At 42.4% G+C, this 120,276-nt stretch overlaps 1 protein-coding gene across 5 annotated transcripts; it reads right to left on the bottom strand.

The window, feature by feature from the left end:
• Nucleotides 1-10,562: 10,562 nt before the first annotated feature.
• On the bottom strand, nucleotides 10,563-117,848 carry FAM13B (family with sequence similarity 13 member B). 5 transcript variants are annotated; one of them, XM_060240400.1, is made up of 24 exons: nucleotides 117,578-117,847; nucleotides 104,702-104,868; nucleotides 95,331-95,520; nucleotides 93,460-93,672; nucleotides 90,801-90,975; nucleotides 88,984-89,125; nucleotides 81,274-81,428; nucleotides 62,327-62,368; nucleotides 59,399-59,545; nucleotides 57,575-57,710; nucleotides 52,280-52,344; nucleotides 50,653-50,707; nucleotides 50,170-50,317; nucleotides 48,392-48,457; nucleotides 47,137-47,341; nucleotides 43,374-43,506; nucleotides 37,431-37,512; nucleotides 36,956-37,185; nucleotides 34,797-34,880; nucleotides 25,768-25,863; nucleotides 25,144-25,227; nucleotides 24,777-24,943; nucleotides 23,573-23,674; nucleotides 10,563-12,904 (listed from the first exon to the last, which is right to left on the bottom strand). In XM_060240400.1, the coding sequence occupies exons 3-24, from the start codon at nucleotides 95,485-95,487 to the stop codon at nucleotides 12,781-12,783; spliced, it is 2,808 nt and encodes a 935-aa protein (XP_060096383.1). In that variant the 5' UTR covers nucleotides 95,488-95,520; nucleotides 104,702-104,868; nucleotides 117,578-117,847; the 3' UTR covers nucleotides 10,563-12,780. The 5 variants fall into 5 exon arrangements, with proteins under 5 accessions (XP_060096383.1, XP_060096381.1, XP_060096382.1 ...); XM_060240398.1 differs by having other exon boundaries at nucleotides 104,763-104,868; XM_060240399.1 differs by having other exon boundaries at nucleotides 57,575-57,707; nucleotides 104,763-104,868.
• Between the last annotated feature and the right edge of the window lie 2,428 nt (nucleotides 117,849-120,276).

Raw genomic sequence — 120,276 nt, 5'->3', positions numbered from 1 at the left:
CTAGATGAGGCTTTGTCTTTAATTCTCCACAAAAGTAGTTTTATTGATTGAGGCAAATGAATCCAATATTTTTGTTTAAGGTAGAGTTGGTTCCTCTGGATACTGTCACATTCCAGAGAGTCCAGTTTTTTCCATTCCATTCAGAGTTTGTAGTAGATTTTCTTGCTATTCCTTTGCTTATGAAGAGTTTCCAGTTTGCAAATGTTGTTTAGGAGTTCAGACCTTAGAGCTGCTTTGCTGTGATTCCAATGTGAGGAAATAGAGATCAGGTTGCCTCTAATAACAGCTTTCAGAACACAGTAGTAGGTGAGCAGTCTCCAGTGTTGTTGAGTTTTAGATATTGCTGAATGGAGGATTCTATTTTTTGCATACAGTGTGTTGTAGAGCAATGCTCTGGGGAAGGACCAGCATCTTGGGGATTCTTGATTGGAAGAAAGAGATATCAAACAATTCACCCAGGCATGGTCCAAACAATGGAACCAATACCTGAAGCAACTGTAGAGTTGATGAGAGACTTTGATAAAATAATATAGTCAGTTCTGGAGTAGATGTGATAATCTTGAGGAATAGAATGTGTAATCTCTGACAGAACTGTTCAAATGCCACCATATGTCAGTCAGTTAACAATTTCAAGGTACAGAAAACCTTAGAGTGATGTTGAGAGAGTGTATTAGAGCAATTGAGATCAGGATCAATAACAAGATTGAAGTCGCTGCTATGATTTCGCCTTCCTGGAAGGAGCTGAGCACATTTCAGAGATCTCTGACAGAGAGCAGAGAAGCTCTGAAAGACAGCAGATAAATAAGTGCTATAAGGGTGAGGTTTGGCTTTCTAAGCAGCTGGGAAAGTTGCTGAGAATTTCTGAGTTTGTGTGACTGCTGAAAATTCTGAGTTTGTGGTTGCTGGAGAACTGCTGTCTTGTTTGGTTTGGGTGTGCTGAAGGTGATTGTTGCTGATTGATTAGGAGTGGCTGTGTTCCCCACCCTCTCTGCATTATTAAGCTGCGCCTTGCCAGAGAGCTAAACGGCTCTTGGCCTGTGGCTCTTAGCCTGGGGGCTCTGTAAGGACCAGGAACCCAGATCCCTATTTCCTTGTGTTCCCAATAAGATAAGTTGACCCTCCAGAAGGGGAGCCACATAAACAAACAGGATTTAAAAGGGGACTGTATATTTTTTAAAAAGCCATCATGAAGGTAGAATGCCAGCAGGGGGGTGGGGGCTTTCCAGCGTTTTGCACTGAGTGTCACATGTATGACTATCTGCCCACAGGACAGAAGTCCTGGGTGTGTTCTCGATGCAAGGAGCTCCTGGTCCTCAGGGAACGAGTTTGTACCCTTGAGGCCGAGGTGACTGACCTGGAAAAGCAGAGACAGGCACTCGGAGAAGATTCTTGGGGACATATTAGATGAGCCCCACTCTGAACGTGGCAGCCCCGTTGCTGCCAGGGAGCATGAGGGTCGAGAGGGAACAGGGCACCATGCTAAGGATAAGGGGAATGCACCCACAGAAGGGACCTCTTCTTCAGTTGGTGAGCGGGTATCCGTTCACACCAAGGAACCATCCTTGGGCAGGGAGAGAGGGGGGGTCTTGGTAGTTGGTGATTCGATCCTTAGGCAAGTATACAGCTGGGTGGCTAAACCGCGTACTGAGCTTATGGTGACTTGCCTGCCTGGTGCGAAGATAGTGGACATTACGCATGTAGTAGATAGGCTGATAGACAGTGCTGGGGAGTAGCCAGTGGTCGTGGTGCATGTTGGCACCAACAATGTGGGGAAATGCAGTCGTGAGGTCCTGGAGGAAAAATGTTGGCTGCTAGGCAGGAGACTTAAAGCCAGGACCTCCAAGGTAGCCTTCTCAGAAGTGCTACCTGTTCCACGTGCAGGTCTGGAGAGACCGGCACAAATTAGAAGTTTCAATGTGTGGATGAAATGATGGTGTAGGGAGGAAGGGTTTAAGTTTGTTAGGCACTGGGATGCATTCTGGAACACGTGGGAGCTGTACAAAGAGACGGTCTTCCCTTATCCCCAGATGGAACCAGGCTGCTAGCACTTAAAATTAAAAAGGTGGCAGAGCAGTTTTTAAACTAAATCTTGGGGGAAAGCCGACAGGAAATGAAATGTCTCTGGTTTGGGAGGACTCATCTCAAAGAGATGAAGGGTTAGCTCTTACTTTTCTACCGGGTAATGGATCAGAGTTGGCTACTGAGATGGTGACAAACAGTATGGACTGTCTGCCAAAGTCTCGAGGCAGCAGGAGGAAGGTTGCGGGCCGAGCTTGCCTGGGAAATTATAGATGTTTGTATACAAATGCTAGAAGTGTTCAAAGTAAAATTGGTGAATTGGAATGTTTAGTGTTGGGAGAAAACATAGACATTGTGGGAATTTCAGAAACTTGGTGCAATGAAGAGAATCAGTGGGACGCGGTGATTCCTGGATATAAGTTATATCGGAAGGATAGGGAGGTAGGGGTTGGAGGTGGAGGTGGAGTGGCTCTGTATGTCAGAGAGGGTATACAGTCCAGGAAGACTGAGGTCAAAGAATTAGATTGCCTTCAAGAAATGCTTTGGGTTGAAATAGAGGGCCCAAAAGGAAATTTAACTATGGAAGTTTGTTATCGCCCACCAAATCAAAAGATAGAGGACAATTATAATATGATGGAAGGATTAAAGATAGTGGCTAAATGTAAAAACTGTGTCGTAATAGGTGATTTTAACTACCCGCAGATTGATTGGGTCAATATGTGTTCAGGTCGAGAGAAAGAGATTGAGTTTCTAGATGCTCTCAATGACTGTACTATGGAGCAGATGGTCTCAGAACCTACCAGGGGCGGGGCGATCCTGGATTTGGTCCTAAGTAATGCCCAAGACTTGGCAAAAGATGTAAAAGTGATTGCACCGCTTGGGAGCAGTGACCATAACGTTATTGATTTCACCATTTGTATAAATAGGGAGTTGCCAAAAAAGACCGCCACAACCACATTTAACTTTAAAAGGGGTAAATTCTCTGAGATGAGGAGGCATGTGAGGAGAAAATTGAAAGAAAAGTTAAATACAGTCAAAACCCTTGGGGAGGCTTGGAGGCTATTTAAAACTACAATCCTAGAAGCTCAGATAAAATATATACCACAAGTTAGGAAAGGCACAAACAGGTATAAGAAAAGACCGGCATGGTTAACAAACAAAGTAATAGAAGCTGTAAAAGGTAAGAAGGACTCCTTAAAGCGGTGGAAAGCGAGTCCAAGTGAGATTAATAAAAGGGAACACAGGCTGTGGCAAATCAAATGCAAGACTGTGATCAGGCAGGCAAAAAGGGATTATGAGGAGCATATTGCAAAAAACATAAAGACCAACAATAAAAATTTCTTCAAGTATATTAGAAGCAGAAAACCAGCCAAGGAGGCAGTGGGGCCCTTGGATGACCAGGGGGTAAAAGGATTACTGAAGGAGGATAGGGAAAGGGCTGAGAAGCTGAATGCATTTTTTGCCTCCGTCTTCACTGTGAAAGATTAGAAGTGTTTGCCTGCTTCAGAACCACTTATTTTGGAAGGGGTGTTGAAAGACTTGAGTCAGACTGAGGTGACAAGAGGTTCTACAACTGATAGACGAATTAAAAACTAATAAGTCACCAGGTCCTAATGGCATACATCCAAGAGTTCTGAAAGAACTCAAAGTTGAACTTGTGGATCTCCTGACAAAAAATATGTAATCTTTCATTGAAATCTGCCTCTGTTCCTGAGGACTGGAAGGTAGCAAATGTCACCCCCATCTTTAAAAAGGGTTCCAGAGGAGATCCAGGAAATTACAGGCCAGTCAGTCTGACTTCAAAACCGGGAAAGTTGGTAGAAACCATTATCAAGGACAGAATGAGTAGGATTGATGAACACAAGTTATTGAGGAAGACTCAGCATGGGTTCTCTACGGGAAGATCTTGCCTCAATAACCTGTTACATTTCTTTGAGGGGGTGAACAAACATGTGGACAAAGGAGACCCAATAGATGTTGTTTACCTTGACTTCCAGAAAGCTTTAGATAAAGTTCCTCATCAAAAGCTCCTTAGTAAGCTCGAGAGTCATGGAGTAAAAGGACAGGTCCTCTTGTGGATCAAAAACTGGCTATAGGAAGCAGAGAGTGAGTGTAAACGGCCCATTGGACTTACCGTGAGGGGTCCTTCTCCTCAGAGGTTCGGAGGACATCTCTGTGGGTTATTCCTACTGTTCCTTCAGGGAGGCAGGAACACTTTTTTCACCTTCCTGTTGGCACCTTCGGAATAACCCCGCCCTCAGTTGTGGGACTCCGAAAGCAGTATCGTCTTCCCTCTAACTAGAAGGACTATAAACACACTAACAACTCATACTAAAATGCAAACTGTAAACGTGAACTCCAATAATACTGAAAGAAACATAGTACAAGGGAGATAGGCTGTAGAAAGAAACCTAAGCGATGAAATAAACCTGGGCGTGGCGAGATGTCCTCCGAACCTCTGAGGAGAAGGACCCCTCACGGTAAGTCCAATGGGCCGTTCTCCCTCAGAGGTTGTCGGACATCTCTGTGGGACCTACCAGAGCAGTCCCCTTTTAATCGGGTGGGTCTTCATCGCTGACCTCCCCCAGGACATGTTGCAATACCTTTCTTCCAAATGCTGCATCTGCTGATGCCATGGAATGTATCTTATAATGCCTTATGAATGTAGACGGAGAGGACCAAGTAGCAGCTCTACACACCTCTTCGACTGAAGCCCTATTCAGCAGTGCCGCGTTTGTGGAGGCACTCCTAAGCGAGTGTGCCGTGATTCCTCCAGGTACCTGTAACCCTGATGCCCTATAAGCTTCGCTAATGCAGGCCTTCAAAACTGTACTAATTGAAGAATTAGACATCTTGTCTCCAGCTCTAGGAGGAGAAATGTTAATGAACATATAGTCAGATTTTCTAATTGACTCCGATCTTAGAATGAAAATCTTCAAGGCTCTGCACACATCTAGAGTATGCCAGACTACCTCCTTTGGGTGTTTGGGATCTGGACAAAAGGTGGGTAAATAGATTTCTTGTGATCGGTGGAACCTAGAAGCAGCCTTGGGCATGAAAGAGGGGTCCGTGCGCAAAACCACCTTTTCTTTGTGAAACACGCAAAGACCCGCTTTCACTGAGAGGGCCCCCAGTTCCGAAACCCGACGAGCCGATGTAATGGCTACTAAAAAGAGAGTTTTCTTTCGTACCCATTTTAAGTCCACTTCTCGAAGAGGTTCAAATGGTTTCTTAGTAAGCGCTAATAAAACAGTATGGAGCCGCCAAGATGGAAAGCGATGGACCGTCGGAGGAGACTTCAAGTTTGCCCCCTGCAAAAACAACTGAATGTGAGGATGTTGAGATAGTCTGTATCCTCCCACGACTGGTAAAACCATGGACAGGGCAGCTATCTGCCTTCTTAACGTAGCTGGTTTTAACTTGGCATCTAGTCCCTCCTGTAGGAATGCTAGTATCTCCGCCACTGAGGGATTAAGCGAGGAAACCTTTTTTCTACGACACCACCGGACAAAGGCCTTCCAGGTAGTGTTGTATATGCGGACTGTGGAGGGTCTTCTTGACGCTAGCATAGTATCCGTCACCTCCGGTGAGTAACCTAGACTTCTGAACGTCTCCCGCTCAATCTCCACGCGGTCAGATGAAACCACTCCGGGTCGGGGTGCCACACCGGACCCTGATGGAGCATGTCGGGAGAAACTGGTAGCGACATCGGGAGGTCTATTGATAGCTCTGTCAACATTGAGAACCACGGACGCCATGGCCAATAGGGAGCTGCCATGATGATTTCCGCCTGAAGCACTCTCACCCTCCGCAGAACTCGAGAAATGAGAGGGACCGGAGGAAACGCATACAAGAGACCTGGAGGCCAGGTGGCTGACAGGGCATCTGTCTGTTCGGCCTCTGGATGGAAGAACCTTGTGAAGTACCTTGGTAACTGGGAGTTTGTATCTGAAGCGAACAGATCCACCTCTGGTTGACCCCAACGCTGGCAGATGAGATCGAATATGTCTGAGCTGAGGGCCAACTCGGCCTCGCAGATTTCCTGTCTGCTTAACCAGTCTGCCTGTATGTTGTCCTGGCCTCTGATGTGTTCCACCCTGAGAGAGGCCAGATTCTTTTCTGCCCATGTCAGAATCCTTGATGCTTCCCGGTGCAATTGCGAGGATCTGGAACCCCCCTGGTTGTTCAGATACGCCTTGGCTGTGATGTTGTCCGTTCTGACAAGGACATGCTTCTGGAACACTTGGGTCTTGAAAGCCACCAGAGCTAGGCGTATGGCTCTGATTTCCAGAAGATTGATGGGGAGTAGACTCTCGGTGTGTGACCACCTGCCTTGGACTGGTTTGTCCTGAAGAGAGGCCCCCCCAGCCCCCCAGGCTGGCATCCGTGAACAGCTCTAGGAAAGAAGGAGGATGGAACAATTTGCCCTGGCGAAGGTGAGACAGATCCGTCCACCATAGCAGACTCCTCTTGACCTTTAAAGGAATTAACAGATTTAAGACCCTTCTCTCCATTATCTGAAGCTGAAATGGTCGTAGGAACAATTGAAGAGGTCTGGAGTGGAATCTGGCCCATTGAACCATGTCTATGGTCGATATCAAAAGTCCCATTAGTTTGGCAAGCAACATCAGTGGTGCTGATTTGCTCTGGATGACCTCGGTAGCCAAATCCCTGATGGACCTGGCCTTGGACAGAGGCAGAAACAGCGAATTGCAGGTGGAGTCGATCATTGCACCTAGATGTTCCAGTCTCTGTGTCGGGTGAAGTGAACTCTTTTCTGTGTTCACCAGGAACCCGTGTGACTGAAGGCACTGAATTGCCAGGGATGTACCCTGAAGAGATTTCTCTTTGCTGCTGGATCTGACCAAGAGGTCGTCCAGATAGGGGTGAATGTGGATCCCCTGCTTCCTCAGCTGGGCTATCGGATGTATTAACATCTTGGAGAAAACTCTGGGCGCTGTTGACAGACCGAAAGGTAAGGCCCTGTATTGGTAGTGTTGATTGAGTACCACGAACCTTAGGAATCGACGATGGGAAGGGTGGATAGGTATGTGCAGATAAGCTTCGGTCAGGTCTATGGAAGTGAGGTACTCCCCTGTCAAGAGAGAGTCCATAATGAATCTCTTTTCATTCCTCCTAATGGATTTGGGCATGGCCTTCTTTTTATCCCTAGTCTCTACTAGGATCTTGTCCAAAACGTCCCCGAAGAGACGGTCCCCCTGAAAAGGATAAGCTGCCACCGTGGACTTAGAGAGGAAGTCAGCCTGCCAGGCCCTAAGCCACAGAAGGCGTCTAGTCACAGTGGTAGAGGCCATGATCTTGGAAGCAAATGTTAGAATATCTAACGTGGCATCAGCTGTAAATGACGCTGCCTTAAGGATGCGTGAGGCACCTTCTAACATGCGTCTGCTATCCTCTAGTAACATCTGGATTAACTTGCGTACCCAGACGATGGATGCCCTGGAAACCAGGGAGGCCGCAGAGGACGCCTTGACTATCATGGCCACAGATTCATACAACCTTTTCAAGGTCGCCTCAGCTTTTTTGTCCAGGGGATCTCTAAGAGAACCCTGGCCATCCTCTGAAACCAGTCCCGAGGACTGTAAAGCTGCTACTGGTCCGTCCACAGTTGGCGCTTGTAACAACTCGTTGGTATAAGCAGGCAGGGCATATAACTTCTTCACTAAGTGAGGAAACTGCTTAAGAGAAGCTGGTTTTTCCCATTCTGTTCTAACCTGTTTTTCAAAGTATTCTGTTCAGACGTTTCCCCCCTGGGCAAGAACTCAGAATTTCCGCTGGTTCTAGACTTAAACTTCTTAGACTTAGCCCCCTTTAGCTTCCTCGTCTATGGGCCCCTCCTGAATTTCTAAAGCCGACAGCGTTTTGGCCAGTAGAAACTGGTAATCTTCCTGACGGAAGAAACGACTAGCCTGCTCAGGAATTTTGACCTCCTCCTGTTCCTCCTCAGAGAAACATTCCCCCTCTTCCCTGTCTTCCTGGTCAGAGCCAGATGCCATAGACTCAGGCTCAAAGGATAGGGACTGGGAAGACTGCACTGGGGCCTTCCGCGCTGCCTTGGTGGGCCAGGAGAAGGAATGGGGAAGCTCTGAAGAAAGGGTTGGACCCTGAGGGAGAAGCCCCATACGGGCGCAAAAGGAGCCCATTTCTTCCTGCATGGCTCTTCTAATAAATAGCATAGCCTCTGGGTTCAGAGGGTTGCCCATTTGTACGTTACCCCCAGCCTGGAAGCCGTCGATGTGCGTGTGCAGATAGTTCCGATCCTCCGGAGTGCCTGCTATTGGGGGGTGGAAGGTGTGAGAGCGACGCTCCGCACTTCCAAAATGGCCGCCGCTGCTTTCTGCCGCCTCGAGGAGCGTAGCCTGGGCCTGCATTACGCGCCGTTTCTTGGCGCTAGCAGCTGAGTCTTCTGCGGCCGCGTCGGGAAGGGTGCGAACAAGCCGCGAAGGCAAGTCGGCTCCTTCGGCGTGAGTCGGCGCTGCTAGAAGCGCGGCGCACGACTCTCCCTCCTCGTCAGATAGGAAACCGTCCCTACTGCAGGCCATTCTGAACGACCCGGGTAATTTTCCTCAGAAGTCTTGGCCAGTAAAAGGCAGAAGGAAAGGAGGGGCAAATAGATGTGGAAAAGAGAGATATGGAAGGAAATTTAGAAAAAGAAACCGAGAACAAAGGCTGAGCCTAGCCTTGTGCTTCTGCTCCCTGTAGAGGCAGGAACAAAACTGAGGGCGGGGTTATTCCGAAGGCGCCAACAGGAAGGTGAAAAAAGTGTTCCTGCCTCCCTGAAGGAACAGTAGGAATAACCCACAGAGATGTCCGACAACCTCTGAGGGAGAATGGGCAGTCTTCGTAGTGGAGGACGGTAAGCAGTGGGGTGCCGCAGGGCTCCGTACTGGGTTCCATGCTCTTTAACTTGTTCATAAATGATTTGGAGTTGGGAGTGAGCAGTGAAGTGGTCAAGTTTGCGGATGACACTAAGTTGTTCAGGGTGGTGAGAACCAGAGAGGATTGTGAGGAACTCCAAAGGGATGGGTTGAGGCTGGGTGAGTGGGCGTCAACGTGGCAGATGCAGTTCAATGTGGCCAAGTGCAAAGTAATGCACATTGGGGCCAAGAATCCCAGCTACAAATACCAGTTGATGGGGTGTGAACTCGCAGAGACTGACCAAGAGAGAGAACTTGGGGTCATGGTAGATAACTCACTGAAAATGTCAAGACAGTGTGCTGAGCAGACAGGTTAAAACGGATAAAGGGAAGTACTTCTTCACCCAAAGGGTGATTAACATGTGGAATTCACTGCCACAGGAGGTGGTGGCGGCCACAAGCATAGCCACCTTCAAGAGGTGGTTAGATAAATATATGGAGCAGAGGTCCATCAGTGGCCATTAGCCACAGTGTGTATATGTGTGTGTGTGTGTGTGTGTGTGTGTATATATATATATAATTTTTTTTGGCCACTGTGTGACACAGAGTGTTGGACTGGATGGGCCATTGGCCTGATCTAACATGGCTTCTCTTATGTTCTTATAGTATTTGGAGGGGTGAGGGCCCACCCAGAGCCATGACGACTCTTAACGGTCATTTGATGGGCCTTTCCTGGGTTCCTGAATGGATATCCAGTTCAAGACAAAAGACAGAAATGACTCTTGATAATGGGTCATGAAGAGCCATCATGATTTATGTCTGGCAATTATTTAACATCAATACTCTGAGGGGAGGGGGGGCAGGAAGGAGAGGGTTGTGTAAAGTCTACAGATTAACATAAAGTAACATAAAAAGGTGTCAGGAAGGGGTATTGGAAACAGGAGAGATTAGCCAGCAGTTGCTAGCCAGAGATTAAGCCATGAGCAATACTTTACCCGAAAATCCTTTGTTTCTACATATTGCATTGCTGGGTGAAGGAAGGAAACTTAGCCCAGGGCTGCTGCTGTTCTGCTGAACCACAAACACTGTCTACATGCTGCATTTCCATTCCAGCATGGCTTCTCTCTCTTTGCCTGCTTTTTGCAATGAATCATGGTTCAGAGTGAAAGACTGGGATACCCCATCTCTTAGTGGGGTGTTTCCCAAGGTGAAGGTAGGGCCCCTGGGTAACAAGACTCCTTGGAGGTAAGGCCTTTACCTACCAAGTCATCTGCGGCCACCTTTGAATATGCTTCTCATTATCCTATCCTGGAGGGTTGGTGTTACCTGTTTTTGCTAGTATTGCTCTATGCTGCTTCAAGCAAAGCTCCTGTTTCATTTTAGGTAGGGTTAATTTAGGTTGAGCTAAGCTATATGTTCTCAATACTTTTCTGTGTTGGGGTATATTCTGGAAGTCCTTAATGTGATTAAAAGAAAATCCTTGTTAGAACGTGTGCATTAATAAAATCCCATGAAACTGCATACCTGGGGTCCATGTTCTTTCTTTTCCTGGAAGTGTTATTCCCAGATTAAGATTCAAAAGATCCATTTTGAAAAACAGGTTTAACCAGGAAATAATGTAGCTTAACACCCTCTTCAACAATATTTTTGAAAACACACACATAATTATGACAATAAAAGTTGCTTTTATTATAAAAATCTATACAGTGAATACCAGACATAGCAATCATTTATATCTGGTTTATTTATATATATTTATATATATATATATCCACATATATAGTTTTTACTTATACCAAAGTAAAACTATGTTATATCACAAAATGCCTAAACCTACCATTTATTGCTCAATAAGAATGGTACAACACACACTCTTAGCATAACTGATGCCATGCTACCTATGATACTGAACAGCCAAACACTGCATAACACACACAAAAGCAGCTGTTAATAATTCTGAATGTGAACCAGGTGGATCACTCACTTTATAAAAATATTGGAATCATATAGATTTAAGCATTATAAAGGAGGAATATATTATTTAAAACATTTAAATAGTGCATATTGACATTTTGCATGTGGTATATAAAACATTCATGTACAACACTATACAGTACACATAAGTTTCAATGTTTGGATGCACCTGTGTCTGCAGACTGATAGAAAAGTAACTGAAGTGTACATTGCACAATGGAGCTGAATAAAAGCCACAAATCATCTCCAGATTAAATTTCCAACCTTGCAATTTACTATGGTCCACTAACAAAAGAAAATTCTCTAATTCTGTAAAAAGGCAAAGCATCAATATAAGCTCATTTTACTGCTCTCTTTCAGGGTTCAAAATTACATGCCTACAATCACACACACACAAAAAGCCTTTTTGTAGCAAACAGACAAGTCTGGAGTATCAAAACCCTACATTTAAAAAAAAATCTATCCCATGTCAACATACTGACCTGATGAATTCACAGCCACTTCTTACTTTGTAAAAATTCACTTTTTGGTCTTTCAGGAAGCAGTGAGAAAAAATGTTTGTGCTGATATCAGCTGATCATAAATACATGCAGAAAATAGGCACATGCAAGAACATGGCCACAATCAACACAAAAGAAAAATCCCAAAGAGCACCGATTTAAACACTTAGGGCTCAATCAAGACAAATACCCAAAGTCATAACACAGATGAGACTGCCCACCCCAACAAGCAGTATTTGTACATGTTATTCATTTGCTTGTGAGGGTCTGAAACAGTGCCTGTACAGACACTGTGGGACAAGAGGATGAAAACAGAGTTCTGTTATTCCCTACCTGGAAGCCCTCTGTGTGCAGGTGCTGTGCCCATAGCAGTACTGTAATGAGCTCTTAAGATTTTTACGTATTTGAAAAGAAAAACATTAAAGGTTGTTGTGTCATCTACATTAGATAGGGTAAACATCACCAAAATGTTTCAGTTCTGAAGCTGTATCATGCAAGAATCATTTGATACCTGCTTAATACCAAAGGTTAAATCACTTTACTTTCTATTTCTGACATAGCAGAAAGCTCCTTTCAAAGCTTACTCTATCTATCTTAAGTCCATTGATTTTAGCCCTTGATAAAATACACTTATTTCAGATACAGCAGTTAAATAATTAACACAGGTCTGCTGAAGCTGTACGGCACCATCACATTCTTCCCATCAAGGATACGATGCAGGATCCAATTCAGACCACCACTAGGTCACCATTAGCTGATTAACTGATAAATTAACAGTAATGCAAGTCTCGTAGGCAATATGTGATATAAATGTTCAGTTTTCCAAGTTTTAAAAATACAACACGCAAGGTCACTTTCTGGTTTGTCCACTGTAATCTGAAATTGAAGAGCAAATGGGAGTTTTAAGTTGCAATATCCACAGGCCATAAACCATTCTATTACATGACAGATGTCATTTGAAACCAAACAAAAGTTATTCCACAGCTGTCTTCTGAAAGGCATCTCAGTTCCATTTTGGTGCTGAGGAACACAGTTGTGTTCTTAATTTGCTGCCATTGTTCCCCTTAAGAAAAAAAGGCAACTGAGTAGTTCTGTGTTACACTAAGAAATACAGACGAAACGAAGATAGCAGGTCCAGAGTTTTTGAATAGTTATTGTTCTACAGTCTTTTGGGAACATGTAATAATAAAAAAGAAGAAAAAATGTTTGCTAAAGTTGAACAGAGCAGTCTCAAATTGGGACAAATTTTCATTAGCTCTCTAGACAGGACCTACTTGCCCTTCAAATGTGGCACCATAATAAAGTGTACAAAAACAGCATTATTTCAACTGCGCAAGACAAAGCAAACACCTAACAAGTACTATGACAGCATAAGAAAACAACCGCTCAGTGTTATGAAGAAACATAACTTATATTGACTTTGCAGAATCTTGTTTGCTGATGAGAACTTCAAGAAGCCGAAGTTTGGCCTTAACTTTCTTGTACTCTCTGTATTCATCAAGCATGGGAGCACGATCTTCTTTCTGAACATTTCTGTAAAAAAGATAATACTTACTATTAAGAAAATCCTGGCCAATGTAAACTGGTTCAAACCAACTTAAGATAAATCTAGGACGGTAGTTTTTCATGCTGTATCAGTGATCTCATAAGGTGGTACCTGCCACATCACATCCTGTTATCCTATCATTTTTGTCCATCCTTCTCATGAATTGGGCTCTGAATGATGAAAGTTTATGCTGTAATACCTTTGTTAGTCTTCAAGATGTGACGCTGTTTAATCTAATTAAAGTAGTACAAACTGTCCCTCTCTTTGATTATTCAGCAGTGCATTACAGAAAATAAACATATGAAGCTGCCTTGTACTGAATCAGACCCTTGGTCCATCTAAGTCAGTATTGTCTTCTCAGACTGGCAGCGGCTCTCCAGGGTCTCAAGCTGAGGTTTTTCACACCTATTTGCCTGGACCCTTTTTTGGAGATGGTGGGGATTGAACCTGGGACCTTCTGCTTCCCAAGCAGATGCTCTACCACTGAGCCACCATCCCTCCTGCATAGAGAAAAAGAATTAAAACACAACTGGATGTACTAATCAGGGCAATCGTAGCAAATGTTCCATTTAGTTAACTGATAGCCCTTTTCTTCCACGAAGTCAACTAATTTAAAGTAGCAGCTGGAAAAGAAAATACATAGCACTTCACTTTGCCAAAAGAATGTGGCATATGGGATTTTCTACAGAGTTTTAAAAATGGTTTTAAACATGTATAACCCAGTTTAATGGTCAAGTCAAGTCAAATTTATTTTTATATCCCGCCCTCCCCCGCCAAAGGCAGGCTCAGGTAAGGAGGCAGGTAATGGTAAGGAGGCAGGGGTTTTTTTGAGCAGGAACGCAGAGGTATGGCTTAATATGCAAGTATGTTCCTGCTGGGCTTTTTCTGCCCTATGCAAAACACTGGTGATATCAGGAGGTGTGGCCTAATATGCAAATGAGTTTCTGCTGAGCTTTTTCTATAGAAAAGGCCCTGTAAGGAGGAATTAATGTGGTTCCTATTCAACTAAAATCAGTGCAAAACATGGTGACATTCAATAGAGTGGGTTGCAGATGTCAGCTACTGAGGGTTTGAATGAACAAGAACTGGTTGAACAAAAGTCAGAAGGATTGAGACCCCAAGTCTCTCAAAAAGAAAAATCAACAGGCCTGAATTGTTATGACTGTTGTATATAAATAATTGCTGTTTCAGTATAATGTTTTGCTGAACTGGGTTTGTTGGTATTCTCAACACTGCAAGTGTCACAAGGTGGGATCACACTATTATAGATGTGAACTTTCCCTCAGTTCTTTAATAAATAATATTTTTTTATTTGGCATTGTTTCCATAAATTCCATAGGCTACAGAAACATTTTGAAAGTCCATATCTTTTAGCATAAAATGAATTTATAGTTAAAGTAAATGCAAGACTTGGCTGTGACAGCATGGATGCTGCTTAGTTCTGAGATATGCAATGACTGAAGAGACATGCAGGAAAGACAGAACTATCCTAACTTGAGATTAAGGCATCAAAAACAAAAGTTACAGTACAGGGCACAACAGATGTTTCACTAGTTTAATCACTAGTTGTTGTTGTTTTTTTAAATCACCATTGCTGCACATACTATACAAAGCTTTTAAGAAATACAGGTGGGCAGCCGTGTTGGTCTGAAGCAGTAGAACTCCTGCTTTAAGAAATACATTCACAGAAAACTCTGAAAAAGCAGGTTAATTTTGAAACTTATAATTCTTAGAATTACATTATCAATGTATGCAGTTCTCAACATAGCTCCATATGTGGATACCACAGGGCAATGAAAAAACAGGACACATCTTTCTACAAACTGGAGAATTAGCCCCAGGTTTGCAAAAAAAAAAAAAAAAAAGGTCTGAAATCTTTTTTTTTAAGATTTTGGGGATTTAAAAAAACAACACCTGTACCCTTAAGAAACAAAACTCTTCTGCAGTGGCCGTCACATGGTTTGCTAGGCAACCACAACAATACTGTCAGATTTCAAGCCTTGGTACCTGTCAATAAGAAGAAGAGGGGGCAGCGCCCCTACCAATACTGTTTTGGGCTTTGAGAGAGGACTCATCAGGGCCAAGACTGACAGTCACCACTACTCACTACTAGTCACCAACAGCCACTGCATGAAAGTGTGGTGCTGTGGTTAAGAGTTTCAGACTAGGTTCTACAAGATGTAGATTTAAATTCCCACTCTGCCAAGGAAGCTCCACTGGGTGATCGTGCGCCAATCACACACTCCCAGACTAGCCGACTTTTGTTCTCATGATAAAACGAAGCACAGAAGGACAATGTAAGCTTTGGGTCCTGCTTGGGAGAAACATGGCGTATAAATGAAGTAAACAGATAATACAGCTGAAGATGGGAGGCAGTTAAAAGGTAGGTGGCTGTTGGGCAGGAAGGCAAGAAGGAAGCAGGGAAAATGCTGAGGATATGGGGGCTGCCAGGAGGAGGGAAAAAGAAAACACTGGGGGAAGGCATACAGAGGAAAATTAAAAGATCCACTTGTAGTTAAATACAACATGGCCTTCATAACACCAACGGGGCTGTCCCAAAACATCCTGGTACAAATACAAATGGCAGGTCACACTTTTGATTTGGTTTTCTCTGGGGATAAAGTACTTGGCTTGGTAAAGCGGGAATCTTCCACTGTGCACTTGTCATGGACCAATCATCATCTGCTGATGTTTAGAATCATGGACATTTGGAACCTCCACAAAGATCTGTGCATGGGGGGGGGGGGGACGACAATTCAGACTGTCCACTACAGGAGGAGGATGGATCCAGAGGGATTCCTGATGTCTCTTGGGGCTTCTCCAGTCAGAAAGGTTGGTGCTATAGTTGCAGCCCTTGCTGGCCTGTGGAATATGGAGGTTACCAAGGCTGTAAACCCTCTCTCCTTCCATGGAGTCCTGAATACCTCTTGGTTTCTTGAGGAGTTATCAATAATGTAGTTGGGCAGATAGTTAGAACTGAAGTGGAGAAAAACTCAAAGCAAATGCAACCAAACAGGTGAGAGCACATTATTGTGCCTACTCTGTGGCAGTGAAGCAAACTGACTTTCCTGTCACTACTGTGTCTGTACAATACTATCAGTCTGAGCTTTTCCAGGTTTTGAAGCAGCTTTTATTATCAAACCCCAGAGAATAGTGACATAGAAAAAATACAAACCCACTGTGATTCCTTGCAACACATTCTGCAAATAAAGTTGGATGCATCCACCATGACTCAGATAACACAGATTAACTGGCTCAACCTGAGATGTTATTAAAGCACAGTCTGGTCCTAACTTTATAAGGTCTCATGAAGTGGACAAGGTGCTTCAAAGTGAGCAGCCCACCACATCCAGTCTTGCCCCTCATGTCTGGGTTAGTTGACTGGATCCAAAAGTTAATAAATGCCTCTCTGTTGGAAGGGCATTGTTCCAACCACTTCAGAAATTTCTTCCAATACTATCCCAGCTTATCAGTTAAGACCGGACTCAAGATTGTCTCTGTGCCCTCACCTTCAGAACTGAGCCAAGTGGTGACTAGAGACAGGACGTTCGGTGGCACCTCACCTTTGGAACACCCTCCCTGCTTGAGGTTCGATTGGCATCTATTTTACTTTCTTATAGGCACCTAGCCAAAACACAATTTTTAAACCCAGGTTTTTAATTAGTAGTTTTATCTTAATAGTTTTTAAATGGTCTGCTTCTGTTTTATGGTAACTTTTTATGCTGCTTGTGTTCAGTGGCTTGTTTTTCTATGGTTTGTTTTTAATATTATGACATGGTTTTAACTGTAAGTCTCATCAAACAAGACTCTGAAGAGGCAGCATAGTAATATCCTAAATAAATAATTAAAATCCTTTAGTAATAAAACCCATGTTGTGGTAGCAAAATGGAGCAGCCTGATTCATTGGGACTGGGTGAGTCTGTGGGGACATCACAAGTCTGTCAACCCTTCTGGCCTCGCATTGGCCGACTCTGCTCTCCCTCGCCCACTGCTGGCCCAGGAATGTTGAACTGCCAAAAGCAGTCTTACCTCAGAGACAGCCACATCTCCAACTCTTTTCTCTGTGTCCTGTCAGCTGGCCTCAGAAAGGGCTGCAAAACTATTGCAGCCTCACAACAGGCCTCTCAGCACATGCAGCCTCCAAAGGCCACAGAAATAGCCAGGGAGGCCAGGCCCCACTGGGAGTGTTTCCTTAGAGGCCATGGATACCACCTGGGAAGTGCTAGCCAAAGGCTGTTGCTAGGCAACCCAGGCTGCTTTGTCAGTAAAGGGAGAGGCCTCAGATGAATAGAATACCATAGAGTCCACCCTCCAAAGTTATTTTCTGCAGAATGGAGAGAAAGATCTTTTGTCTGGAGTTCAGTTGTGATTCCCAGAAGATCTTCAGTCTCCACCTGGGGGTTGGCTATCCTATGCCTGGCTGCTTGCTACTGTTCAGCAGCAGCCTCCCTATGACAGCTAGTGTGGCATAGGTGTTAGGGCTTCAGAGAGAGGTCTGCCAGACCCAGGTTCTTGCTGTGGAAGCTGACTGGGCAATTTTGGACCACTCACAGACTTTCAGCCTAACCTACCTCACAGGATTGTTGGGTAGATCAAAGAGGGGAGAGAAGAATTATGTAACTTGCTTTGTCATCCCCCCCCCCCCGTGGAGAAAGACTGTCCTTTTCCTATATAGAGGCTGCAAGGAGGGGGAAGGTGATGGAAAGCTAGTCAGTCAGAGGGGCAGATAAAGGGAAGGAGACAGAGTTGCAATCTCCAGGTTAGGAAATTCCTAGGGATTTAAGGGGTGGGGCCTGGAGAGGGTGTGGTTTGAGAAGGGATGGGATCTCAGACAGGTACAATGCCATTTCCTCGTGTGGAACCACTGTTGCCAATCTCCAGGCGAGGGATGGAGAGCACTCAGAATTACAACTGCTCTCCAAATAGTATAGATCAGTTCCCCTTGAGGTGAGGGGGGGGGAGTGAATTTCACTTAGGTGGGTGGGAAGACAGCAAGGGGGGGGGGAGCACTCACCCAGAGCCTCTTTCTAGAGCCCATTATATTTTTCTTCACAACAGGCCTTATTACTAGTAAATATATAATTCACGAGGCCAAAATACACTTTCCGTAGTTCAACTATATCATAATCACTCAAACTGTACTTCAGACAAACATTTAAAAGCCAGATGCATCAATATAATCAAACAGGCAATCTTAAAGGCCACATCTAAAAGAAAACGACTAGAGAAAAATTTGCATTCACTCTAATCCCCCAAACCACAAATGAGTTCCATTGGTTCAGCCCCTTCTTACCTTTAAGGTGCTATTTATGATCAACGTTATGAGGTAACATCATTCATTACCAGAAAAGTGGCACGTTAATGAGGCAGAGTAGTACCATTCTGCTATGCTGAAATATGGGGATTTTTCTCTTTTTTTGCGGGGGAAAGTGGTTGCATTTGTGTCTGCACATGCACACACTTGGAAGTCATGGTAACCTCTGGTGACTGACCCTACTGGGGGCATGGAGGACATTCAAGGAGGTGGCTGAATACAGCCAGCTACTGCCTTCCGACTACAGGTATTCCAAGGAGATCTTCCACCCAAGTACTTGTCAGAGTCAACCCTGCTTAGCTTCCAAGATCTGATGAGATCAGGCTTGCCCAAGCTATCTAAGGTCAGGGCTTCTTGAAGGTTCTTAAAGTTGTGGTTGATAGAACAATTTCAGAAACAGACCCTGCTTCCATAATATCCATTTTGTCTGGAACAAAAGTCATTCCCACCATTTTATGGAGAATCTAACACTGTTGCCAGTACTTTGTATTCTGTGTTTTTTTCCTGCTGCCTTCACATCTTTTGCATATAAATCAAATAAAATGAAATGAAAAAAATGAAAAATGCATATCTGATTTATGATTTTTTCTTTCTTAAGCACACCTGGAGCAACATGTTTTCAAGTTTAATGGGAAAAGCAGTACTGAGGTCTCTCAGGGGTACTGTCCCTTTAAGTGTCATTGTTTTCCTCTTACAGCTGGTTCCCAACTTGCTTCCTGTTCAGCCACTTTAATTATCAGTTCTTGAGGAGTGGGTGTCACTTTAAGCAGTGCTCTCTTTTCAATCAAATAGATAGCTTATTTGCTTTTATTTCCTTTATCACAATTGTGTAATTATAAAAGTATGATATGGTTGCACAAAACCATTTTTTTCTAGTGTTTTTTTGTTTCAGGCCTACTCATCAGAAGCCTAAGATTGTCTTAATGTAAAAGATAGTCACCTACAAAGTTGTGCTGTTCAATGAGAAAATAAAAATATTATAGTTACTTGCCACAGAGATTCTATGATCAAAGTTATTTCTCTCTCCCTCCCAATAATTTCAATATCTAATAGCACGCACATGCATTAAACTTCTGTTCGGGCAAGTCACCATCCATGTTGAAGCCTCTAGTATAGAAATACATTTTTGCATGGGGAGGACTTCTGTACCACAGTTCAGTAAGTTTCCCACTGGATTTTAATGTTTTTAATCTGTTCTGTTGATTTTAATTGGCCACTGCACATGTAAAACTAGAAATCCAATGGCACCTTAACAAACTAATATTTAATCAAATTTAAGTTCACTTCTTCAGATATTTAAGTAGAATTCCCAGTATGATTTTCTTTAAGGGGAAGATTAAAAGGTAGGAGTGGGGATTAAGGCAGAAAGTAAAATCCACGACAAATCTTTCAGATATAGGTTTTGTGGGGGGGGGGGGAAATAAGAGGTAGTAAATTTAGATGTGAATCCTATCAAGTGCGAACTCTGTGTCTGAAACCAAATAAGCAGTTCCAAGCAGGGTGGGTAAAAATCAATGATTTTTTTTTTTAAATTTAAAAATCGGAATTTTTTAATGAAATGCTTTTTGAGGAAAATATAGTATCATCCAAAGGTTATTTATTACATTAAATTTCTATCCCGCCCTCTCCACGAGTGGACTCAGGGCGGCTCACAACATTCATTGTGAAATAAGTATTAGTTTTTAATTCTGAAGCATAAGGCTGTATATTCATGCAATGTTTAAATTTTTTGGTAATAAATTCTATTAATCCATTCACAATGTCATGCTCTTCCAGAGGTTTCTGTAAGATTACTAGGCAGTTTCTCTGTCTACAAGATATTATCACAGAACACAGATGCTTGGTTTTGCAGTTCTCAAACCTGTAATTTGTGTCTGCAGAGATCACATGCCTCTTCTACACAGCAAAAACGTTATAAAATGAACAGAGTTGAGAAAAAGACCTTAATCTCATTGTTCTACAAACCTGTGTACACAAAATCAACCCCTTAAGTGCTAAATTTCAAAAAGTTCAATGAACAGAAAAAGATTGCTTGGAGTGGAATAGATCTGCACAAGAAGAAACTTAATTGTGAAGAGGGAGGGGCAAGCAGTAAAAATGAAAGCGAAACCTTTTGAGCAGAATACTCCACAAGACTCTGGATCTTTTGTGTGTATAACCCAAGGTTTATCACATTATTCTTTCCCTGGAGGAGAAAACTTATAATGGCAGCAGGCCATAAAAGAGACCCAGTTTGGGAATATTTTAATGAAGTTCCTCTATCTATTGGTAAGGCAAGCATGCGTGCAAAATGCAAACACTGCAACAAAGAAATGCAAGGTCTGGTGGCCCAAATGAGGCAACATCATGAAAAGTGCTATGGTGAAGATGACAAGAGAAACATGTTTGAACAGGCAGGATTTTCAGGTTGGTAAACATTTTCATTTAATCACATTTCTTAAAGAGTGCCTTGTTTGCGCAAAATTATATTACAGCATGTTACTGTTATTTTGATACAGTTATGAAGAAAAGCAAATATTCCTTTTTAGACAGTGCTGCACGGCACTGAATACAATAAGCAGAAATTGTATACATAATAAAATAACAGCATTGATTTTTTTTGTTGTTGTTTAGAGGAATTCATCATCAACACTAAGGATTCTAGAAACTATCCACCTTCAAGATCACCATCCTCCTGTTCTACAGTTTCAGAGTTATCTATCCAGGATAGTGTTTCAGTTGCACCATATAAATCATCATCAGACACCTGCAGTATATCACCTAAAAGAAAGTAAAAACCCTTCCCTCCTGGAACCACCATAGATAAGTTTTTGATAACAACCAGCAGATTAGAAAAAGAGTTAACGGATGAAAAAATTACCGAGTTTGTTTATGCAACAAACTCTTCTTTCCGTCTGACTGAGAACACACACTTCATTAATATGGTTCAATCACTGAGACCAGGATACAGTCTACCCAGCAGAGCAGATGTTTCAGGGAAACTGCTGGATAAAGTGTATGATAGAGAAATGGAGCAATGTGCAACAGCTCTGGAGGGCAAAATTGTTAACCTAAGTCTTGATGGGTGGAGTAATGTCCACAATGATCCAATTGTATGTGCTTGTATAACAACAGAAGGGAAAGTCTTCCTTGCACAAACAACTGATACGTCAGGAAATGCACACACAGCAGAACACTTACAAGGAGTGGCAGCAAAAGCTATAACAACATGTGAACAAAAATTCAAATGTCTAGTACGCAGTTTGGTCACAGACAATGCTGCAAATGTATCCAAGATGAGAAGAAATTTAGAAGAGCAGAAAGGGAATACAAAGCTAATAACATATGGTTGCAGTGCTCATCTGCTGCACCTCCTAGCCAAAGACTTTAGTGTTCCAGAAATAAAGACTAATGTTGATATTGCTAAATACTTCTGTAACAATAATTTTGCTGCAGCAGCTCTGAAAAGAATGAGTGAAACCAAGCTAACACTCCCACAAGATGTTAGGTGGAACTCTGTGGTGGACTGTTTTGAGCAGTATATCAAGAACTGGCCTATTCTGATGACAATTTGTGAACAAAATTGAGATAAAATAGATGGCACTGTCACAACCAAAATCCTCAACAATGGGCTTTAGAGAAATGTTGAACATATGCTAAGCATCCTGAAACCCTTAAACAAAATACAGATAAATAGCTGTTTTATTGCTGATGCTGTTGAAATTCGGAAAGAACTGAGTGGGCACTTAAAAAACAGAACTACACATTGACAGAATTAAATTACAAGCATTAAAAAAAAAACGAATGGGACAAGCACTGTCTCCATCTCATTTTCTGGCAAATATTGTCAATATCCAGTACCAGGGTCAAAACTTAAGTGCTGAGGAAGAGGAGTTTAGCTATGACATGGGTATCCAGCAATCATCCATCTATAATGCCAACTTTAATAAACTTCAGAGCTAAGGGGGAAATATGTTTGCTGAAGATGTTTTAAAGAAAGTCACACCAATGAACTCATGGAAGGCACTTAAGCACTTGGATTTAGAGACTATTCAAAATTGATTTCACTTTTAGCAGCAGTAGCTTCTTCTGCAGGTGTAGAACGAATATTCTCTTCCTTTGAACTCATTCATTCTAAATTGAAAAATCGTTTGGGACCTGACAAAACAGGAAAGCTTGTTTTCCTTTTCCAGATTATGAACAAAGAACACGATGAAGATGACAAATGAGCTAAAGAGGACAGTATTTAAGTTTTTCATGCGTAGGCTGGGCTAACAGTTTAAGTTTTTTAAAATATATATATTTTGTTTAACCACATCAATTAACAAACATGGATGTTTAAGCAAACATATGCTTTAATGTTATTGCTTTAGTTGAATAAAACGACTTTAATTATTATTAAGGTAATGATTATTTTTCTCCTTCCAATAAAGTACAGCAGAAAAGTTGTCCACATATGAATGATTAATCTATTAAACTGGAGATAATTAATCTCACAATAATTTCATAATTACCTATCTATAATGTGTTTCTAATAGTATCAAAAATATTTTTATATAACTGTAAAACTAATATGAACAGTTGTTATTCTAAAAATGAAATCATCTAATTGTGAATATTAAAGTTATACCAGCAAAAATGAGTCTTTATGTAGAAAACTATGATTTAAATCAAATCCACCCTGATTTCAATTATTTATTTTATTTTGCTACAATAGACTAGTATTGGCTATCCTTCTGCAATATTTAATATATGAATTTTAATTATTTTAGGAGATTTTTAGGCTCTCTCTCAAATGTTTCTAATATGGCATATTTTATATAATGATTAAAATCAACCACATGCATTCAATTAAACAATGCAACAGCAATTAGCAACATTGTGCTAAAAACAGGTGGGAGAGAATTGCAAATTCACTCCTGCCAAAGCCCAAGAAAAATAGAATAACTTTTACCTGATACTTAAAACTCAAGAAAGAAACCATTATGGAAACAGAAACAAAAAGAAAACTCTTTAAACAAGATGCTACAAAAAGATGCCTCTGATAGTGCACCCAACGTTCTTTAAGAAAGTGAGAGGAAAGCAGTGGGCAGTCATACTTCAGGTCCCCTGTAATCTCTTATAGGGCTTTAGAGGTAGGAACCAGCACGTTGTATTGCATCCAGAAACAAACTGGAAACTAGTGAAATTCTTCCATAACTGGTGGGATATTCTAGTTGTCAGCCAAGTGAAATTTCCAGACTGTTTTCAAAGGCAGCCCCATATAAAAGCACACTGCAGTAGATTAATTTTGTGGTTTTTAAATCTCATTGTTTCCATTAGCAACAATAATAGTCTCACAATCACTGAACGTTTAACTAACCTTCCATTTTGCTGATAAAATGCCTCTTCAAATTCCCGAAGTGTTTTGCGCAATTTCTTTTTCTCAGCTCTGGCTTTCCAAAGTTGCTCCAATAATTCAGGCCTAAAATTCATTGCAAAAACGTACACCAAATTATCAACATAATAATATGCCACCCACTACAAAAACAATTAATTAGATTTTTTAAAAAACTAAAACTTTTAATTTTTATTAAACTCAGAATCCCAACTGGTTATATATGCATACAATTCTTCACAGATTTTCCAGTATTTGTTACAATCAGGGTATTCATACAAAATAAAATAAAATAAAATCTTTAACTTAAAAACAGTAACTACTGATTCTCGTAATATCTTTGTCTTATAGTCTTAACATTAGGCAGTCTTATATTTAGAAATAAATCATTTTTTCATATACAGCATTTTTTGGTAAAATATTTTCTTCAGTTAAATATGAGACCACCGCATACCACTGATTAACCACCTTGTTTTGGGTGAAACATTTAAGTTTCCATACGCTATTTTCGTTAGAATAAAGTACTCCCAAATCTTTTCTTTCCACAATTGTACAGCAGGAAGTCTTTTATCTTTCCATCTTATGGCAAACATAGATTTGGCAATGGATAATAATATAGAAATATATGGATATATAATATAGACATATATAATATGTCTTTTTATTTTTTGGTATGTTACCAGAATTCCAGTTGTCTAATAGAATTACACTGGGGTCTAATGGAATCTGCACTTGCAACATAGCATTTATCTCTCTGGTGATTTGTTTCCGAAATTGTTGAGAGCTTGGGTAGGACCAACAAATGTAGGTAAGTAGCAAGCTGACAATCTGGGGAGCTGGAGGGGTTAAAGCAATACTGCACTGCCGATGTTAAGTACCAGCAGGTTATTAATCAATTAATTAGATGACAAGCAACATGAACAAGTAGCTTCATATCTTAACAATCATCTAAGTGCAAAAAGGGGACATGGGGGCTGAACCATTCCCTTGCCAAACAGACAGAAAACAGAAAAAGGAGTAAAAGTAATTTAGCTGAACTACTAAACCAGAACATCATTTCAGAAAAAAAGCCTTCTTTTTCTTTTCTAACCTGCTCCCATAAACAATTACAAATGTTTGCTGAAAAAATATCAGATAGTTATTTTGATCAACAAATTACATTGGTTGCTTTCTGCTCTAATTTGCTTACATGGACGCTGCACGGGTACTAGACAGACGAAGCTCTCGAGTCAATTTCTCTTGACTTTCTTCAACATCAGATTCTGAGTTTTCAACTGGGCTAGCTGTCTGTATTTGGGCACTAGATTTCAAGAGATCAGTCAGTTCTGATGACAGATCACCATCTTCTTCCTCTTCCTATAAGATAATGCAAAAGTGCTTTTTATCATCCAGTTAGAGTTCCAAAATGCACAATAGCTCTGCGCATGCATTAGAGTTTACGTTTTTGTGGTTATTAGGGAACAGTGAGGCATTAACATGAAGCATGCTGCAGTGAAACTCAAGAACCCATGCACTACTGAATTAGAACCACTGTCATCTACAGATAGAAAAAATACCTTAATTTCTTCAAAAAAGTGGGCTGTTTCTCCTTCTATGATAGGTTGTAACATTTGGTTGCGTCTCTTGGTTGATGGTGAGCCCTAAAATATAAATATTTCATTATTAAAATATAGGAATTATATTTCTTTCCGTTTTGTGCAAGTTATTTTTGGCGTATATGCACAGCTTAATTTTATGCGCCTTTCCATGCTAGCAAAAACAGCACCTGAGATCCCCAATATTTATCTTCAGGCTTTCAATATCAGTTTAAACTTAAATCTAACATGGGCTGAAGTTCTTGTTCAAGTACAAAATGTCTAGAAAAAGATAATTATTTTAAAAAATGAAAGTAACTTCAGAGAAGTGTCAGTGTAGCACATTTTAATGAACACTGACAAGGCAACAGGCTTTTGACCATAGTTGAAAAACCCTGTTAAGAACTCTCAAGATAAGAGCTGGGGTTCATAGTCACCAATTATCCAAAACTGGGGAACCACATTAACACTGCGTTAAGAATAAAACCAGCCTAGTTGCAAACATCTCCAGAAGGGAAACACAGGGCAGAACACATTATCATCTTTTTTGCTAACTTAACACCAAATATTTGGCAAACATATGAAACACAGACTCTCTTTACTCACAAGAATGGGAGTAATGCTTGCTCGAGTCAGCATTTGTTTCACAAGCCTGTATCTGTCATAGAGAGGTTTAACAACGTGCCTTTCTTCTCTGGAAACCTGAATAAAAAAAAGATACTCAACAGGTCACTGCAGGAAGAATAAAGTTTGAGTGTGGATTCAGTGCCCTTAAGATGATTCTTCCCACTCTCCATCTCTCTCCTTTTTTAAGTAAACATGGCAATATATCTCACAAGATATGTCCCTTAAACATATGATTTGGGACGGTGTGTCCACTTATTTAGTTAGTTATCTAATACATTCTGTAGCAGAATGTTCACTAATTTTGGGGATTGCTTATATACTTTTAAGCTATCTGCCTGTCTCTTGGGAGCCTAAGTGATGATCAAGGAAAATGGACCCTCTATGTCTTCACTACTGTTTAAATTAAAACACTGGAAAGAGAAATGCCTATAAATCAATCAATTAAGGACTTATAAATTTATCAGTATTTGAATGCACGGCATATAGATGGCAATTGTTTATGAAATTATTTTTAGATATTTGGAAATCTTTTACAGAAATTTATGGGTAGATCTGAACTATTATATTTTTATTGTTACTTTTTCCCCTTTTGTTATTATCAGTTACTGGGTTTTTCAGAAGGTAGGGAGGGGGGTCTTCTCCACTTTTAATTATGCGTTCTAACACCGAATCAAGTGGGAAAGCTAGGTCCTATTTGGAGGTACTTAACATACAATGAGAGCTGAAAGATTAAGATGGTGACAGGACTAAACATACTGAGATAAACTCAGCAGTTTAATAACCTTATCCATTGGCTCATCCAATAAGGCCAAAGAATCTAATCTATTTTGGAGGCCCTTATCTCTTGTTTCATCAGATCAAGACAGCTCACCCTTTCCCTTTTGGCTTTAAGGAACTGTTTCATTGAATCTCCCCACCTGGTGCCTACTCCTAAGTTTTAATCAGCAGGCAAATATGTTCTTGTTTTCCCAGACCTTTGACAATCTGTAATAGGTTCCCCCACCACACCCCTTTCGTTCTCCTATCCAGCATCAGGTCAAGTTTTAATTTTTATTGCTGTGGTTTTAATTTGCTTTTAATGTTTTAATTTTATTTTATTTTTATTTTTATTTTTATTTTTTTCCATTTTAAATGAAGTTTATTCAAGACACATAAAAAAAAATACATACAACACCACTTGGACCAGACAAGACATGTAACAACACAATCCCAGTGAAGAACATACAATAACCCCCACCATTCCACCCACATAAATAAGGAGTTAAACAGGTTCTATCAGATAACAATATCAATGTCTTACCATCATTCCAATACTTTCAGCCCAAAAATACAATGGTTCCCAAGATTTCATACATTCTTCCCAGTTACCATCTCTTAATCTTACTGTCAAAATGTCCATTTCGGCAATATCTAATACCTTAGCTAAAAATTCTTTCTTATCCGGAATTTGAGGAAGCTTCCAGTACTTCGCATAAAGTATTCTTGCTGCAGTTATCATATGCAACAGTAGCTTTTTTTCCCCCCAGGGCAGATTCTCTTTACAAATACTCAAAAGATAAAGTTCTGGGACATGCTTAATCCTTTTCTTACAAAAAACCTTATGAATCCATATATTTACATAAGTCCAAAATTTTTTGGCGAATTCACAAGTCCACCAGATATGATAAAGTGTCCCCTTAATTTTTTTACATTTCCAGCATTTGTTGTTGTACCTTGGGTTTATTTTAGCTAATCTTTCTGGGGTAATGTACCACCTGTACATCATTTTATATAAGTTCTCTTTTAAAACTATTGCTTTAGTCAACCCGATATTATTTTTCCAAATTTTTTCCCACTCCTCTAACTCAATCGTGTAGCCAAAGTCCTGCAACCACCTTATCCAACTTTCTTTAACTACTTCCTTCTGCATCTCATATTTTAAAAGCCACTCATAAATTTTAGAAATAAGCTTCTGAGGTTCGTAAATTATATTATCAAATTCATTTATCTCTGAGTCTTTCGAGAACCCCCGACCTCTATCTTCCTGGAACATCGATTTGACCTGACACCTCACCCACCAATCCGGAACTATGTTTTCATCAAGTATTAAGTTGTTATCTCTATCTAGTAATATAGCATAATTATACGACTTTCCCCAATCATAAATATTCGGGTGAGTAACCGCTTCCACCGGGGATAGCCAAAATGGGGTATGTAAATATACTCTCTTTTTAATTTCGATCCAAACCTTATAAATTGCCTTACGTATTCCATGTCTTAAAAAGTCACTATTTCTTTGCGGTGGATGGTACCAGATATATGAGTGCCAGCCCTTAATTAATCCAGCACCTTCCAAAACTAAGAGTCTTTTATTATCCAGCAAAAGCCATTCTCTAGCCCAGGCTAGACACGCTGCCTTATAATATAATGTCCAGTCCGGTAAGGCCATTCCTCCTCTTGATTTAGCTTCCTGCAGGACTTTTAGCTTGATCCTTGGCCTTTTACTTTGCCAAATAAAAGCCAAAACTTTTCTGTTAAGTTTTTGTAAAAACGACTTAGGTAGTTCGATTGGGATCATTTGGAATAAAAATAAAATTCTAGGGAGAATGTTCATCTTAACCGTTGCTATCCTTCCTAAAAGGGAGATTTGCAAACCTTTCCATTTTTCCAAGTCTAAATCAATTTCGTTCAGGATCTTCTCATAATTGTCTTTATAAAGGGATTTCACATCGTTTGTTAAAAATATACCCAAGTATTTAATTCTCTTTTCATGTTTAAATCCTGTTTTGGTCTCTAGTTGCCTTATCTGTTCTATGCTCATATTTTTTGTTAAAAACTTTGTTTTTTCTCTATTAACTTTAAATCCCGATACCTCTCCGAACTGTTGTAGTCTTATTAACAATTTATCAATAGCAAGAATTGGTTCCTCTAGAGTAAACAGTAAATCGTCTGCAAAGGCCTGAATTTTAAATTCTTGTTCTTTTATTTTCAGGCCCCTAATTTCTTCATCCTCTCTTATCTTTTTAATTAAAAGCTCTATTGTCATTACAAATAAAAGGGGCGACAAAGGACAACCCTGCCTCGTCCCCTGTTGTATCTCAACCGCTTCTGATATATTCCCATTTATATTTATTTTCGCTGTTTGTTTAGAATATATCGCTTCTATACATCTTTTAAAATTCTTGTTACAGCCTATCGCTTCCAGTACTTTACCCAGGAAGTTCCAATTAACGTTATCGAACGCTTTTTCTGCGTCGAGGGAAATACCTGCAAATTGCTTTCCTGGGTGTTCTTTATAGTATTCTATAATATTTAAAAAGTATCTTAAATTCCGCTGCATCCTTCTCCCAGGAATGAATCCAGTTTGGTCCTCATGCACAATACTTGTAACAATTTTCTTAAATCTCTCTGTCAGAATTGTCGCAAAGATTTTGTAATCTGCGTTCAGGAGGGAGATAGGTCTATAATTTTTTATATCTGTTGGGTCCGTCCCTTGTTTGTAGATTAAAGAAATTAATGCTTCCCTCCAAGACCTTGGGATTATAGCCGATTGTTGTATTGCCTCTACGACTCTCTTATATGGAATTAAAAGCAGGTCTTCAAAAGTTCTATACACTTCAACCGGTAGGCCGTCCAGCCCCGGTGTCTTATTGGGTTTTTGTTTTTTAATTGCCTCGATTACTTCATGAATCGCGATAGGGCTCTCCAAAATTTCTTGTTGTTCTTTAGATAATTGCTTAATATTGGCGCTTTTAATATATTCCTCTTGTTGCTGTTCAGAGATTTCTTGCTTTCTATAAAGATTTCGATAAAAACTTTGAACAATTTGCCTCATTTGATTTTCCTGTGTAACTTCTAAACCTGCATTATTTTTTAACGAGCTTATAATTCTTTTGTCTCTCTCTTTCTTAAGCTTGTACGCTAACCATCTACTTGTTTTGTTGGCATTTTCGAAATAATTTTGCTTGGCCCATTTGAGTTTCTTTTCTAATTCTTCTGTCAACCATAAATTAATTTGATGTTGCGTTGCTTGTATTTTAGCTTTTATCTCTTCAGTGTTTCTGGTCTTTTGTTGTTTTTCATGTCCCTTCATCTCGTCTACCAAGTCATTATATAGTTTCATTCGCTCTCTGTTTCTTTTAGCTGTGTAGCTAATGGCTAAACCTCTAAAAAAAGCTTTAAAAGTATCCCAAATATTTTGTATACTTGTATCCTTTTCTAAATTGCATTGAAAAAATTCCTTTATTTCTTTTTTCGTTCGTTCCAAGAACTTAGTTTCTTTTAATATCTGGAGATTTAGTGTCCACCGGCTATTTCTTGGTGGGTGTTGCAAAATCACCTGCACTGGATTGTGGTCCGCAAATGTTTTAGGTAAAATATTAGCTTGATTAATTAGAGGGACCAAACCTGTTGACGTCCAACACATATCGATTCTGGACCAGCACCCATATGGATGAGAGTAAAATGTAAACTCTTCTGCTTGGGAATTTTTAACTCTCCAAATATCAACCAAACTTAACTCTTCTGCCATTCTAAAAAAGGACTTAGGTAAGGCGCTACGTAGTGAAAGTTTCTTGTGTTTGTCAAATTTTTTATCTTTTTTAACGTCAAATACTGCGTTATAGTCTCCTATAATACAGCAATCTTGTACTTGCAATTCCACTAACTTGCCATGAAGCTCTTTATAAAAATTTTTTTGCTTATCATTAGGGGCATATATGTTCACAACGTAAATTTTTCTTTTATTAATTGTGGCCTCAATTATTAAAATTCTTCCCAATTCATCTTTGTATATCAATCTGGATTCTATATTTTGCTTGACATATATAGCCACCCCTCTTTTTTTTCCGACATCGCTTGAGTAATATAACTGTCCCAATTTTTTATTCTGTAAAAATTTGATATCATCCTCTTTTATGTGTGTCTCTTGTAGGCAAACTAATTGGGCCTTGGTTTTTTGAAGCTGCAAAAAAATCTTTCTTCTTTTTTTGGGTTCATTTAACCCATTTACGTTTACCGATATAATCTGTAATCCCTTCTTGTCTGTCATCCTAGTGACGCCTTACTACCTGATATATGCCCCTGATCTCTCTTTGTGTGCTGTCTTGTTTTAATTCTTTCTCTTTTAAATTTCTGATTATCCTCTTCCTGCTTCCCAAACGGGTCTGTGCCTTCTTCCTGTTCCTCTTCTGCATCAGAACTTTGGCCTCTTAAATCAACAAAACTATTCCAAAAATCCTCCATTTGTGTCAAATTTGTAATATTTTGTCTTTTATTTTGATAGATAAAAAAAACACCCTCTGGGGTCAGCCACCTAAATTGTATTGACTGCTTTACTAACCAGTTCGTTAGCTTTTTGTATTCAAGTCTTCTCTGACGGATTGACCATGGAACATCTTTTAAAACTTTAATAGTCACACCTTGCCAGATCAATCCGTCCTCTCTTGTTTTCCGTTGTATTTTTTCACACGTCACCACTCGGGAAAACCTGATCAATACTTCTCTTGGCAAGTTATGTCTTTTTGTGTACGCTGTTGAAACCCTTTTGATCCAATCAACCTCTCTCAAATCTTCCAATAATGGATCCGTCCCTTCTACATTAAAAATTTCCAAAATTTTTTGTTCCAAGTTCTCCCCCCTCTCTTCCGGGACATTCTGTAGCCGAAGTATATATGCAGCCTTTTCTAACTCTAATCTGACGACTCTGTCCTCTAATTCTGTCAAGTCTGACCTATTTTCCCTTGCCGTCTCAGCTGTCATTTTACTTTGGTCTTCCAGATTTCCCATTTTAGCCGCTAAACTATGCAGCTGCTGGGTGTTAGCTAGAAGCTGCTTTTGAAAGTCATCCACTTTTTCATTGGTCTTTTTAATTTCTCCCAAAAGATCAGTTTTCATTTCCGCCAAGGCCTCTTGGTTTTGTTTAAAACCTGCCATCATCAAGGCCTGCAGTTTCTCTATAGGGTCTTGATTCTCTCCTAATGGTATAGGTTTAGGGCCTCCTGGAGATGTACCTTGCCCCAGTTTCTTGACTTTCGCCTCCAGCTGTCTCTCTTTCTTCTCCTTATCTCCCATTTTTTAAATAATTCTCATTCACAAATCAATACAAATTAAATAATATCCACCTGCCTAGTCTTTTTAACTCAAACTGGTGTCTGACCCTACTTACTACTAATACCAAGTCTCCCTCTACAACCAAAGCTTCAATAAGATTCTTTTTCAGTACGGTATGGCACTCATAAGAATTTTAAAAGATCAGCAAAAGTACTGCCAACAATGTCAACCATTCATTTTCTAGCATCAAAAAAAAAAAAAAAAAAAAAATCCCTAGTTCATTAAATCAATATGTCAGTAATTCAGTGTTCACAACACCAACGATTAAACAATTAAGTTAAACAATTAATTTTAAGTTAATTAAATTTGTAAATTTAAGTTCATTTACAATTATGTCCGTTTTCCTCTCCTTCTTTCTTCTTCTTTCTCTTCTTCTTCTGTGTTTTCCCTCTTATTATTTCAGTTAGCAAACATCTCAGTTCAATTCTAATTCCAATCAATTCTCTCCCTTTTCCAATGAGACCCAGTCTGCTATAAAATCTTAGCCAGGTCTAACAGACCGTCTCACACTCTCTGTAGCTGGGTCTTAAGCAATGTATCGGTAGTCTCAGTTTATAGTTTATAGTTCAGCAAGAAGCCTACGAAATATACTAAGTAGTCTCCCCTATTATTAATTCAGGGGACTCTTTCCAAGAAATACTAAAAGAACCCAAGTCTATAATCTTTTACTTCCGTCACTCGTTCCTGCCGCTCTTAACTTACAGTGTTCTCCGCCGCTCCTCGTCGTCTTAGTTCTTACAATGACTGATAAGCCTTGGCAAACTATTTGGCAGTCCTCCAATGTTATGCAAAGCACATCTTCTGGAAACTTAATCCTCGCTCTTTCCAGCTTCCCGTCGCCTCAGCCCCTTGTTACGAGTCGATTCACCTCCGGCGGGCCTCCGATCCTCCGATGCCTCGGACTCGGCTCCTCTCGCTCCGCCGACCGCCTCGCCCGCTGCAGCCGCTAGCAACTCTCACCCACGCGGCCAAACTCAAACACAGCCACTCCTCCAGGCCGCTACTGCCGCCGCCGCCGCTTCTCCTTCCCTCGCAACAAAAGTTGCCAGCTCGTCCTCTCTCCGTTGCTCAGGTAAAATTTTTTATATTTCTTTCTATCCACGCTTAACTCTTTGTTATCTTTAATTTGGGATAGTCTATTGGGTCGCTTCTGCCCCGTCAACTCCTACTCCGGTGGCCTGGTTAAAACGCCGAAGCGTCGGAAAGCCCCAGGCGGGGGAAAGGTGGGGGAAGAAGGGAAGCCTCCGCTGCCCCACTAAACCCCTGCCAGCTCCCCCAAGCTTCGAAGCGTCGTACTGACGTTTCTTAAGAGGCTTCCACAAACGGGGAGCCTCTCTGGAGCCCTCAAAGTCGCAGCGCACGCCGGAGCTCGGCAAATGCCCTGTGTCTCACCACGCCATCTTACCGGAAGTCCAATGTTTTAATTTTATTTTAACCTGGGTTTAAAAAAAATGTTATTGTACCTTTGTGATCAACTGTTTTGCCCAGAAAAACACATCTATGGGCAGAGGGGAATAAATGATTTCTGCTTACTCCCCCACCTACTGCAGATCATCCCTTCATCACACTCCATGTTATCCCCAAGGGTCCCACAATCCCCTAGAGCAGCATTTTAGACATGGAGTACACTGAAAAGAGGAGAAAGGAAAGATCTGTTCTATTAGTTCTGCTTCACTTGTTCTCCTTTGGATCAAACACGGCACCATGTATGGCATATAAATGATTTAAGCAATCAAATAATATTGACATACATTCTATTTACCTGACAGTTGAAGAAACTGGAATAATGTCAGAAGAATGCAAATTAAGCCAGAATCAAAGTATAATAAACTATTATTTTTAATTTTGACTTTGAAAGCTGAAATATTATATTTACTAAATAACAGCATCAGAATTTGAAACCAATTTTCAAGTTAATTTTGAGGGAAGGAAAGGAAAGGTCCCCTGTGAAAGTACCAGTCGTTTCCGACTCTGAGGTGTTGTTTTCACAGCAGACTTTTTACGGGGTGGTTTGCCATTGCCTTCCACAGTCATCTACGCTTTCCTCCCAGCAAGCTGGGTGCTCATTTTACTGACCTCGGAAGGGTGGAAGGCTGAGTCAACCTCGAGCCGGCTACCTGAAAACCTAGCTTCCACCGGGGATCGAACTCAGATCATGAGCAGAGCTTAGGACTGCAGTACTGCAGCTTTAACACTCTACGCCACAGGTCTCATTTTGAGGGGAAACTTAGCTTAAATCATTTAAATTCTATTGCTGCAGTGGTTAAGTAAGTTCCTGTCTGGGTCAAGCCACCACAGACCAGTTGTAGACTCCCTGAACACCTTGACCCCTCCTGGTGGTCCCCACTCAAGTTCAAAGGAGGAGTAGAATCACAGGATAATCCAAACCCAACAGAGGTCCAGATGGGGATTGACAGAGTCAAGCAGAGATAGGAAGATGGGTTTGGCTGGTTTGAGTGAAGGGAGAGCAGAGTTTAAAAAGAGAACCATTGCCAGGGAGGAAGAGTGCAAGATTCTACATGAACTCAAGGGTGGTCAGCTAGTACAAGAAAGAGAGAGAGCCAGGTGACTGAGTCTGAGAACCCATGATAGGTGAGAGGGATTCCCAGTGTCTGAACTGCCCTCCTCCTGAATTCTGAGTCACTGGTGAATTGAACTGCCTGCAAACCCACACCCTGGAGGCCCACTCTCCTGAATGCCAAGGTAGGAAAGCAGAAGAACCTGACAGTTCTATATGACGATTATTTTGAAGCTCATTTTCTGAGTATGAGTAACATAATATGAATTCTGTCAGAATGCTTTTTAGAAATCTGTAGGGAACCAAGCCCAAGGAAAACCACTGAAGACAGATGTTCAGTGATCTTGCATTATCATTTTAAACAACTGCAGGTACAGAGAAAAGAGGTCTGAAATGTTACCGGTCGCCCATGCTGACTTTCATAGTACAGGAGGCTTTTTTGGAGTGAAGTTTTTTCTTCCGCCAGATGGTCTTTCGTCATTGTCTGCAGTGGGGGAAAAAAACAAGCATCTAAATCAGTGTTTCCCAAAGTGGGTGATATTGCCCCTTGGGGGGCGCTGGAACAATCCAGGGGGGCGGTGGTAGCCTTGGGTGCAATTGGGGGGTGGTGAATAAAAATAAGGGGGCGGTGGAAGCATGGAGGAGAGGAGAGGTGAGGGGAGGGGAGGAGAGGAGAGAAGAGGGTGGGAGGTGTTAAAACATCACGTTTCTAGGAGATTTTTCTAGAGAAAAATTCCAATTAACAAAAATTCCTTTTTGTCTGCTACTTAGTGCAAATTCACCCAATTAGACTAATAATGAGGACCAGAACTCCGTCCAATTAAAATATAAGGATGCAGTTTATTTACAAGACAGAATAAAAAATAGGGGTGTACAGACAAACCAGAAACAAAGAAACAAATAACATTACTAATCTATCCTAGCCAATACTTGCTACAGCTAGCAGCTTCTCAAGGTTGCTTGCAGTTTCTCTCTCAGCAATACAGTTTAAATCAGGACAGTGGAAGCACTGAGGCAACTGCACAAACCTCTCTGAAGAATTCCAACCGGTGGCTTTCTCCTCACAAAATTTTCTGCAGAGCAACAAACTTCTTACAGTCCTCTGGTTACCAGTTGATTGCTTCTGTTGATTTCAGCCAACTGCAGTGCCCCAGACAGTGTCTTCTGCAGGGCCAGCGCATGGGAGTAGGCAGGGTAGGTGACCATCTAGGGTTCCACCCTGCCAGGGGGCGTTACTGGACACCCCCTTACTCCCCCTTCCCATGTGGCACGATCATGCTAGTCAGCAGGCAAGCCGAGAGCCCTGGGCGGGTTTTTTTCCGCAGGGCAAACGTTGCCTTTCCTTCACAGGGCAAATGTTGCCTGTGCTTGTTAAAGGCTTCCAAGGAAGCCTCTGAAGAGCACCCCATTTTACTGCTGCCTGCTGCTTGCAGGTTAAAAGTGCCTGGATGGCAGCACCTTCCCATTGCACTAGTTGGAGCTGACAAGCACAATGGGAAGGTGCCGCCTACCCAGCTGCTTTCAATCCGATAATAGCAGGCAGCAGTAAAACTGGGCACTCTTCAGAAGCTTCCTTTGAAGGCTCCGACAAGCACAGACAATGTTTGCCCTGTGAAGAAAAGCGGCATTGCGGCACTTGTGTGCACCACTTGGGGCTCTTGGCTTGCCTGCTGGATGGGGTGATGACATCACCGGCATGCGAAGAATATTCCCCTTAGGAGCACATGGAGGGAGGGGGGTTCTGCCTACGGTGGTAGAACCCCTAACACCAGTGCTGGTCTTCTCTTCCTCTTCTTGAGTTTTGCTCTTTTACTAATCCACTTATATCCCTGACTGGCTATCAAAGTGCTAGAATTGTGCAACCAATCATTGGTACAAAAGAACCAATTTAGCTGGACCCATCTAGATCTTCTGTCAAATACCTGTCAAACTAGATGGCCTCCTGTCAGTTGGAATTGAAATTTCAAAAAGTCTCTGTGAATGCAAATGTTACTATAGTTGATTTTATAAAATAATTTTAGAATTTCCCACTTCAAAGTGTCTTCTTTACAACATCTTTGTTTGTGTGCAAATATTTCACTGCATCTTTTAGTCCATTTCTTAAAGGTAGATTTCCAGGGCGGAGCTAAGTGATTTTTTTTCTAAAAAGGGGCGTTAGGCCAAATAAGTTTGGGAACTTCTGATCTAAATGTAAGTCCATTTTCTATTGCATGTTTGAATGATAATTAAAGATTAAAAGCTGAACATTAGCTCTAAAAAAGGGGTTCCAAAACAAACAACTGTTCTTTCTACACAAGGCTTCCTTCTTTACTGTTAGGAAATATTTCATGTCTTAAAACTGACTGCCAACTCTCTTACATGCAAACTGCATGTATGCATCTGCAACTGTAGATCAGGGCAATAACGAATAATGAAATGTTTGCATGCAGAAAGAAATACAAATGACATCACTGTAAGTGACTGCATGTCATAGCAACAACTTTAGACGTGTCCTAACAAAGTAAGTTTTAGATGAACATTTCCATTTTCAGATGCAACAATAAAGACAAGCATACATACTTTTATATCCTCTGGTAGGCACCTTTCAATTCGTTTTTCCTTCAGCCTTTTTAAAATTAGCTCAACTGTGGCTTCCTTGGTGGGTTTCTTCTCTTTCTGAGCAACTCGCAGATCATCTTCATTTTCTTCATCTTCATGGTCCAGAGAGGAACCAAAGCTTTTTGGAAGTGTGTTGCTTCGTGGACGTGACTGAGGTATGAATTCTCCATCTGAGCTCTTATGCTTTGCATCTGTTTTTAAAAAAAAAATCACCCACCGTCAAGTCAACTGGTTTACAGTGATTTCTGTTAAATCATCCCAGTCAAAACAGAAGTGATGAAAATTTTCAGCATGCTCACAATGATTAGGTTCTGAAGATATACATTCTTTAAGAAGATAAATATAAACTACCCATTAGAGGGCAGATCAAGAGTCAGATATTTCACAGTCTCTAGGGAAGGTAACTGAAACATGCATACATTTTAGTCTCTTCTACCTTTTATTTGCTTTTTCAATTTGGTAAGCTCTGTCATCCACTTTAAAACCTTTGGATTTGCTGCAATATCAGTATATGAGGGCTGTAAAGAGAGATGGCATAATATTAATATGTCAAAAAATGAGAAATCCTACAAAACCCCACAGGGTTGTTATGAGAATAAAATGGAAAAACAGGTTTCCTACCTGTAACTGATGATCTTCGAGTGGTCATCTGTGCAGTCACACCGATGGGAGAAGGCGCCTGCGCCGATCACGATCGGTAAACTTCAAAGCTGCGGATTTCCGCGCCTCCGTCCCAGCGCGCATGCCCAGACGCCCCACTGCGCATGCCCACCGGGACGGGGAGCGGACATCCCGCCAGTTCCTTCTGACCGCTGCGTTAGCCCACAGATGGACCGACAGCAGAGGGGAAGGAGGGCGGGTAGTGTGACTGCACAGATGACCACTCGAAGATCATCAGTTACAGGTAGGAAACCTGTTTATCTTCTTCGTGGTCTCTGTGCATCACACCGATGGGAGACTAGCAAGCCAAGGTCCTACCTGGAGGAGGGAGCGGCGGTCCATCAGGAAGAGACAGACTGCAACACAGCGCGGCCCACCGAAGAATCCTGACGCCTCCTCAGGTCCAGCGCATAATGCAAAACAAAGGTATGCGCCGAGGCCCACGTGGCGGCCTTGCAGATGTCTGGAAGAGGGACCCCTCTCATAAAGGCCGTCGAGGTCGCCACAGCCCGCGTGGAATGGGCCCGGACTGGTCCTGGAAGCGGCGTCTTGCGGAGGAGGTAACAGAGACGAATGGTCCCAGTAATCCATCCCGACAGCCGTTGAGACGAAATCCTCCGTCCTCGCGACACGGACGCGTAGGACACAAATAGTCGAGGGTCCTTCCGGGAGCCCTTCGTGCGATGAAGGTAGAAGGACAGCGCCCGCTTGACGTCCAGAGTGTGTAACCGACGCTCAGAGTCCGACGCCGGGTTAGGAAAAAACACCGGCAGGCACAGATCAGCATTCAAATGAAAAGGCGAGAGCACCTTTGGCAGAAAAGTTATATCAGGCCGAAGCACCACCCCCTCCGGGGTAAAGCGCAAATAAGGGTCATCACACCGGAGAGCCGCCAGCTCGCCCACCCTCCTGGCGGACGTGATCGCCACCAGAAAGGCTGTCTTCCAGGCTAAAAGATGAGGGGGGCATGTGGCCATCGGTTCAAATGGCTTCGCCGTTAAGGTTTTTAACACCAAAATAAGGTCCCAAGCCGGCGCCGGAACCTTGATGGTAGGGTACAGCCGGGTAATCCCTTTAAGGAACTTCTTCGTGTCCGGATGAGCAAAGACGGAATACCCCTCCACCCGGGAATGCTCCGAGGAAACAGCCGCCAAGTAGACTCGGACGGAAGACACCGTCAGGCCCCCGTCCAACAAGGACAAGATAAAGTCAAAGATGACCGGCAAGCCTGCCCCGCGAGGCTCAGTCCCAGCGTCCTGAGCGAACCGAACAAACCTCGCCCACTTATAGGCATAGGACTGCCTAGTAGAAGACTTCCTGCAGTTCAACAGGACGAAGCGCGCCCGGTCCGATAACTGCGAGCGCTGAGGCGCCACGCCGTCAATTTCAAGTGCGGCACATCGTGGTGCAGGACCTGGCCCTGATGGGAAAGCAGGAGGTCCGGGGCCTGCGGAAAGTGATGAAGCTCCCCATTGGCGAGGCGCAGAACTATCGGGAACCACTGCTGCCTCGGCCACCAAGGGGTGACCAGGATTCCCACCGGTCTGTCCCGCAGAATTTTGTGCACCACCCTGGTTATCAGAGGAATCGGGGGGAAAAGGTAAACACTGAGGTGGCTCCATGGAACCAGGAGTCCATCCCCCAGAGACCCGGGGTCCGCTCCCCCCCTGCTGCAAAACAGTTCGCACTTTTTGTTGTCTTGCGTTGCAAACACGTCCAATTGGGGAATCCCCCAATGCCGGAACACTGGACTCAAGAACTCCCAGTTGAGCTCCCATTCGTGCAGGGAGGCCCCCCCTCGGCTGAGGAAGTCCGCCCGCACATTTAGCTCCCCGGGAAGATGGGTCGCGGCAATCGAAACCCCCATGGTCTCGCAGAACTCCCAGATGGTCGCGGCAAGCAAACAGAGGCTGCGGGAGACCGTGCCCCCCTGTCTGTTGACATATGCCATGGCCGTTGTATTGTCTGTTAGAATGGCCACCGAGTTGCCCCGAATCAGCGTCTGGAAGGACTGGAGAGCGTGGTATATGGCCAGCAACTCCAAGAAGTTGATGTGCCGGTGAAGATGATGGTCCGTCCAGGGGGCCCCAACGCAAAGACCCTGAGTGTGTGCCCCCCACCCCCAGAGGGATGCGTCCGTCGTAATCGTTACCGTCGGGGCCCGCCTCTGGAAGGGGACGCCCTCCGTCAGCCAACACTTCAGTCCCCAGCAGTCCAGGGAGGCTACCACCTCCGGGGGGACGTGCAGTAGTTGAGAGAGGGGATCGACGTTGCACCGGAAGGCTCTCAGGAACCATAGTTGTAGCGGGCGCATGCGGAGCCTCGCTAAAGCGATGACAGACGTAGTGGCCGCCATGAGTCCCAGCAGTCGCTGGACCTGCCGAGCTGACAAGGTAGGGTGCTGACGTATTGTGTGGACCATTCGCACAATGGCGTCCGCCCGATTCGGAGGGAGAAAAGCTCTGCAGATCGTAGTGTCCAGGATCGCCCCTATGAATTGCACCTTCTGGGAAGGGCAGAGGTGAGACTTTCCCCAATTGACCTGCAGGCCCAGGTTCGCCAAGAGAGTCACAGTGACGTCGATGTGCTGCAGGAGGAGCTCCCTGGAGTCCACCACCAGCAGCCAATCGTCGATGTACGGAAACACCGTTACCCCCTGCAGCCGCAGGTAGGCCGCCACGACCACCATAGTCTTGGTGAAGACTCTCAGGGCTGTACACAGGCCAAAGGGTAGGGCCCGATATTGGAAATGGTCCTCCCCTATGGCGAAGCGCAGGAACTGCCGGTGACTCGGAAGGATGGAAACGTGGAAATATGCATCCTTCAGATCCAATGTCGCCATCCAGTCGCCACAACTGAGAAGCGGCAGGATGTGCTGCAGGGACACCATGCGGAACCTGTCGCATCGAACGAAGAGGTTTAGGGCCCGGAGGTCCATGATCGGCCGTAACCCCCCGTCCTTCTTGGGAACAGTAAAGTAACGGGAGTAAAAACCACGGCCCCGCTGGCCCAGAGGGACCACTTCGATAGCCCGTTTGCAGAGGAGAGATTGCACCTCTTCCTGGAGGGACGGGGAAGGTGGGGTATAAACAAAATGCGGGGTCCGGGGAAGACGAATGAACTCTATCCCGTACCCGTGTTGGATAACTGATAAGACCCAGAGGTCCGAAGTAATGCGGGACCATGCTGACAAAAAAGGGAAAAGGCGGGTAGGATCCACAGCCGTGGATAGGCATGGGGCCGGGAGGCAGTCAAAGGCCCTGCTTCTGTTGTTTAGATCCCTTCTGTCTGGTCGACTGGGTCGAGGACGGTGAGTACTTGGATTTAGCCTGATACTGCTGGCGAGGAAAAGTGGGGGACGGCTTCGTACGCCAGGACTGTTCCGGTGACTTGGAATATGGCTTCTTGGGCCACGGTTTCCATTGGCGTTTTTGAGGACGAGAGGTGGACACCCCCAAGTTCCTGGATGTCTTCATGCTCTTATCCAACTCTTGGAGTACAGAGTCAGTGGTGGAGCTGAAGAGACCCGACCCATCAAAAGGGAGGTCCTCAATAAAAGCCTGTGTGTCCGGCTGGAGCGCAGTGGACCGTAACCAGGAGTGGCGCCGCAGTGAAATGGCCGCCGTCAATGCCTTGGCACAAGTGTCCCCAGAATGTTTGGCCGCGTTTAGTTGTTGCTTCGCCAATAGCATTCCCTCCTTCTGAAGCTTCTTCAGAGCACTTCTACTCTGATCCGGAAGGGTATGTAGAATTGTAGAGACCTGGTCCCATAGGGCATACTGGTACCTGCCCATGCACGCCGAATAGTTGGCTATTTTTACGCCAAGGGAGCCCGTCGAATAAAGCCGTCGGCCCATAGCATCCAGCTTCCGACCCTCCTTATTGGGGGGGGGTGGAGTGCGTCTTCTTAGCTTTTGACGAGGAAGACACAACCACAGAATTAGGCCTCGGATGGGTGTAAAAGAACTCTGCTGTGCTCTCTTGGATTCTATACATATGATCCAGACGTCGTGAAGACACTGGGGCAGAGGCCGGCTTGTCCCAGGAGGACTTCGCTGTCTGCAGCATGACATTTGTGAGCGGGAGTGCCACCGCCGTTGACGTGTCCCTCTGGACAATGTCGAAAACACTGTCTGTGACCACCGGTTGCGGCTGTACCGTGGTGAGGGACAAAGACTGCGCCATTCGTCTGACCAAATCCCCGTAAGATTTTAAGTCCTCTGATGGGGAAATGGGGTGCTCGTCCGAAGTTTTGTCCGGCGGGAAAGGCACCTCAGGGGAGGAATCTTCCATCTCCTCCGGGGACGATTCTCGGTGGGACCGTGGGGATGCCGAGTCCGAAGGCTCCGAAGGGTTTCGCACCGGTGGCGACACTGGTGCCGCCGGTTTGGTAACGAGCTCAGGAGCAAGCTTGGGGCGTTGTTCGACCTCGGGTGATTTCGGTACCGAGACCGGTGCCGATGCCGTTGCCGATCGCTTCGGGGTATGGTAGGACGTCCGAGAGCGATACGATGTTTCCGACCTCTGGTCCCACTCCGGTTGTTTGAGGGGGATCCATGGGAAGGGTGGCGGCATGGAGTACGCTCCATACAGGTACTGCCATTGGCGCTGGTCCCAAGGCACATGAGTCACAGGTCGATCTTGAGTGTCCTCACGGTGTGGAGAACGAATGTCGAGGGGTCGATCCCGACCGGTGTCCCATCGATCCCGCAGTGGGCTTCGGGGGCGAGGGGTCCTTGGGCCTGGTGTGAGACGGCCTGTCGGACTTTTGTCGGGTTTGAGAGGTTGCGCCGATTCGATCTCGGAATCCGAGTCCGATATGACGAGCTGGGTAGACATTGACGAGATCTGGGGGCTTTGCCGACGCACCGGCGACGCGAAGAGCTTCAGCGGAGGGACGAGCCGTGTCGGTGCCGGGGGCGATTCCGGAGAAATCTGCAGTGGAGGCTTAGAATGTTTGGCCTTATCGGCCTTCTTAGCCTTCTTAGTCTTTTCCGTGTGCTCTCCAGCATCATCCTTGAGCCGTTTGGCAGGCACAGAGGGATCCGCTGCGGAAGCCGAGCCCGAGCGCTTTGGTGGGCGATCGGCGTCGGTTGGAGCTCGATCGGCGTCGACACGCTCCACACCCCCGAAAAAAACAATCCTAACTATTCTAACTAACTACACTATACTAACACTAACTACACTAATATCTACAGCTATTGAAAAAATCAGAACGAAGTTCACCGACCGTAGCCTATGGATCGACTGATCAGCGCGGCGGTCAGAAGAGAACTGGCGGGATGTCCGCTCCCCGTCCCGGTGGGTATGCGCAGTGGGGCGTCTGGGCATGCGCGCTGGGACGGAGGCACGGAAATCCGCAGCTTTGAAGTTTACCCATCGTGATCGGCGCAGGCGCCTTCTCCCATCGGTGTGATGCACAGAGACCACGAAGAAGATTCATGTATATTGCCCTTTGTCCCTTTCAGGAACAGTGAATATAAATGTGACAACACTGGAACATTACACATCTCCCAATCACACTGCATAAGTAAACATTAATTCCTGCCCAGTAATCTCTTAAGAAAAGAAGTTGTCGACAAATAAAGAGGGCTGGTGAAATTCAAACGCTGAACACGAAGAAACCATTTTCTTTAAATAAGAGAAATATTTTGAGGGCGATAGTTAACAGTGTGCAATAATGAATAAGTTAACATTGTGCAGTAACGAACAGGCTTACTTTGAAGTTCTTCTCTTTTTCAAACTGTTCCTCAAATTGCCTGATTTTTTTCTGCAACTTTTTCACTAGCTGATAAGGAGTCTTGTCTTCTCTTCTGTCATCCTTAGAGCTACTAAATGATGCTCGTCGAGTTCTAAATTGTAGAAGGGGTAAAAACACTTAGAGATATGTATTGTTAAAAAAGAAACAAGCCTACATTTACACTGCAAAACCCATGGAACAAACATAATGAAATTCTCACCCGTTAAACTTCACCTCTCATACAACATTGTCTCTAATCCTCACTATAAAGTTGTGTTTTGTTCAGATGAGAACGTGGGAGGTGAAAAAGCAGGTTGTCAAGTATCTGAATTACTGATAAGAGCCACTGAGAGTTGCCACAAAGTGAAAGATTTCTTTCAAAAGTTATAAACCATAACACCTAAAAAACTATAATAATAATAATAATAAATTTATTCTTATATCCCGCCCTCCCCCGCCAAAGGCGGGCTCAGGGTGGCTCACAGGCATGGAATTCCATGGTTCAATAAAACAATACAGTACAACAACAATTTTAAATAATCAATTACATAATAAATTAGTTAAAATAGATAAAATAGGTGCTAAATTACTATGAGTCATAATATCCACAAGATGGCTGGGTGGCTACACATCAGTTTAGCCAGGTTCTGTTTCAAAGGCAAGCTGAAAAAGAAATGTTTTGCAAGCCCTGCGGAATTGATTCAGGTCCCGCAGGGCTCGTACCATCTCTGGAAGATGATTCCACCATCGAGGGGCCATTGCTGAGAAGGCTTGCTCCCTGGTTGTCTTCAATCTAGCCTCTCTTGGCCCAGGGATTGTTAAAAGATTTTGAGAGCTGGATCTCAGTGCTCTCTGGGGAACATATGGGGAGAGGCGGTCCCTTAGGTAGGCAGGTCCTCGGCCATATAGGGCTTTAAAGGTAATGACCAGCACTTTATAGCGAACACGGTACACAACCGGCAGCCAATGCAGATCCCGCAGCCCAGGCCGCACATGTTCCCACCGTGATAGTCCCAATAGCAGCCTGGCCGCCGCGTTCTGGACTACCTGAAGTTTCCATGTTCGGTATAAGGGCAGCCCCATGTAGAGGGCATTGCAGTAGTCTAGTCTCGAGGTGACCGTTGCGTGGATCACAGTTGCTAGGTCGCTGCGCTCCAAGAAGGGAGCCAACTGCCTCGCCCTCTTGAGATGAAAGAAGGCGGATCTAGCAGTGGCAGCTATCTGGGCCTCCATTGATAAGGAGGATTCCAGTAGCACTCCCAGGCTCTTGACTTTGCGCACTGGTATCAGTGACGCACCGTCAAAAGCCGGCAGTGTAATCTCCCCTCCCGGTCCGCCGCGGCCCACGCAAAGGACCTCAGTCTTCGCTGGATTCAACTTCAGCCCTCTCAGCCTGAGCCAGTCAGCCACGGCTTGCAACTCCCGGTCCAGGTTTATAGGGACATCGCCAGCCCGGCCGTCCATCAATAGATAGAGCTGGGTGTCATCTGCATACTGATGACAACCCAGCCCATACCTCCGTACAATCTGGGCAAGGGGGCGCATGAAGATGTTAAACAACATAGGGGAGAGAACTGCTCCCTGAGGTACCCCACAATGAAGTGGGTGTCTCTGAGACAGCTCCCCCCCCAATTGCCACCCTTTGTCCCCGACCTTCCAGGAAGGAGGAGAGCCATTGTAAGGCTAGCCCCCGAATTCCTGTGTCGGCGAGGCGGCGGGTCAGCAGCCGATGGTCGACCATATCGAACGCAGCCGATAGGTCTAGCAGCAGCAATACTGCCGAGCCGCCTCGATCCAGTTGTCGTCGGAGGTCATCCATGAGGGCGACCAAGACTGTCTCCGTCCCATGGCCCGGGCGAAAGCCGGACTGGCATGGGTCTAAGGTGGAAGCGTCCTCCAAAAAGTCCTGTAACTGCAACGCCGCAGCCCTCTCAATAATTTTGCCCAAAAAGGGCAAATTTGAGACCGGTTGATAGTGTGCCAATTCGGCCGGGTCTGATGAAGCTTTTTTCAGGAGAGGGCGGACCAGTGCCTCTTTCAGGGGTGTTGGAAAAGCACCCTCTGAAAGGGATCGATTTATTCAACCATTACAAGCCCTTCACTATAAGAAAATCTCAACTGTGTCTCACTACCATTTGAAAAGGTACCTGATTGGTAAAAGCAACTAAACAAAATGAGGCATTCTTTCTCTTTGACACGTTCCTTTTTTAAAAACACAAGCACTGTATATAATGCAGTGACAAAATAACGATGATGACGATGATGAAAACAACAATGACCATAGTTCACTGGACTTCTTTAATCACCCCATCGTGGCCTAGGCCAGGTTCTTGGTAATATACAGCAGATAAAACAATATAAAATTTAAAATTTGAATTAAAACATTTCAGCAAATTAAACTGATAAAATTCTAAAAATCCTTGATGGCATCTCACTAATTAAGTTCTCCTTCTGGACTATCAGAGCATACAAGGGGTGAGGAGAGGAGGAAAAAAACTTCTGAAGGGAGGTGGACAAAAGAGGAAGGAAAAGTGCCAGCCACTGCTGTGCTCCATCAAAAGCCTAGCAGAACATCTCTGCCTTGCAGACCTTGTGGAATTGCATAACGTCCCACAGGACCCAGATGTCCTCTTGCAGAGAAAAAGTCCTAGTCATAGATGAGGACAGCCAGGCCTCTTTAGGGCCAGGGATCACCAGAAGTTTAGTACTCAAAGAGCGTAATACTCAGTCAGGGATATAACAGAGGAAACAGTCCCGCATATAGGTTGGTCCCAGACCACTCAAAGCCTTAAAGGTCAAAACGAAAACCTTGCATCTAACTTATTACTCAACCAGAAACCAGCATAGCTGGTGCAGTACAGATTGTATGTGTGTCATCCATAGTATTCCCAACAGGACTTGCACCACTGCATTCTGGACCCGTTGGAAGTTTCCAGGTGAGCCTCAAGGGTAGGCAAGTGCAGAGTGAGTTACAGTAGTCGCGTCTAGAGGTGACCACCGCATGGATTACAATGGCCAGGAAAGAACAGGCAGGATGGGAGCTAATTGTCGAGCTTGGCGTAGGTGGAAAAGTGCCGCCCTGGCAATATACATGGGCCTTCCTTGAAAGAAAGGCAGAACTGACCACATTGAACCTAAGGAAGTGGCTGCTGGTGGGTTTTTGATCAGCCTGGAAGGTGGGGAATCAGAGACTCTACAGGCTGTCCCTCAAAGTTTAAGTTTAGAAGCCCTATCTCCGCAGGCTTTGGGGGTAAACTTCTGACAAGCTTTGCAGGTGGACACATTGTGTTCCTTCCCCAAGCAAAAAAGACTAATGTTGTGCTCATCAGTTTGAGTCATTCTGGCTGCACACTGAGTCCACTTCTTGAATAAAGCCTTCTGAGCCACTGAGTAGTCCAGAAAGGACCCAGAACACCAGCAGGAGAACAGTTTCTCACCAACACACAGAAGAAAAGAGACTCCAAAGAAACCAACCTATCCCTTTTGCAGCAAAAAAAAGAACTGACGATAGGGGGCATTGTGGGAGTGTGTGGTCCCTGGGCAGGATAAAGCTCCACTCCAGTGTGCTTCACCCCCTAGAGGCTCTTAGCTAGAAAAACCTTCTGGTAGGCAAGTCTACTCATGCGCAGTCCCCATCGAGCTTCTGTGCAGTCCCACATGCAGCTTTGATTTACAAATAAAGAAGAGATGAGGAATAACCTGAAGACAGAAAAGTTAGCAGAAAACTATGTTCACTACCCACCTAACAAATGAAAGTGCTTTAGATGAATCTATTTTTTCTGGATCATGTAAAAAACGCTGGCTTTGCCCAAAATCCAAACTCCGATGTGACAATACTGGATGATTGTCCTCTTCCAAAGGATGATTCATTCTTCCAGCTTGTGGAGAAAGCTGAGCTTCTCCAGATTCACTGTCTTCCTGCCAAGATTTAAAAGCAGGAAATGGCTCTACAAAAGACAGAAAAAACAGAAAACAAATGGAACTGGGCTATTAACAGTTCATTAATACAAGCAAGTGTCCACTCAATGCTTAGTCAAGTGCTACATGTATAGTGTATACACAAGATGAACAGTGAAGTGCACTGGAAATCAACACATCAGCATGGTAAAACAAAACAAAAAATGCCCAAAGTGCTCAGACTATACATATCCATTTTCTACTCAGTGTATAACATTTGTGCATTTGTATAAGATAAAAAATGCATTAAAATTGTACAGTTTTGCACACTAAACTATATACAGTGTGCACCTTCTACAAATTCTAGAATAGTGGTAGTGGAGAGGTTTTAAACCACATAACAGACATATTAAAATTTTAAAAAATACAAGACACAGTGAAATAGCTGAAATGCATGAATTTATCAGTATAAAATTTTACATAGTCAACTTTTACAACTCTTAAAAAAGAACCAATTTTTCTAGACACTACAAATTAAAGCAGGGGACTACAAGAAGAAAATCTTCCAACTGTTAATCTCTGAAGTTCATTCCCGGGGGGGGGGGGGGTCTTTCAATGTTCTGCTGTCTGACTAAAAATAGCCTAAAGTATTGTATTTTAATTCCCAGTGCAGATCTTATATTTGAAAGCTGAAGCATAAAGGAACGATACAACAAAAAGTTCATTAGCCCACTTCTACCTGCTTTCCACCAAGAATGAAACTGTATTTGAAGATTAAAAGATGTTCAAAACCATTTTTTTAAAAAAAGAATAGTGTACCATGTTACTATAATATGAACTTTTAAAGTTGCCCTACACTGCATCAATAGTCAATTTGTGTGCAGTTTGGCTGGCAGAAGTTTTCAAGGGCCATAGGTAGAGGCCCTACCACATGAGATCCTTTTCAGCTGGAGAAACTTGCAATGAAGAACGGACTTTATCACTGTACTTTATCACTGAGGTACTTTATCACTGTACCTCAGGAGGCAGCAGGTAAAGGAGTAATTTGAAAGCAACCATGAAAAAGGCAGATAACTGAATGTATGGCGAACCATACTTACCCTCCCCTTCTCTCTGTAGATGCATTGTTTTGAAATCAATGAGGGGAAAAGTGATAGGGCATGGCGCTAATAAATGAAAAAATGGCAAAAAATACTGAAGTGAACACATCGCACAGTTAGAACAAACCATACATAACATGTAGGACACCACAAAGAAAGTCTTCCAATTGACCCTTGGCCAAATGTGAGCACTGAATTTCCATTTAAAGCGTAGCAACTGACGATTAGCCAGTGCTCATCAAAATTAGTCCCTTTGTTAATGAAAAGGCTTTCCAAGAGTGGTCATCAGAATGCACAGACAAAAATGCCACATGCTTTCTCATCTTTTATCAAAACACATCTTAAACAAAACAAGTTTTTGCTCACCCTGGCTGAGCATTAAAACCATTCAAAACACAAACAAGTTCATAGCCCTAAGGTTTACATTATTTATGTACCAGCACATACATTTGTTTGAATTAAAATGGCAACCATTAATATAAATACAGCTGGACCCAATTCTTTATCACAGGACATTAAATATTCTGTATACCACTGAACTAATGTGGATTCCCACAAGTTTGCACAGGAAATCTAGTAGGTCTTTCACATGAAAAACTCAGCATATGAGAACTCTTAATGTCTTCCCCAAGAAGAACAGAATGACCACACTTAGGCCAGGATCCAAAGGACCACACACAGACTTCTTCTGTACACAGGTTTTCAACTTCTCAGCTTGTGCACTCCCTTGCTGCTGCCTCCTCTAGCCACTAAAAGTCAGAAGCTCTTTAGCAGCAGCACCCATTGGTTCAAGAATGTGGAAAAAATGTACCCTACAATGCCACAGAGGATTTAGCCCCAGAATATAGAATCAAACAAACAGGAGAACAGATTTTATAGGAACCAACCTCAAAGTTAAAAGCAAAGTAAGAAATAGACACTCCCATCATTGCAAATAAGCAGCTTCCCATCTACCCCCTAAATGGATCAGTGGGCATAAGGATAATTTCTTATGCTTGGATTGAAAAGAAATTTAATATGGAAGCTATTCACTCATTTGCGAACTGATTAACATGGGTGCTAGTCAAAACACTGTGTGCTCAAAACCATGCAAAGGTGTAAACTGCTTAGGGCTATGGGAGTTATTAAAATATAAATAACTCAAGCATTTTAGTGTTCAAAAATCAACAGAAGACCAAAAGCTGAACATCTGTAATGTCCCTGGTGTACAATTATGTGTTTGCCTTCCAAGAGTAATTAATTTGTTTTTGTTGTCATACTATATCAAAAAGTATAGCTTGACACTGCTAGCACAAATTCTTGCTATGGTTATTATTTTTAAATTTTTAAATTGTAACTTATGACAAAACTGAATTATGTTATAATAGGCAGACAATAATTCTGCAATTGAAAGAATTTCTAAATGTTAATTATTTTATAAACTTTTATTTGTAATTGTACATAAACATTTCAAAAAGATGACTGTTCTGCAAACACCTAAAGCCAGGATTATGTACATGGACATAACTAGGAGCTGAAGAATTTCTCCTCTTTGGACATGTACAAGGATTTATTATTTCAGAAGCAAGGGCTTTCTTTGATCTTGAAGTCTCAATCCCAATCACAGTTCTATGCTTCTATTTTTCTTTCATTCCCATTTTAAATAGCCAGTACATCAATGTGGTATTGATAGCAAGCCCCAATAAATTTAATATTAGGAGAAATCCAATGTGCATTTCTGAACAATGTACTTCAGAATTACCCTGCTGATCAAAACGCATTGAGGTAGTCAGAATTACCTTCCCATTTGCCACCATCATTCACATTCTTCAAATCTAGGTGTGGCACAGGGACACACAGTGTTGCTTCTGGAGCATTGTTATTTCTGTTTTTCAACTCCTCTGATTCAGTATAGGCATCTGGATCATAAATGTTGCTATCAAAACCCTGTAAATAAGTAACACAGATATTCTGAGCACTCTGTAACAGAAGCAACATTTCAGTCAAACTTTCTGTGCTAGTTTTGTATTTTTCTTTCCATAAAATTACATTTTTTATTCAAATATGAACTACAAAACAAATATTACTCTAAAACCTCCCCCACATGAGCCTCTTTGCTACCCTGCAGGTTTAACCAAGAAAACATCACTCTCACAAAATTATCACCTTACTGATGCAGAGGAAATATACATGCCCTTCCCAAATGAAGCTGCAAAGTATACATGCATGCTTAAGATTTGGGGCACAAATGTACAGAACACATGGGCAGAGGGAAAGCTTACCAGAACCACAGGTGAAGTCATTTTGTTGCCATCATCGAATGACATGCAATTGTGCCTATAATGAGAGTCTTATTATTGTTTGAGTAATTGCCTCAGAGATATGTGAAAACAACAGATTATTTTATGATATACATGTAAACCAAGGGTCCCCAACATGTATATGTAAACCAAGGGTGCCTGTGGGCAACTCTAGATTTCTGATACAGTATGGTGCACGTAGCCACAAAATGGCTGCTGCAGGAGGCAGAGCCAGCCACAAAATGACTGCTATAGCTTGCCTTCAGAAACACAGTGAAGATTCTTAAATAGTGGTGACAGCTGCTGCCAAAGCAACATTTTTTAAAATCTGCACGTTCAGATCTCCAATGGCCAATCAAAGTCTTGCTGGGCAAAAGCCACACCCGGCCATGCCCACTCTTCACCAGGAATGGTGTTGGCAGGTGCCTTGGTGCCCATGGTCACTTTGTTGGGGATCCATGGTGTAAGCTTAACTTAGCACTACCAGCACCACAGAGCCTGGGGGGTGGGGTTTACAATTCATACCATCCATCTGCCCAGCACCTCTCTCTTGGTGCCATAGTCTTCAAAGATAGAGCAACTTATGCTCTGAAGGCTAAGCTGTACAACTTTTGGTTTGCTAATTCAGACATTACAGAAATCACAATTTACAAAAATTATGGTTTACAAGCGTAATTTGAAATATTGGTTTTAGATTCTGGTTTGCCACTGATAGCAAATTATGACATCACAGATCAATCACTGTGGTAAGAATGAGCTTAACTAATGGTTGTGCTTCAGTACTCCCTGCTCTCTCTTGCACAATCAACACAGAAAGGGGGGAAGTCTCTAACTACAATTAGTCATGATATATGAGCTCATGGATAAACTAGAACTTGTTTCCCACAAACTGGGACTGTAAAACTATGAAATGTGGTTTCTAATCCTGATTTGTGAGGGGAAAGAACTGTCCAGGTGTGCACGTTCAGATGTCACAACTAGCCAGAGTTACTTGAAGACATCAGTCTTCAATTCCCACAGCCGCACAAGAGGTCAGAGAATAATGAGCATGGACTTTAACCAGGTTTGAACATATTACAAACTGAGGTTTATTTGTGACTCCTGAATGCAGCTCAAATCAAGCGATAGGTTCCACTACCATAACTGAGCAACAGTGTACAACACTATCAAAGCTCACTTGAACAGTCAAATAACTTTGAAGCTACTTTAAATAAAATTCTGTGAGATCGCAGTTCATATGCTTGATATTATTAATAAAGCAGAAAAGGACATGATGCTAGCTTGGTTTTATATTTCTTTGTTTATTTTACCTTCCCTAACAATAATAAAAGCTCAGTCAGTTAAAAGACGCAAGCTTCCCCTTATCCTGGATACCACAAAATACAGATTTTATACTCTAATGACCTCAAATTATAAACCTGGACAAAATAGAAATTTGGACATTTATGCTACCTATCCAACAACAAATATACATTCTTCATGCCCTATTAATTGCTTCCGAAAGTTTCTCTGAAGCATTTTGATAGCCACAAGGATAACTGGAAAATAAGAACAAAAACTGTCAAGGTCACTTGGTTCCCAAATATGTCACATATGCTGAAATACATACATGTCTCCAAGGGACCCTTCAGCTTCTCTTCCTCCATTACATGGCTTCAACAATATGCCTGCTACCTGTTGAGCAAAAACCAGACTTCAGCATGATAGTTCATGTAAGTTAAGACATTCATATTTGCATATCTGTAAGAAAGTAAATCAATTTTATATGTGGCTTATAGTCAAATAAGTTTCTATATTCCAAGAACTGTAACTCTTTTGACTTTATACAAACATGGCAAGAGCGTAACATATAAGATAAACATACCACATATCGTCCTTCTCATTTGTAAGCTTCTGGCAAGCAGATTTTTGCAACCCAAGTACTGAAATCTACTAGTCAGGGCTTTTTTTCTGGAGGAATGTGATGGAACGGAATTCCAGAACCTCTTCGTGGAAACAAAATTCTCCCCAAAAAAGTTTAAAAGTTAATGAGGGGCGCCTTCATTTCTCCTGCATTTCCCTCTTGAGAGTTCCAGCACCTCTTTTTCCAGGAAAAAAAAAAGCCCTGGTACTAGTCATAGATCAAATCTGAGGCCTGACTATCAGGATAAAATAATAGTGACAAACATGTTGAGGACTTGTCCTCAGCTTATGTAAAATGAAACAAGTCTGTCAGACTTTCTGAAAGGTACTATTAATCCTTGTTACTAAATAAAGCAGCAACAAGGGTTGAATGAGATGCAAAGCTGCTGGTAACAAGCACACTAATGCAGCAACTGAGTAGCACCAGCCACATTTTGCTCATTTGTTAAACCCTAGTAACAAGGTCAGACTACTCCAAGGTTACGTCTGCCAAGTTTACTCTAACAATTTTTACTGATAATACCTCATACACCTCACCTATCTCATTTTCTTTAAGAGGCATTTTTGACAGCTTTTGTAAATTCAACAAGTTGAGAACCATGAAAAAGTTATGATGTGTATAAGAAGTGGAAAAAACTGGAACTGTTACAGAGCCACTGCAGCCCATATTAAATTTTCCACAGCTCACACAGGCCATGTGGGGTGTTTGGATGAAAGGGGTGCTAACATATCAATACAATTAATTATCAATGTGGCCAAGTCTGTGCATGCTTAAGATCTATAGACTGGAGCTATGAACAGACAAGGCAATTTTTTCTAAAACCTGATAAAAGCCTGACTTACAGAAAAATCTGAAATGTAAAAACAAATACACTGGGAGTTAATCCCCCCCAAATAACAAAACAGTACCTGAACCTTTAAAAGGGAGAACTCAGTACTCATTATAGAGGTTGCTTGGCAACCACAATAGTATTGCCATTCTTCAAGGCTTTTTAGCATATTCTTAAGGCATCCCTGACCTAGATGGTCAAAGCCTAGAAACATCTTGTCAAATCTCAGAAGTTAAGCTGAGGTCATTAGAGTATAAAATCTGTATTTTGTGGTATCCAGGATAATGGGAAGCTTGCTTCTTTTAACTGACTGAGCTTTTATTATTGTTAGGGGAAGGTATGGTCAGGCCTGGCTAGTATTTGGATTGGAGACCACCAAGGAAGTCCAGGGTTGCTACACAGAGGCAGGTGATGGCAAACCACGTCTGAACGTCTCTAGCTTTGAAACCCCCTTACAGGGTCACTCTAAGTTGATAGCAACTTGATGGCACTTTCCACCACCAAAAGGCAAGAGAGGGCAAAGGTTGTTTAGCCTTTGAGGGAGGTCTAACATGAGCCAGACAGCAACCACCAAGTGACTTGCTACTATGAGGCATACATGAGTCACTCAGGCCTGGTTGCTTAATACTATTCAACAACAGCCACCTCACAAAAGCCAGGGAGGTGTAGCGGTCAGCATTTCTGTCTAGGATCTGGGAGCTCAAATTCCCACTGTGTGTCATTGGGTGATCTTGGACTAGTCACACACTCTCAGCTTAATTTACCTCATAAGCTTAATTTACTTTGTGACGATTAAATACAAGAGAATGATATCAGCTGCGTTTGATGCCCATTATGGAGAAATGTGGGATATAAATAAAGTAAATAAATAATAAATACAGCTGAAGATGGGGGACAGAATAAAAAGTAGGTTAGCTGGTTTGTAGGCAGCAAGGAGATAAGGAAGCATGGGGAAATGAAGATAAGAGGACTGCCAGGAAGAAGAAAAGACAACATCGTGAAGTCCCCCTTGCAGCGTCCCCAGGGTGCAATGAGTCCTGGCCCAGTCAGAATCACGCAACCAGCCACTGGCAGGGAAAGCTGAAGACATGGAGATCAACAAAAGTAAGTTGGCTGGTGGAAGTGAAGGAGAGAAGGAAGCAGAAAAGAGAGAGCAGCTATGGGGACTTTCAAGGAAATGAAAGTGGAAACAGGGGGAAATGAGATGCCCCATACAGATAAAAACATTAGAAATACATAATTTCTTTAACTGGTTTTAACTGATGCAACTGTGATAGTTTTAATAATTCTAAGTGATAAACTATTTGTCAGAACCACTAAAAATATTGTATTTGTTATTAGTCTCACTGTTTTATTGATTTTATTGTCCAATTTTACTGGTTTTTATTTTGCTGAACTACTTGCAAAAACTTCGATTATGAGGTGGCCTAAAAGTTATACAAATAATTAATACAATTCTCAGCAAGTGTAGTTTCACATTATTTGATGACTATGTAGCATCTGCAGGCCTACCTAGGATGATGAGTATGCAGCACACATGAAAATGCTTACTCTGACCCAGACCACTAGTCTACTAAGACTAGTACAGTCCACGGTGAATAGTAGTGGCTCCCCATGGTCTCTTCTCATAGCCTAACCAATTACTGCTTGATCCTTTGAAAAGGAGACGCTGAGGATTGAATCTGGGCTCTTACACACGCAAAGCAGATGTTCTACCACAGAGTGATATCCCTTTCCCCTCTAATAGTGCAATACTCTATTATTTCTCTAATAGTGCAGCAAAATATTTCAAAATATAAGCTGTACGTTGCAAGTCTATAGAAACATCTAAACCACCCAAGAGATATTCACAGAGAGCCTAGATACAGAGCTTAATACTTTCCAAAATGGTCCTAAACACAAATGCAGAAGTTATCATAGAACCATATATGGATTTTTTCAGCTCTGATTTACAACACAGTAATCTCAATGACACTTGTATGGCTGAGACAAGATAAAGTCATCTTTTTCTTCACTTTTTGCACCTTATTATGTCAAATCATGTTGATTTTACCACGTGAACTATAGTAAGAAACTCAGGAAGTGAGCCTAATATACATATACTTTATTGTTGGGGGAGTGGATGGATTATTTGCAAGATGCACTCTTTGAACTTCTATCCCCAACTTTGGCTCAATTTGCAATATTTTATAAATGTATTCATTTTATTCACTTTTACACTTGATAAGCATAACATACTGCATTATGGTATATACTGCAGCCAAGTGGATTCTTCCCTACCATCCCATTCCTTAGCAGCCTGCAGCTTGTCCTGAAAACTCTATTTCAGGGCTGTAAAACATACGGCTTGCGGGACACAACTGGCCCAACCAGGGCTTTTGATCAGGCTCACAGTTCTTTCCTTCCCCTTCTGTCTTCATCCTTTGAAGCTCCAAGGCTGCAGAGGTTCCCAGCTCCTTCTGCCTTGTTTGTGCTTGCTTTCAGCAGGAAGCTCTTATTGGCTTGCAAAGCTGCAAGGAAAATGTGGAATGGATTTTCCACTAAGGTCTCTGCACTCAGATAGACTAGTCCATCTGGGCCCCAGAGACCTTAATGGAAAACCCATTCCTTGTTTTCTCGCAACTTTGTCTGTGTTGCAATGTTTTTCAATGGAGTGGAGCTAAAGAAGTTTTCACTTTGCAGTGTTGTAAGGGTAGCTGATGCTGTTGCTTGCTGAAGTGGAGGGTTGATTCTTGGAGCCAGCTTGTCTCTGCTGAATGGTCCTGAGAACTGGTGCCTAGTGAGTAGTCTAAACTGGGAACCCACAGCCAAAAGGGAATATCACACTGGGGAGCCATTAGCAATCTGAGTAGACAGGTGGGGTGCGGGAAGAAGCTTGTAATGCCCAGCCATTTCATGTTTTCCTAGGGTCAGAGGATTTTATTATTTTACTTTATATTGTTGGTTTCTGCTGCGATCCTTATGCTTTTTCTTGATGTTTTACTTTAAAAATTGTATTGCCAAATCCCACTATTCCCCCGCCTTTCCATTTTAAACAAAGTATCGCAAGAGTTTTAAGCATGCTTTTATTTTAAGTAAAAAATATATTTGTGTTTGTCTGTATCTTTTATAACTGCATATATATACTCACTGGGTCACTTGCTACCAATGGACCTGCATGACTCACCCAGGCTCAGCTGCTTGCTACTGTTCAACAGTAGCAGCTATCCTCCAAAAGCAAGCATAAGGCAGTGGGAATGAGAGAAGGAAGAGGGAAAGGTGAGAATATGTGGGTTACCAGGAAGAGGGAAAGACAACATAGTGGAGGAAAAGGGATACAGGGGGAAATGAAGTGCTCTTTGCAATTCCTTGCAGGTTTCCTGTTGCATAACTGGGCCATAGCTTTCCCAGGTAGAGACTGTCAGGGGGAGGGAAGGAAGGAAAACTGAAGACGGGTCAGATAAAGGTAAGGTTGGCTGGTGGGTAGGAACAAGACAAAGAAGTACAAAAAGGGAGAGGCTATGGGGGTTTCAGGGAAAGAAACAGTGGGGAAGGAGGAAATGAATGTCAGCCCCCAAGTCTTTGTATGTGTCCCTCTTGTTCCTCTCCGCTTTGTATGTCTCCATATTTTAACTGTTATAACTCATGGGTCTTGTACAGTTAATATAACTGATATTAGCTTGTTTAAATCCTTGGCAGACAGACCCGTTAATAACAAAATCAGTTTAGTCAGAGTAGTCTTGGTCTCAAGATTTTATATGCTACCTACTGGAAACCTGGATGGATTATTCCTAGATTATAAATTTCAAGTAAATTGTTGGTTTTATTCTCTATTGTGGTAGCTCACAGTTAGAGTAGCATATATCTGTATCTTAAGTTTTTGTTTTCTTGTACATCTTTGCTATAAACATTTTAGTATCAGTTACTCTCATCACATATATAAGATCAAAGCACTAATTAATATGGAATACCTACTAAAGCCATTTTAATTCTGTACTGCTGTAACCAGCCCTACACTAAGAAAAATATCTTATATTCATTCTCAAATGCCAGAAAGGCCAATATTCATATTAAATTTGTGCAACAGAGGCAGGAGATTATTTACAGATTGAAATGCTTAACCTTAACATTTCCAGAATACAGCTACAGAATAAAGCACTCAATATACAGCAAGCATTCTACACTACCCATACCTGATTATTGTCTTCATCCTCAGATACAGAATCAGGCTGTATAACTTCATTGTCTAAACTAGTGCAATCCACTGTTTCGGAGCAGTGTCCAAAATTCTCACCATCTTTAGTAACATTCTTTTCAGTATTACCCCTACTAAAAGAAACAAAATATTTTTAAAAGTGAAGGATGGTCACAAAATTCATCAATATTTGACTGGTTACAGTTATTGGAAGAAAGAATTTTACATTCTTCTGGGGTAGGGGGGTGCTGTCTGTTTTATAATATTGGTGTCTGGAGCACAAATAACAGTGACTGAGTGACAGCATGGTTTAGCCATTACATCACTGGATTAGAAGAAAGAGGCCCAGGTTCAAATTCATCCTCTGCCATGAAACTCACTGGATGACTTGGACCAGTCACTCTCAGACTAAGCTACCTCACACGGATGTTGTGAGGATAAACTGGAGGAAGAGAGAACTAAGGATATCACACTGAGCTCCATGGAGAAAAAACAGACTATATACGCAGTTAATAATAATCTGTCAAATACATTATTAATAGGAGTCAATTTAACTACATTCAGAAATAGAAAAAAATTAAGGGTACCCTAAGGCCTACCCTTCAAAACTTCTATTATACCAACCCCTCCAGTCTCTGTTACTTAGAGTTGACTGCTCTCTCTCATACCCACCCATAGATTAGTCTTGGGAGACATGGAAAGCTAAAGTAGTTCTCCTGCCCCTCCCACAAATGGAGCAGAAACTTATCAGTAAGGTTGCCAGCCATGAAGTCCACCTTCCAGAGAGGCTATTTGCTCCAAGTGAACTGATCTCTATTCCCTAGACATCAGTTGTAATCCCAAGAGATCACCAGCTACCCCCTGGAGAGCAGCAACCCTATTAGTACACACACAGCCATTCCACCAAGCTGTCTTCAAGATGCATTAGCTTGAATCTCCAGATCATTGCTCAAACTTTTTCAGCAGACCAGATTTAACACTTCGTATTTGCTTTCACCAGCCGTGGAAAGCAATGTCCTATGTCGTTAACTGGCCAAAACAAGATAATACAACATGCTATTTCCCCCCTAATTTGTGCCACTTCAGAAACTGTTTTCTTCTAAAATAAAGAGATCTACTCCTTTGCTGGGCTTCCTCTCTCCCACAACTTTTTAAAACATGGGCATATCACTAACCAAGCATATTAAATTATTTAAAAGGACGAAATTATTAAAAGTGGTGAAGCAAGTCAATGCTTATCAACTTACTGAAGGACTAGTTAACCCCAAAATGGGGGCGAGGAGGGAGAGAACACCTGAGCTACTTGATGCTAGTATTTAGTTAAAGGTAAAAATTAGTTTATAATTCATCTTTTAATTTCATACCTCTAGTAGGTCTAAAGTTAAAAGAGGACATGACACCACTGAATATAAATACCAACCCTATATTATTGTATTTCTACATTATAAACAATTAATACAATTCAATTTGCTTACATCATACTATTACACTACACGATAAACAATTAGCACATTCCATATGTCTAATACAATTCCAGGTGTTTACATTAAATTGGAACAACTGATAAACATTTCCTATTTTTCTAGTCTATGACTTAAAATCCCACTGACCCAAACAATAGGTTGATAAAACGCATTATTACTACTACTACTAATAATAATAACTTTCAATTTAACCTGCCCTCCACAACAATAACCATAGGGCCAGTAACAACATATAAAATTACTATCAATACAACATTATAAGTTAAAACATCATACAACACTATGCAATTCATTGTGACTTATGTATCCAAATAGGCAGCATTATAAAATAATCTTACTGGTTGTTAGATCCTTCTTCATCCCCCTCAGTATTTGCTTCGTGACACACCATTCTGTGCTGTAAATTCTTGAGATCTTGATCTATGCTGCTCTGCAGATCAAAGAGGTGTTGTTCTACAGCTGCTCTAATTGTTCTTTCCAATATGCTTTTAAAAGAGAGAATATTCTTATTAATAAACTAACTTCTTAGTTTGGTTATTTCCCCCCAGCATACAGAGGTTATTTATGCCAAAAGAAAAGCAGATTTTAAAAGTATTCCAGACTGTTCAATGAATGGACATTTAATAACAATCCACTATATATTCTCAACCAATTGTTCATTCTTCTGAATAGTATTCTATCTCGTTTGAGAACTGCAGCTCTATAGTCAGTTCTGCTTACAGCACCTTCACACAAAGTTGTCTTCCTTTGCTTAGGCTACATCATCTTCAGTCATTAGACTGGTTTGTTTTTAAGTGGCCTCTGAGATGAGGGCACCTTCACTTTCTATTTTTAGACATTCTTAAAAGTCTTCGACCAATTTTACACTAGGCTTGTTCCGGGTGGAGAGCTCTTTTGCTCCTGGCGCTTCTCTCCATTTTCACACAAGCTTCCCCGCAGCTGCAAGTTGGTGCGCCACTTTTTCGCAGCAAGCGATGGTAATCCATACTACGGTCACCTCAAGAATAGATCACTGTAATGCTCTCTACATGGGGCTACCCTCGATGCTAACCCGGAGACTACAACTAGTGCAGAATGCTGCGGCAAGGCTGTTAATGGGGCTGCCGTGATGGGAGCACATTCAGCCAGTGCTGAGAGAGCTGCACTGGTTGCCTGTTGTGTTCTGAGTTCGCTTCAAGGTGTTGGTATTAACCTTTAAAACCCTTTATGGTCAGGGACCTGTCTATCTACGGGACCGCCTTTCCCCATATATCCCCCAGAGAGCACTGCGATCAGGGACAAAAAATCTGTTGTCCGCCCCTGGGCCAAAAGAAGCCAGGTTGTGTGTAACGAGATCTAGGGCTTTTTCGGTGGCAGCACAAGAACTTTGGAACACCCTTCCAGAAGCCATAAGGGCCCTGTGGGATTTGTCTGCGTTCCGCAGGGCCTGTAAGACCGAATTGTTTAAGCAGGCTTTTGCTGTTTAATTGAAAAAGGGCTGCCACCGGACATCTTATAGAATGCTGGTGATCACAGTCTAGAATTCAATATCGCTTATATTGTACTGAAGCAGCGCCATAGAATGGTTTTAAAACTGAAATAAGTAAATTATGGTTTTATATGTTTTATTGGACTGATTGTATTGTATGATGTTGTGAGCCACCCTGAGTCTGCTTGCGGAGAGGGTGGGATATAAATTGAATGTAATAAATAATAAATAAATAAATCCTCTTAGAAGCGGTTTCTGTTTGCCACGGAAAAGCCGCAAGCCAACTCACAGCTCCGGGACAGCTTCTGTGAAAACCAAGAGAAGCACTGGAGGCAAAAAGGTCCTCCTACCCGGAACAAGCCCTAGTGTGAAACTGGTCTTCCTCTTTCAGAGGGCTCGCTGTTATCTGCTAATGCTGAAGACTGCACTTACTAACTGAAGTTGGCCAACCGTATTTATATGAATATTTGGGTTATGTCTTTATCATATTTTTCTGCCATATTGCTAGCCTCTTTAAATCCCTAGAGGGAAACAGGGTACAAATATTATATCACTCTATCATATTATGGCAGCACCTGGTGTCCTACTCACTTGAAGATCCCGATGTATAAAGCATTTTTAAGCAACTCTGTGGGAAGGACACAACCACCCATCTGTACGAGATGTCTACTAATCGTAAAAGTATGTTTCTAGATTTCTGCCAGGCTACACTTCCTAGAATACTTCAGAATGAGTACCAGTCTTTGATCCCTCCATCACATTATTGTGCCTTTTCTAGTGGGCAGCATTCAGGTTCATTATTAACAGGTGAAGGAAAGAAATTCTAAAATGTAAATCAGCCTTACCCTATTTGGTTATAAAAGATTTTGATGCACTGACAGTTTTATTTAACTTCATACTATTTGTAAGCTCATTAAGAATGACAGAAATAAACAAGAAATTTGAGTCTTGCAAAGCTATCACTTTCAAATCCCTGAGATGCTGTAATGTTACAGAACATACAGAAATATCTCAAATAATTACAATTAAGGGATCAGTCACAGAAAAAACAGCACTTGGTGGGGAACGGAACAAAAAATTAAAGTGGAAGAAGGTTTTCTGGGAGAACAGACACTTGTATACAAGATAGGGGTATGCATTCAGGTATATCACAACCAAAAAACTAGGTCTCAGTATTTTTTCAGCTAACCAAATCCCAAATGTTCTGAAAATACTTAGCATTTTTCGGGACCACTGCATAGCTGAAGTTAAATGGTATTTAAAGGGATTACAATTGCTTTAAAAACACCTTCCAGGTGATCTCATGGCTTGGGGAAGGTGTTTAAAAAGATTGTAAGCTTTTAAGCACTTTTGGAGTTCACTCACATTATGACGGATGCAAAAGGCATTTAAAGGGACCACACCCCTAATACAGGAAGAGATCAGAGCGCTACAAAGCTGAATAGGAGAAGGCCCAAGGCAATGTAACTAAAAACAGAAAATACAGCCAACAATCTAAGAAACAGGGCATTAATGTTGGTGATGAAGAATCATGAGACCTGAAGAAATGTGGAAAAGAGATAGAGAACCTAACTTAGAACCTGTGAAAAGAAAAGGCTGTATGGCCACATGGGGAATAAACAAGAAAAGTTACTTTAAAGTTCAGGAGTTGTAGGTGAGGTATATGCTAAACAAATGAATTCAATCTTCTTTTCCAATCACACCAATAGTTATCAACTCAAACTATGGAGAATTTCCATAATACAAAATAGTACTGGATAGTAGTAGTTATTGCTCCCTATAATGATGTTATACTTACTCTGCAGAGGCTGGCAAGATGCTTATGGGGGAGAAATGAGCACTGTAATAAAATAAAAAGAAAGGATGAGCTCACTTTACCATAAATTTTCAATATCGAACAACTGCAGAACTTGCAGACACCCAAACTGGTAGATCTTACATCTATCTTAGAGAGTGCTTCTTATTCGCTAGTTGACCTCTACCTTCAGTGGAAAACGGAGGAAGCAGTACCTAAAACTCACTCCTGATTTCACTTCATGAGGAGTGCTGGGGCAATGTAATGTATGAATATGGCCTCAAATACTAAACATAATGTAATTCAGGCTGTAATATCATCCTGCCAAAATAACCATCAAGTGATTAGATACTGCTAAGGTTGCAGAAGTAAAACAAGTAACTTTTTATGCAGTGCAAACTGTCCAGTGTATTAGCCAGCTAATTCAAACTTCAAAAATGTCCAGTTAAAATACCTTAACCATTTCAATTAACTATAAAGTTCCAGTTTGTGCATTAGTAGATATCAGACTCATTTGATAAGTTGTCTGAACTGTAAATGAATTTTATAAAGGCAGAATTAAATTGCAGCAGCAACAAGAATTTCAAACCACAGTCTTAGGGAAAGGGTAGATCATACATCCATGAGGCAATTTTTTCTGGGGGGAGGGGGGGAGGAGTTACCCTTCCTCATCTTTCAGGAAGCAACAACCTAGTCAGAGAATAAGTCATGCAGCAACTTCACACTTCCAAATACCAGTTACTATTAACAGCTATCAAAAAGTATCTCCACAGCAGCATACATCGAACACCTATATAAATAGTACTGCTTAAATCAGAAATATTAAACTTTTAAATTGATACATGAAAAGGGCTTTGAAACCAAAAATCAAAGACACACCAATATCAGCAGTACCAGAGGCAGTCAGGGCTGAGGTTGCAGCCACCCCAATTATTTTGCTGACACTGCGAGAAAAACAGGCGAATCTGTTATGTAGTAGACATGGAACTGACTTGGCCCCAATACTGTATTTGTTAGGTTACAATATAGATGGGGTACCCAAAATGCAGTGAGATCCTTTGTTAGGGTTAATAGTAGCACCAGGAGTTGATGAACTATCAAGACTGAAACAGGAGAACTGAAAAAAACATATATACACAGAGTTTATTTACTCAACACTGCTCTCTTTTTGCTGAATACTGGAACAAGAAGTTTCCTGAGAAAGCAGTAAAGATACCAGTCCTAAAATTTCAGACTAATGGTATTCGCACATTACTGCAAACAACTGATATTGCCTGGAAAATCAGAATGATTCCTAAAGATGTGGACCTCTCACCCCACAGGAGCTCACCTGGCACCAAATTTGGGGTTTTAAGGTTCTAGGTTAAGATTTAATTGTCTCCAAGCCTTAAAGATATTCTTTCCGCTTTGGAGTTCTACCAGTCATTCTGTTTCAAAAAGCATTCTCACTTTTAAAACAGTTTTTAAATACTGCTGTTTTAAAATGCATTCTCACTGTTTATAGGCTATGCTATTTTTAGGATTATTAAGATCTTCATGGAACTAGAGATGCCAGATGTTCAAGCTAGATTCAGAAAAGGAAGAGGCATTAGAGAAATTTATGTTGCAAATTTACATTGGTTACAGGATTATATGAGAGAATTTCAGAAGAAAATCGGTTTGTGTTTCATAGATTACAGTAAAGCTTTTGACTGTGTTCTGGTCACATTATGAGAAGACAAGAGTCACCGGAAAACAATGTTAGGAGAAGTTGAAGGCAGTAGGAAAAAAGGAAAACCCAACGTAAGATAAATTGACTCAATCAAGGAAGCCACGGCCCCTCAGACTATAAGACCTAAGCAAGATTGTTAACAAAAGGACATTTGAGATTATTAATTCATAGGGCCGGAAACAACTTGACAGCACTTACTTTATTTCATTTTAAATCAGACGTTTATCTGCCAATTTCTTTTAATTCTTTTTTTTTTTTGCTGCTGCTGCTGCTGCTGCTGCTGCTGCTGTATTTATTTTATTGAGCTGTTCTGATTTATGTCATTGTGAGTCACTTTGCAGATATTTACACGGGGAGACATATTTTAAACACTAATATTTTATGAAGATTATGCTAAAAACGACCCTTGGCACTTACCGTGAGGGGTCCTTCTCCTAGGAGGACATCTTGGGTGTTTCCCACCGTTCAATCAGGGAGGCAGGAATTTCAAAGTCTACCTCTTCCTGTGGCTGTGGGAACCACCCTTTGCTCAGTTCGGGTGACTCGAAGAAGCAGTAAATGAACTGTCATATAGAACAACTCAGAGAAAAGAATAAACCAACCAGCAAACAGAAGAACTAACTACAAACGTTAGCGTTGGAAATAGGTAACAGTATCTGGCACAGTGGACATTAGAATTAGTGCAAAGAAAGACAAGATACTGCAGTGAAGCTAGATCAAGATGAAAAAGCATAGTCGACAGGGTGATAGATGGGAGGGCAAGATGTCCTCCTATCCTCTTAGGAGAAGGACCCCTCATGGTAAATGCCAAGGGTCATTCTCCCTAAGAGGCAAAGGACATCTTGGGTGCTCTCAGAGCAGTATGTTAGACAGGGAGGGTTCACCCTATTCAGGCAGTACGTGCTGCATGATTCATCTCCCAAAGGCATATGCATTCAATTTGTAGTGGCATACAAATGTGGAAATGGAAAACCAACCTGGGCGCTGCTATGTTGATAAACACAGAGTCGGTCTTGTGAATAGATTCCATTCTGACCAGGTAAATCTTGATTGCCCTACGAACATCTATAGTATGCCATGTATGCTCCTTGTGGTGTTTGGGATCCAGGCAAAATGACGGCAAATTGATCTCTAAGAAAACATTGTATATGAGGATGAGATGACAAATTAACTTCATCTACCTGCTGAAGCACAGACGACAGAGCTGCAACCTGCCGCCGAAGGGTAGCCAGTTTCAGACCAGAAAGGAGACCGTCCTGGAAAAATTGGAGAATCTTTGGAATTGTAGAATGTAAGGGATCCATGTCCTTTCTTCTACACCACCTGTGAAAAGCTTTCCATGACGTGTTGTAAATCCACGTAGTGGAATCCTTTCTGGAAGCTAGAATGGTGTCTGTCACTTCTCTTGTATAGCCCAATTCTAGGAAAGATCTCCACTCAACCTCCACACAGTCAATCGCAGCCAGTCGGGGTGTGCTGTAACCGGGCCTTGTAACAGCATGCCTGGCCAAATTGGGAGATGAAACGTTTCTTCTACTGACATGCGTTGGATTGGTGAAAACCAAAGACACCGAGGCCACCAAGGAGCAACTAGCAGGACCTTGACTCTCAACAACCTGATTCTTCTGAGTAACTTCGGAATGACTAGAACTGGAGGGAAGGCATAAAGAAGACCTTGTGGCCAATGAGATGTCAGAATGTCCGTGGACTCTGCCTGTCTGTGGAAGTACCTCATGAAGAACTGGGGCAGATGGTGATTCCGATAAGAGGCAAAGAGGTCCAGAATCGGTAGATCTAAACGCTCCACAATTCTCTGGAAGAGTGTCTTGTTGAGAGACCACTCACCCGATTGAATGTTCTCCCGGCTGCTCTGCCCTGATGGATTCAGGCGAACTTCTGCCCAGCTGAACAACTTCACGGCTTCTTTGTGGAGGGAACTGGACTTGGATCCCCCTTGGTTACTCAGGTATGCCTTTGCCGCTACGTTGTCCGTCTGGACCAGAACATGTTGATTGGTCACCTGATCCTGGAAATGCAGCAATGCCAATCAAATGGCCCGAAGCTCTAGGAGGCTGATCAGGAGACTTGTCTTGTTGGGGCACCACTGACCCTGTGGGTTTCTCGTTGAGGATCACTCCCCAACCTGAGAGACTGGCATCGGAGAAGAGTTGTGGTTCTCTCTCCACATAGTAGACTTTCCCTTGGCGTAGGCTGGTGTCCTTGGTCCACCAAAGCAGGCTCTCCTTGACCTCCAGAGGTACCTTAAGGGACATGACACGCTTCTCCATGATCTGCAACTGGTAGGGGCAGAGAAAAATCTGCAATTACCTGGTATGGAAGCGCCCCCACTGAACCGCCTCAAGGTTCGAAACCAGCAGACCCATAAGTCTTGCCAGGAACTGGAGAGACAATGATCTCTCCCGGATCACCTGTTGCACCAATGTCTTGGTCTTCTGGACCTTGTCTTCTGGAAGAAAAAGGGAATCCAGATTTGTATCTATGACCATGGCCAGATGTTCCACCTCTGGGTTGGCTGTAGGTGGCTCTTGGGAAGGTTGATCAGAAAACCGTGCTGTTGAAGGCAACTGATAGTGCGTTGAACATCTTTCTCCCTCGATGCAGACCTTATCAACAGATCGTCAAGGTATGAGATGTGCTATCAGATTCACCAGTAACTTGGTGAACACCCTTGGGGCTGTTGCCAGGTCGAATGGCAGGGCTCTGAATTGGAAGTGAGAACCGTCCACACAAAATCGAAGGAATTTGTGGTGTGCCGGCAGAATCGGGGTGTGCACATAGGCACCTGTCAGATCCAGGGATGTCATGTAATCCTGATGTTGAAGGGCCTCTGTGATGGTCTTGATGGATTCTATTCGAAAATGATGAAGTTTGATGGCTCTGTTCAAAATTTCAAGTCCAGAATTGCCCTCCAGTCCCCATTTTTCTTGGGAACCATAAAAAAGATAGAATAGACACCTTGACATCTCTGTCTCCATGGCACTGGCTCTATTGCTGCACTTTCCAATAGATGATGTATTGCTTTGAAGGTGATGTCTCTCCGGGCCGACTTTGACTGTAGAGGAGAGATCAGAAAACGGTCTGAAGGAGTTCTTTTGAACTCTATCGCATAGCCCCAAGTGACAACTTCTAGAGTCCAAGAATCGGCTTGTGAGGCTGCCCAAGCCTGGTGAAAATGTAGAAGGCGACTCGCTACCGAGAGGGAGTCCCAGGCAATTTTAACTGGCGTTCGAAGAACTCAGGGAAAGGGAAAACTTTATCAGAAGATCGGTAACGGGGGAAGAACTCAGTGTTCCCCTTGGGCTTATTTTTTGGATTAGTAAGAGGGCTGGTGGTGTCCTGCTTTTCAGGAGATTCATAAAGATCTAACACGGCCAGAACCTTAGCCAAGAGGGGTTGGTACTCTTCTGCCTTGAAAAAGCGTAAGGAAGGTTCTGGGACTGTAATATCCTCGCTCTCTTCATCGGATATAAACTTGCACTCATTCCGGCACCCCCCATCCGAGTCCATCAGGAGATCTCTCTCACCCCAAGCAGTCATTGACCAATTGCTTCTTTTAGCCTTGGTAAGCCAGGCGCAATCCTTGGGTCTCTTAGGGGAGAGTGACCTGGAAGAGGAAAGAGAACTAGGGGCATAGGGTCTTCTGTGAGAAGCTGCCCTTACTGCTGCACCCACTGTCTGCTTAATAGACTGTAAAAAATCAGTACCCATCATGGGTACATTACCCAGCCCCCTATGGGGCTGAAAGGGCTGTGCATCATCCTGCCTGGGCTGGAAGGCTCCGTGGCCCAAGCCTCCCAACTGGAGGTTGTCATCTTGGAATCCCTGATGGCCAGGCGTGCTTTGCCACCGATTGGCTCTGTTTCGCGCCAAAAATCATGAGTCAAAATGGCCGCCGGACCCGGGGGAGACATCTGGAAAATGAGCCTCTCCTGTAGCTGAGGAAGACCAGCACTGGTTTCTCCCACTCGTCTCCGGTTTGCCCCTACAGGGCACGTTGCTGCTAGCCGCTGTAAGCCTGTTGGTCGTGCCGGCTCCGGAAGGCTTCCCACTTTTGGCCCCACATTGAGCATCCGATGCGGAGTCATCTTCCAAGAAGTTGTCTCTCAGACGGGACGCCATTTGATCTCTTCTTCACGCCACGGCTTTTTTCCTGAGGCCCTAAAACGTTGCAACGCAGTTCTCCTCAGGAGATGAAGGAAAGGTCAGAACAAGAGGAGATAAGAGAAGAGAAGAGTGGGGGGGGGGGGGGGAGTGTTAGTTAAAAGGAAAGAAATAGGAAGAAAAAACTGAGACTTTTTTTTTAAAAGTCACATAGAAGGTAACAGAAGGAAGGATAGGAGCCTATCTTAACAGCTGCTCTCCCTATCAAGGCAGGAAAGGAACTGAGCAAGGGGTGGTTTCTACAGCCACAGGAAGAGGAAGACTTTGAAATTCATGCCTCCCTGATTGGATGGTGAGAAACACCCAAGATATAAAAATACAAAAACAAAAATAAACTCTACAAATTCACCCGAGACAGAACGTTGCATGTTAAAAGGTGTTAATTGGTCATCAGTGCAGTGCCTTCTAGTATACTGTACATCAGGAATGCTGTGGAGATTAATCCCAAGAGCTAGCATCTCCCTTCCAATAGAAATTTTGTCCATCATGCCTTAAGGAATGGCAAAGCACCTTCTTGCCGGGTTTCTTCATGGATAAGCCATGATGTCTACTCAGACAAGAAGATATGCTTTTCATTAGGAAAGTGGGCAGGATTTGTAACTGCACAGACTGCTACAGGTAAGTAATCTCTCTTCTTCTTTGTGGTGTCTCTACAAATATATATCTAACAAACTAGCAAGCCAAAAATACCTAACAGCAAGCACAAAGTACCCTAGCATGGAAGTGTAATGCTACCATACTTACAGAAGTTTGATCATTTTTCTGCCTTTCACTGGGCAGGAAGAGAAATCCCTATAGAGAAAGCAGCTATCATATAAAGAGATGGTTCTACCAGCTCTAAACTTAACTTGATAGTGGACACAAATCCATTTGGATAAAGTATACCAGAAAGAAATCCACTGTGCTTAAAATTAACATAGCAAATTAATGTCCTTTCCATAATGAGACCATCTTGTGAAGGAAAAACTAGTCCTTCATACCTCAAGGATATGAAACATATACTCTCCATTGGAAAACTTGTAGAACTAGAGATTAATTTGGCTTTCTGGGATCTGCCATACAAGGAAAAGCAAAGGTGACTCCAGAAACTGAAGTACAGAATTAAGTACTATGGATCCAGCGACTATTGATATGCCATCTCAATAGTTCTGCTTAGAGGAAAGGAAAGGTCCTCTGTGCAAGCACCAGTCATTTCTGACTCTGGGGCAGGGATGTGCATTCGGTTCGGCCGAACCGTATTTACAGCCGAATCACCACTGATTCGGCTGTAAACGGAATAGGCTGCAGCCGATCCCCATAGGCGCCCATTATACGGCAGCCGAAAACGGCTCGCCGTATACTTATGAATGGCTATTCGGAAGTATACGGTTGTCAATTCAAAAGGCGGGAAAGTAGCTTCTGCAGCCTCAAAGGAGCTGCTTGCCTACTTCCCCACCTCTCCCATAGCCTCCCTGGGATCAGGGAGGGGGGGGAGGGGGAAGAGGAGCCCCAGCAGCCAATCCAAAGCATGCATTTGCAAAATGCATTGCAAATGCATGCTTTGCAGGGCTTTTTAAGGAGTCTTCCTGGCTGGACTCCTCCATTGCTGCTGTGTGTGAGAGATTGTGCTGCTGCAGGCTGGCCCTTGGCTTCAGCTGCTGCCTGCTGCTCTCTCACTCAGCCTTACCAGACTTCCCTGGACTAGAGAAGACAAGGTAAGACAATCTTGGGGTTCTTGTTTTTATTTATTGTTGGTAAAAGGACTTTTAAAGACTTAGAGTCCCTTTACTTATCCAGATTTGGGTGGTAGTGGTGGTGGAGTAGCTTATTTGGGGTTAGGGGGTTAGGGGTTTCTGCTTGGGGAGGGGGCCTGGGGTGGGGGGGTTTGCCAATTTGCCCATATCTTAATTTAGTGAGAGGACTTTTAAAAGTGCAGTGTCCTTTTACTTCTCCTGATTTGGGTGGCTTGGATTTCTTGGGGTTAGGGTGAAGGATTTTTTTTGGGGGGGGGAGGGGTTAGCAAAGTTCCTGTATTGTTAAAAGTTAATTTTTTTTACTGTTTTAAAAGTATTCAGTGTTTGATTTGTTGTGCTGCTGCTGTTACTCTTCTCTTCAGGTTCTGGGGGGGGGGGTGCTGTTTGGCCTAATTTCCATTGTTTAAAAGGCCACTTTTGTCCCCCTTTTCCTGGTTCTGGTTTTAGGGGGGGTGTTGTTGACTGATTTGGCCTGAGCTTTCTTATTGGTGAAAAGGCCATTTTTTAACACTTGAGTTGCTTGGCCTTTTCTCCTGTTGTCCCTTTTCTTGGTGTGGGGGTGGGGGTGTTGTTGACTTATTTGGCCTGAGCTTTCTTGTTGGTGAAAAGGCCACTTTTTAACACTTGGCCTTTTGTGATTCTGCTGGTTTTGTTTTGGTTTTTTTAAATTACCTCTGGTTGGTGTGGGGGTTGGCAAGGGTGTGTGTGGGCTGGGTCACTTTCTTGTTTTTATAGAGTAGATTGTGTGTTCTGTGGCAGGGAAGCTGGCACCTGGGTGAGAGACCCAGAACCAGCAGGCTTGTTGTGGTTGGCCAGCTCTCTCCGTGTTGTTTGGGGCAGGGCTGGAGAGCTGGCATCTGTAGATTGTGTGTTCTATGGCAGGGAAGCTGGCACCTGGGTGAGAGACCCAGAACCAGCAGGCTTGTTGTGGTTGGCCAGCTCTCCCCGTATTGTTTGGGGCAGGGCTGGAGAGCTGCCATCTGGGTTTGCTGCAGCCAGGTCTGCAGCGCAGACCTTGAGCAGATTGTGTTTTGTGTGGCAGTGACGTTGGCAACTGGGTTTATATTGCTTCCAGGCCTGCAGGGTTCATAGAGTAGATAAAGGGATGTAGTGCATTTGGGTCCTATAGAGATTCTCTGATGTGGTTAGGTTTGGCTTTGGGTGCCCCAGGAATTAGACCCCCTGGTCCAATTTTTTTTGGCCTTGTGGGTTTTGTGTGGGACAGTGCCCTGAAGCTGCACAGCAGTTTGGGGGGCTCTCCTCAAAACCCCCTGCTCCCCAGAGCCACTTTTCCCACAACAATTACAGTGAGGAAGTGGCTAATTGGGCTTTCCCCATCATTGTTGGCAATGGGCCTTTTGGGGAGCCCAAAGACAGGGACCCCCTGGCCCAATCTTTTTGGGACTTGGGGGGGTTGGAGGGGAGAGTCCCCTGCAGGTCCCCTGCAAATTTGGGGGCTCTCCCTCAAACCCCCTCCCCTCCATGCGGCTTCAAATATACCCTATTTGCCACTGATTTCAATGGCCCATAGGGTATAATAGGGCCGTATATTCGGTAATAGCCGCGCATCTACCGTATATGCGGCTATTCTGAATGCGGTATTCAGGAGTATACGGGGATTCCAAATTTTTTCCCCCCGTATACTTCCGAATCCATGTAAAACCGATATTTTTTTTTTTTTGCACATCCCTACTCTGGGGTGACGTTGCTTTCACATTTTCACGGCAGACTTTTTACGGGATGGTTTGCCATTGCCTTCCCCAGTCATCTACACTTTCCCTCCAGCAAGCTGGATACTCATTTTACTGACTTCGGAAGGCTGGAAGGCTGAGTCAACCTTGAGCCGGCTACCTGAAAACCCAGCTTCCGCCAGGGATTGAACTCAGGCCATGAGCAGAGCTTAGGACCGCAATACTGCAGCTTTAACACTCTACACCACGGGGCTCTTGAATTGCTTTGATCAGAAGTGTGAATTACCAAAGTGGTTCCATGATGCAGATACAGGTAAATTGACCCTGTAATTATTTGGTGGCAATAGTGAACAGATTTCCCTTAAATGGAGAAGGAAGAAGGAGGCATAGTTTTTTGAATATTTGTCTCATGTGCAAGCTCCAATGATAACCAAGCCTTGACAGTAGTCTCCTGCAACTCAGAGGAACACGTTTGTCATGACTTAGGTCTGTGCTCAGCAGTGAAAGGAATTCCTTGCTGTACATTTAGCTGGGTTTACAGGCACAGCAGGAAAGATATTAACTACTATCTGAAACATTCAGAGTAATTTGGAATTGTCTGTTTCAATGAAAATGGATATAACAGTTCTCTGAAGGAGTCTGGACAGGGACCTTGAAAAACAGTTTGTCATAAAGAAGATAAGCCTAAGACCCCAACAATAAAATGTATCCACTGGATAGCGATGAGATTTGATTAGTGTCTACTTATGTAAATTCCAACTATCAAAAGTAAACAAGGCTATCTGAGCTCTTGCTGAGCTTCTCCATCTAGGACCCACTGGCCTACGAAGGGGAAGACTTAACACTGCTTCGCACATTATGGCAACAACACCTACCACATCCTCTATTAAGCACAGGTCAGTCAGAGCCACTATCTCTACAAGTTTGTCACTCATACTACTTTATAAGACAAATAGTTCCTAAGCAGTAATCATCAAGAGGCAAATACAGAAACAACTGTGCACATATATTTAATAAGTATACTAATTTGGATAACTGCCAAGACGGAGAAGACACAGTTCAGATACCTTCTGGATTTTAAGACTCTTTACTGATTCACTCGAAGAATGGCTTTAGACATCTCCCTTTTGCTGTGAAAGGAGATTCTCAATACCTCCGCTGCCAGTAGGACATGTAAAATTCATATAAAATGTCTATGGAAGTCTTTTGTAACAAAAGACTCCTACTTGTGCTTTGCTTGTTAATTATCAAGAATCCTAAGATTATTTTTAGTTAATGCTTTTGAGCACCTCCAGAATGCATTTCACAATTCCAAAGTATATGTTCAGTTGGGAGGTGCTATTTGAATATAAGTTAAGGTCTGGAACTAGTGAGTGACAACTGCAGCTATTTTCCCTAACCAAGAAATTCAGCAGATCAGCCTCCACTGATGCAGTAAAAGAGAATTCTGTGCCCTGCAGCCTACCAGCCAGATTCTAGGGCAGCGGTTCAAGAGCACTAGTTTCAAATTTTTCATGGTAGAGTTGAAGGAAAGGGACAAAAAGATTTCTTGGGAGTGCAATTCTCATGGACAGTATCCACACACACATATAGCAATAGTACTGAAAAATGCCACAGTCCTTCAAACACAGCTCAATCCACTTCAAAGACAACACTTACAATGGACTAGGAAAAGTAGCACCGGAGCAGCAATTTTGAATTTTTCTTCCTGTTAACTTTTCCTGTTGCATCGTTATATAGCCTGAGGCATCTACTGCTTAGTTAACTTACATGTGATTGGGGGGGAAACAAGATGATGACAACAACAGGAAAACAAGATACACAGGGAATGTGTCAGGAACAACTTACGCCCTAGTATATGTTAAAGATTGGAGCTCCAGCAAAACACAGAGAAAGGATGGAACATGGAGGTTTGAAGGACTAGTTTTTTCCTTCACAAGATGGTCTCATTATGGAAAGGACATTAATTTGCTAGGTTAGTGCACTGATCATGCTTTCATAGTCATGGTTCTATGATCCAGCTCTTAACTTGATAGTGGACACAAATCCATTTGGATAAAGTATGCTAGCAAGAAATCCAGTGTGCTTAAAAATAACATAGCAAATTAAACTATATGCTATAATTAAGATTTCCTGTTCTAGATACAAAGTAGTTGGCTATGTTCATTTACAGCAACTCCTGCTTCACAGTGCACATATTAATGTACCAAAGTATATTTTATATATGCTTATAATGGAGTACCAAAAGATTGATTACAATCAAACCCAAAGTGGTGGGCAAAAGTTTTTACCCCTCCCTTCTCTATGATAAATAACTCACGGTGCAGTCCTTCTATCTGGAAGAAAGCTCTGGTGGTACCAATTTTTAAGAATAAAGGGGCGAGGCAGGACACAGTACTATCACCCAGTTACACTCTTCTCAGTTATTGGAAAACTATATGAAGCTTATTTATTCCTAAAATTGAAAGAATGGAAGGAGGAGTCAGAATTCTGAGTGAGAAACAAGGTGGGCTCCACCAACAATGCTCTGCAGTTGATCACTTCCTGGTTTTAGACCATTTGACAAGTATACTTCCTCAGTAAATAATCATCTATATGTAGCATTCATGGACTTACACTCAGCATTTGATAGCATCTCTAGAACTAAACTATGGCAGAAACCATGATCAGCAGACCCCTGCTATGGCTATTGACTATATTATATCAAGCCAGAGAAGTGAAAATCAGATGTAACCCTGAAAATTCTGTCCCAGCCTTTAAAGGTGTTCAACAAGGTTCTCTTTTATCCCCTTATTTAACCTACATATCAATTAAATATTCAAAACAATTTTAGGACCCACTTCATCATGCACCTATCCTTAATAATCCTTAATAATTAAGTTCTTTCAATTCTAGTTTATGCCAATGATACTGCATTTATTATCTTGCACATCAACAGGTTTGAAATACATGTTGGCTAGTTTTGACTCCTACTGTACTGAAAGTTTAACTATAAATGCTGAGAAATCAAAAGTAGTTGATTTTGCATGAGGATGCTGGCCGAAGAAAAAGGACTGGAGTATGGCAAATCTCAACAGTTAAATAGTAACAACATTAGATCAGGGGAGCTGAACTCATCTGTTACGTGGGCTAGATCTGACATAAATAGGACTTTGTGGGGCTGGGCCATGCATGTCATAAAATGTAATGCCAGGTAATGGAGATATAAACTTTATAAATGTTTCAGACAAACACAAATATATTTTTAACGTAAAATACAAACATGCTTAAAACTCTTGTGATATTTTGCTTAAAATGGAAAAGTGGGGGAATAGTGGGATTTGGCAATACAGTTTTTAAAATAAAACAAGAAAAAGCATAAGGATCACAGCAGAAACCAAAAATATAAAATGCTTTGAGCCTAGGAAAACATGAAATGACTGGACATTGCAAGCTCCTCCCTTCCCACCCTTGGGTCTACTCAGATTGGCAATGGCTCTGCAGTGTAATATTCCCCAGTGTAATATTCCCCAGGTTAGAGTACTCACTATGCACCAGTTCTTATGTCCATTCAGCAGAGACAAACTGGCTCAAAGCATCAAGCCTTTAATTGCAATGATACAACTCCAGCAAGCAACAGCTTCAAATGCTGAAAATTTAAATGGGCTCTGCTCCACTGAAGTACACTGTTGCAAGGATAACGTGGAATGGATTCTCCATTAAGGTGTCTGGTCCAGATAGAATATTGCTAGAGTACCACCTTAATGGAAAATCCATTCCACATTTTTTTTTTTTGCAGCTTTGCAAGCCTTTGCTGTTGAAGCTGGCAAAAACTAGGAAGAAACTCAGAACTTCAAAGGGAGGGGACAGGCGGGGGAGGAGCAGGGAGAAAAGAGCTGGGGCCTGATTAAAGCCCTGAGCAGGCTGGTTGCTGCCTGCGGGATGCACTATTGTCATCCCTGATTTAGATATTTAGGAACGATATTCTCCAAAGACTTATCTTGGAAAATCAGTTTCAATCTATCTCTTATAAGATAACACCATATTTAAATGCCGACACATCTTTTTCACATGGAAGGAAAGAGATATTACTCAGCAGCTATAAGGACTTTTTGGGGTAAAATTAATCAAATGATACTTTATGGCACCAGAGTGTGGGTAGAAGGGATAGCCATCTTATTAAAATTCCTGAGAAAAATAACCAGGATACCAAAGTGTATATCCAGTATAGCTATTTACCAAGAATTTGCAATTCCTTCATTAGAATCAGTAGCTTGGCTGGACACATTTAGATTCAAGGTTAAGAATATTTTTCACTATAGATGACTCAGGAAAGGGGACAAGGCAAATTCTAGTGGAATGCATTATTTTCGGGGAGATATTGTTTCAAGAAGAATATGGAAAACAATGGAATCATACATTTGGAGGAATTCAGATCTGAAACTCTGAACATGCAAACCATAGCAGAAGTGGTGATAAACTTCCAACAAGGATGACTGTGAGTAACCTAAGAAGAGTACTTTGAAACACTGTGCAGTTCTCTCCATGCACACACACACACCCTTGGATACACATGAAGGTTCTCAAAACGAGAATGGACAGCATTACTTCAAGTATAAAGAATCCCACCACCTCTTAAAATTTATCTCATTAACAGGTTTTAATAAAATGCCAAATACATGTTAGCCCAAAATGTAACAAATTAACTTGCATAATGTTCTTCAAACATTACTTGGGTAGACTGCTGATGCAGCATGACACAGCAAGACCTGAGTAAAGATTTTATGTTCTACCACAGTCTAGCAATTTATTTATTAATATTCTTGCAAAGATCTAAAATTGGCTGGAACAAAATCATAAGCTTCCTTGTAGACTATATATACAGTTTGTTATGCAAACAAGTGTTCTACATTGCAGTGAATACCTTCAAAGAATATTTACATTGTCAACTACATTCTAAAAGTTATTTCAATCACATTAAACTATCATTTTAAGTGCATTTACCTGTGCAAGAAAACTTTGCAGGCCATTCTGATTATTTTTGCTATTCCAAACGAGCACTTCATGTAAAAATACTTCATTTGAAGAACAATACAGTATGGTGTTCTCTGTTGGCTATTCATTCTGCTTTCTCGACGACTTCAATAGCTGCTTGTAAGATGGCACTTCTGGAGTGCTGCACTAAGCCCTGCAGTCTACATAGAAATAGACTGCAACATGAGGTCACTACTGACAATAAGCTGCCCAATCAACATTTTTGCTCTAGTGTGCATTTCGTTCTACCTATTCTTGGTGCAAGATGGTGGATCCTAAGGATTTCTGAGAATAACACTCATATCTCTAGTTTGAGTGCCATATAAGAAGAGATTCACAAAATAGCACATGATCAAATGTCATTTGAACAAAAGAGTAAACAAACTATGATTGAAGGGGGGGGGGATCATTGCAAAGCAGAAGTACTAAAAACACAGCCACAAAGAAATTCTAACAGAAATAAAGACAGAGAATCTATGGGATCACAGTCAAGGGTATTACAAAGTATAACATGAAAGTATCAAAATAAAAATCATATCAACAAAATTTGGTATATTCTCAAACAGCATTTAAAATGAAAACTACAACATTATGTATTTATTTACAGAAAAGGGATAAACTTTTAAGCATCTATACAGGTATAACATAATCCCTGTGTCATGAATCAAACTCACAACACTTTGGTTATTGCAACACAGACTTTACCAAACAGAACGAACTTATAATATATTACCCAAATATTTGTTCATGTAGTCAAGAACCCTCAAATTAGTTCTCTGGGACTAAAAAGAGAAGAAGGTGATGAAGAGCTATTATGAAAGCTCACAGTTCTCTGGACCCATCTCAGTCTCAGCATTAGAGTTTCTACCCCTAACCCGTACATCCTAATAAAATTAGGAAAACATCACTGCCCAATGCAGTCTTCATAAAAAGAGCAAAGTTTTGAACCGAGAGAGCTTACCTTTTCCCAAACACCTAGCTGTCTAAACACATACTAATCTGAAAGTTTCCCTGCTTTGTTTAAAGAATAATGACTTCTTAAGCAACTCTTTAGTCACAAGCATTTTTTGTGTGAAATGTTCTGACCTAAGGGCACAGAAAAGATCAGTCATACGAAGAAGCCCTGATTGTGAATAGCTTTACAAAAAGATATTCATATGAAGAAAATTTGTTTCTATTATATCTATCTTACTACAGAACTAGCTTTGATAGCTTTGAAAAGATTTTATCAAAAGCTCTACCGGGGGGGGGGGGGGGGGGACCAACCTTGCAATAAGGCCACAAATCTTTTGACAAATTTAACCATGCTAAAAATGCTAACCAAATTTAACCATGCAAAAATGTATATTATGCCCCACTACATGTGCAAGAATGTTTATGTTGTAAGAAAAAGGCAGAAAATCTAAAAAATTAAGTACTTTAGGATAATCTTTATTTACTGAGTATATTTCTATGCTATCTTTCCATGTCAAGACTGTTCAAGGAGGTTTGCAACAATCTTCAGCAGAATAAAAACAGTTATGATAAAAGCAAAAATTATACAACAAATCAGAAGAAAAGCAATAGTTTAAAACTGGAAGATCAACATAAAATATCAACAAGCAATAAAACGCCACTTCAACCAGAAAGAACTTCAGAAGTCAGAAAACTCAAGCCACAGTGCACACACAAATACAAGATGGTCTGGAGCGGTGTTTCCCATTGGCAGGGTCGCAACCTGGCACCAGGCCATGCAGGCCTCAATGCCGGGTAACTGGGCCTCCCATCGATGTCCCACTGGCCGGCGGTCAGGGAACCCAGCTGCGCCTGTACAGGGGCCTCCCGACTTCCCCCTGGCCAGCGGAGGTCAGAGGGCAAAGCTGCATGGCAAGAGTCAGCAGTTTTAAAGGTGAGTTGCTCCCATCCTGTTTCTTTCTTTTTTTCTCTATTTTCCTCCTCCCTCCCTTTTATTCTTTCTTTCTTTCTTTCTTTCTTTCTTTCTTTCTTTCTTTCTTTCTTTCTTTCTTTCTTTCTTTCTTTCTCTCTCTCTCTTTCTTTTTCCCTATTTGCTTTATTTCACACTCCCCCACTCATTCATTCTTTCTATCAGTCTTTTTCCCTATTTGCTCTATTTCCCACTTCCCTCAGTCTTTTCACCTGTCTTCCTTCTTTCTTTCTCTTTCTTTCTCTTTCTCTCTCTTTCTTTCTCTCTCTTTCTTTCTCTCTCTCTTTCTCTCTTTCTTTCTTTCTCTCTTTCTCTCTCTCTTTCTTTCTTTCTCTCTTTCTTGCTTTCTCTTTCTTTCTTTCCTTCTTCCTTCCTTCCCACTGCTAATCTGAGTAGACCTGGGGTGGGGGTTGGGAAGAAGTCTGAAATGCCATGCCATTTCATATTTTCCCCTGTTTCCCCCTTTCTCTCTTTCTTTCTCTTTCTGTCAGTCTTTCCCCCATCGTCCTTCCTTCCTTTTTTCTCTCTCTGTCTTTTCCCCTATCTTCCTTCTCTCTCTCTCTCTTTCCGTCAGTCAGTCTCTTCCCATCTTCTTTCTTTCTCTTTCTCTCTCCCTTTCTTCGTTGCCATTGCTAATCTGAGTAGACCTGGGGGGGGGGGGGAGAAGCTTGAAATTCCCTGCCATTTTATGTATTCCCAGGCTGAGAGCATTTTATATTTTTAGTTTTCTGCTGTGTGATCCTTGTGCTTTTTCTTGATGTTTTATTTTTAAAACTGCATTGCAAAATCCCACTATTATCCTACCTTTCCTAAACAAAACATTGCAAGAATTTTAAGCATGTTTGTACATCATTTCCTGTCTCCCGGCTCCACCCCCAAATTTTAGTTGGCTATGAAGGAAAAGTGTAAAAATAACCATGGGGAAAAAAGTTTGGGAAACCCTGGTCTATAGTAAAACTCAAAAGCCTAAGGAAACAAACAAGTCTTAACCTGGAACCTAACAACCAAAATGATAGGCACTAAGCAAACCTGACAGGATAGCATTCCATGGCAGAATGCCATTACAAAAAAGCCCCACCTATGATTGTCACCCGCTTCACCTCTGTGTAGATGCTGCTATACAAAATCTTTAAGCGGCAGGCAGGATGATACAGGAGTAGATGGTCCTTCGAGTATGCAGGTTCTGAATAATTTAGGGCTTTAAAGGTGAGAACAAGCATTCTGAATTTTGCCAAGAAACAGTTGCAGTCAGTGCAAGCTTCTAATACACTACAAATGGGGGCCCCAGAAGGACTTGTGGGCTAGGGCGCGCACCTCATTTCCCCTTCCCACTATTTCTTCTTTCTTTTCCTGGAAAGCTGCCATAGCCTTTCCCCTTTCCCTGCTTCTTTCTCTCCTTCACCAGGCCAACCTATCTTTACCTGCCCCATTTTCAGTTTTTCCTCCCTCACTCCCAGCAGCCTCTATCTGGGAAAACTACATCTGAGCTGCACAGCGACAACATCAGGGGACCTGCAAGGACTTGCATGAGGCACCTTACTTTCCCCCATATCCCCTGCTCCCCATTTTTAACAAAGATTTTATATTTTTCTGTAAACTTGGGGTGTTCTTTATGTTCACAGAAAACTCTGTCTGGTCTATTCATGGCTTTAGTCTTTGGCTTTAAGTATCTGTATATATTGATGTGGGAAAGAGGATATAGTTTGGGGAGGGGGATATAGGAAAAAAGTGAAGTACCCCCACAAATCCTTGCACATTCCCCACCGCATAAGTGGCCCAGTCCAGCAGCTGGCACCAGACAGAGTTTTCCCAGGAACCGAGAGCCAGGGGGAGGGAAGAAGGAAAAGCTGAAGACAGGGAGGTAGATAAATTTATGTTGGCTGGTTGGTGGAAGGAGAGAAGAAAGGGGGAGTTGCTGTAGGGGCTTTTAGAAAATGGAAAAATAGTGGGGAAGGGGAAAATGAGATTTCCCTTTTGCCAATCCATGACAATCTCCTACCTGTATCTTATACTGCTGCAGTCACATATAATCAATCAATCAGAAATTTGTGTTTCATGTCATGATTATTTCTCTTTCATTAAACTTACTATGTAAAAAACTTGTTAGATAAAATTTTAAACTAGCATATACAGCATAGTCCATCCAGATTTGAAAGTGCTCAAGTCCCACTGATTTCAACAGAAGAAAATGAAGCATGTGCTTAACAACTGCTCTGAAATTAATGGAATGTTAAAATGCTTAATTCTGACTGGATTGTGCCCACTGGATTCTAAAGAACCAAGAGAATGAAAGGAAGAACCAAATGTGGAACTACTCTCTGACCAGATTCTTTGAACTGATAGCAAGTAAGATACTAGCATACTGAACATAATAAAATGCACAGATTTTTGCCATTAGTGATGGGTCTTAAGAATGATTTTGTCATGGTCAGTGACAGAAAAAGCTGATGACAGGCATGTTGGCCATGTGTGGACAATTCAGTTTCTCAGTAACCTCATAGAATGCTTGTGGCTAAAATACTCATGCTAGCTTCCTGAAAGAGGAGCAGATACAAATTTAATTTAAAAAAAAGCTAAAGACAAGAGAACTCTGAATGGATGCTGCACCACTGGAAGTTCACTGGCTCTCAAGAGTAAAAACGACATACCAATTTACTGCCTTGCTAGACTGCCTATAAAAGAAATCTCATTAATACCTTGTTGATGCTGCAACACTGCATGACTCCAAGATGCTCTCCATCATATCTTGGGGCTCGATATCTTGCCTATATTCTGGGTCCTCCATATTTTCTTCTTCTTCTGGCAGTTCTGGCTGGTCAAGCTTTACATCTTCATCCAACAGATCGTTTATCTGTTTTAAAAAATCAGTAAAATAAAATGTCTCCAAGAAAATCAGATTAGTAACATCTCAAATCTTGGGGAAAGTGTGCTTTATTGTATACTACAGTAGAGGAACAAGCAGAAATAAATTTAGGTTGCTTGAGAATTTTGTAGTATAATGTATAAAACTCTCTTATGAGTAATGGGGGGAGAAACTGAAACTAAGAAAAGGGCAAAGCTCGGGAAAACTGAACCAAAGCATGACAGGAAAGTGGAATACTTGGAACAAAGATAAGAATAAGAACTGGCCAAGTGGAATGACAGTTTAAAAGCTCAGGCAAGTGAAATCAATAGGAAAGGAGCAACAAAAGGAGACAAACTGCAGGACAGAACCCAGACCACTGAACTCAGAGGTCCATACAGCCAACTATGATGTGACCAACTATGATGTGACCTTCTAGAGACCCATGATGTACAGGAACCAAAGTTCAGACAATTGACATGCTATAACCCAAGGGTCTAGATTATGTCTTTTGAGGCCAAAAATTGATCTGGGTCATCACAAAGTCACAAAGTTACTGCTGTTGAAAGAAGCCTCTATAAACTGAACAGTGGCTTACTTATATACAGAGAAACCTATTCATTAAATAAACAGGTTGCTTACCTGTAACTGATGATCTTCGAGTGGTCATCTGTGCAGTCACACACATGGGTCTTGCCGCAGGCAACGGATCCATACCTCGGAGCTCCAATAGCTCGTATATAACGTCTTTTGGCGCGCTTTCCTCCCGCCCTGGGGAGCGGGCAGCGACCGCGCATGCCTGGAGCGGGGGGAGAGCGCCCATTCCACTCAGTTTCTTCCAGCCGCCGCTGGCAGAGACACTATGAAGAGTAAGAGGTTAATGAACAATCACCAGGAGCCAGCAGCGGGGAAGGCTGGGTGGGCGTGTGTGACTGCACAGATGACCACTCGAAGATCATCAGTTACAGGTAAGCAACCTGTTTATCTTCTTCGTGGTCTCTGTGCAGTCCCACACATGGGTGACTAGCCAGCTAGGTGTCCTGGAGGAGGGTGCTGGTAAAGAAGAAGTTAGTCACGTAAAACAAGCAGTCAAATGCAATTACATTGTAATCAGTCAAATGCAATCACATTGCAACCTGAAATATGCAACAACATATGCAACATGGTATGCAAGTTAAAGATGGAAGCGGATGCACTCACCCGAAGCTTCAGTGGAAGATGGATTTGAGGACCGCCTGACCGAAGGAGGCGTCACGTCTCGCACGAACGTCTAGCGCATAATGGGAGACGAACGTGGATGGAGAGGACCAGGATGCAGCCGCACAAATGTCCTCCAGAGAAACGCCTTGCAGGAAAGCCGAAGACGTCGAGACCGCTCTAGTAGAGTGGGCCTTAAGGCCTTCGGGTAAGGGCTGCTTAGCCAGTTCGTAGCACAACCTGATGGCACTAACTACCCATTTAGACAGCCTTTGGGTAGAAATTTTGTGACCCTTGTGAGGGTTGCCGTAGGCCACAAACAGATTAGGGTCCTTACGGAAAGGTTGTGTACGATCAAGGTAGAAGGACAAAGCCCTTCTGACGTCCAAAGAGTGTAGGGCTCGTTGTCCCTGGTCGGATGGGTTGGAGAAAAACGTTGGTAAGGAAGTTGAGGTCGATAAGTGGAACTGGGAGACAACCTTAGGCAGGAACGCAGGGTCCGGTCGTAAAACAACTTTGTCCCTATGGAACATGGTGTAGGGAGGATCGTAACGGAAGGCGCATAAGTCACTTGCCCGTTTGCCTGAGGTGAGGGCTACGAGCAATGCCGTCTTCCAGGAAAGAAGGTTGAGGTCTGCGGTGGCCATAGGTTCAAAGGGGGCCCTTATCAGGCAGGAAAGAACTAACGATAAACTCCAGGTCGGGGCAAAGGGTTTAACAGGTGGGTTGAGGTGCAACATGCCCTTAAGAAAGGACTTGGATAAGGGATGGGAGAACACAGTCTTGCCGTCAACCAAATTGTGGAAAGCAGAGACAGCAGAAAGATGCACCTTTAAGGAAGAATAACAGAGTCCTGCTTTTTGCAGAGAGAGCAGATAGTCCAGGATCAGGTTCAAGGGTGCCGACTCCGGCTGTAGATGCTTAGATGTCGTAAAGGAACAGAAGCGCTTCCATTTACGCTGATAGGAAAGTCTCGTGGAAGGCTTCCTTGCGTTAAGGATGACATTGGCTACCTCTGCAGAGAGGTAGGAGGGTGTATTCTCCAGGCTGTCAGGGCCAGGACTCGAGGGTTGTGATGCAGAACCTGACCGTTGGCCTGGGAGAGAAGGTCGCCCGCAGGAGGAAGTCGGCGGTAAGTGTGGCATGAGAGTTGAAGAAGCCCCGTGAACCACGGTTGTCGAGGCCACCATGGCGCAATGAGGATGCAGTCTGTTCCATCCCGAGCTATCTTCACCAACACCCGCGTCAGAAGAGGAGTTGGTGGGAAGAAGTAATGAAGGGGGCCCGTCCAATTGTGTAGGAAGGCGTCGTTGCCCCTCCTGGAGTAAAACCGAGGGCATTTGGCATTGTCCCGGGATGCAAAGACGTCCACCTTGGGTATTCCGAAGCATCGGAAGATGCGTCGAAGGTAGGTTGGATTGATGGACCATTCGTGATCGTCTATGCGAAACCTGCTGAGGGAGTCGGCCAGAGCATTCTCCACACCTGGGAGGTGAATGGCAGTCATGTAGATGTTGTGCTTGACACACCATTCCCAGAGCAGTACGGCTATACGGCAGAGACGGAGGGATCTGGTGCCGCCTTGTTTGTTTATGTAATAAACTGTTGCCATATTGTCCGTGGAGATCTGAACGTGCCGGTCCCTTATCAGGGGAAGAAAGGACTGTAGAGCTCTGTGTACCGCGATCAGTTCCAAGCAATTTATATGCATGGTTCTCTCGGAGGTTGTCCAGAGACCTCTCACAGTCTTGTCCTTTAGGTGGGCTCCCCAACCCCACCAGGAGGCATCTGTTGTAACTATGGCCGTTGGAGAGGTTGACAGAAACGGCCTGCCCTCGAGGAGATTGTTGGGAACAGTCCACCACGTGAGGGAGAGAAGCGCCTTGTGTGGAACAGTCAGCAAAGAACTTTGAGATTGTGTCTGAGGGTGGTAAGCTCTTACAAACCAGATTTGCAGTTGTCGCATCCTTAGCCTGGCAAAGCGGAGGACGGACGTAGTGGCGGCCATGAGGCCCAGCAGGCGTTGGATTGTAAGCGCGGACTGACAGGGTTGTTGTTGTACTGACTTGGCTAGGGTGATAATTGTCTGTGCCCGATCTTCGGGAAGAAAGACTCGATGTAGGGAGGTGTGGAGAAGAGCTCCTATAAATTTGAGCTCCTGGGTAGGTGTGAGGTGTGATTTTGAGGCATTCACACGAAGGCCCAGGGAAGTCAGGAGAGTGAGAGCTGTGTCGAGGTTGTGCTCTAGTTGTTGTTGAGTTGGGGCCACCAGAAGCCAGTCGTCTATATATGGGAAGACTGGGATGTTCCGGATGCGAAGCGCAGCCGCCACCACTGCCATGCACTTTGTAAAAACGCGGGGCGCAGTGGAAAGGCCGAATGGTAGGGAAACATATTGGTAGTGGTCCTCGCCCATGGCAAAACGCAGATACTTCCGATGTTGAGGTCGGATGGTCACATGGAAGTAGGCGTCCTGAAGATCGAGAGAGGCCATCCAGGAATTCCTGGGTATGAGGGGCAAGATGGACTGCAGGGAGATCATTCTGAACCTCCTGTATTGGATGTATTTGTTGAGCCTCCTCAGATCCAGAATGGGGCGCCTGCCTCCATCCCTCTTGGGGACTAGGAAGTATTTTGAATAAAAGCCTGTCCCTCGGTGGAGAGGAGGGACGGGTTCTATGGCGTTCTTGTGCAGTAAGTCCAGAATCTCCTGATGCAGGGGAGAAGACGGGGGTGTAGCGATGAAGGAATGGTGATGAGGTGGAGAAATGAACTCGATTGCGTAACCTAGGCGCACGATGGTCAGCACCCAGGAGTCTGTTGTTATCGAATTCCAAGTTCGGAGGAAGGGTGAGAGACGGGTGCGGGGCGTTGGCAGAGTGTGAGGAGAGTCAAAGAGACTGCTTTGAAGGAAGGGAGGACTTTTTGGGCTGCTGTGAGCGAGGCCTCTGTTGAAACGCAGGTTTCTGTTGTCCACTCTTCCGTTTCCAGAAATCATTGCGCCTAGGAGATCGTTGGCGCCTCTGGAATGATGGTCTCCAGGATCTTGTACGGTTAGGCTGCTGGGAGAACGGTTGAGAAACTCCCAGACGTTTTGCGCGCTTGCGCCCGTCGTCCACTGAGGTGAGAACCTCATCAGTAGAGGCATGGAAGAGACCCAGGCCATCAAAGGGGAGATCTTCGATCTTTTGCTTAATGTCCGGCTGTAGGTTGGTGGACCTTAGCCAGGCATGACGGCGAAGGGCGACAGATGACGCAAAAACCCTTGAAGAGCAGGAGACAGCGTGGCGAATGGAATTTATTTGTTGCTTCGATACCCTAGATAGTTCTGATACTAGCCCAGAGGCCACCTTTTGAGAGGGTTCCGGAAGGGAAGGGATGAGAGGTGTAAATTGGTTGGCCAGATGGAAGATGTAGGCCGAGAAGTAGGCAAGATAATTGTTCAGTTTCGAATTTGTTGAGGCAAGGTTGAACATTTTTCTGGCCAGGGTGTCCAGCTTCCTGCCCTCTCGGTCTGGAGGTGTTGGATGTCTGGAGGGCTTAGCCTTAGTGGCTGAGTGCACGATAATGGAATTGGGTGCTGGATGGGAAGCAAGAAATTTAGCCTCGGGAGCATGAACCCTATAAAGCGAGTCCAAGCGTTTAGAAGTAGGGGGAATGGAGGCTGGTTTTTCCCAGGTCTCACGGAGGCCTTCGAGGTGCACCGGTAGCATAGGGAGTAGTGAACCAGGTGGAAAGTCCGTTTGTACAAGGTCGTGTACGATATCAGAGACCTTAGGTGAGTCCGACGGAAGGGTAATGTTTAAAGCCTCGGCCATAGCAGTAATCAGATGGAGGTAGGCCTTGGAGGCATCAGATGGAGAGAGTCGGGGCTGTGGTGCCGAATCCGAGACTACCGAGTCTGGGTGGTCCTCGGAGTCAGATGAAGCTACGGAGTCGGCGTCGGAACGGGAGTCGTCACCGGAAGGAGGGGGCGGTGGCGGAATCGGGTCCGAAGGGGCGGTCTGAGGCTTCAGCACCTGGTCGCGTTGGTCCGTGTGGGTATGGACCGGAGGAGCAGTCGAGGTAGAAGCTAACGGAGTGCGCGGTCTAGCACCTTCTGCCTGGTAAGAGTCCCGAGATTGCTGTATACATTCCCGTAGTCGCTCACGGAGTCGGGGGGAGTAACGAGAATAATCAGGTTCTCGGATCGGATAAGGTTCTCGGGCCCGATCTTGATCACGGGGTCGCGGATAGTAGCGATCACGGATCCTAGGCGAATCGGGAAAACGCTCGACATCGCGGAAGCGCGGGGAGTCCCGGTGTCGTGGGGAATCCCGGAGTCGTCGTAGGGAATCACGGGGTCGATCACGGGGTCTAGGAGAATCCGCGTATCGAATAGCAGAGTACGTTGAGAAATCGGAACCCTCCACGGATGGGGACCGAGAAGGATGGCGATGGAACCGACGTTTAGGAGAAGGGGACCGAGAGAAATGGCGGTCGTACCTCGAAAGGGCGTAGTATTGTCGATACTGGCCGGAAGAGTCGGAGTCTCGGCGCCTGCGTGGCGATCTGGAGCGGCCTCTACGAGGCGGCGACCGAGATAGGGCTCGATGAAGAGGTGAGCGAGCGCGGCCTTCATTTGAAGCTTGAGTGGCCGAATCCCTATACAGGGGAGAAATCCCGATGTCTCGGAAGGATCCGATCCGAAGCGGAGGCTTAAGATAGGCCTGAGTCGAATCTGTAGTCAGGTCGGGTTGCATGAAGTCGGCAGGGACCACGCTGTGCACTGAAGGCGAACGAGAGTGGACCGGTATGACCTCTACTGCTGTAGATGAGTGAGGAGTCAGTTGCGGCATGTCGGTGATGACGTCAGAAGGAGCCGACAGTTCAAGCGGAAGTGCGGGCTGCGTCGAGGCCGTGGTATCCATAGGCGTCGAAACTGGAGCCCGAGGCTCTTTAGGAGCCGAGTGCGAGTGGTGTAGTTTCCTCGGAGCCGAATCAGCCGATTCGGAAAGGCGAGACTTTTTGGGCGCCGAATCGGAAGATTCGAGATGGCGCGATTTTTTCGAAGCCTTATGGCCTGGATCGGCGTGCTTCGAAGATTTTTTAACGGACTTGTGCTTCTGCTTAGGAAGAGACACGTCCGCAGAGGCCGAAGCTCCCGATTGTTGTTGGGGAGGCGGCGGGTCCGAGGCGGGCATAGCCCTCAGGGACAGTTCAATAAGGAAACTCCGGAGCCTGGCTGCACGGTTTTTCCGGGCTTGCTTGCCGAAGTTCGCACAGTGAGGGCAGGAGTCAACTCGATGAGCTTCGCCCAAACAAAACAGGCAGTGGCTGTGGCCGTCTGACGAAGGGATTTTGGTCCCACAGCGCGTGCACTTTTTAAAGGTAACTTTCCCTTCCATGCGCCCCGGACAAGGGAGGGGAGGGAAGGGAAAAAGGAGAGAATAGCGCAGGGAGCGGTTTTTTTTTTTTTTTTCTTTTTGTTTTTCTGGGACGAAAAGGGTAGCGAGAAGAGGAAAATACTAAGTAGTGAAAGAAGGAATAAGAGATGAGGTAACGGACGAGCTAAGGAGGAACGCAGCGAGGAGGGTGTTGTCCGGGCGGCGGTAGGAAAGAAACTGAGTGGAATGGGCGCTCTCCCCCCGCTCCAGGCATGCGCGGTCGCTGCCCGCTCCCCAGGGCGGGAGGAAAGCGCGCCAAAAGACGTTATATACGAGCTATTGGAGCTCCGAGGTATGGATCCGTTGCCTGCGGCAAGACCCATGTGTGGGACTGCACAGAGACCACGAAGAAGATTAACAGCTTACTTGGAGTCACATTATTTCCATAACTTTGGACTAAATTCCAAATGTTACAATCAACCAAGTATTTAACTAACAAAAGTCTCAAATAATTTCTTCTTCAATTAATTCTTCATTATGTACATGTAGAGAGGGTACAAAAATAAACTGTACAGAACCAGAGGTAGCTTTCATGTTCATGACATAGTAATTCTTACTGCCAAAAAACTAAACCATACTTCATGACTCAGCTTAAATTTCAAACGTTTTTTTGTTCCTAGAATTTTTTTTTGCTCTATTTGCTTCTTCAGATCATAGCACATTCCCTGGACAGATTAAGAAAAAACCCTACAGTCCATAACACTTGGAAGTGAGGAGGGGCTGTGGTTCAGTGGATGAAGTTCTGCTTTACAAGCTGAAGGTCCTAGGTTCAATCTCAGACATCTCCAGTTTAAACGATTAGTGAGCAGATTATGTGAAAAACTCCAAACCCTTCGGGGGGGGGGGTGGCAATACCAAATGAAGATTTGCTAATTACTCAATATATTTTTATTTTCAGCAAAGTATTTTCTTAAATATAAACAGCACTTTTATACTTTTACCTGCTCAGTTATTGAACTTAAATCATTAGATGAGAAATCCTCGTCTTCATTTTCAAAGAGCTCATCATAGTTCTCTAACAGTCCCGCCATAACTCTGCTAACTAGTTCTTGCTCTTTCAAATCCTCCACATCTGTGTAAATGCTAAGAAAAAATGCAAGGATACAGTTTAGAATTTCTGAAATGTATTTTCCAAAGGTTACTAATAGTTACTTGCTCTAAGGATATTTTTTCCCCTGGGGGCCTAAATGTACATACTGCAGACTCTGAGCCCATGCGTCCAACTGTATGCCTCTCCTCTCTTTTCCAAAGCTCTTAAAAATAATCAAGAATAGTTTTATCTTCAACCATTCCAGATAAGAGAACCACCAGTATCCCACAGGCAGAAGTCTTATGACCCAATCAACTACAAGCATGCAAGACAAAGTAATGTAACATCATAGTCTCATGATATCAGAATAATAGGATAAAAAACAAGGCAAATGTTATTATATACCTCACTAGTCACAAGTGTCAGAACTGTGGCAGCAATGTAAGAGAACCAAGGACATTAAAACACAAGCTGAGCGCTAGCTGATATACTACAGAGGAACAAACCAGCACAAGCAGGTTCCGAAACCATCCTCACTGAAAAAGTTCTCCCTTGCCTTTTTTCTCCCTTTCCCAATGCCGAGTCATCACTAACCCCACCAGTCATCCAATGTTCCTTGCCCATGCTTGTGGTATCGGGTCCCTCCCCCATCTGCAAAAGATCAGCATTCTCAGACACAGGATACTTTGTGTTGTGATGGGAAATACTGACCAGCTGGCAGCAATACCCAGACAAAGGAAATGACAGAAAGCAAGGGAGAGTTTTCATGGGGGGTGGGGGGGTATGAACCTGCCTGCTCTAAAAAAGTAATCTTCAAGCAGAACAGTCTTATCTTGGTGATCTGCAGCTCATCTTAGACTATATATCAAGATATATAAAGCATGGTGTCCAGGCTGTATGCATACACCTTAACAGAAGGTTCTTCAATAAAACAAGCAACAAAGTGTCTCTATAGGGACTTGTGACTCACTAGCGGCAGCTCTGTGATCCACTTGAGAATCAAAACCCATGAGATGAAGACCAGTATATTCCAGAGCAGCTTCCAGGGCTGCATGATGAATTACAATTGACAGCAGCCTCAGTATGTGCCCAGAAGCACTTGGCCACATACATTAATCTTGGGATAATAGGCACAGTAAACAGAAACCTTATTTTTTTTAAATATTCCACTTTTATACGATTTTATTGTAATACAAAATGCAGTGTTCAGTAATACACAATAAACTTTAAAATTAAACAGCTGTCATATTAGTATAAAATGGCAGCTACTCCAGAGTAGTGATTAGAGTGCTGGAGTAACCTGGTAAATCCAGGTTCAAATCCTCACTCTGCCATGGAATCTCACTGGGTGACCCTGGGCCTGTCACACACATATGCACAAAACTACCACACTGGGTTGTGAGGATAAATAGAAGAGAAATATGTAAACTACTTTAGGTACCCATTGAGAAGAAAGACAGAGTAAAAATAAAATAAATAAAACTTCATTTTTATATTAAATAGTCAAACTGGAGAAAATTTAATAAACAATGAACTGTGGGGTCAACTATTTTTATCAAATGTGGTTACTGCAGCAGCCCAAACAACAATACTACAAATTTTATACAGAAGAACCTAAAATTTGTTCTGTCAAGTAATTTAACTGTCAAAACATTTAGTAAAAGTTGTAATGATTGCTGCAAACTGGCATTAAAAGCAGATAGCAAAGGTCTGTAGTATCTAACTTACTGAAAGACATCGGGACCAAAAACTGCAGCCAAAGAACTTGCAGACCAAGTCTCTTCATGATGTGATGCTACATTAGCTAAAAATCTACACAGAAATTTCAACAAACTGTAATTAAGAGGTGGAAGCTGCTGCAAGAGGAACCTCAGCTTTCTTCCAAATTCATCTTCATTATAATCTGTAAAATATAATGGAAGAATTGTTAATCAAACTGCATGCAAGTAGCTAAGCTGTATCTTTTTTTATTTAATACAAGTTTCATTTCAGTAGCACCAAAACATACAAAATCAAGAATTTCTTATGTTTATTTGGAAATGCTGATTTCAAATTTTAAATCTAACCTGAACAGCACGTAAGCATTATAATCTAATATACATACTGCTTTCCTACTTATGTACTCTTCTGCCTTCCCATACCACTTGTCATTTCAGCAACACTTTCTATGCATACCTGCTCTAATTGTTTCCACTTATTACAAAATCATGCTGCTGGTCAATACACAAAAAGAGATTATACACAGTTGCTGTAAAATGGATCTACACAGCTCTGAATACAGGATTTGTTTTCATAGATCCAGGGCTTTTTGGGGGGTGGGGGGGACAGGACAGAACAGAGTTCTGGAACCTTTCTGTGGAAACAAAATTCACAAAAAACGTTTAAGAGTTCATGAGGGGCATCCATGTGTTTCGCCTTCATTTCCCTCTTGAGAGTTCTGGCACCTTTTTCCAGAAAAAAAAGCCCTGCATATATGCGTGATGACATTCAAATTCCTCATCAGTAACTATTTTCTTCAAGTGGTCATGTCTGTCATCACACATATGAGATTTGTACCTGAGAAGAAACCCCTCAAGAAAATTCTACTTTATCCTTAAAACTGGTGATCAGTTGAAGGGACACTAGGACAGGTTTCATGGCAGTCTTCTCAAGAAGGGAGGGAAATGCCTTCTATAAAGGTTTGAACAAATTTACACAAGCACTGTGGTGTAGAAGGGACATGTCAAACTCAATGATATTTCTCACATGTAACAATAAGACCCAAGAGTCTGTGATGTTAAGACTCCCAAGTCAGCAAAAACTGTTTGAGATTGGTTCCTATGGGACAGAGGGCTGCGGGAATAAGCAGCAGCAAGTTGGTTGAGTCAAAGACTATATTTAGTTCTGGAAGAAATTCTTGCTTGTAGTTTAGATGGTATTAGATCTAGGTGGGCAGTCATGTTAGTATGAAGCATTACAACAGATTTTAAGTCTAGTGGCACATTTAAGACCAACAAAATACTTTTATTCAAGATATGAGCTTTCATGTGCATGTACGCAGACATGTATCTAAAAAAGTGTGTGTATGCATGAAAGGTCGTTATCTTGAATAAACTTTTGTTGGTCTCAAAGGTGGCACTGAACTCAAAATCTGCTCTGTGAATGGTTCCTTATGGAAAATCCATGGCAAGCTGGGTCTGCAGGAGGCAGCCCATTACCCTTGCAGGTGGACACATGGATCGAGGGAGAGCCAATTCTTATTAACTGTTACTACATCTAGAATACTCTAGACTACTTCCGCATGTCACCACTTGAGATCCACTGACCTAGCAGATACACTTTAGGTTACAAATCATCTATCGCAAATTGAAAGTCATCATCTTCCAAAGGTCTTCTGCCTCCAATGACTGTCCTTTCTGCCTGTTGTCCCTTATGCCTGGGACTCCCTGTCATAATCCTCTTCTCAAAACCCACCTTTTCCCTGAAACCTTTGGTGCACTCTCTTATTCTCAACTGAAACCAGTCTCAAGTATATATCACTAGACACGTTTGTGCCTGCTTATTCTCACATCCATTAGACGTGCTACCATAATTTACCCACTTACACAGAAGAAAAGAGGTCTTATGCTACAGTTTGTCTTTCATATTCCTAATTATGTGTCATGTAATTATCTTCATACCTTCTGTAACGTATGCCGTAAGTTACTAACAACAGAAATACAAGACAAATGTTTCTACTCATCAAGTAATGGACTGATTACTGCAACACTAAGCTGAAGAGGTCAATAAATTTTGGCTTGGTGGCAGAGTGAGTATAAGGAGGCAGAACTTAGATTTTTGTAGCAATGAAACAAAGAAGAAGAAAATTAGTACATACATGCCCATCATAACTTTACATAAGAAAGAAAGGTGACTTGAAAGTGTGAAATCACAGTTAAATATAGACTGAAGTTCTATAGTACTCGAGGACTAGTAACACAGACATCTCAGACTAGCAAAGAAAGCAAGAATTTTCTCACACAGATGTGAGTAGCACATGAACAAGATCACCAAAAGATGAAAAACAGTGAAAGCTGCTCATCTTTTCTATATGACTATACTTCTAGAGGTGGCAACCCATCTCCAACATTGCACAGCTTCCATCCTTATGTTTTATGTAAATGATAATAACCCAGTTTGAACAAATGTACCTATGTGTTGCGGGGGGGGAGATGGGACAAGATCATACCTGCGCATTCCTGTGTCCTCCAACATGCATAGCATCTACATAAGTTCAAACCAAACCAAAAAGTTACAACAAAATTCTCTGCAAGCATATGGAATGTCACAGTGGGGAAAAACATTCATAAAGAGTCTGATTTGATCATTTCTTGAAACTATTTAAGCTTTATTAAGATTATTCCACTACCTTGAGAAAGCTGTATCAAATGCATATGTAGAGTACCAGGAATAACTGGTTCTGGAAGTGCTTGAAGAAAAAATCTAAGAAGACTAATAGCTGAAGGTACATCTGCTTCTTTAACCAGGTCCACATCTTCCCCATTATCATATCTTTGCCGAAGCCACTCAACTGTTTCTGCATTCCCATTGACTTGGAAAAGTCCCTCTTGCTCTAGACCTCCTTAAAGTTAGAAAGAAAAAAATAAATTCATTACTCCATTCGGAGTTCAAGGATATAAGGCAGGACTAAAATATTCTGAACAAATAAGTAACTCAGTATGATAGAAGGAATGACAGCAGCAATATAAATAGAAGTGGGAAACATCTGCAGGAAGGTGGGCAAGTTCTTCAGATACTACCTAGCTAGGTGACCATTTGCAGTTATTGCTATAGAGTTCCACTATTCTACAGAAACCTCTTTTCCTATATGAAAGATTTACTAAATATCCCACCCAAAGCAAAGCAAGATGCATACAACCCACCACCAATGAAAGAACTCTTCAGTAAATAAGAATATTTTCTCAAAACCAAAAAAAGGGGTGCAGTTCTGGTAAAACTCCCATCATGTTAATAAAGCAAGAGTTAAATTTAAATCTTATGCTGCTGTCTTGTTTTAATGAATTGATTTTACTTTGCAAGTCGACTTGACCAGATGTCAAAAGTTAACAAGTTCCTTGAGCAGTTAACAGGTTGGTCAAGAAACAGAACCACACAGTGCTGTAATGTGAATCCACAGAATCCCAGAAGATAATGTGCTAACACCAGACCCCTTAGCTAACACACCAGCCCCCTTAGCTAACACCAGACCCCTTAGCTAACACACCAGCCAGAGACCAAGAGACTGTATCTCTAGCCTACCCAGATTTAAGATCAAGAAGTCAATCCTGCAAGACGATGCTTGCAGGAAGTCAATGCTTGCAAGACGAGCTCCAAAACTGTTAATCTGGTAGCTGGAATCAACACAGTAAATAAAGTACTGGATTCAGATTGAAGCCCTCAAACCAAACATAATTAACAACAGTTTATTAAAAGACTGCGCAGGAATATACAATATCTAAACTAAGCACATTTACAAGCATTAGTTGTCTACATCTAGATGCTACCTAACAAGACTAAGTCCAATACATCCAAATTCCAAAGCAGGATTTTAAAATCCAAATTCCAAAGCAGGTTTTCCAGTCATCATGTCCCACCTAGTTTAGAATCAAGAAGTGTACCAAATAAAGATATAATCCAGGGAAAGGGGGAAAACTAAAATTAAAGATCTTCCTTTGTGACAAACAAACAGTGCTGGAATTATTCTAGCTCCCCGACCAAATGTACAGCGAAATGTTATAACTTAACCAATCAGGTACACTGCTAACCAGATGACTTAGCCAACCAGGTGTATTACCATCATGAGACCATGTACTCTGCAACTATACAGGGGATAATTAAGCAAGCACCTTCTCCCATTCATAGGTCTTTGAATGAATGAAACAGAATGTGTAAGTGAAGCTCCTACCCGGATTCTTTGGCCCTGAAACTTCACGGTCTAATGGTCTAACCAGCTCTTGAGTTGACTCCCTTCCATCCTTATTTTGTTCTCTGAAACTGCAGGCAGTGCCACCTTAAGTTCTCAAAGAGAAAAACTTGTAAAGTTTCTGTGCAGGCCTCAAGCCTGAACTGATGTTTCAGAAAGACAAGAGGCTGGCAGGCAAGCCAGTCTCTTGACTAGGTGACATAGAATTTCTCTAAAACAAATCAAATAAAATTCCTAAGTTCAAACAAGAGTGAATAATATATATGCATCCATAAAGTCAGTCACTGGCCCACTGACTTAATTATAACCATACTTACCATGTTCCTCAATATAGTCCACAACATGGCGAACTATGAATGGAACTTCATTGCCTGGCTGTCCTTCCTGCTGCAGTTCATCAAGTGGAATCCCAAATATTTTGTTAGCGAGAACAGAGTTGCAGTTACTCAAGGAAGGGGAGGAGCTCTTCCTCATATCTTTATGCAGCCCAATATCACAGCTGTCTTTCTGTAAAATAAACAGTTGAAGATTCATATCCTTTAACTAAATGCTATTTGACATATGAACATCCATCACTTCATTAACTCAGCATGAGGTAATGAGATGACCCATATGCATAAACACCAATGTAACAGTAGGACACTGGCAGTCACCATGATGGTTCCTCCTGCTCTAAGGAAGGAAAGGCATCTTGTCAATGGTGATTCCAATCGGTCCATCAAGGATGCAGGACTAAACACCTGTCTCCTGGGCAGAGGTCACCCACTGATTAAGTTCAGTAACTCCATAGCACTTCTTGTGCTAGAAAATCTTAAGTGACTCTCAACTGCTATTTCTAATTCCATTTTGTTGTCTGAGAAAGTATGCTTGCTCACAAAAGCTCACATCTTAAATAAAACTTTGTTGGTCTTAAAAGGTGCCAATGGACTGATTTTTTTTCTAACTCTCAACTTGTTAAACACTAGAGACTCTTGAAATGGAAACAGGAAGCTTGTGAGAAGAACAAAAGAACTGAATTATGCCCCTATAAAGGTAGGGTGGACCATGATGACCCTCTCTCGAAGCAGAAAGCATCCTCATGGTAATTACCAATGTTCCATTCTTGCTCCAAGAGGGCAGACATCTTGTCATAGGACTTTAAAAAGCAGTTGAATCCCATATTGAGCAGGTAGAGTTAACTGTGCCACCTAAACCAGGGGTGGCCAAACTGTGGCTCAGGAGCCAAATGTGGCTTTTTCACACATAGTGTGGCTCCCAGAAGTCAAGGAGGAACAATGCAAGCTTACTCTCAAGTAAGCATGTATAGCATTAGGACCTCAATCAGCCTCTGAGTGCTGACCCACAGGTAGGTAACTATTTCTGCCATGCATAATACAGAGGAGGAGGGGGAAATAGGCAGGCTTGCAAGTTCTTCGCCTCCACCACAGAAGTTGCCTGGAGACCTACAGTGGGAAAAGAGAGTGCAAGACCCAATGGAGCCACTGGAAGGAGGAACAGAATTAAAGACAGCACAAGCACTGGTTTCATAGCTCTTGTAGGAGCTGTATTTACTAACCTTTGTGTCAAAGCAAAGAAATGCATAATGATGCAAACAATGGTCAGTGATTTATATGACACATATGTGTTTCCTTCTCCCACTGGAGTAAAAAAATAATTCCCTAACCTTTCTCTATTCTGGTCTCATGGGGACTGTTATTCCCAGGTTTTGTTTTTTAAAAGAAGTCTCCCTCAAGCACCTCATGGTCATGTAAAGTCCAGACATATGTATTTTATCTTTCTGTGGTAAGAAGTATGAAGAGTTTTAATAAAGACATGTGTGTAGTATTTGTTCACATCTTGCGGCTCTCAAACATCTGACATTTATTCTGTTTGGCCACCCATGACCTAAACCATGTTATGCAGAACCCTTCAGTCAAAGGCTGAATCAGATGAAACAAGGGTATTCAATCATGTAATGTTTAACAGATGCTCATGCAGCTGCCTTGTAAGTCTTTCTGACCAAAGCCTGAGCTTCCAGTGCTGCAATGCTATCTGCACTTCAAATACAATGAGCTGAAATCCCTGCAGGTTTCTGGGATTTATAAGCTTGGTACACTGGAGCAATGCACTACAGCTTATTGAAGCTCTGGACATCTTCTGCCCTTTGTAAGGCAGACTGAACAAGCAACCGATTTTGAATGGTTGCTGTGTACCTGGTGTTATCTTGAGGCTCTCCACAGGTCCACTATATCACTGTTTCTCCCTCAGATATACAGAAAGGGGACAGGAGGATGCTTATGTTATTTCCTGTGACTGGTGGAAATGTACCGTTAATGTGAATACTGGATCCATTCTTAGGACCACCCTGCATTGGTAGAAGATGCATAAGACTTTTCTAGACAACAATTCACCAAACTCTGACTTCCTTCCAGCTGACATAACAGTCACCAGGAAAAGGAACTTAAACGTTTGAAGGGTACCTCAAGAACCAAGATCTGTGTGAACAGTTAGAGGCTACGCAGATGATGCCTCCCTCACACCTGAGTTTCCTTAGTATTTTGGGAATTTAGAGGTAGTGGGGGAAAGCCGTACAATAGTCCTAGAAGCCAAGAAAAAGTAGTGCATCTGTTTACTTTGATGTTGCAACCTGAAATCTGGAGAATAATCTGTAAATATGGTGGTTGTCTAAAGCAAAAAGATCCACTACCAGTTACAACCTGACAGAACACCTACTCCTTGAGTGACCATTGGGAATGGGCACTCAGTTCAGTTCATGAACAAAACTGGTTTGTGAGCCAATTAAAGTTTAAACCCCTGCTTTCTGCACCCCACAAAAAGTGGTGGGGAGCAGAAAGCTGAGCCATTTCACCCCTTGCTTTTTTGCTCCCCGTGGTTTTTTGCAGGGGGCAGAAGTTTAAATGGTTCTGAGTCATTTAAACCAAACAGCTAAACTGCTTTTCATGAAGAGCAGAAAACAGGAGCTTAAATGGTTTGGAGTCATTTAAAACCCCACTTTCTGCTCTTTAAAAACTACCATGAATGGCATCAAAATTCATGGAAGTTTGTGGCAGTTCTTCAGTTCAAACATCACTGTGTGAACCATGAACTTGTCAATTCGTAACACTTAGTTTGTGAGCCAGTTCATCCCCATCCCTAGTGACCATTCATTGTTTTTCCATGTCATCAACTCAGTCAATCCACTTCATCCTCAGTGAGGTCTAAATCCTGGAGCCTCAGGGCTTCAGTGGTAAACTGAAGAGTCTCACATCGTAACATTTTGTGTACCACAAACTCTTACATCTAACATTGCATGTCAGCCCCTATTCTTTTTGGATGAAGGAACTTGTTCTTGAGGTGATCCAGGACTTTTGGAGCTCACAGTTCCTTTGCTTTCTTTTTGGATCTTGGGGACTGTAGAAATCATTCAGAGGGGAAAGGGATAGACAGGGCTTGTACTCTGTGAAGTAACCCAATAGACCATGTTCCAAACCTATTGATCCACATGGGGTAAATTCTTATTGTCCACTGGAATTACTTGAAGCAATTTCCTTGCCCACACAATAGAGGCTTTTTTAAATAAAGAGGAAGACTGATTTTGCACTCAGCTTACCCCGCTGTCACATTCTTCTTCTCCGCGCAGCATCCTTCGGATGTCCCACTATTTGCTCCGGAGCTACAGCAAACATTGCGGTTTCCGCAGGGTAAACAGGAACTGTTTTTTGCGGTTTCCGTTTGCCACTCAAAAACCGCGATGTTTCCTGCAGCTCTGGAGCAGATAGTGGGGAAGGATGCTGCATGGAGAAGAGGAAAGTGACAGCGGGGTAAGCTGAGTGTGAAATCGGTCTAAGTGTCCAAGATCCTAAAGGGCGTGGTCCAGACTTATGTGACTTTAGGAGCACAGCTGGATCTACAATTCAATTGGCCATGTAGGGATGCTCTGCTGTTCTTAGTGACTAGACCCCCTCATACAAGAGCAACTACCAGGACACCTACTAATGGAACCAATAAAAGATCCATTACTTGGATTAGGTAAGGAGTAATATTCTTGTTTAGGTTAGGATTCTGATTACTGGAGTAAGGATCTGTCCACTCTTCCTTCACTTGGTGTTCAAATAATTCAGGAAAGGGCACCACCCTCTACATGCCTAGTAAAATGTGGTTTGGATCCTGTTACCGTTAGGTGGACCTGTAACTGGTTGACAGATCGCACCCAAAGAGTGCTTGCGAATGGTTCCGCATCCTCTTGGAGAGAAGTGACAAGTAGAGTGCCTCAAGGATCTGCCCTGAGACCTATTTTTTTCTTTATAAATGACTTGAAGGAATAGAGGGAATACTTATTAAATTTGCAGATGCTACTAAACTGAGAGGGGTTGCAAATACAGCATAAGACAGAAACAGGATACAGGATGATCTTGGCATGGTGGAAAACTGGGCTAAAACCAATAAAATGAATTTTAACAGGAATAAATGTAAAGTTCTGCATTTAGGTAGGAAAAAGCCAATGCATGGTTATAGGATGGGAGAGACTTGTCTTAGCAGCAGTTTGTGCAAAAAGGATCTAGAGGTCTTTGTGGATCATATGCTCAACGTGAGTCAACAGTGTGATGTGTTGCCTAAAAAGGCAAATGCAATCTTGGGCTATATCAACAGAAGTATAGTGTCCAGATCATGTGAAGTGATGGTATCGCTTTACTCTGCTCTGGTAAGACCTCACCTGGAGTATTGTTTTCAGTTTTGGGCACCACATTTTAATAAGGACAGAAACAAGCTGGAACGGGTCCAGAGGAGGGCGATGAAGATGGTGAGGGGTCTGGGGACCAAGTCCTATGAAGAAAGGTTGAAGGAGCTGGGCATATTTAGCCTGGAGAGGAGGCGGCTGAGAGGTGATATGATCACCATCTTCAAGTACTTGAAGAGCTGTCATATAGAGGATGGTGTGGAATTGATTTCTGTGGCCACAGAAGGTAGGACTAGAACCAATAGGTTGAAATTAAATCAGAAGAGTTTCCAGCTAAACATTAGGAAGAACTTTCCAACTGCTAGAGCAGTTCCTCAATGGAACAGGCTTCCTCGGGAGGTGGTGTGCTCTCTTTCTTTTGAGGTTTTTAAACAGGGGCTAGATGGCCATCTGACAGCAATGAAGATCGTGTGAATTTAGGGGGATATATTTGTGAGTTTCCTGAATTGTGCAGGGGGTTGGACTAGATGACCCTAGAGGTCCCTTCCAACTCTATGATTCTAACCTGAGAGAGATTTCTTCAATTCCATCTTAAGTTTCTTTTCCTCTTCCTCAGAGCCAGTGGGTCTTAAGAGATCTAGAGCCACTACTAGTTTAAAGAGGTACCTGGTCTACTCCAAGGCTATTCTGTTCCCCTACTGAGACTTATCCTTTATCAGAAGTGAAATCTGAGGCCCCTCAGCCATGTGAGACAGAGCCCAAATCCCTCTCCTGACAGAAAAATGCACACTCCAGGATTGTCTTCTAAGATGCATTTTTGGGTCAAGACTAACAGTATGAATCCCTTCCCCATTCCTCATATTAATTCCTACCTCCTCTCCTAGAAATATAAGAAGAGGGAAAAGACCACCTATTTTGGAAACAAGAACAATGTCTTTTTCTGTCCTTATAGGTGGGGGAAGTTTTACCCTTTTCTAAGAGTTTAAGCTCCTCTATCATCAATCGTTTAGTGGTCCCCCAACCTTTTTGGCACCAGGGACCTGTTTTGTGGAAGACAATTTTCCCACAGACACGGGGGGGGGGGGTTCAGGATGATACAACTGTGCGGTGGTTAAGTGTGCGGATTCTTATCTGGGAGAACCAGGTGTGATTCCCACTCCTCCGCTTGTAGCTGCTGGAATGACCTTGGGTCAGCCATAGCTCTCTCAAGGTTGTCCTTGAAAGGGCAGCTTCTGTGAGAGCTCTCTCAGCCCCACCTACCTCACGTATCTGTTGTGGTGGAGGAAGATAAAGGAGATTATGAACCACTCTGAGATTTGGGTCAAGGGCAGGATATAAATTCAATGTCATCATCATCTTATTATTATTATTATTTCTACACTGTAATAATGCTTTTGAGCTGTGGTGCTGGAGAACACTCTTGAGAGTCCCTTGGACTGCAAGAAGATCAAATCAGTCACTCCTAAAAGAAATCAACCCTGACTGTTCCCTGGCAGGTCAGATGCTGAAGCTGAAGCTCAAATATTTTGGCCACCAAATGAGAAGGGAGCACTCCCTGGGGAAGATCCTGATGCTAGGAAAGACAGAAGGCAAAAGAAGGGGACAGCAAAAGATGAGATGGCTGGACAGTGTTACTGATGTAACAAACACGGATTTGAACAGACTTCGAAGGATGGTGGAAGACAGGAGGACCTTGCGTGACTTTGTCCATGGGGTCGCAAAGAGTCAGACTCAACTGTGTGACTGAATAACAAATATATAATGAAATAATTATTCAGCTCATGGCCCAGTTGCTAACAGGCCACGGACCAGTACTGGTCCATGGACCTGGAGTTGGGGACACCTGAAAGACAGCAAGACACTTCCACAGGGCAGCCTGTAAAGGTGGGGGGGGAGGGTGCTGGGGTTTACCCACCCCTCCTGTACCTTACTCCACCACAAATCTGGTTTCCCCATTGCTCTGGTATCAGTTCTGTGGCTAGAGCTGGATTATGGCCATCTACAGCAGTGGGGATGTTTCCTTTCAAAATCCATTGCTGACAAAACAGCATTCTCCTGCTCCTGGCCATGCAGTTTCCAAATTCCTCTGGATCTCAGCAACTATGTGTGCTTTTGCAGGGCTCAACCAGCCCAGCTGTGTGGGAGAACAGCCCCTGCCTGACAATCTGAGAAGGAAAGGGGTTCTCCATCCTCCATGAAGACAACACTACCTGAAGTTTTAAAGTCTCCTACTCCTTCTGTTGTCTCAGTCATACCTCATAGAGAGGAGAAAGGTAGAAAAGGGGGGGGGGGGAATGAGTGAAGAAAGCCAAAGAGGAAAAAAAAGTTAAATAAGCAAAAAAATAAGAAAGGAAAAGGTTTTAACTTGGAGGGATCCAATTCTCAGAGTTTCTACTAAAAGCCTGTGTTTCCTAGAGAGCCAGTTTGGTGTAGTGGTTAAGTGTGCGGACTCTTATCTGGGAGAACCGGTTTTGATTCCCCACTCCTCCACTTGCACCTGCTGGAATGGCCTTGGGTCAGCCATAGCTCTGGCAGAAGTTGTCCTTGAAAGGGCAGCTGCTGTGAGAGCCCTCTCCAGCCCCACCCACCTCACGGGGTGTCTGTTGTGGGGGGGAAGGTAAAGGAGATTGTGAGCCTCTCTGAGACTCTTCGGAGTGGAGGGCGGGATATAAATCCAATATCATCTTCTTCTTCTTCTTCTAAGGCAGGACACAAACTGAATTAATGGGTGACTCTCACCCAGCAGACAAGTAGTTTGAGTTCTGGTCCTTGGTGGACAGATTAAGGTAATAATCCATGACAAGATGCCCTCCCCCTCAAAGTGTGAGCTTGAGAAGTTCACACATTCAGCTGCAAACCATTAATTATTCACTAATTAAACAGTGTAAAACCAAGTGACATACATATTTACATGAACACACCTCAAGACATTACAATTCTATGCAAGCATACATGTGTAAATTAAGGTACACATATTCAAAGGAGCAGGTGCAGGTCTTTCAACTGTAAGGGAAGCTCCATCCCCTATCCCTTTGTACACACATATCCTTGCATAAAGCCAGGGCTCCCATTTCTTAGGGCAGGCTGTCCTCTTGATTGTTTTTTTGTTCATTCACTCCAGTGCTTGTTTAAGCTTTTTAAAAGCTCTCTTGCTGTTTATTTAAACTTTGAAATCTGCTCAAATAGGAAGATGGTTTTATTACTGACACCAAAGCCAGCCAACCACAATGAGTGCTGCTCAACTACAAGAGGAGGAAGTTCCTTCTTTACTAACATACGGGCCAGGAGATCAATGCTGTGCAAATACTGTTTGTATTGCAAACAAGCAAAACAGGTTCAGTCTTAGACCAAACCTCAGAGCAGAAGTATTAGTGTCAGATATGTGAAAAGCACACTTCCATAGTAGCCTCACCATTGAAATGCTATACATCTGTAGCACCCTTACATTAACTTTTAGATAACTAATCCAAGTTGAGGAACAAAAACTGCAATTGTAAGTACATGTTCCTAGGAATAAGCCCCAATGAATAAAATATGCAAAGTAGCATGCATCTGTAACACACATACCATTTCCATATGTCATGAAATCCTAACTACATCTCAAATTATTACAGCATTACGTTGCAAAGAATATGAATGCAAAGTTTCCATTTTGTTGTATAAATCTTAAAGTGTCCATCATAAGCTTCATATGCGTAATTGAAAACTATGCAATCATTGAGCGTCTCGTGTATTCACTTGATATTCTCCTACATCTTTTGCAAATGTATTTTGAAACAATTTATTTTTTATTATGTTGTCTGTATTTTTATAAAGAACCACTTTACAGAAAATACTGAATGATAAAGTGACTCAATGCACAGCAGCCAAGAAGGTCAGAGCGCCTGCTCCGGCTGCAACATCACTGAGGATGTTCTCCGCAGCTGAGAACGAAACGTCTGGAAGGAAAACTTTCTCCAGTAGAACACGGCACTTGAGCCCGAAAGATTCTACAAACCCTAATGATGTTACCAGCCATGAAAACCTGAAATCTTTGATAAAGTGTGTGCTCTACATTACTTTGAACATTTAATGACTAGTACGCAAGATTACAACATGGCTCTAGAATTCAGAAAATAAACAGTACTTTTATAGGAAAAATTCAAACCCCACCAATAACCCAAAGGACAGATTAATTATGACCAATAAACTGCAGGAAGCATACTTCTGTATTGAACTAGTTACTGATGTTGTTAGCTCCCTATGACCACAGCAAACTATGGCCAAATAAAAGGATTCAGAATTCTGTTCAGAGTGTTCAGGAGGTAGCCCTAGAATGAGTCAATGTCCTACCACTTAAACATTTTTTTCACTGAGCCCTGCACAATGTAATAACTGAACAAGAAACATTCCATATGTATTTGAAAGTGGTAGCATGTATTCTATCAGTCCACTGAACGAAGCCTGAAGCCTTCCTCCAACAAGCAGCTACTTAACTTGGAGGAAAGCTGGAGGAGGCCAGAACTTCTTCCATCATAACTTAGAATACACACCACAGTCCCCTTGGCCTTCCATGTTAGAACACCCAGTAAAGTGAGCCCTATCATGTAGGCTTAGGAAACTGTATTAAAAAATGTTTCAATTCAGTTAGGCAGATGTCTTAGTACTAAAAACAAACTTTACATTAAATTGAATTCATGTTAAATACATCTAACTTCTTTATTTTATAACTGTAGCTTCATTAAAATAAATATTACCCCTATTAAAACAGAAAACAGCTTTTTAAGCATAGGAAGCTTAAAAACATTAAAAATCGATACAGGTTTTACAGTATGATTGCAGACATCAAAATTGGGAGCAAGGGAAGATTAAAAATCAGGTATAAATTGAATTCATACTCAGTTCTTGAAGATTGCTATTACATTACCTCAAAATGCTTTTAGCTATGCTCACTTTTGTAGAGTTAGCCCAACTAACTGCAAACTGATTTGAAATTAATAAGCCCTCAAGAAATTTATTACAAGAAAAATGTTAACAGCTGAGAAAACCTACCTCAGAGCACTTAAACACCTATGTTTACAAAATATTTTCTACGCCAGCTACCCTTACTGACCAAGCATTCTTTTGTCATTTATGGTTGCTTGAGGTTATGGCAGAAGATCAGCCTGTAGTTCCTCATTGAAGAAGAGCAGAACTCGATCAGTACCTCAGCTGTTAACCTGAAAAACATATACACAAAAAACAGTTTAAAGCACTCTAAATTTTGCAGATATCAAAAGAATTCTCAATACCAAGGTTGAAAACACTGATGTTAACATATCATTTTAAGTTGGATCCTGTGTACTACTACCTTCCCCTCACTGAGGGGCAAAAAACTGATACCAGGGCTTGAAGGGCCCAACGTAGTGTAGTCCTAAAGCCAGATAACATGGGTGTGGTTAATGGAAGAGAGTTTTAATCTGCTTTTTAAATTAAGATAAGATTTTTCTGCAAACTGGGGGCTTCCCTCATATTTGTAGAAAAATCTCCCCTGCCTCCCTGCTGCTCCATTGTGTGGATTTTTCTATCCATACTCTATGGTCTAGTTCAAAATTAGATCTATGATTTGCAATGAAAAACATATACTTGGCATATATAAAGTCCAGCAATTATGTCTCTTTGGGAGATTATCTTGCAATGAGTGAGAACATACGTACATCATACAAACAGTTCTGTACAATCCTATCAGTAATTCCTTTATGGTTTCATAGCATGTAATTATCCACATTATCTGTTGCAGAACAAACAGTTAATACTTAAAATAATATACAAACATGAAAAGAACATAAGAACATAAGAGAAGCCATGTTGGATCAGGCCAATGGCCCATCCAGCCCAACACTCTGTGCCACACAGTGGCCAATATGTGTGTGTGTACTCATAGTTATATCATCAGGTAGTTGAAATGGTACTTTGTTCCACCTCTATAAAATTTATGAGGTAACTACAGATAAAACAGTGGAAAATTAAATCAAGAATTCTAGTCTATGGGTTAGATCTAGTGAACTGCATGAAATCACTTTATAATAATAATATATTAATAAATATAATAATAATAATAAATTTTATTTATTTATTATGTAAATAAATTTACACCCCACCCACCCCTTCTGGCTAGCACAAGTTGCCAGTTGAAGAGTAAGCAATTTTGCCCAATTGTCTTTCCTTGTACTAGAGAGTATTTTATTCACAAGAGTTGCCCAACTAGAGCTATGGGGCAGAAATTTTGAGAGTACTTTATTTTTCCATGAAAAATGTTCAATTTCTTTTTTTAAAATCACTGATTTCTAATATTAACAACAATGAGCAGATATCATGACCAATTCAAAATCAGGCTAGTAGTTCTAAAGTTGCAATTAATGTTTTCCAGGTGATTATCCCTATGAAACATAAGAGAATATACATGTATAATTTATTTATTAGTAAATACAAGGGAAGAATAAAAACAGAAATGCACATAGCAACCAAATTTTTAAATATCACCTGATTTAGAACTAACAAACGATGTAAGTGATACCTCAGAGACTGACAGCAAAACTGAAGTGCCCCAGTGAAGAAAATTACATTCCTATTAAATAAGTATATATTCACATCCATGGCATATCATGCACTGTTCTTACGGTGCACTAAAATTAATACGTCAACCATTTCAGTGTATTTCCTTTTACTTAATAAATATATTAAATCAGAAAACGCCATATTCAAGGCATTGAAAAAAAATTCTGATTCATATTTTTCTGGGAAACCAACACCATGGTACCCAACCTTTAGAGAGGATTTTCAGGACAAACAACTGGTTGCTGGAGCAAAGGGATGGTAGTGAAAGATCCATTTCACCTAATCCTTCTGTGAGCTTTTAGACCAAACACAAATACCAGAATTCAACTTTAAAATGTATTTGTAAATGTACTTAATTTACTAACAATCATATTAATAAAGCACTAACGTAATTACTATAAGCTTACAACAATTTCTTACAATTACTTGTTAGATGCCATAAACTTGTAGAAATAATTATTTACTGCAGCAGCTAGTACTCTAATATACAAAAACCACTGTGAGTCTTCTGAGCCTTTTAGTGTGACCAAGCAATGGAGCACAACTTGAAGCTATTTATTTTATGTATTTGATTTATTTCCCACTTTTCTCCCCAGTAGGAACCCAAAGACACTTCACAACTTCCTCCCTTTCTTCATCTTATCTTACTGGGATATGACCAGAGTATGAATTACTGTGTTAAATCACACTTTTAAAGAAGAACTACAACCTGTGTATACTGATCAAGCAATACAGCCCACCCACTCAAGATGTGAACCTGCTTCTTTAGGAAAAGTTCAGCCCCATTCAATGCACAATGGATTCTAACTCTTTGAATAAATCCCCTAACGATGAACAGCAGCTCAGTTTTATCAGGACCAACCTTTAGATTTAAGTTCAGAGTTAATGACCTGTCCAATGCAATTCACTGAAGTTTCTAGCTCAGCTGGAAGCAGAGTCCAATCTATAGTCAAAGCTCTATTCACTATACAATAGCTCTCACAGAGGTTCTAGCAAAAAAAGTAGTTTAAATCAGGGACCTGAATATTCCTATTATCTGGATTGATAAGCAGCATTTTCCTCCTTCACAATGGAAACCAACACACATGTTCTCTAACAGTTCCCTTTGATTTATATGAAAAAAATATGTAAGTTCAAATCAAAATTTTTAAAACTCATTTTCACACAACTTCTTTTTAATTATGATTTCAGAAAGCCATGTATTCAACAATTCCTCAAAAATGAATCCCATGGTTCTCTGTTAAACACAAAATTGATATCAAACACAAAGTGTAAAAAAAATTATCCATATAAAGAAATATTTAACATTACACAAAAAGATAAAACACTGCATTTAATGAAATACACTCAAACCGGGTATTGGGGCTCAGCAAGTCAACGCAGGCTTTGGAATCAATTTCCTGGTTTCAAGAAAATCCACTCTGAATCTCACCAAGCTTTTCCAAATAAAACCAAGCTGGGCTAGGAGAACCTTAGAGTCACTGGAGGCATACAGTAGATACAACAACAGTCATCCAAACTGCATTCCTTCATTGATAGGCTTACTTTTTTCTAAGTAATGGTTGCCATTCACTCCTACAGCAAGAAAAAAAAATAAAGCACTCCACGAGGTATTACACAATAGGAGCAAAACTTCTACTCATAAAGCTCACTAGCCCAGAGTTCACACAGAAAGATCCAAAGGGGGAGGGGGGAAGCCCAACAATATAAGGCCCTCCTTCACTTGACACCATCATAATGGGCATTTCACTATCATATACAAGAGCCAGTCCATTTGACAGCAGCCACTAAAAGACAGTAACAAAAACTGCAGTATTGCCATGCTCACACAAAGGTGATGTTTGTGTTGCAGCAGACAAGTTTTACATTACCACCGTAGTGTCCTTTTTTGATCTGTCATGTTTACAACCCCCACGTTGAGGCACCAGTTCAGATGAACAATTTCTATACATATCAAATAAACAATTTCTATACATGGTAGTGGTCACATGAATTCATGGGACACTCCTATGGAATTCAACATATGTAACCAGACTTTTATCTGATTTAACCACGGGTGGGGGGGGGGGGAGGGAACCAAACTAAGGCTGTGAAGATATGGGTTAGGCCCATTATCCATGCCTTCCACTGAGTTCCATGGGGCAAAATACATGGTCTACAACCAGAAAACCTGCATGGAACACCATCTAGGGATTCCAGGCACCTGAACAGCATTTCAAGGAGCTTCAGAAGTGAGGCAATGGGATGTCAAGCATCATCACAACCACCCCAAAAATCAGGGTGTGATGTAAGCATGTTGCCCAATGCCCTTACATCACACCCAGATTTTGGGCATCATGTCACACAATGTCATTTCCTCCCCAGACTCTCTTTCACTAGTCCAGGAAGCATGACTGCAGATCTCCCATCAGAAGCCTTCCCACCATAAGCAGGCAAATAGTAAAACTACCACCACCTCAGACCATATGGCCACTTGAGGCAAAATTCGGAGGAATAAATTTCAGCCGAAGAGGGGAAAAAGGTATGACTTCAGCACTTCTTAATCATTACCTTCTTGATAACAAGCATACTATTTCATTTCTATCTCATTCCTAACGTCTAAAAGTTATTTAATAATAGGTTATTCTGTGCTGCAAAAACAGCTAATTACGTTGAAAATTATATAGTGAGGCACAAACATGTACCTGGCTACCACATAACGTTAATAATGCATCATAGCATTAAAGAAACTGAATTAACATTTAAGCAGCAAGAAAATCAGAATTCCTATGCAACTGCACACAATTGTATTCTAAAAAGTGAGCACTGACTATTTTGCAGATGGCTGTTTTTCAACTGCTTGTTTCTTCATGTCAGCTGAATAAAAACACACGTACAACACTGAACCTTGTTCACAAAAACTGAAACAACTTATGAACAAATATTCCATCCCATATGCGAGAATCTTTCCAATTCAGAAAGCCTGAGCACGCATGATTACTTAGGTACCAGAAGCCAGTTTGGACAACAGTCAGTTAATGAACATTTAACTAACTTGGCAGAAATTGGAATTAACAGAACTAGATGGACAGTCATGTTGGTCTGAAGCAACAGAATAACATTATAGTCCACCTTCAGGACCAACTAAGTGTACAAGGTTAACAGTGTATGGATCCAATTAATTCTTCCTAATTGTGGGATGTTAAAAAGGTAAAGGTAGTCCCACAATTAGGAAAGATTCTCTTATGCACTTATCTCCTATTTTGACGTATTTACTGCTTCAAACCTTGGTCCCTCTTAACTGGATCCATACAGCTGTTGTCCTGTACACTTGGCCTGTTGTTCCTATCTTGCCACAAAATGTCTTCGTTATATGCTAATTTGCTTTTCATCCCTGTCTATAAGTTTGAATGGTTTTCTTCCTTCCATTTTATTCAATTAACAGAACTGATGGATTTAAGACAATTATCAGTCTCCCAGTTCTGGTCAGAAGTTCTATTCGGAAGAGGTATACAATTTTGGAAAAGAGGGAAAGTCTATGTAAATATAACTATCAGCAGCCAAATCCATAACCATAAATTTCAACTCTCTCTTTCCTTATATTGCCCCTGCACTAATTATATCATGTCCAAAGCAGTAAGAAAATACTTGGGCAATATTTGAATGAGTATGTCAAGATCCTTCTGTCAAAGAAAAGAAGCCTGCAGGACAATAACTAAATCATAACATCTCCCAAACCTTCTAAAGTTTTATTTCTAAAAATACTTACACTGGTAACTGCTGGAAGTTTGATCATGTTCTTAAACAGCCAAAATGTTTCTTACATTTTAAGAGTGCCCCCTGCAATTATAGTTATGTCCATGTATGGGAAATTTCTAGCACGAGGACCACAAATTTAATACTTCCTATATCACTACTGGTTACTGTGTGCATGTAAAAATTTTACAGAGGTATGTCATTCTGTTCTACCTCCCAGTAACTATAAAAATTCTTCTGAAGAATATATACCATTGCAAAAAGAACAGCTGACATGTGAACTGTCTTAAAGCTTAAATAAACTGAGAATCTCAAAATGCAAATTTATTAAAGTAGAAAAAATCTAATTTCCTTACTACAACCACACTGACAAATATATATGCATCAAAATTATATTTCTAAATGGATATAAAGAACTGCAGTTCAGGCAAAAACAGTTATAACACACTCCAAAAAGAACACAACTCTTTTAAAGACATCGCCATGTAATAATTTACACTAAGGACACAAAATTATGCTACCTATAAAATTTAGTATAATATGATATCTATAACACACTTTGCCATAACAAACCACAATATTCTCTGAAGAAAAATAATGGGTTGAACCTAATGCAAGGATTGCAGACCTTTCCTGCTTTCCCCTCTCCCAGCAGCCATTTCTAGCCTCCAGAAAGTTTATTCCCGGACTCATGGATCCCATGTAGAGTAACAGCCATATATGTCCAAAGATTGCAGCAGGAAAGGGGACAAATTGCTTTCTTCCTCTTCTGTTACTGATAAAAGAGACAGAAGGGCAATTGCATTCCCAACTTTGCCTCCACTACAACCTCCTGGCCTATGTGACTATCACTATATGTACTGTCAGTCAATACCCTTATTGGCATAGATCAGGGGTGTAAAACTCATTTGTTACGAGGGCCAGATATGACATAAATGTGACCTTGTTGGGATGGGTCATGTGTGTCATAAAATATAATGCCAGACAGGGGATATATAAACTCAATAAAGGACACAGACAAATACACACACTAAACCTAACCCATCCATCTCACTGGCTTGTTGTGCCTCAGCCAACAGAACAAAGAGAGGCTTGGCTCAGTAGCTCTACTGTGCAACTGAGAGAGCCTGGCAAAGCTAGCTCTCCTTCCCTCACTTCCTCCTCAAGGGAGGAGCTTTGCTCTGTAGCTCCTGTGCGATTGAGCAAGCCTGGCAAAGTAAGCTGTGATACAGAAGGAAGCAAGAGAGGGAGAAGGAAGCAGACAACAGTGAGTTGCTTGCAGGCCTGAAACAAGCCCTCCGGGGGTCTGATTCGGCCCCCAAGCCACAAGTTTGACACTCTATGTATATATGTTTTGCAACCATGGGAATAAGCTTTACCAGGGTTAGAAATAGCCACAGAGGGAGGGGGGAGAGGCAAGGAAGATTCACAACCCTCAGCAGCTTTTGCTGACAGATTACTGAATCCAACTCCATGGGAGGATTATTATTTACAAAAATCAGGAAAGCATTATTTTTGTTTAACAGGAGTTTTAAAAAATGAACCTCTACCTCTTAATTATTAGTCAATAGAAACACTGCCACATTTTAACACTTTGCTCTAGCAATTAAAACATTTAAGAATCTATAAGGGTGGCACTTTTCCTTAGAACATAAAATTTTAATCATAATTTATATCCTTCTTACTGCATCTCAGCATTCATTCTCCTCACATACTAGAGGAAATAGTATTGTCAACTTTATTCTTTTGCTACTTAAAAAGTCAGGGCAGATCATGAGAATGTAAGAAGTCCATCTAGTCCAGCATCCTATCTCACACAATAGCCAAACAATACCTCTGGATAGCCAACAACAGGATACAGTGGCCAAGGCCTTCCCCTGTTGTTGCCACCTGACTCTCAGATTCAAAGGCTCTGTCTCTGAATGTGGAGGTTGCACTCAGCTACCATGGCTAATAGTTTCTGATAGACTTATCCTCCTTGAATCTATCTACAAATCCAAACTATACTGCTGTAGGAGTATCATGACAAGGTTCATGAATTTAAATCTAATTTTGTTGAATATCATTCCTAATACCCTACGTTTCATACCAGCTGTTTCTAAGCCAAGCTCATACAAGGTCGAATTTCATACTATAATGAATGACTGAAGATTTGTATTGTATAAGACTGGTTGTCCGAAGTGTTCAGGTGATTTTATTTAATACAATGTTAAATGTTGATTTAATACATTTAATATAATGTAAGCCTTATTTTATGCTACAGTATATTCCTTGCATACTATTTAATGAACAAAAGAATGAGTGAATTGACTTTCTACTTTACATAAAGTTTATATAATCGGATAAAGAAGAGCAGTAACCCAAAAGCATAATGTGTTCAGTGTTCTTAAAACCAATAGATCAATTTAGTGTACATTTGTAAACTACAGTTATACTCCATGCAGAGATCATCTGGCTACTTCTTAATTCAACTGGAGAGAAAGAGAGCAGACATTTCAAAGACTGGACTTATATAAAGACAAGGTACAAAACGCAAATGTTCATGTTTTTAATCTAATTTTTTCTTTTTCCCTCCATCACAGTACAGACGGTGAAAAACTGATTTGCTTTACAATTTCTAGCAAGCCCTAGAATTAATACTAACTTCTGAAAATGAATGTCAGATAACTGCAAAGTAGCTAAACCTGTTTGCCTGACCAGACCACCACTGGAAAGTTACCAATAACAATGGGCTCCATCTCTCATAGAACCACCCCTTCCTGCAATAGGCCCCCATACATGTTGCTGTCCCTTCAGTTTTTGCAAAGCAAAGTTTCTAGAAGCAGGCTTCTGTTCAATCTCAAGATCCTTGCAGAAGACACTTATGAGGTGGGAAAATTCAAGTTAGCTGTAAACCGTTCCCTTCCTCTCTACTCAAAGGATGATGTCCATGTATTTAGTGCACTGTGTCATAATGACTCATCACCACTTCATCTACAAGCCTTAATGCTATCATCATCATATGAAATTAGTACCTTGCTACATATCAAATAAATAAATACCTTTGTCAGGGAGATTCCGTGTCTCATTTCCACTACTAAATATACTGATACATTAAGGAATACATGCAAAAAAGCCCTGTGGTACTGGAACAAACAGACGCTTCTCGAAGCATTTAATTCATTATTATAAGGTAAAAGGAAGAAATTAAGTCTTGAAGCCCTGGGACCCAATCTGAGAGAAACAATTAAGAGCAGTCAGAAATCAGAAAAGAATTTCAGAAATACCACAAGAATATCAGAAAACAGCAGCTCAGCTGGGAAGCAAAATCCGAAAGACCAAGCAAGTCCTTACAAAATTTTCTGTATCCAAGGCAAAGGGAAATCAGTGGCAGTCCAGCCACAAATGAAGCTTCAAGCAACAATACTACAGACTTCAGTGGACTACAGAGAAGTTGAGGGGGCCAGGGACTGCATCTGCTTCTAAAACGAACAAGGCAAAGAATACATCCACCCTATATTATTGAGTATCAGAGAAAAGGAAGATGAAAGTTGTGGAAAGAAGACACAGAAACCATGTCGCTAAGTAAAATAAAACAGGAGTCCAGTGACACCTTTGTAGAGGACTGTAAACTTCTGCAACAGGGGATTCATAAAGAAAATGCAACAAACCCCAAACACCCACCTAAGGAGACTTATATTGCTTTTGTTTGCAACGAAGAAGTCAGAAAAGTCAGGGGGGCACTTTTGTTTATATGGAAACTCTAACTCAGGGGTGTCAAACATGGGGCCCGGGGGCTGAATCAAGCCCCTGGAGGGCTGTCAAGCACCCAAGCAACTGGCTGTCATCTACTTCCTTCTCCCTATCTCTAGCTTCCTTCTGCATCTCAGCTTACTTTGCCAGGCTTGCTCAATCATTCAGGAGCTATAGAGCAAAACTTCTATTTTCTCCATTGGCTGAGGCTCCTCCCTTGGGGAAGAAGGGGGGGAGGGATAGCTTAACTTTGCCAGGCTCTCTCAATCACACAGCAGAGCTACTGAGCCAAGCCTCTCTTCCTTCTATTGGCAGAGGCTTCCCCACCCTGGTCCCCTGGGGAAGGAAGGAAGGAGCCAGAGCTTCCTTTGCCCAGGTCCCTGGATCCCATGGGAGAGATACAAAGAAAGCACCTTTAAGACCAATGAGTGCTAATGTTTTAAGTTTAAAAAAAAATATTTAATTGTGTCTGTCTGTGTCCTTTATAAAGTTTATATATCTTAAATAGCCCAGCCCAACATGGCCCAGTCCAACCTGACATGGCATGGCCCAACAAGGTCTCACTTATATCAGGTCCGGCCCTCAGAACAAATGAGTTCGACACCCTTGCTCTAACTCATAATAACAAGATTTCCATAACTATTATTTTACATGTAGAAGCAACTTATTAAGACAACTCCACATAATTTTAAAAGCAAAAATAAATAGTAGCATGATTCACACACAGCAATAAAACAAGTCTGTCATTATGGGGGAAAGGGTTTTTAAAAATGGGGTCGCTACTCCCTCTCAAAGCATAGCTTGGAACTCAATCACTATCACAACAAGCCATGATTTGTTATTTCATTGAAACATTGGTTGTTCTCTTTCTTCCAAACCATGATTTTAATCCTGGTTTAGACACAGGTTTGTGATTACAAAGCAAGTGCTAAAGTATTTACAGTATGGATAATGGAGTCTCTCATATGTAAATGATATTATCTCACATTTAACACAAAAAAATTATACTAGTAGACAGAAAGTGTGGTATTACTATTAAGGGCCCTTTTATTTTTGATGCATACATTACTATGTTTTCTGGTTTTTTTCTGCTCTAAAACACTTGAAATAAATACAGTAACTTTCCTGGTTTTATAGGACATTTTGTTTCTAAAAACCTGCCTATGAAGTACGCCAAGGGAGGTCAAACTGCGGCTTGAGAGCTACAAGTAGGCTCTTTCACAAACACTCTGTGGTTCTCGAAGCCCCAGTGCCCTGGCAGCTGGTTTGAAGACGGCATTTGTCTCTTTATATCACTTCTCCAAGCCAAGCCAGCCAGCAGCTTGAAGAATGCATGTAAAATTAAAGTTGTTTTCTTTCCACCTCCCCCATCTATTTTCCTTCCTTCCTTCCTGTATTGAGGCTCTTAAACATCTGACATTTATTTTATGGGGCCCTTACATTAAGCAAGTTTGGCCACCCCAGAACTATGCATTTCAGTTTAGGTTCCAAGAGACAACCCTTTTTAAAGCAAATCAAGAGTACCATGAAGAAAATATCAAATATTCTTGTATTTTTGTGAGTTCTGTGTGTGTAGGTGCATGCGCCTGGAAGTCATAGCTGACTTCTAGCGACCCCTGGTGGGATTACTTACTATTGGGCATTCAGAGGCTTGCTATTCCCTGCCCCTACGTGCTGGCCCTGCTATTCTTTGGAGGTCTCCCATCCAAGTACTTGCCAGGGTCAGCTTCCAAGATCTGACAAGATCAGGCTTGCCTGGGCTATCCAGGTCAGGGCAAGTCATCTTGTTCTTTTGACTACATCTTCTGTGGTATTTGGTCATTTACAGCCTCTTTTTGACATCTCAAACTATGCCTTCACATTACGTTTATTGCAGCCCCACTTCATTTTAAAGACAATTTTATTAAATTCAGATATTTTAAACTAGTTTATTTTTAAGCAGCATAACATAATTAACATAACACTGTATTTTGGTGTGTGTTTTTAAAAAAAACATTGATTTCTATCCTCCCTGAAAAGCACTGCTATTACATTACTGATACTGTTTAAAAAGTCCTGGGGTGTGACAGAGATTGGAGCTTGGATGTGAAAAATTGAAGTTGGATGAGATCTTAAGTCACTATGGGCAGAGCCACAAATTCTATGGAGGCACATTTGCTGCAGCATTATGATGCCAGTTCCTGCAAGAATTGTGGACACTCCTGCATCACTGAACACCTATGCTCATTTGTCTGGGTAACAAAACCTGAAAACATATGCAAGTCATCCAAACTTTCAATCACCAGTCTAACACCACTCTACCCTTAGCCACTGGGTTTGCAACTAAGTATGGAACCATGCTACTCCACTTTTAAAATTAAGCCATAAAGTACCATCATTGCATACAGCACAGTAAATTTCTTGATAAAACACAGGATACAGAGGCAACAGAATAGTAATATCGACATAAAAAGGGGGCAAGTGCTTGGTTTTGCTCACCTTCAGGGATCCCTTTCCACAATGAATTGCCTGCTGAGAAAATCCCTGCTGACTACAGAAGTGCAGTATGTTGCAATGACTTCTAAGATCTGCTAAAGGACACTGTGTGGTTGCAGGGCCTCACTGTTATCTCATACAACCAAACAGTAAACCCTGAACCCAATACTTCTCTGCAGCTGTTCATTGCAGAAGATAATCAACAACAGCGAAAAAACTTGCTTTCCATCACTTGTCCCATCAGGACTTCAGCCCATAAATTCTAAAGGAAAATCAGTGTAAGAACACGATTTAAATAAGATAATGTAATTATTATATCGAAGACGGGAAGTTTTCCAGAGATTCATATTGCTGAGTGACAGAGGAAGAGACAGGGAAGCCTTTGCTTGTAACACAATTTAGCTCATAAGTCAGATAAAAGTATTTTGTTCTGCAGGAATCTTTCTCCACTGCACCTGCTAACTGTATCCAGCAATGGCACCTGCTCTTTATTAGATAAGTTCACCTTCAAGAGTCTGAGAAGTTCGCCCTACATCATGGGTGGATTCTCAATCAGAATCTCGACTCTTGTCATGGAAGCTTGCTAAGTGACCTTGGACCAGCCACTCACTCTCTCTCTCTCAGCCTAACCTACCTCTAAGAATGGCTGTTGTGAAGATGAAATGGAGGTGAGAATAATGTGGTCTTGGATCCTTGCTGAGGAGAAACGCAGACTATAAATTCCTGACTTTAAACAAAAAAGTCTTCTTCAAAGATTCCTGATATGTTCTTTCCCCCAAGAACATGACTAGGTAAGAGGAAACAAAGTTTATCGATTACCCTTTAAAAGAAATACCTAAACTCCCACGGGGATAGATCATATACTGATACTTCAACTTCTTGCAGCATTTTACAGCTTAACAGGTTTGCTGAAGGATAGCCTTTTCCGGGCCACACGTCACTATCCAGTTACACCACTCTGAACAAGTAGTTTTCTTGTTGGGGCTTCACCGGGGGGGGGGGGGGGGAGAATGACCACGTTCCCTCGACTAGCTAAACTTCCATGGCGAGCCCAGCACATAACCCTCACGCCTGCTCCAAAGATGTCCTTCCATCGCCAAGCCTCTCTTACGCTTCTACGACCCTCTCCGTAGGTATTCCCAAGCCCACCGCCCCTTCCCAGCCTGGAACATTCGCTACACGTAGCCCCCCTTCTATTTCAAGCCCTCCTCGAGATCTGAGCTCGCTTCCCGTCCAAATCCTCCACTCCCCGTAAAAGGTTCTGTCTTCCTCACAGGCCCCTTCCCTTCACATTCCGCTTGCATCCATAACCACCACCACCCGCCCCCCCCCCGGGGCCGGGCCAGGGCCACTGCCCTGACGCGCATGCGCCCTTTGCAGTTCCCTCACCGTTGCCGAGTGACTGTCCCCTCGGCCCTCAGTTTCAGCAGCAGGTTCCTCCGACTCTTTCCTTGCGGCGCCCCTACTTCGCTGGGCCTCACTTGGCTCCTCAGGGCTGGTCCTCCAGCGGCGACAGCTGAGGGTTGGGAGTGTTGAGCTGCCGTCCCGATCCCGGCCCCGCCCCTCGCGGCCAGATAAACACACAATCCCTGGCGCGCGCGCGCGTCTGTATTACAGTGCGAGCCTCTCCGCCGACGGACTACTCAACCGTAGTGGCAAAAAGCGGCAGGCTCGGAAAGGAAGTGACGCACCTCTGAGTGACAACAGCAGCGCGCGCATCGCCCCTCCTACCTACTTCATCTTATCCCTACCTCCATAGGAGCTGACGTAGTAGAGTAGGAGGAGGGGGCGTGGCGTGTAAATAGATCCTGTGGAATTTGGGGGGCAGAGATGACAAGCGTAGAGAGGAAAAGGTGGGTAAGGAAGCTGCGTGAAGCAGCCCTGCGGGTTGGGTTTTGGTGAGCCCTGTCAGGCGGAAATACAACAGTTCACTTCACCTGTTGAACTTCTGTAGGTTATTCGGCTGTTAAAACTACAGAGTACCCCGAAAAAGTGGCAACCTTACGTGCATTAGCATTTACTACCGTATGCTCCATAATAATTAATCCAGAATAGCTACTGTTCCCTAGTACACATTTGATTGTTGACTCAGCCTTCCATCCTTCCGAGGTCGGTAAAATGAGTACCCAGCTTGCTAGAGGGAAGGTGTAGATGACTGGGGAAGGCAATGGCAAACCACCCCATAAAAAGTCAGCCGTGAAAACATTGTGAAAGCAGCGTCACCCCAGAATCGAAAACGACTGGTGCTTGCACAGGGGACTACCTTTACCTTTTTTTAAAATTAGAACTGGATAATACACTTTGTCCGCAAGTAAAGATGTTGAAACAAAATGCATCCTCGGACCACTGAAATTGATACAAAACCAGTGGATATTGCAACACACATCACATCCATTGGTTTAATTACTAGAAAATGCATTTTTGACCACTTAATGTTCAGAATAACCCATAATAGCCCAAGCTTCTTCAAATCTCAGGATCTGAAGTTAAACAGGATTAGCCCTCACTAGTACTTGGATGAGAGACACTAAGGAATACCAGGGTCATAACACAGAGAGCCATACAATGGCAAACTACCTCTGAGTGTTTATATGGATGCTTCACATAATATATAAACAGACCTTAATTGTTGTCTAAATACCATGCATGAGAGTTACATGGAGATTTTTATTTAGTCATTGCCATCAAGTCACATTTACTTTTAGTGGCCCCTGATGGGTTTTCAAGGCAAGCGACGTTCAAGAGGTGACCATTGCCTGCCTGCCTGCCTTTGCGTAGTGACCCTGGTATTTCTTGGAGGTTTCCCATCCAAATACTGACTCAGGCCAACCCTGCTTAGCTTCCAAGATCTGATGAGACTGGGCTCACCTTGGCTACCATTAGGGCTACAGAAAGATGCAGGGTATCAAACGATTCCTCGGCTTGGATCATTGCTGCCAGAGTTTTGTTTGGGACCCTTAAAAAGATGAATGGACTTGCTTTGTAAGACTCACCCATCACCCAAAGTAGCTAAGCCACCATTCTTACACATCAGGATTGCAGCAATTTATAAATGTGATGACACTGATCATTTATTAGCTCTTACCACTTCAACTTAATGGAATAGATTTCAGTGCCCTTCCTGTTTAAATCAAGATGGGCAGCCATGTTAGTCTGTCTGTAGCAGTAGAAAAGAGTAAGAGTCCAGGAGCACCTTAAAGACTAACAAAATTTGTAGTAGAATGTGAGCTTTCATGAGTCACTGCTCGCTTTAGATGTACAAATGAGCAATTTTCGTTTCACTCTGTTTTACATTTCTGACTGCTTCAACCATCTCAAAGGGCAAATGGTTCCTTGACCATTGGATTGGGAATGTAAAAACCAGTGTTGGTGGCCCCATCCTTCCTTTGTTTGCTGTAAAGCATGAAGCTCATGTGCCTCAATTACACCAGCCTGGATGTTCTGAGGGTGGAGTGGACTTTGATTTGACTTAAGGATGACTGCCAGAGATAAGCAGCCATCTGCACTAGAGCTTCCGCCTCAAGACAAAGGCTCCACAGTTTAACTCAAGCAAATCCAAATTGGTAGTGGCAAGAACAGGAACTGGAGGACAAAGGTCAGCCGCATGGAGCAACATGACCCACATGCTGCCTCTTCCACACGCCCCTGGCTTATTGTCTTCTGGTCTGGGAACCAGTTTTTGTTCCCAAGATGAGATATTTTTACTGGCAACAAAACAGAACAAAAGACACAGAAAGGAATAAGATCCTTTTCTTGGAAGATGTGCTTTTTGTTCTGTTTTCCTAGTCGCTGTGCAGAAATTTCATGAAGCAAACTAACAATAAACCCAGGCATGCCATGAACTCAGTTGTGTCCAAAGAAAAGCAGAGCTCTTTTATTTTCTATATGAATTGGGTGATGAGGAGATTTGATAACTGGTCAATCGGATTTTTTTAAGGATTTGTTTTTCCCTCTGTAATCTTAAATATTAGGGTTTCTGCCCATAGAAACAGAAAATATACCAAAGCAGTTTGAATAATGTATTATTGCTTTTTCAGTTGGGTGGGTGTGTTATTCCAAGGCAGCACTAATGTGATTATAAAATCACC

The sequence above is a fragment of the Heteronotia binoei genome, chromosome 5 (genome assembly GCF_032191835.1).
Source record: "Heteronotia binoei isolate CCM8104 ecotype False Entrance Well chromosome 5, APGP_CSIRO_Hbin_v1, whole genome shotgun sequence".
NCBI classification, from domain to species: domain Eukaryota; kingdom Metazoa; phylum Chordata; class Lepidosauria; order Squamata; family Gekkonidae; genus Heteronotia; species Heteronotia binoei.
The sequence above is the reverse complement of the archived record's forward strand: the minus strand, read 5'-3'. Positions and strand labels throughout refer to the sequence as shown.

Bases quoted from the DNA above. Each gene is read 5' to 3' on its own strand.
- FAM13B (XM_060240398.1), bottom strand. The intron at 47,342-48,391 runs GTAAGTATGGTT...TGTCTTTTGTAG, and splicing joins TCTACAGAGAGAAGGGGAGG to AGCCATTTCCTGCTTTTAAA. The intron at 43,507-47,136 runs GTGGGTAGTGAA...TCTACAATTTAG, and splicing joins AAAGCACTTTCATTTGTTAG to AACTCGACGAGCATCATTTA.